This window comes from Papio anubis, chromosome 3 (assembly GCF_008728515.1).
Source record: "Papio anubis isolate 15944 chromosome 3, Panubis1.0, whole genome shotgun sequence".
Classification (NCBI taxonomy): Eukaryota; Metazoa; Chordata; class Mammalia; order Primates; family Cercopithecidae; genus Papio; species Papio anubis.
Genome location: NC_044978.1, coordinates 131,153,010 through 131,297,188, shown reverse-complemented (window position 1 = coordinate 131,297,188; position 144,179 = coordinate 131,153,010). Strand labels below are relative to the sequence as shown.

Here is a 144,179-nt window from a genome sequence, read left to right as displayed (position 1 = left end):
TTTGTCACCCAGGTTGGAGTGCAGTGGTGTGATCTCGGCTCACTGCAACCTTTGCCTCCTGAGTTCAAGAGATTCTCCTGCCTCAGCCTCCTGAGTAGCCGAGACTACAGGCAAATGCCACCATGCCTGGCTAATTTTTTGTATTTTTAGTAGATACAGGGTTTCACTGTATTAGCCAGGATGGTCTCAATCTCCTGACCTCGTGATCTGCCCGCCTCGGCCTCCCAAAGTGCTGGTATTACAGGTGTGAGCCACTGTGCCTGGCCCTCTACCTCTTATTATTTTAAGCAAATCCTACATATCATATTATTGGAAATCTCCTTTATTTCATATTAATCCAATCCAAGTTAGGCCATTTTATATTGTCAAGACCCTAAAAAAATTTACGTATATCAGGGTAATCATTATGCTACACAATATATAACTGGAAAAAGGGCATGTCTTAGTCCATTTTCTGTTGCTGTAACTGAATACCCCAGACTGGGTAATTTACAAAGAATAAAGATTTAATTAGTTTACCAACCCAGAGGCTGAGAAGTCCAAGAACATGGTGCCAATGATATGTTTGGGCTGGGGGAGGTCCCCAAATGCTGGTGGGACCTTGATTTCAGCCAGTGTCCAGGTTCTTGACACTGTCACAAGAAAAAATTCAAGGATGAGTCAGAAAATGTGAAAGATTTACTGCAAAGAGAAAAGTATGCATTCAAGAAAGAGGAATTGAGGGTGTACTCAAGAGAGTCAGTAATACAATGAAGTTTGGGGCTTCTACCTTTATGGAGTTCTTTAACTAAGGGCTGGAATATTCACGAAGATTCCTGGAAAATGATGAAGATTTCTCAGAACTGTGGTGCCACCCATTTTTACCCCAAATATGGGTGTTCCCAGAACTGTCATGGCATTGATGGGTGTGTGATTGAGCATGTCAATGAGCATATAATGAGGTCCTAGGTGAAACCTAGGTCAAATTCAGTTCCATTTTGGGTCCAGTTGGTCTTAGCCAGCCTGGCCCACATCCTGGATTTTTGGGTCTTATCAGCCCCTAGCTTCTGCAGCTATTTCAACAGTTTCCTTTTGTTAGTCATGTGAAACTGATGCTTAGAATTTTCTATTCTGTGACCACCCGTATTTTTTCTGTCTCAACAGCATCTGGTGGGGGCCTTCCCGCTGCATCACAACATGGTGGGAGGCATCACATGGCAAGACAAGACAGAGCAAGCATATCAGCTCAGGTCTCTTTTCTTCCTGTAAAGCCACCAGTTCCATCATGAGGGCCCCACCCTGATGATGTTACCTAATCCTAAGTACTTCCCACAGGCCCTACGTCCAACAAACATATGAATTTTGGGATTATGTTTCTAACATGTGAAATTTGGAGGACACACTCAAACTGTATCAGGGCATACTCAAAGAAGTGACAAGGCTGATCAATGGGTAAAATGTTCAATTTTTTTTTTAATCTAGGGATTTGTTTCATTGTTATTGAAACTCACTGTCTTAGTCAACTCAGGCTGCTATAACACAAATACCATAGACAACTGGGTGGCTTAAACAACCAGCATTTATTTCTCACCATTCTGGAGCTGGGAAATCCAAGGTCAAGGCACCAGCACATCCGGTGTCTCGTGAGAGCCCACTTCCTGGTTTGCTGGTGGCTGTTTTCTCCTTGTAGCCTCACACGCAGAGAGGAGAGAAGCAAACTCTCTCATATGTCTTCTTTTAAGGACACTAGTCCCATTCATGTGGGCTCCATCCTTATGTTCTCATTACCCACCCTACCAAAGTTCCCACCCATCACATTTAGAGGATAGGGTTTCACCATAAGAATTTGGAAGGAAACACATCCAGTGTGTAATACCAGCTCATCTTTCCAAAGTTAAGAGCAAACAAACTCCCCCATTCAAGCACTAAAACTGGATAATCTTAGAGACTGCCTTGATGTGACAACTTCAGATTTTCAGCAGCATCAAAGTGTCTTACTGCTTGCCCTAAGACTTCAAACAATTCAGATGATCAGCACACTTTAAGAAAAATATTTTACATCAAAAACTATATGTTATTAACTACACCTTACTACAAAACTAGTTTGCATATTTTAAAATCATTGGCACAATTGGCAAATTTGAATAAGGCCTGTAGATTAGTTATAAAATAATAACAATGTTAGTTTACCAGTTTTCATAATTGTACCATAGTTTATATAAGGTATCACCATTTGGAGAAACCAATGAAGGCTATACTTGTGCTATTTTTGCCACAGCTTTATGCATTTGGAATTATTTCAAAATGAAACATTTTTGAATTAAAATTTTTTTTCTATGAGTGCTAATTTCTCTGTATGTAATTGGCATCTTTTGAGTTAAACTTAAAACTTTGCCCTCTTAAAATCCTAAATGTGATGGAAATCACATACCATGGGAAGGTAAAAATAAAGGGTGATAATCTTGGTTATTCTATATCTGAGCAAGAATCAGGGAATGCTAGGAACTTCCTGCCCAGAGACCCAGCTACCTTTCTTCTTCTTCTTCTTCTTTTTTTTTTTTTTCTTTTTTAGAGATGGAGTCTCACTGTGTCACCCAGATGAATGCAGTGGTGTGATCATAGCTCATTGTCACTTCAAACTCCCGAGTTCAAGCAATCCTCCTAGCTCTCTGCCTCCCTAGTAGCTGGGACTACAGGCGCACACCACCACTCTTGGCTAAAGTGCTGAGATTACAGGCGTGAACCATCATGCCTGGCCTTGATAGTCTTACTAATTTTGAACAAAGTGTCCACATTTTCATTTTGCATGGGGCCCAAATTAGGTAGCTGATCTTGGCTGAAGGCACCTTCAGTACCAATAAGGTCTCATCCAGGATAAGATTTTATAGACCCTATGGCCTTAAATGTCTAAATCCCTGCCACAGTCCCAGTCCCTTTAAGCTGGAAAGTGAGACTCCAGCCTCAAGGTTATCATTTACCTAAAAAGTCCTTAGTGAATGTTAACTCCCATTCATTTCCTTCATTCTTCCTCTCTCTCCTTCCCATTTTTCCATCCTTCCTTCCCCTTTTCTTCCCCATCTTATTCTCCTTTCTTCTTCCATTTCTTCCTCTTCTAGTTCTCCCACCACCTTACCTATTTTTCCTGCCTCATTCTGCCTCTCTTCCCCTATTTCTGATGTTTCAAATTCCCAGTCCTTTCTTCCATCCCTCCTTCCTTTTCTATCCTACCCATACCCACCCATATTCTCTGCTCAGGGTGAGACCTTTGAGAGCTGGTTCCCCAGGAGCTAGTGTGGCCAGAGACAATAAGTCTTGGTGCTTCAACTAATGCTAACTCTAAAATTCCAGAATGACCAAACATGGGCTACTTTGGTCATGCAGAGATGGAATCAATTACTGTCGCTTGACTTTTCCAACCTACATTTCAAATTTTTATTCCCTACTTTTTGTTCATTTTGGATTGAATCCAAGAAAAATCCACCTTTGGGTGTCTTGAAGAGTAATTTACCTCTTTCATATGAGCTGAAGCCTGAGTGCAGTGGCTCACACCTGTAATCCCAACATTTTGGGAGGACAAGGGAAGAAGATTGCTTGGGCCCAGGAGATCAAAACCAGCCTGGGCAACATAGCAAGACCCCGTCTCTACAAAAAAATCCAAAAATTAGCCAGGTATGGTGGTTTGCAACTGTAGTCTAAGCTACTCAGGAAGCTGAGATGGGAGCATCACTTGAACCTGAGAGGTCAAGGGTGCAGTGACCTATGATGGCGCCGTTGCATTCAAACGTGGGCAACAGAGTGAGACCCTGCCAAAAAAGAAAAAAAAAATGGAAAGAAAGGAAAGAAAGAAAAGAAAAGCAAAGAAAAATAAGAAATGAATAGACTAGAGATCTCTCAAGCTCCTGAAGTCTTGCAAATTTGGAGAAGGCAAGGTTACTCTCTAGTCTATCCTGTCAGCACAAGGTGTGCTTATTCATGCTTACGTAATGTATCACGAGAGGTGGCTGCATATCATTAGAGTCTCCACGCTCTTCATAGAAGGTGCTGTCCTGTTTTTTCAGAACCTTGCTAAACAGCAGAAAGGTAAGAATTATAAATCTTCACTGGCCAGTTCAAACAAAAACAAAAAAAAAACCTATCTAGGGGTGGTGCCAAAACCAATGGCAGCAGCAGCTCTTTATTTGCCCAAGCCCCTGCCCATGTGGGAATCTGGTGATTTTGATGTGAAGAACTTTGCTCCCTTTCAGTAAAATCAAAACACATTGGACAGAGGTGTCATCTGGGTTCACACAAAGGAATATCTTTTCCTAGTTCAGACAGAATAGGAAATGAGCTAATCTAGAGTAGGTTCTGGAAAAGAAATCATATTATTTTCATGGCAGGATGAGTGGGAAAAGGAAAATGCCCTTCAATATTTATTTTTAAGAAACAGTGGTTTTCTAGAAGTAGAGAAATTGTTGTAGGATAAAGAGAGAGAATAATCATTTTGTTGGATCAGGTGACCAAAAATGTTTTGCCAAGTTAAGTAAAGGGTGACTATCCTATGGGGTACAGTGGCTCATGCTTGTAATCCCAGCACTTTAAGAAGCTGAGGAAGGGAGATCACTTGAGCTCAGGAGTTTGAGACCAGCCTGGGCAACATGGACCCTGTCTCTACAATTTTTTTTTAAAATTAATTAGCTGAGTGTGGTGGTGCACACCTGTAGCCCCAGCTACTCAGGAGGCTGAGGTCGGAGGGTGGCTTGAGCCCAGGAGTTTGAGACCCGAGTGAGCTATGATTGCATCCCACACTCCAGTCTGGACAAGGACGAGATCCTGTCTCAAAAAAAATTAAAAAGTATGAGTAGCCTGATAATTTGTTAGGGTAACACAAACTGCCGTAAGAAATAAATCCAAACTTTCTAGTGTTAATTAGCAAAATGAAAGTTTTTTTCTTACTCGTATAAAGGAACAATGCAAGGATGCCTTCTCAGTCAGTAGCTTCCATAATGATTCTGCAGGGCAGGGTGTTTCCTTCTTCTAAATCAACTGTTTTCTAGGGCTGCAGAGTCCTCTGAAGTAAATGGTATAAGAGAGAATGAAGAAGCCTCACCTCCTTCTTAAAAACCCGGCCGGGTGCAGTGGCTCATGCCTGTAATCCTAGCACTTTGGGGGGCCAAGGCAGGCAGGTCATTTGAGGCCAGGAGTTTGAGACCAGCCTGGCCAACATGGTAAAACCGTATCTCTTCTAAAATACAAAAATTAGCCAGGCGTGGTGATGCATGCCTCTAATCCCAGCTGCTCAGGAGACTGAAGCATGAGAATTGCTTGAATCTGGGAGGTAAAGTTTGCAGTGAGCAGAGATCACGCCACTGCACTCCAACCTGGGCAACAGAGTGAGACTCTGTCTCCAAACAAACAGCTGGGCTTGGTAGCTCACACCTGTAATCGCAGCACTTTGGGAGGCCAAGGCGGGCGGATCATGAGGTCAGGAGATCAAGACCATCCTGGCTAACATGGTGAAACCCCATCTCTACTAAAACTACAAAAAATTAGCCGAGTGTGGTGGCATGCACCTGTAGTCCCAGTTGCTTGAGAGGCTGGGGCAGGAGAATCGCTTGAACCAGGGAGGTAAAAGTTGCAGTGAGCTGAGATCGTGCCACTGTACTCCAGCCTGGGCGACAGAGTGAGACTCCATCTCAAAAACAAAAACAAAACAAGAAACAAAAAAAAACAAACAAAAAAATCCATCAGCCCAGCCCAAATGTCCATTGATGGACTAGTGATAAACGAAATGTGGTCTATCCATACAATGGAACAAGATGTAGCTTGAAAAAGGAAGGAAATTCTGACACTTGCTGACATGGGTGAACCTTGAAGACACGCTAAGTGAAAGAAACCAGACACAAAAGGACAAATACAGTATGATTCCATTTACATCAAGTACCTGAGATAATCACATTTATGGAGACAGAAAATAGAAGAATAGTTAACAGGGCCTGTGGGGAGCAGGGAATGGGAAACTTTTTTTTTTTTTAATTATACTTTAAGTTCTTGGATACATGTGCAGAACGTGCAGGTTTGTTACATAGCTATACACATGCCATGGTGGTTTGCTGCACCCATCAACCTGTCATCTACATTAGGTATTTCTCCTAATGCTATCCCTTCCCTAACCCCGCAGCCCCTGACAGGCCCCAGTGCGTGATGCTCCCCTCCCTGTGTCCAAGTGTTCTCATTGTTCCACTCCCACTTATGAGTAAAAACACGCGGTGTTTGGTTTTCTGTTCCTGTGTTAGTTTGCTGAGAATGATGGTTTCCAGCTTCATCCATGTCCCTGCAAAGGACATGAAACTTTTAAAATGAGTACTGAGTTCCAGTTGGGATGATGACAGAGTTCTGGAGACAGTGGTGATGCTTGCACAACAATGTGCCCGCCTCGGCCTCCCAAAGTGCTGAGATTACAGGCATGAGCCACTGCACCTGGTCAAAAGATGTACCTTCTGACAAAAAATTCAAAAAATTAGCCATGGCCCGTGTGTGGTGGCTTATGCCTGTAATCTTAGCATTTTGGGAGGCTGAGGCGGGTGGATCACTTGAGGTCAGGAATTTGAGACCAGCCTGGGCAACATGGGGGAACTCTGTCTCCACTAAAAGTACAAAAATTAGCCAGCCATGGTGACACGTACCTGTAATCCCAGCTACTCGGGAGGCTGAGGCAGGAGATTCACTTGAACCCAGGAGGCAGAGGTCGCAGTGAACTGAGATCACGCCACTGCACTCTAGTCTGGGTGACATAGCAAGACTCCACCTAAAAAAAAAAAAAGAATGTACTTAATGTTCCTGAACTAAACTGTAAAGTTAAAAATGGTTAAAAGGGTACATTTTATGTTATGTATATTTTACCGAAAATTTTTTTTAAAACTCCCAACCCAGAACTAGTGGAGAGGATCTGGGAATAAACTACCTTTGGGCAGCAGATTCTCAGTAGTAACTCCACACTGCACAGCATGAGGTTTTGGTGGACATCTAGCCTTTCTACCACAGCCAGAAATGGTTAAGAGGAAGGTACTGAGTGGGGATCCTCATGCACCCCTATTCAAATAAAATATATCATGGTCAATATTTGCTTTCAATGTTAATAGCCTATTCTTACCTGTTTGAATAAGTTATTTATATAGCTAATATTTACTGAGCCCTTAAAATGCCCCAGTCAGTGCTATAAATGTCCTACATATATTATTTAACCATATGAGGTAGATACTCTTACTGTCCCTACTTTAAGTTAAAAGACCTGAGGCACACAGAAATTCTATAACTAGGCCAAGACTAAATGATATAGCCAGGATTAGACAGACCCATAGTCTAATTCTAGAGTCCATATGCTTAACCACAATGCCATATTGCCTTCTGGGAAGCTGTAGTGCATTGTGAACTAATTCGTGATATATTTGGCTAAGACCGTGGCTCAGCTGTTTTTAATACAAGCTTACACAAAAGAAAAGTTTTAGTTTTCTGTCATTTAGTGTAAGCTATTAGGTGGCCCCAGAGAAGAGGCCAGCATTGCTCTGTAGGATCTTTTAGGGACCCAAACTCTTTCTACCTTGTTGCTCCACCTTTCTGTAGGGTGTGCCCCTTGTCCACCAGCACACCCCTTTTTCTAGTCCAAAGGAAGTGGGAAAGAGGAAGTGGAGAGCAAGCAGCTTTCTTCTAAGCACAGGCGACCCTTGAACAACAAGGATTTGAACTGCATGTGTCCACTTAGACTATGGATTTTCTTCTGCCTCTACCACCCTGAGACAGCAAGACTGACCCTTACTCTTCCTCCTCCTCAACCTATTCAACATGAAGATGACTAGGATGAAGACCTTTACAATGATTCACTTGAAAAACAGCAAATGTATTTTCTCTTTCTTATTTTATTTTATTTATTTATTTATTTATTTATTTTGAGACAAAGTCTCGCTCTGTCGCCCAGGCTGGAGTGCAGTGGCGTGATTTTGGCTCACTGCAAGCTCCGCCTCCTGGGTTCACACCATTCTCCTGCCTCAGCCTCCAGAGTAGCTGGGACTACAGGCGCCCGCCACCACACCCAGCTAATTTTTTGTATTTTTAGTAGAGATGGGGTTTCACCGTGTTAGCCAGGATGGTCTCAATCTCCCGACTTCGTGATCCACTCGCCTTGGCCTCCCAAAGTGCTGGAATTACAGGTGTAAGCCACTGCGCCTGGCCCTCTTCCTTATTTTCTTAATAAAGCTTACTTCATTGTAAGAATACAGTGTATAATAATATAATATACAAAATATGTGTTAATTGTTCACGTTATTAGTAAGGCTTCAGTCAACAGTAGGCTATTAGTAGTTAAGTTTGGAGAGAGTCAAAAGCTATATTTAGATTTTAAACTGTGCAGGAGGCTAGCACCGTAAACCCTCTTGTTCAAGGGTCCACTGTACACAAGCTGGAATTTGCACACATTTCCACATCAGCCTTAACTTAGTCACAAGGTCACACCTAGCTGTGACAAGACCTGGGAACATAGTGTCTAGCTAGGAAACCATGTATATATTTGCAATTCTGGGGAGACTTGATATTAGCAACCTGCTATGCATGGGCATCACAGAAAGATCACATGTCTAATTGTCAGACCACATGTAGTAGGAGGAAACCAAAGATGGATAGTTATTAAAAAGAATGTGTAGAAAAACCAACTTGGAAAATGTCTAGGTCATTTAGAGAATAAGGGGAAAAATAGCCTGTAGAAATGGGTAAGCACAGCTTGGTAGTGGGATGAGCCCTGATTTTGAATTCCAAAATACTCAGGTTCTAAATTTGGCTCTGCCCTTACTAGTGTGTGAGCTTGAGCAATTAACTTCTCTCAACTTCAGTTTCCTCATCTATAAAACAAAATTGACAGCAATACTTACTTTCAGAATGATTTTGGCAAATAATAAGATGAAGCATATGATGTCTAAAAAATATGTCAAGTTTCACATTTCCAAAACCAAACTCTCAATATGCTTTCCCAAACCTGTTTTTTTCATAGCTTCTTTATCACAGTAGGTGGCAACTCCATCTTTCTGACTTCTCCGACTAAAATCCTTGGAGTAAGCATTGACTGTCACTCTTCATCTTCATATCTAAACCATCAGCAAATCCTCTCCACTATTCTTGCAAACTATGACCAGAATTCAACCACTTCCCACTATTTGTCCTGCTACTTCCCTGATCCAAATCATTTTGCTCTGCCTGGAAGGTTGCAATAGCCTGAGTGTTCTCCTGCTTCTTCCTGAGCTTCCTGCAGTATCCCTCACAAGGCAGTATCATCTTTTTAAGTATCAAACTTACTGGCCAGGCATAGTGGCTTATGCCTGTAATACTGGCACATTGAAATACTGGCACATTGAGAGGCTGAGGCTGGTGGATCACTTGAGCCCAGGACTTTGAGACCAGCCTGGGCAACAGAGTAAGAAGCCTCATCTCTACAAAAAATAAACAAAATTAGCCAGGTGTGGTGGTATGCACCTGTGGTCCTACCTACTCTGGAGGCTGAGGTGGGAAGATTGCTTGAGCCTGGGAGGTAGAGGCTGCAGTGAGCCAAGATCGCACCACCGAAGTCAAGCCTACGTGACAGAGCAAGACCCTGTCTCAAAATACAAACAAATGAAAAGACTTATAATGCTTAGGACCCTTCTCTTTCGTCCCCCTTAGAGTAAAGCCCTTCACAATCTGATCCCTTGTTAACTCTCTGACCTCATCTCTTATTAGTCTCACCCTTGTTTAATTCCAGCAGAACCTAGAGATCACAGGTTTTAGAGAAGCGGCCTGTGAAATAAGGCTGGGATGCATGTATCATTATAATTCTCTAGCCAAGTGAGACCGAATCCACACCAGGAAAAGAAGAAAAAAGAAGTTTGAAGCATTTCAGTATCTGAAAGGATTCCTTTGAAAGGACATAAAGGTGTATAGAGAGTAGCTGGGATTACAGGTGCGCCACCATGCCCAGCTAACTTTTATATTTTTAGTAGAGACGGGGTTTCACCATGTTAGCCAGGCTGGTCTCGAACTCCTGACCTCAAGTGATCCGCCCGCCTTGGCGTCCTAAAGTGCTGGGATTACAAGCGTGAGCCACCGTGCCCAGCCTGTTTACTTATTTTGTGGTTCTCTCCTTTCCATGAGAATGTAAGCTCCAAGAGAACAAGCATCCTCCTATTTACCACTGTATCCACAGCACCTGACACAGTGCCTGCCTGCCATTTGATACATATTTCTTGAGTACATGAATCAAGATAGTTGTGTAGTGTAAGCCACTAGGATGTGAATGATAAAATGCTATTCTATTAGTAACGCTAATAACTATAATAGCACTAATCACTGTAACAGGTAACTCCCTAGATCCCGGTGGTTATAGAAGAGCATTTTATCATTCACATGAAGTCTGAAACCTTCAACATGGCCATTCAGGGAATTAAGCTACTTCCCTATGTCCTCTGGATTCAGGTAGCAGAAGGAAAAAAGGAATGGAGGATCACACGTGGAGGCTTTTGTGCTAAGCTTAGAAGTATATAACTTCCTCTTGCACTCTTGGGAACTCAGGCACTTCTGATTTTTGTGTACCTAGGGAGATAAGTGTTCTATTCACTATTATGCCAATTAATCACCCCAAAATTTAGTGGCTTAGAACAATCATTATAATTTGTCTGTCACGGTTTCTGTAGGCCAGGAATTTGGAGAGGGCTCAGCTGAGCTTTTCTGGCTCATGGTTTCTCATGGATTTGCACAATGACAGCAGTTGCATGGGTCTGGAGCCTGTGGGGACTACAGCATCTGAGGGCTGCTGGATGGCTCTCCTCACATAGACTTACGGAAATGTGTTCCCTCCCACAGGCTACTTAGAGCTTCCTCACAATATAGCACCTCAGGGCAGTCTACTGCTTACAGAGTGATTTAGGAGTCCCGCAAATGTTTCATCAGACAAGATGAAAGTTGTGTCACCTTTTTTTACCTACCCTGGGAAGTCACGTAGCATCATTTCTGCTGTATTCTACTGGCTGAAACTGTCCCCAAAGCCTGTTCACCTTCAAGGGAAGGAGATAGAGCTCCCATCTCTTGATAGATGGAAGCTAAAGTTATATTAGAAGAAGATTATGCAGGATGGGTAATGCTCTGGTCTTCTCTGGAAAATACAATCTTCCACAAGGAGGAAAGAGATTAGTGATTAACTAGCTAGTTGCCACACAGAAAGTGCAATAAGTATTTGATAATGTGTTTTTTGACCTCACAGAAATGTGGCAAGATTAACAGTATGTTTGCAAATTAGTAAAGGTCTCCTTGCTTTAATTCAGTTCTACAATATTAAATTGAGTTCTATAGCATCCCAGCCTTCCACTACCATGATACAGAGGAATACCAAAACCAAAACAAACTAAAAAAGTAACTTCCTTGTAGGAAATTACATTCTGTAGAACACTTACCAGCTTACTCCTGAATTTAGCAGATTTGCTATTAGTTTGATTATATGAAAATTTATATCAAGAGGTATTTTACAAAGCTATTAAGAACTGTGGGAAATTTTGTCCATCAGTTCAAAGAAAAATAAGCAAGTGGGGAAAAATGAGGCAATTATTACCTTCAAGAGAAACAGAAGCTGTACAATAAACTAGAATTATAATGCATTATCTGGCTCAGCTATAAGCAAAATTTACATAATCACAACAATAAAAACAGTGAATATGGATTTAACCCAAATTGAAATAGAATTATACTGGAGGGAAGAAAAACAGGCAGCGGCCTGTGGAAGGAAGCTAAAATCCTCACCTGTCATACTGGATGTGGTGGCAGGCACGTGAACGCCCCCTCTCAGACCTCCAACTGCAGGGAGCAAAATTGACCAACGGGTCCGGTTGCTGCACTCTGAAATACACTGCATTCATGCTGCCCGTGGGCTGCTTTCAGCCAATTACTGACAGTGAAACGGATGCTAACTAAGGCCCATTCCCGGGGAATGGGGATCCCTCCATGGGTGACTGTGGTTCGAGGACTTTCTAATGGCCTTGCTGACCTTTCCTTAGATGGCACTGTAGTCTAAGGTGATTCCCCATACCTTTTGTCCTGTCCCCTCTCTCCCGCACAGGGTAAGACCCACATGGCAGTCTGGGAACTCTCACAGCCTTCCCCCAGTTCCCTCTCCATGATCTCTACAGGCATTTCTCCTGATACATTTCCCACCTTTGTGTCTGCCTTTTGGAGGATCTGGACTAATATAGAAGTCAATTGATAACACATAAAATTGATGATCAAAAGATGGCTGTATATGTGCTTTTTTCCTTGAAATATTCATGTAAATATCCAAAGACACGGCTAAGAGAGGTGAAATGGTGGAGGACACATATATTTTAAAGTCTTCAGCACTACTTGACTTTTAACTATATATGCACATATTAACTATTTTAAAATAAATTGTTTAAAAAGTGAGAGACCACTGCTTTAGACATTGGCCACTTTGGGTTATTAAGGGAAATCAAGTTTTATCTAAACTTTATCATCTGTATTCTAGCAGACAATCAGTCTACACAATGGCTCCTTTCTCTTTCTTTTTGAGGAACAGCTGATTCATTAAACTCCTTGCAGACAGCTCCTCCCAGAGGGAGCAAAATGATCTGCCATCTAAGCACCCACTCGGATGAAAGCATTACTGACAATGCCTTTGAGTTGTTGTTTCTATGTTTAATATACATAGAATAATAATTTTTAGAGATGTTGTTTTTTCTCTCCTCTTGTTTTCACTTCAGATAGACAAGCCCCTTGTACTACTTTGTCTTGGGAGATTTTTGCAAATACTGCCATCACAAGTGGTTTAAATTCTCAAAAATTTCACAAGAACTTTTAAACAAAATCTAGGAGGATACCTTTTCATACTTATAACAAATGTTTTATATGCTAGGACAGTTTACTGAGACATTACATTTTAATATCTTAAAATGAAAATAATACTAATCACCTAGTTCATGATAATTGAAGAATATTTTCTATGCTGTGTTCATATCTTTATGAAACGGCAACCTAATCCTAAATCCTTTGAATTTTTCATTTAAAATGTAGTGGGCAATTCTTGTAAATTGATATATTAAAACATAAACTTACCACCATTCCTTTCATAACTCCTCTAAAATATTAATGAAGGAAACTTTAAAAGGTATAAAGTCATAGGATTGAAAAAAAGACCATAGCAGAGTGATTGCAGAAGAGCAAGACAGAAAGAGAGAAGCTGATACCTTACTTGATATATAGATACAACTTAAGAAGAGGTTTACCCTGCTATCAAGACTTATGAATGGGCTGGGTGCCATGGCTCATGCCTGTAATCCCAGCACTTTGGGAGGCCAAGGTGGGAGGATCGAGGCCAGGAGTTTGAGATCAGCCTGGGCAACATAAAGAGACCTCATCTCTACAAAAATTAAAAATTGAAAAATATTAGCCGAGTGTGATGGAACATACCTGTAGTCCCAGCTACTTGGGATGATGAGGCAGGAGGATTGCTTGAACCCAGGAGTTAAAGGCTGCAGTGAGCTATGATCATGCCACTGCCCTCCAGCTTTGGCAACAGAGAGAGACTCTGTCTCAAAAAAAAAAAAAAAAAAAAGAAAAGAAAAAAAGAGCTATGAATGAATAAAGAATCAGCAGATCAAAAAGAATAGGCTTTTAAAAAGACCATTAACTCGGGAAAAAAATGTACTGAAAAGAAAATATAGTATGATATATGGCTCACTTGTAAATTATGCATATGTAGTCATAAAATGTAAACTGTGAGTGTTTATTTAAGTAAAAAAAAAAAATCCTGTAGCTATACTGGGAGGATAGAGGGTAGAAGATGGCAAGTTTGGAGTGGAGCCTTTGGAAGTGCAAGATGGTTCAATTACAGGAAGCAATGTGGAATACATAACATTCAAAAAAATAAGAAATAGTATGAACATGTTGTTAGACATTTGGAAATAAATACCTGAAGACCTAGTTGAGGCAAGTAAATGTTTATTTTGAGAAGAATGAAAAAAGTCTGTATATGTGCTTCTTTCCTTGAAATATTCATGTAAATATCCAAAGACATGGCTAAGAGAGGTGAAATGGTGGAGGGCACATATATTTTAAAGTCTTTAGCACTACTTGACTTGGAGATGGGGATGAATGTGGCAGGGGATACTGGTTTTCATTAAAAGCCTTGTTAAACATTTATGACTTTTTAATCTGAGTTCATGTATTTCTCTGATAAAAGTTGAAACTATAAAAAGATAGATGGTTAGAAATTGATACTACTTAGTGCACTTCTCAAATAGAAAATATAAAGGTGTAAAAAGAATTGCTCACCACATCTGTTTTATTCAACAAAGACAAAGGAAGAGGAGGGGCAGGAGGGAGGGGGAGAAGGGGACTATTCTCATTAGTGCGGGCACCCTTCTCAATCTGAATCTGAAGCAGGAAGAAAGAAAGAAGTCATCCATGAAAATAAGTACTAGTCCATGACCCTGGAACAAAAAGAAATCAGGAAGGGCCTAAAGCGATTTAGGCAATGAGTCTACAGTCAATCATTAAATAGGCCAAAAGTTCTGATCTGCCCCCTGTTCACCATTTCTAATTTTCTTGAAAGTCATGTTTGGAAGGGCACTCTTGAGTCCTGTGGCAGTGGGATCCTAGTCATATTACTTTTCCTTCCTAGGAAGTAATACAAAATTCAGTGTCAAAGGAAGTAAAAGGAAACAATGTTAAATATTTGTCAAGTATTGAAAACAGAGAGTGTGTGTATATGTGTGCAAGCACTAAACAGAATGTCTTTGATGTGGTAATTTTTATGACATTATTATATAAACCTTGGGCAAATGTGAAGTCCCATCTGGGATAGATTTAATACCAGACCCGGAAAACAGCTCAGTAAATTCCCTAAGCATTTGGAAGAAAAAAGTATTCCTTAAATCCCTTCATTTAAATCTTCACAAAATTAGTAAAACACAATGATTCTCCAAGAAAGAGAAATAATGGGATAAACAAAAGAACAAAACCTCCTTTGCTGCCCTCAAAGATTAACGATACAATAAAGATGAAAAAAATGTATTACCTTATATTCCATTCTTGGCTGGGCACTCCATTAATGGTTTGTTCTCTTTTCACTTACTAAAATCATGCTTAATCATGTGTATCGAATGGAAATTTTCTTTCAAAAGACATGCAGTGTCCTCTACTGGAACATATGAGACCTTCAGGCCTTCTGACTGCCTTTGTAGCAAAGAAGGAAAAATAGCAACAATGATTAAATAGACCTTCTCCTTCTTCTCCTTCCTCCTCTTCTTCCTTTTCCTCTTCCTTGTCCTTTTCCCTTTCTTCCTCTTCCTTCTTTTCTTTCTTTTTTTTTTTTTTTTTTCTGAGAGACAGGGTCTTGCCATGTTGTCCAGCCTGGTCTTGAACTCCTGGCCTCAAGCAATCCTCCAGCTCCAGCCTCCCAAAGTGCTGAGATTACAGGAGGCACCTGGCCTCCTCTTTCTTTTCAATCTCCTTAAACAAAGGAGAAGTAGATAAGCAGGAATAAGAAGGAGAAGGGAGATGGAGAGGAAAGAAGCCTGGGAGTATGTCAGCTTTGGTTTACACTGCAATAAAGAAAAGGCAGTTAATTACTAGAGCTGAGATTCTTCATCAAATTAGTCTTAAAGAAAGGAGATGCAAATAGAAAGCATTACCAATTCAGCATTATTTGGGTCAAGGATAAAGTATTCCTCTGTCTCAGGAGGCTGTAAAAATTATTCTAGTTTGTGCTATTTGAAGCTGTTTGGCAAAATCAACTAAAAATGAAAGAGTACGAAAGTAAAGATGAAATATTACTTCTGCCCCAGATATGGCACTTAGTAGTTACTGCTGTAGCAGGACCTTTTGTAATCTGTTTTTCTAGTGTAACAAAGTGGGATAATTGAGTTGGCCAGAATTCCCTTCAGGGAGAGTGCTGTATTTTACAGAGGAAATGCCTTGCCAAACGTGTCTGTGTTAGAAGCTGAGAAATTGATAGGGTGTGAATGTAGGTAGACAGGAGGGTGGATTTTCTGGTAGTTTCAGAAGAGGGAGAGAGAGGGAGAGAGGAATAAAAGGGAATGGGTGGAAGTAAGACAATGAAAGCCTTACAATGTGACGCCTCTCCGAGACTGCCAGCACCATTCTTCATGAAGATCTATGGGAAAAAAATTACAAAAGGTTTGGACTCAGTGAGTAGAAAATGATGAACATACAGATTTCATCCCCAGAGATTGTCTGAAAGGAAGGAGAAAGGTGAAGGCAGAGATAAGCACGAGGAATCAGGAGGCCATCGGACAAAGCCTTCACGTGATTTTAGAGGTTTGTTTGTTTGTTTGTTTTTGAGACAGAGTCTTGCTCTGTTCGCAGGCTGGAGTGCAGTGGCTCCATCTCAGCTCACTACAACCTCCGCCTCCCAGGTTCAAGTAATTCTCCTGCCTCAGCTTCCCTAGTAGCTGGGATTACAGGCACGCACTGCCACACCCGGCTAATTTTTGTATTTTTAGTAGTTTCACCATGTTGGCCAGGCTAGTCTCCAACTCATGACCTCAGGTGATCCACCCATCTTGGCCTCCCAAAGTGCTGGGATTACAGGCCTGAGCCACTGCACCCGGCTGGTTTCAGGATTTTGAGCCAAGTTCAGCCAATTATTTGAGGAACCTGGTGCACAAATGACATATAGGTAACAAATATTTTGTTTGGTGATTTTGTTTCTAAACTTATCTAGGTTGCTTTGAACTATGGAAAAGTTTTGTAAGTAAATTTGATCTTACTGGATCTCAGATGGAACTATCATTCTAGAATAAGGTAGGCCCCTTGCTCTATTAATGTAATGCTATTTAGTTATTGTTGCTATTTTTCCTCCTCTGCTACAAAAGCAGTCTGACTCCTGGTGAAGGAAGGGGAATAGACTAGCACAGCATGATCTGTGAGGGCCTATGGAATTCAACATTAATGTCACAGGGAAATTAGGGAAACTATTGAGACAGTGATTATAGACCTGGGAATGGAGAGGTGGGGTTAAGGGAGACACAATTTAAGAGAGTACATTTCCTACAGAGAGCCACTCGTACTCAGTGTTAGATGGTGAAGATGCTTCCCAGAATGCAAAAATTCAAGAAACTCCTGATGATCCAGCAGGCTGGACATCAATCTTCAGCCCAGCCCTTATCCTGCTTTACCTATCTAAAAATGGTTCTGTAATGACTAAATGGCCTCTGTGGGGCTGTTGATCATGCAGATATAGGGAACCGTCGTGTAGGCTGAATACCCCCAGTAACTAGAGACACATTTGAAAAGAGTGGGGATGAGAGAAGAGGATTTGCGGTGTGAGTAGAACATATCACTAACATAGAGAAAGGATGGCAATTAATATAAATCGTGCAGGGTCTGGTGCTGGGAATTGGCATGGCCTCAAAGGCACCAATGTATTTGTCTTGGTAGCAAAATGCTTACCAGAGCTCAAAAGTAAATTGCCACAACTCATATACCGATATTTTGGCTGTGCCCAAATGGGAATTTGAAAAGATCTCCACATTTGTGTAAATATTCAAAGGAGTTTTTGCCATCAGAAAAGCAACAAGGTAGCAAGGAACACAATTTGGAAAATAAGACCAGCTGGAGGATGTTGCTCTCATAGCAATTTAAGAAAAAAGATTACTGTTAAAAGACAAGTTCAAGGGCCTCTCCCTACCCATCACTCTTCCTTTACAGTGAAAACTGTATCATTTTAGACTTCAAAGCAAATGCAGGAATCAATTTCTCCCCCAGGTACACCCTGGACCCTAATGACTAATTCTCCATCCATGACTTAATGTCTTTCTGACCAATAAATGTGTTAAATTCTACATAGTGTTCTGGTCCACAAGTCATTTGCATAAGAAATCCCTCATCTTCCGAAATTTGGTTCTTAACTCTATATATATTTGGCAAACTGTGGTCTCTGTGAGAGGTGACAATGTGCTAGCAGCCCTCACTCTCAGCACCGGCCGAGGAGTCCATTCTGGCAGTGCCTGAGGAGCCCTTCAGCCCACCACGGCACCATGGGAGCCCGTCTCTGGGCAGGCTAAGGCCGGAACCGCCTCCCTCTGCTTGCGGGGAGGTGTGCAGCGCAGCGCTCCCAGGGCAGTGTGAGTTCCCTCCGGTGCTGCAGGCTCCGCGGGCCGCACACCCCAGCGGCCAGCCCGCGCCGCAGGCCCAGGGCAGTGAGGGGCTTAGCACCCAGGCCAGCAGCTGCGGAGGTTGTGTTGGGTCCCCCAGCAGTGCCGGCCTGCCCGCTCCGCACTCAAATTCTTGCAGGGCCTTAGCTGCCTCCCTGCGGGGCAGGGCTCAGGACCTGCAACTGGCCATGTCTGAGCTCCCCTCCCAGGACCTGCAAGTCGCCATGTCTGAGCTCCCCTCCGGCAGCTCCCGCACAGCCTGAGCCCCCCCGAGGGGCGCTGCCCTCTGCTCCATGGCGCCTGGTCCCGTGGCGCCCCGTCCCATCCACAGACCAAGGCCTGAGGAGTGCAGGCACTGCTGGGGACTGGCGGGCAGCTCCACCTGCAGCCCCGGTGCAGGATCCACTGGGTGAAGCCAGCTGAGCTCCTGAACTGGATGGGGACTTGGAGAACTTTTATATCTAGCCAGAGGATTGTATGTACACCAATCAGCACTCTATGTCTAGCTCAGAGTTTGTAAATACACCAATCAGCACTCTGTGTCTAGCTCAGGGTTTGTGAATACACTAATTGATACTCTGTATCTAGCTAACCTAGTGGAGACTTGGAGAACTAGCACTCTGCCACTCTGTGTCTAGCTCAAGGATTGTAAATGCACCAATCAGCACTCTGTGTCTAGCTCAGGGTTTGTAAATACACCAATCAGTACTCTGTATCTAGCTCAAGGTGTGTAAATATACCAATTAGTACTCTGTATCTAGCTAACTCTGTATCTAGCTAACTACCACTCTGCCCTCTGTGACTGTGTGTCTAGCTCAAGGATTGTAAACGCACCAATCAGCACTCTGTCAAAATAGACCAATCAGCTCTCTGTAAAACGGACCAATCAGCAGGATGTGGGTGGGGCCAGATAAGGGAATAAAAGCAGGCTGCAGGCGCCAGCCAGCGGCAACGTGGGCGGGTCCCTTTCCACACCTGTGGGGTTTTTATTTTTTAGCTCTTTGCAATAAATCTTGCTGCTGCTCACTCTTTGGGTTTACGCTGCCTTTATGAGCTGTAACACTCACCACGAAGGTCTGCAGCTACACTCCTGAAGCCAGCAAGACTATGAACCCACCGGGAAGAATGAACGACTCCAGACGCGCTGCCTTTAAGAGCTGTAACACTCACCACGAAGGTCGGCAGCTTCACTCCTGACAGTGAGACACGAACTCACCAGAAGGAAGAAGCTCCAGACGCATCTGAACGTCTGAAGGAACAAACTCCAGACATACCATCTTTAAGAACTGTAACACTCACCACGAGGGTCCACGGCTTCATTCTTGAAGTCAGTGAGACCAAGAACCCACCAATTCCGGACACAGCTGCTTCTAGTCTCTACTCTGGCCCTTGGTCTTGGAACCAAGACATTGCTTACTTTGCACAGCTCTCCGCAGAAGCAGCTCCTGTTGCCTTAGGTGGGGACTCCATACTCTTGATCCTAGACCCAAGATGCATGGAGAGAACATCCAGATATTTATCCAAATATGTATGGCTTTAGAAGCCCAAATAGCGATATTAAATAAACACAAGCAATACGCAAGTCATAACAGGTCTTTCTCCAAAGTTCCATCACCTGAAAGGATAAAAATGCAAGAAGTATACCTCAAACAAGAATACAGGGTACTAAATATCCTAGAATAGTTCCAATATGTGCCTGGCAAGTATAATTATTTGAATCCTAGCCTCTTCTAATTTTTTTCTATTTTTGAAATAGTTTCAGCATCATTTTCAAAGGGTCCCTGCTATGTGCTGGTCAGATAGAAGGGGGAAAATGGAAGCTGCCTTCTTAAGCAAATTACAAAATTGCTATACTTCGATCATCTAAAAAAGCAGTGCTCTGAAAATTTCCTGACTTGGCTGACAGTTTTAAGTTTTATTATGTAGAGGATGTGACCGGGGAAATTGCTACTGTGTGGTAAACTCTGACCAATGAGGAGGAATTTGTTGGTGAAGTGAAAATGACAAGCATCTTGGGGGAAAGCTACATATCAGAATCAGATGTGTTCAGTATGAAGAAGGACTTGTGCGACACACGATTGCTGACTGCTGTCTCCAAGTATCTGAAGAGCATCCATGTGGAAGAGAGTTTCCAATTGTTTTATTTATGCCTAAGTAAAACTAGGTCTGATGAATTGAAACTGCAGGGTGATAGATTTCAGTTATCCTAAAGAAATCAGTTTCAAAAATCATCAGTACTATTAAAAGCTTTGACAACTATAAGACAAACTTTCAGCATAAGTGAGGAAAGTAGTTACAATGAACAGGATGAAGATGTCCCAGGGGAAATTACAATTGCAAAAATCTTCACAGTAAAGCAACTCTCAGAGATGTTTCACAACATTGGAAGTACAAAAGAGAAAATGTTGTAAGCTGATCAAAGCTTAGAAGAGTATGAGAACTAGCCAAGGCATCGAAAAGATGCTCCCTTGGCCAGGTGCAGTGGCTCACTCCTGCAATTCTAACAGTACCAAGAGGCAGAAGCAGGACGATTGCTTGAATCCAGGAGTTCAAGATCAGCATGGGCAATAAAGTAAGACCTTGTTCCTACAAAAAAAAAATTTTTTTTTAATTAGCTGGGCATGGTAGCACACGTGTAGTTCCAGCTGCTTGGAAGGTTGAGGCAGGAGGATTGCTTGAGCCCAGGAGTTCAAGGCTGCAGTAAGCTATGATTGAGCCACTGCACATCAACCTGGGTGACAGAGCTAGATATTGTCTCTAAAAAAAAAAGAAAAGGAAAAGTTACTCTCTCCATATCATAAATTGTATAATGAGAAGAAATACTATTTAAACTACTTGTGGTAAGTTGATTTTATAATTAAAGCATTTTAATTCTCAAGATATCTAATGTTTCAAATAACAGTGTACTAAATAAATACTAATTTTACTAGTTTTAAATTTCCTATACATTCATAACTAAAAATAAGACAGTCTTGTGGGTTTTTTTTTAAAGACAGGGTCTCTCTGTGTTGCTCAGGCTGGATTGCAGTGGCACCATCACAGCTCACTGCAGCCTCGACCTCCTAAGCTCAAGGTGGTCCTCCCACCTCAGCCTCCTAAGTAGCTGGAACTACACACAGGCATGTGCCTCCATACCTGGCTAATTTTTCATTTTTGTAGAGATGAGCTCTCACTATGTTGCCCAGGCTGGTCTCAAACTCCTGGGCTCTGAAGCAATCTTCCCGCCTCAGCTCCCAAAGTGCTGGGATTATAAGTGTGATCCACTGTTACTGAAACACCAGGGGTTTGGTCTAAGTCCTGCTGCTCACTGCACAGAAAGCCAAGCACTGAGACAACAAGTATTGCCAAGAAAGAAGGCTTTAATCAGGTGCTGCAGTTGAGGAGATGGGAGCTCAATCTCAAATCCATCTCCCTGACTAAAACTAGGGGTTTATATAGCAGGGAAGAAATGTAACAACATGTAACGAAACAAGATCTAGGGAGAGGCAAGGAGGCATCTTGTAAGGTGATCTGGTGAATTTCAGTTCTCTGATACCTTTGTTGAGCAGCCTGAAGGTTGTTTCCTGAGGAAGGAATTCAGATACAACAAATACAACTTTCAAGCTTTAACAGCAAAAAGGTCAATCAACTGTCTATGGAACTACTGGGCTGGTTTCACCACCATGCTCAGCTTGTTTTTAATGTTTTGACAGAAGATTACAGAACAGTTGTAATTTTTCTCTTTATTAAGATTGCTTTTCATAGTTTCAGCCTGCACTGTTATTATTATTATTTGAGATGGTGTTTTGCTCTGTTGTCCAGGCTGGAGTGCAGTGACTCTATCTCGGCTCACTGTAACCTCCACCTCCCAGGTTCAAGCAATTCTCTTGCCTCAGCCTCCTGAGTAGCTGGGGCTACTGGCATGCACCACCATGCTCAGCTAATTTTTTTGCATTTTTAGTAGAGATGGGGTTTCACCATGTTGGTCTGGCTGGCCTGGAACTCCTGATCTCAGGTGATCCACCCACCTTGGCTTCCCAAAGTGCTGGCATTATAGGTGTGAGCCACCGTACCTGGCCACATAGCTATTTCTATGGTCCCATATAATGCACAAAGTAATGACTGCCTGTTTGAGAAATTTCTTGTCAGTCAATGAGATTATTTATTACAGTTACTAGATTTGAAATTATTATGAGTATAGTAACTGTAATTAGAAAACAAAGAAAAGAATTAAATGTTAGAAAAACAAATTGTTTTAAACAGTAAAAGTATTTTTTAATTAGAGCTAATTGCATGTTTTCTTTTGCTTCGTTTTAAAGGATTAAACTGCTTCGGCATCTAGTAAACTGCTCCCAGAAGGAAAACTAGAGACATGCCTTTCCCTAAATACTACTTCAGAGCCAATAATAATGGTGCATATTGAACAAGTGGATCTTCATCAAGAATGAAAGCTGTCTGCTTCAAAGTAAAATCTGTCACAACCTCATCTAAAATGAAAAGTTTCCAATTTTAAAAGCATACCAGTATATTTGAAGGTGGGGCTCACTACCAGTCTTGGAACCAACGTATTTTCTTTGTATCGGTCCCTCTGGTCACCTGAGCTGAAGAAATAAAAAAACACACAAAAACAAAGATTAATTCTTCTGTTACTTTCCTATGCCCTTATGTTCCAGTTGGAAATGCTGGTAAAGGCATTAGGACTGAACGCCAGATTATGTGTCTAATAAACCAAGTTAACATACAAAAAAAAAGCCTTGTAAAGATAAATCACTAAATCTTAACTCCCCCACCCCTGCCTGCAACTAAATGGATCAAAATAAAGATCCATTTGGAGAAAAATAACAAGTAGTACAAGAAACAATGAAAATGCAAAATTGGACCTCGTATGAATATATGTCACAGATATTTCTTCTGAGACTCAATTCATACTAAGTTACCCTAAAAATGTAAATATGGACTTGTTTTAAGGTATTGTAATAAAAAAACTGTTATAGTTAGTTATTGAACGAATAATGTGTATAGTTTTTACTATCTGCCAGGCACTGTTCTAAACATTTTATAAATATCAGCTCAAGTGATCCTCAGGCCTGACCCTCCTGAGTTTCTGGGATTACAAAAACTCTGGGATGGGCCACTAAGCCCAGCTTCCTTCTCTATTTATTACATTTATTTAGAAAACCTAGGTTAGACCAGGTGCAGTGGCTCACGCCTGTAATCCCAGCACTTTGGGAGGCCAAGGCGGGCAGATCACCTGAGGTCGGGAGTTCGAGACCAGTCTGACCAACATGGAGAAACCCTGTCTCTACTAAAGATATATAATCAGCCGGGCGTGGTGGCGCATGCCTGTAATCCCAGCTACTTGGTGGCTGAGGCAGGAGAATCACTTGAACACATGAGGCAGAGGTTGCAGTGAGTCAAGATCGCACCATTGTGTGTCCGGAATTGGTCGGTTCTTGGTCTCACTGACTTCAAGAATGAAGCTGCAGAGCCTCCTGTTGGGTGTTACAGTTCTTAAAGATGGTGTATCTGGAGTTTGTTCCTTCTGATGTTTGAACATGTTCAGAGTTTTTTCCTTCTTGTGGTTCATGGTCTCGCTGGCTTCAGGAGTGAAGCTGCAGACCTTCACAGTGAGTGTTACAGCTCATAAAGGCAGTGCAGACTCGAAGAATCAGCAGCAATAAGACTTATTACAAACAGCTAAAGAACACAGCCTCCACAACCTTGAAGATGACCTGAGCAGGTTGCCACTGCTGACGCCTGCCCCCAGCTTTTATTCCCTTATCTGGCCCCACCCACATCCTGATGATTGGTCTATTTTACAGAGAGCTGATTGGTCCGTTTTGACAGGGTGCTGATTGCTGTGTTTTCAATCCCTGAGCTAGACACAGAGTGCTGATGGGTGCATTTACAATCCTCTAGCTAGAAACAGAGTGCTGACTGGTGCATTTACAATCCTCTAGCTAGACATAAAAGTTCTCCAAGTACCCACCTGACTCAGGAGCCCAGCTGGCTTTGCCTAGCGGATCCTGCCCCAGGGCCAGGGGCAAAGCTGCCGGCCAGTCCCAAGCTGCGCCTGCACTTCTCAGCCCTTGGGCAGTCGATGGGACCGGGCACTGAGAAGCAGGGGGCAGTGAGTCAGGTAGGCTCCAGCCCTGAGGGATCCCACTGCGGGGGGGTTCAGGCATGGCGGGCTGCAGGTCCCAAGCCCTGCCCTTTGGGGAGGCGACTGAGGCCCGGCAGAATTTGAGCGTGGTGTGGGTGGGCCGGCAATGCCGGGGAACTCAGTGCCCCCTCCACAGCTGCTGGCCCAGGTGCTAAGCTCCTCACTGCCTGGGGCCCGAGGCTTCAGCCAGCCTTACCGACCCCGAGCCCGCTCCCACCCAGAACCGGCGCTGACCCACGAGCATGGCAGGCGGACCCGGTTCCCACCCTCCATATCTCCCGGTAAGCAGAGGGAGCGGGCTCTGGCTTCGGCTAGCCCAGAGAGGGGCTCCCACAGTGCAGTGGCTGGCTGAAGGGCTCCTCAAGCATGGCCGGAATGGATGCCAAGGCAGAGGAGGCGCTGAGAGCGAGCAAGGGCCACCAGCACATTGTCACCTCTCAGTTGCACTCCAGCCTGGGCAACAAGAGTGAAACTCGGTCCCCCACCACCCTCAAAAAAAAGAAAAAAGAAAACGGAGGTTAAAAGAGATTAAGTAACTTGTTAAAAGTGTCACAGCCAGTAAGGTATGGAGCCTGGACTCAAGGCCGGGTTGATTTGATTCCAAAGATAATTCTTTTGTCCAGTGTTCTATATCATTCTATATAATTTTCCAAGATGAGTTATTTCCTTACAAGGATATTCAAAGGAAGCGTAGGAAACAGCAGAAGCCACATGCTGTCTTACAGAGAAAATTCTTGCTCTGGAAGATGATAAGCCACATGGACACCTCATGACTAACCTTTTATCATCAACAAGTCATTCATGGGTGCCTACCTAGAATAAATAGTACATAATAAAAATTTAAATGGAAGTTTAAAAATCAAACTATAATGCAAACATCCCTTCTAAGGTATCATCACTAATGTTTTGTAGCTACTGCAGACCATTTCTGAGAAAAAAGCATTCAGACACTTTACGAATATTTTATGCTAGTCTTTTTCAAAATGCTTATGCTGCTGCTTTTTCCAAAATAATTACGTTTTAGATCCTAAAACATGTCAACAGTCCCAGTTGTAGTTTCCAATACAACACATTTCTCATTATTTCTGTTTTCATCTACCATTTCTCATTATCAGTGAATGAAGAGAACACTTCATTTCAAAAACTATGCCATGTACTCTTTCAAGCATCATTTCCTTCAAAAAAGATATGTAAAAATAAAGCAAAAAGAGTGTATATAAAAATTAATTTTAGATACAATGACTGATGCTTTTTCAAGACAGATTAACTCTCAGAATGTGAACATCATTGTACATGTTCATTTACAAATTGTCTATTTTATAATAAATGACTTAAATAATGACTCTTCATATACATATTTTTCTTTTCCTAAAGAATGCTTGGCCAGGTGCAGTGACTCACGCCTGTGATCCCAGCACTTTTAGAGGCCAAGGCAGGCGGATCACTTGAGGTCAGGAGTTTGAGACCAGTTTGGCCAACATGGTGAAACCCCATCTCTACTAAAACTAGAAAAATTAGCTGGACATGATGGTGGGCGCCTGTAATCGCAGCTACCTGGGAGACTGAGGCAAGGAGAATCACTTGAACTCAGGAGGCGGAGGCTGCAGTGAGCCAAGATCATGCCACTGCACTCCAGCCTGGGCAATAGAGTGAGACTCTGTCAAAAGAAAGAAAGGTAGGAGGGAGGAAGAGGGGGGGAGAGAGAGAGAGAGAAAGAGAGAGAGAGAAGAGAAAAGAAAGAAAAGAAAAGAAGAAAAGAGAATGCTTGAGGCATAGGTTTTATTTTTTTTTAGAATCCCAGTGGTTCCCAAACAACTCATATGGTCTCACGGTGGAGGGAGGAAGATAGGATTGCCTATTTTATCTTATTCCCTCCTCAGCAGTTATAAAGTGTTCAAAAAATGGAGTAGTAATTTTGAAAAGTAAAAGTTCCATTCATTTTGGGACAGCTGGTTTGGTTATGATCTTTTTACATGAACTTTACTTGTTCCATTGATAATTTATCAAAACATATGGAGCCACAGGATGCCTATAGCCCCAGCTACTCAGGAGACTGAGGCAGGAGGATTGTTTCAGTCTAGGAGTTGGAAGCTACAGTGACCTATGATTGCACCTGTGACTAGCCACTACACTCCAGCATGGGCAACATAGCAAGACCCTGTCTCAAAAAAAAAGCAAAACATACATATATGTAAGAAACCTGTTTGAAAATGAGATGTTTTACTATATTGCCAAATTAACCATAAGGCTAAGTTAAGTTACCATAAGGCTTAGTTGGTTTTGTGTTGCCATTACAGAATACCACAGATTGGGTAAGTTTATAGAAAACAGAGATCTATTTCTTACAGTTCTGGAGTCCGGGAAGTCCAAGATTCAGGGGCTGCATCTGGTGAGGGCCTTCTTGCTGCATCATCCCATGGTGGAAGGCAGAAGGGCCAGGGAAAGAGAGAGAGACAGACAGAGGGTGAGGGGGGAGGGAGATTAACTCATTATTTTATCAAGAACCTACTCCCATGATAACATGGGACTAACTCACTCCTGTGATAACAGCATTAATCCTCTTAAAGATCTTCTCTTTCAACACTGTTGCATTGGAAACTAAGTTTCCAGCACATGAACTTTGGGGGACACATTCAAACCATAGCAGCATCTATTCACTAATTTGTCACTCTTTAATTCTAACATTTTCCTCGGTAAGAACTCCTTTGCATTTTCCAGCCCCATCCCACCACACCACCGACTCCAAGCCCTAGAGTATTAAAATTTTTGAATACTTAACAAAATTTATTTTTAAGTTATAGACAATTTCCTTAATGTTATAAGTGCTGGACAGAGGGATACAAGAGCTGCCTGTGTAGTTTTCTCCTCAAAGCCATGGGTCAAGCCTGCACTGGGAGTAGAGAATTTGAGAATGAACCATTAAACTGGACTAGACTGAGATTTATTAAATAAGATAGTTATGGTGAGAATTAGATGGGGTAACATACGGAATGTCTTTTCCCTCAACAGTGATGAGAAGACAAGTAGTTAACTCACAGACAATAGGAAAATCTCCCTCAACATTCAATTATACAAATAAATCCTTTCCCAATGCATTTCTTCCAGTCTTCTCTTCAGCAGGACAAAATGTCTAAAACAAGAATCTTTTATTTGCATAATCTAAAGGTTGAACAAAACGTTGAAGAGTTTTTTAAAAATCACTAAAAGTACCTACAGTGTGATATCTTCTCTCTCCGGGCTCATTAACTACAGTTAAATGCCTGTCTACATGCAAAAAATAGGACAGTGGCCCACTTTCAAGGTAGTACCAAAGAGAAATTGCATTTTGCTCTCCTCGTCATAACCACCATCTGTCTTTATACATTACTCCCTAAAGATCCAGAATTACTGAGAGTCACAGCTAATGCTAGATTCGAGTGTTTAATGAGTGAAAAAAAAAATTAAACAAAAACAAAAACAAAAGAGCCATCACAAACTGCAAATTAAGGGATCAGCAAAAACCCTGCTGCTTTAAAAATCCCATTCAACCTTGCCAATACACTAATTAATATAATAAAAAACACAAAGATCTTGCTTAAAATTAAATGAGCAGACTGCCCACGGCTTGCTGCCCACTCTCTGAGCAAGCATCTGCTTAGAATGTAACCAATTGTCTCCTTGGGAGGTTAAAAGAAGGGAGGGAAAATTACTTTGGCAGAGAGTCCAACAGTTAACTATGCCCCTTTTGAAAATAGAATTCTTATCCTGTTTTTAATGCCAAGCACATACAATGTCAAGTAAATTGGTCTTAATATAAAACATGACAGAACTGCAGCAAATGGATTAAATTGCTACTATGTACATTAACAAAAATAACAGAAAAAATATATATATACACAAATGAATCTTATAGTGTTAAACCAGTTTTTGAAAATTCTTTCCGACTTGCACTACCCTCTTGTACAAAGCACAGGGCTTGCCACATATTGGGTACTCAATAAATATGTTTAATAACTCTAGTAAAAAACCACACACCCATTGATGTTCCATAGGCATTGTTCCTAGGCAGTGAACAATGTTAGAGATTCAATATTAATTCCTGATGCCTAAACTCAGAGGCCAAACACCTTGTTTAGCTTAATTCAATCAATACTTATTTATTATATCCATCACTGCTCCAGGCATAATAAACAAAACAGAAATGGAAATTGCCATGAACAGCTTACATTTTGGTCTCCAAGAGAAAACAAAATGCAGATACAAAAAAGTTCAATAAAAACACAAAGAAATAAAAACCGAATGACTAATAATAGTAAACTTTGATATTTCTGTTACTGTTTCTTGATAAATAGTAAAACATGCCAGTTTTTAAGCATCTTCTTTGTGTCAGACACTATAGTTGGTGATTTGTGCATATTATTTCATTTAGTTCTTAAAGTTTTCCTTCAAATTAGGTTTGCTGTCCCTAGTTTTAAAGAAAAGAAAACAGGGCAGGGCACGGTGGCTCATGCCTGTAATCCCAGCACTTTGGGAGGCTGAGGCGGGCAGATCACGAGGTCAGGAGATTGAGACCATCCTGACTAACATGGTGAAACCCTGTCTCTACAGAAAATACAAAAAATTAGCCGGGAGACTGTAGTCCCAGCTACTTGAGAAGCTGAGGCAGGAGAATGGCATGAACCCGGGAAGCGGAGCTTGCAGTGAGCCCAGATCACACCACTGCACTCCAACCTGGGTGACAAAGCGAGACTCCGTCTCAAAAAGAAAAGAGATACTCTCAGGCATTTGAGATGAGACTGGCAAACATGGCGAAACCCTGTCTCTACTAAAAATACAAAAATTAGCTGGGCATTGTGGCAGGCACCTGTAATCCCAGCTACTTGGGAGACTGAGGCAGGAGAATCACTTGAACCCAAGTGGCAGAGGTTGCATGAACCGAGATCGTGCCATTGCACTCCAGCCTGGGTGATGAGAGCAAGACTCCATCTCAAAAAAAAAAAAAAAGAAAGAAAGAAAGAAAGAAAATAAAAGAAAAACATACTCAGGGAGGTTGTCCAAGGTGATGCCATTAGTAAAGGACAGAGTTAGTATCACAGATATCTGACTTCAAAGATTATGGTCTAAGATGCCAGCCTGTCTACTGTTTTTAAAACTGATAATGTATGTTTGTGCCCCTTCTCAGAACTACAGAGAAGTTTAGGAGTTACAGCTTAAATAATGAAATTGAAAATACTAGGACATTTTGAGAATTGTATGAGAAGAAAAATGATCTAAGAACTTGCAACCTAAACTATTTGTTACCAAAACACCAGAGGTTCAGTTTAGGTCCTGCTGCTCGCTGCACAGAAAACCAATCACTGAGACGACAAGTATTGCCAAGGAGGAAGAAGGCTTTAATCCGGTGCTGCAGCTGAGATGATGGGATCTCAGTCTCAAATCCATTTCCTTAACTGACTAAAACTAGGGGAAGAAATGTATAGCAGGGAAGAAATGTAACAATGTGTAAAAAATAAGAAGTAGGGAGGGGCAAGGAGGCATCTGGTGTGGTGATCTGGTGAGTGCCCATCTTTGATACTTTCTCGAGAGGCCTGAAGATCCTTTCTTGAGGAAGGAACTCAGATCAAACAAGTATAAGATTCAAGCTTTAAGATCAGAAGGGTCAATTTCTATGTTTATCAAAAAGAACAGTCTATAGGACTATTGGATTGGTTTCATATTCAGGAAAATTTACACTCTTTATTTACTGCACATGCATAGAAAATGAAAGATTACTTTAGGAAGGTAGAAAATTTTTATTAAAGAGATGAGATTTGAGCCTTGCTTAGAGGAATCTAAAATTAAGTAAGATTCAACCCCTGTACTCCAGGAGCTAATGGTCTAAAAAGAGAGAAAGACCTAAATCAATGGACATTTATACAGGATAAAGCCATTAGAATTTAACTAAATTTCTTTTACACTACCAAAACGTGTTCTACACTTCTGTAATGAGACATAGTTGGCCCTGGCAAGGTTTTTAATGATAGCTATGACTCATATTGAACACATCCTTTATTTTACTATGAAGTAAAAACTAGGGTTTTCAAAACTCAAATGACCAGTGACACTGTATCTTTATGAACATATTTTCAAAACCAAACACATAATTTGTAATTCTGTTATTCATCGTTTTTAATAACAAAGATAAAACATAACTGTTAAAAAATTCTGTAATTAAAAAATGTATGAGGCATAAAGGGACAGCCCCTCCTTTAATTCTATCACCTTGAATCCTGCCACTCGTTTCTTTGTTATTCCACAGATATTTGTTGAATGCCTATTATGTGTCAGGCAATGTCCTTCCTAGATTCTTGGATAGTCCATGAACAAAAGAGGCAAATATCCTTGTTCTTACAGAGTTTATATTCTACCAGGAGAAAGGAAGGCAACAAATAATAAGTATATAAGTTATGTAGTACACTAGAAGGTGCTAAGTACTTTGGAAAGCCAAGTAAAACAGGGAAGAGGGCCTGGCAGTGCAAGATGAATGGGTGCAATAGTAAACAGGGAATCCTGGATGAGCCCCATTGAGAAGAGACATTGCCCATGCAAATCCAAATATATACTCATATACTCTTGCCCCCACTACAATCCATCTACATCATACAGAAAATGAAAATTAGGGTAGAAAAAAAAAGATTATATTTTTGCTTTCCTAATGGCTTTCTATTGTACTTAAAACAAAATCCCTTACAATGGCCTATAAAGCCCAATAGGATCTGGCCCTTGGATACATATGTCTGATCCCCTTTCCAACTTCTCTCCCACTCTGTCATTGTCAAAGTCAAATAAAATATAGAGATAGATCGCTCTATTAAATGCTTTATTTGGAAATCACAGAATTGCCATTCCGGGCATAAACTCATGCTGGTGTTGTCTTTGGTATGTTGGAAGAAGCAAGAGAAGGTTGGGAATTTTATTAGAAAGAGAAATGATATGTATTGTTTTGAAAGAAATCTCATTGGCACTAGAGAAACTTTTGGGAACTGGCAAGCTCTGGGTGGAGAGTAACAGTGGTAGGTAAAACCAGTCTTAGGAGTCAACGCAGGTTGCTTCAGCAGTTACCAGGTAAAATTGGTCTTAGGGTTACAGCAGGCTGGGCTTGCAGAAAATTCAGTTTTTAGAACTGTTGCTCTGTGCCTTGAGTGCTTTCTCCCCCTGGACTCTGATTAAGTTGGGTACGACAAGAATTACACAATTCTTTTGATCAGCTTTTACACTAAATTTCAGCCACAAATGCCTTTTTTTTGGTTTCTGAACACAGCAAGTTTCTTCACACTGAGCCTTTAAATGTATATTTTGCCAGGCATGGTAGGTCACATATTTAATCCCAGTACTTTGGGAGAACATGTTAGGAGGATCACTTAGACTCAGGAGTTTGAGACCAGCCTGGGCAACATAGTGAGACCCTATCTATAAAAAAAGTTTTAAAAATTAGCTGGGCATGGTGGCATGCACCTGTAGTCCCAGCTACTTGGGAGGCTGAGGCAGGAGGATCCTCTGAGTTCAGGAGATCCAGGTGGCAGTGAGTTGTGATTGTGCCACTGCACTCCAGTCTGAGCAACACAGCAAGACCCTGTCTCTATAAATAAGTAAATAGGCCAGGTGTGGTGGCTCACACCTATAATCCCAGCACTTTCAGAGGCCAAGGTGGGTGGATCACCTGAGGTCAGGAGTTCAAGACCAGCCTGGCCAACCAACATAGAGAAACCTCATCTCTACTAAACATACAAAATTTAGCCAGGCATGGTTGCTTAGGCCTGTAATCCTAGCTACTTGGGAGGCTGAGGCAGGGTAATCACTTGAACCTGGGAGGTGGAGGTTACAGTGAGCCCAGATGGCACCACTGCACTCCAGCCTGGCTGACAGAGTGAGAGACTCTTTCTCAAATAAATAAATAAATAAATAAATAAATAAATAAATAAATAAAAATAAATATACATTTCCCTCTGGCTCGAACGCTTCCCCTAGGTGGTAATGTGACAAGGTCTTTGCTAGCATGTGGTAGGATGTTTATAAATATCTTTGAAATGAATAAAGGAGAAGGTAGTAAGGATTTTAGTTGGTCATATGTTAATTCAGTAAATACTTTTTGTTCATTATTACATGCTAAGCATTGGTGATACAAAGGGGAATGTAAGACAAGTTGTAGCCTTACTTCCCTCTTCTTTCAATAGAAAAAGGACAGTAGTTGGCCGGGAGTGATGGCTCATGCCTGAAATCCCAGCACTTTGGGAGACCGAGGCGGGTGGATCATGAGGTCAGTTCAAGACCAGCCTGGTCAAGATGGTGAAACCTCATCTCTACAAAAAATACAAAAATTAGCCAGGCATGGTGGAGGGCACCTGTAGTCCCAGCTACTTGGGAGGCTGAGGCAGAGAATTGCTTGCCCAGAAGGTGGAGGTTGTAGTGAGCCAACATTGTGCTGCTGCACTCCAACCTGGGTGACAGAGCAAGACTCTGTCTCAAAAAAAAAAAAGAAAAGAGAAGAGGAGAGGAGAGAAGGGAAAAGAAAAGAAAGGAAAAAAGAAAAGAAAGAAAAGAAAAGGGACAATTGTTTTAGATGCTTATAGAAATGTTAAAATATCCAACTGGAATGGAAACAGGATTGCTAAATCAAAAATTTAACCAGTGGGGCTGGGCATGGTGGCTCACTCCTATAATCCCAGCACTTTGGGAGATCGAGGCGGGCGGATCACTTGAGGTCAGGAGTTCGAGACCAGCCTGGCGAACATAGTGAAATCCCGTCTCTACTGAAAATGCAAAAAAAATTAGCCGGGCTTGGTGACACATGCCTGTAATCCCAGCTACTCAGGAGGCTGAGGCAGGAAAATTGCTTGAACCTGGAAGGCAGAGGTTGCAGTGAGCTGAGATCACGCCACTTCACTCCAGCCCGGATAACAGAGGGAGACTCCATCTCAAAAAAAAAAAAAAAATTAAATCAATGTGTAAATTGATTAACAATAAAGCTTAAATTCAAAGATTCTTCCCCATTGTGCAAACTGACTTTGTTCTCTCACTGAGTTCTTCCAGAGGCAATTACTCAAATGATTTTTTATTTCAGCAAAGTCCTGTCAAGGACCCAAGGAGAAGTAGAGAGAATAGCATAATAAACTCCCAGTATAAATAGTATAATAAGCTTACTATCCATCTTCAATAACTATCTTCTCATAGCCAATGCTGTTTCATTTATACCTCCCCACTTCTTCCTCTACCCACTAGATTATTTTGAAGCAAATCCCAGATATTGTATTCTTGCATCTGCATAAGGATCTCTAGAAGATAAGGACTCTCTAAAATATACTAATTACCTTACCATTATTATACCTAAAAATTAATAACAATTAATGCCAATATACAATCCATATTCAAGTTACTCTAATTGCTTTATATTTTTATAGTTGTTTTGTTCAATTAAGAAGCCAACAGGACCCACACATAGCATGTGGGAAAAAGAGATCTATAAAGATCTCTTAAGTTTCTTTAAACCTATAGCTCTCTGTCCAACTCTTCTTTCTTTGCAATTTGTTGTTTAAAAAAGCTAGAAGTAGGAGATCAGGGTCAGATATATAGCCAGGGGTCAGATTTTGTAGGCCTTTACAGGCCACTGTAAGGACTTTGGGTGTCAAGTGCAATGGAAAGCAATTAGAAAAGTAAAATATTATGATTTTAGGTTTTTTCTAGCCTTATGCTCATATTCCGGCTACTGTGTGGAAATGGATTATAGTGGGCAAGAGTGGAAACAAGCAGAGTTATTGCTGTCTCCAGCACATAGTCACTGCCCTGAACCATGTGGTCCCTCCATTATGACTTTACATGAAGATTTTCCTGTTCTCAAGATATTCAATAACTACATTGGAACTAGACATTTCCTACTAAACAGCCCTCTTTGGGACAAGAAACAGTCTTCTCTTCAAAATTCTAGAAATTTAACATGAGTGAGCCCATAGCAGATTAATCTTGGCGTGGCAGAAAATAGTCTTCACTTGCTCTGAAGTGCTCCCCTCTGTGCAGAGACAAAGTGGAGCCTGGCCAAACTTGCCAGTATGAACTGAATCCTACTGTTTGCAGCCATTCTCGCTGTGTCTGCTTGAGTTGGCAGCATTCAAAGAAACTCGGCCCTGGTCAATTATCAGAGCCAAGTGCCCCATCCTGTTTTGTCCAGCTTCCACTTCAAAATAAAGTGAATATTTCTAATCTTGTTGAGCACTGCAGATAGAAATGCAGAGATTTAATAAAATCCACCTTTCAAAAAGAATTAATATGGAAGCTTTGGGATTTGCATGCTGAAATATAAATGCCAGCAAAGACCTTTTTTAACCCAGGAAAATTAATAATAAATTGTTTTACTCTCCTGTTTTAAAAGATAAGATTTTCCAGTATCCTCCAGAAGGCACAATAATTCATTTGAAAATGAATTATCTTTTAAATTATTTGCTGTCTGGATGCAGGGTCTCACACCAGTAATTCCAGCAGTTTGAGAGACTGAAGTGGGCAGATCGCTTGAGCCCAGGAGTTCAAGACCAGCCTGGCCAATATGGCAAAACTCTGTCTCTACTAAAAATATAAAAAATTAGCTGGGCTTGGTGGTGTGGGCCTGTGATTCCAGCTACTTGGGAGGCTGACGTGGGAGGATAGCTTGAGTTCTGAGGTTGAGGCTGCAGTGAGCCATGATCGTGCCACTGCACTCTAGCCTGGGTGACAGAGCAAGAACCTGTATTTAAAAAAATATATATATATATATGTATATATATCCTATTTACCATTCCTTTGGCTTTTGTTACACAGTCACAGTGACAAACTAAATAATGTATTGGTTCAATGTACTTTTGTATCAGAACACTTGGATGTGAATCCCAACTCTGTCCCTTACTTTTGTAACCTTATGCAAGTTGCTCAACCTCTCTGAGTTCAGGTTTCCTCCTCTGAAAAATAAGTATAGTAATAGTGTTACCAAAACACCAGGCGTTTAGTCTAGATCTTGCTGCTTGCTGAACAGAAAGCCAGTCACTAAGACGACAAGTATTGAGAAGGGAGAAGGCTTTAATAGGACGCTGCAGCTGAGGAGATGGGAGATCAGCCTCAAATCCATCTGTCTGACAGACTAAAACCAGGGGTTTATACAGCAAGGAAGAAATGTAACAACATAGAAGAAAACAGAAACTAGGGAGGGACAAGAAGGCAATCATGATGAATGAGGGGTCTGGCATTTGATGCAGTGATATGGGCAATTTCAGTTTTTTGATAGTTTTATTTTTATTATTATTTTTTGAGAAGTCTGAAGGTCCTTTCCTGAGAAAGGAACTCAGATAAAACAAATATAAGTTTCAAGTTGTAAAATGAGAAAGGTCAATTTCTATGTTTATCCAAGAGAACAGTCTATGGGACTACTGGGTCAGTTTCAATAGAACTACAGTATGTCATAAACTTGTAGTGAGGAGTAAATGGGTTAAAATCTGATGGATTTTGCATATAGCCTGGCACATAAGTGCCATAAAATATTAAATATTGTTATTGGCTACCTCCAAAGTTTTAAAATGTTGGTGAGGCTTTTTTTTTATAGTTTAGTTTGATTGGTATAATCACAAAGTTGTGTGCAAGCATCACCACTATCTAATTTCAGAGCATTTGTATCACTGCTGAAAGATTCCATACATATTGGTGGTAACTCCCCACTCTTTTCTCCCCTGAGCCCTTGGCAACCACTAACCTACTTTCAGTCTCTATGGATTTGTCTATTCTAGACATTACATATAAACGGAATCGTAAAATATGTGGCATTTTGTGTCTGACTGCTTTCACTAAGCATAATGTTTTCAAGGTTCATTTATGTTGTAACATGTATCAGTATTTTATTCCTTTTAATGACTTAATAATGTTCTGTTGCATGAATATCACATTTATCTAATCATCAGATGATGTACATTGGATTGTTTCCATTTTGGGGGTATTATGAATAATGCTGCTATGAATCTTCATATACAAGTTGTTATATGGACATAGTTCTCAATTGTTTTTTTTGAGATGGAGTCTCGCCCTCTTGCCCAGGCTGGAGTGCAGTGGCACAATCTCAGCGCACTGCAAGCACCGCCTCCTAGGTTCATGCCATTCTTGTGCCTCAGCCTCCCAAGTAGCTGAGACTACAGGCACCTGCCACCACACCCAGCTAATTTTTTGTATTTTTAGTAGAGATGGGGTTTCACCGTGTTAGCCAGGATGGTCTCGATCTCCTGACCTTGTGATCTGCTCACCTTGGCCTCCCAAAGTGTTGGGATTACAGGCCTGAGCCACCGCACCTGGCCAGTTTTCAATCATTTTGAGTAAATATCTAAGAGTGAAATTGCTGGGTCATGTAGTAACTCTATTTTTAACTACTTGAGGAACTGCCAAACTATTTTCCAAAGTGTCTGCACCATTTTATATTCCCACCAATAATGTATGAGGGTTCCAATTTCTCCACATTTTTGTCAACACTCATTATTATTTGTCTTTTTAATCAATGCCAACCTAGTCGGTGTCAAGTGGTATCTCATTGTGGTTTTGATTTGTATTTTGCTAGTGACTAATGATGTTAAACATTTTTTCATGTGCTTATTGGCCACTTGTATTTCTTCTTCTTTTTTTTTTTTTTTTTTGTGAGAGGGAGTCTTGCTCTGTCGCCCAGGCTGGGGTGCAGTGGCCGGATCTCAGCTCACTGCAAGCTCCACCTCCCGGGTTTACGCCATTCTCCTGCCTCAGCCTCCCGAGTAGCTGGGACTACAGGCGCCCGCCACCTCGCCCGGCTAGTTTTTTGTATTTTTTAGTAGAGATGGGGTTTCACCGTGTTAGCCAGGATGGTCTCAATCTCCTGACCTCGTGATCCACCCGTCTCGGCCTCCCAAAGTGCTGGGATTATAGGCTTGAGCCACCACGCCCGGCCTGGCCACTCGTATATCTTCTTTGGAGAAATGTCTAGTCAAGTCCTTTGCCCATTTAAAAACTGGGTTGTCGGCCAGGCGCAGTGGCTCATGCCTGTAATCCCAGTAGTTTGGGAGGCCAAGATAGTCGGATCACAAGGTCAGGAGATCGAGAACATCTTGGCTAACATGGTGAAACCCCATCTCTATTAAAGATACAAAATATTAGCCAGGCGTGGTGGTGAGCGCCTATGGTCCCAGCTACTTGGGAGGCTGAGGCAGGAGAATGGCGTGAACCCGGGAAGTGGAGCTTGCAGTGAGCGATTACACCACTGCACTCCAGCCTGGGCATCAGAGTGACACTCCATCTCAAAAAAAAAAAAAAAAAAAACAAAAAACACTGGGTTGTCTTTGTCTTCTGGGATGTAAGTGTTCTTTATACATTCTGGATACAAGTCCTTAATCAAGTATATGATTTGCAGATATTTTCTCCTATTCTGTGAGTTGCATTTTCACTTTCTTGACAGTGTCCTTCGAAGCACAAAAGTTTTTTGTTTTTTCTTTTTGAGGAAATCGAATTTTTAAATGTTGTCTTGTGTTGCTTGTGCTTTGGATGTCATATCTAGAAACCACTGCTTAATCCAAGACCACAAATATTTATGCCTAGGTTTCCTTCTAGGAGTTTTTTTTTTTTTTTTTTAGAGGGAGTCTCACTGTATCACCCAGGCTGGAGTGCAGTGGCATGATCTCGGCTCACTGCAACCTCTGCCTAGCAGGTTTAAGAGATTCTCCTACACTTTCTGCCCGTGGACGCCGCCGAAGAAGCATCGTTAAAGTCTCTCTTCTCCCTGCCGTCATGTCTAAGTCAGAGTCTCCTAAAGAGCCCGAACAGCTGAGGAAGCTCTTCATTGGAGGGTTGAGCTTTGAAACAACCGATGAGAGCCTGAGGAGCCATTTTGAGCAATGGGGAACGCTCACGGACTGTGTGGTAATGAGAGATCCAAACACCAAGCGTTCCAGGGGCTTTGGGTTTGTCACATATGCCACTGTGGAGGAGGTGGATGCAGCTATGAATGCAAGGCCACACAAGGTGGACGGAAGAGTTGTGGAACCAAAGAGAGCTGTCTCAAGAGAAGATTCTCAAAGACCAGGTGCCCACTTAACTGTGAAAAAGATATTTGTTGGTGGCATTAAAGAAGACACCGAAGAACATCACCTAAGAGATTATTTTGAACAGTATGGGAAAATTGAAGTGATTGAAATCATGACTGACCGAGGCAGTGGCAAGAAAAGGGGCTTTGCCTTTGTAACCTTTGACGACCATGACTCCGTGGATAAGATTGTCATTCAGAAATACCATACTGTGAATGGCCACAACTGTGAAGTTAGGAAAGCCCTGTCAAAGCAAGAGATGGCTAGTGCTTCATCCAGCCAAAGAGGTCGAAGTGGTTCTGGAAACTTTGGTGGTGGTCGTGGAGGTGGTTTCGGTGGGAATGACAACTTCGGTCGTGGAGGAAACTTCAGTGGTCGTGGTGGCTTTGGTGGCAGCCGTGGTGGTGGTGGATATGGTGGCAGTGGGGATGGCTATAATGGATTTGGTAATGATGGAAGCAATTTTGGAGGTGGTGGAAGCTACAATGATTTTGGCAATTACAACAATCAGTCTTCAAATTTTGGACCCATGAAGGGAGGAAATTTTGGAGGCAGAAGCTCTGGCCCCTATGGCGGTGGAGGTCAATACTTTGCAAAACCACGAAACCAAGGTGGCTATGGCGGTTCCAGCAGCAGCAGTAGCTATGGCAGTGGCAGAAGATTTTAATTAGGAAACAAAGCTTAGCAGGAGAGGAGAGCCAGAGAAGTGACAGGGAAGCTACAGGTTACAACAGATTTGTGAACTCAGCCAAGCACAGTGGTGGCAGGGCCTAGCTGCTACAAAGAAGACATGTTTTAGACAAATACTCATGTGTATGGGCAAAAAACTCGAGGACTGTATTTGTGACTAATTGTATAACAGGTTATTTTAGTTTCTGTTCTGTGGAAAGTGTAAAGCATTCCAACAAAGGGTTTTAATGTAGATTTTTTTTTTTTTTGCACCCATGCTGTTGATTGCTAAATGTAATAGTCTGATCGTGACGCTGAATAAATGTCTTTTTTTTAAAAAAAAAAAAAAAAAAAAAGAGATTCTCCTACCTCAACCTCCCAAGAAGCTGGGATTACAGTCATCCGCCAACATACCAGGATAATTTTTTTGTAGTTTTAGTAGACACTGGGTTTCACCATGTTGGCCAGGCTGGTCTCAAACTCCTGACCTCAAATGATCCACCTGCCTTGGCCTCCCAAAGTGCTGGCATTACAGGCATGAGCCACCACACCAGGCCCCTTCTAGTAGTTTTGTGTCCAGAGTTGGTTCCTGCCCGTGGGTTCGTGGTCTGGTTGACATCAAGAATGAAGCTGCGGACCTTCCCAGTGAGTATTACAGCTCTTAAAGGTGGCACAGACCCAAAGGGTGAGCACCAGCAAGATTTACTGTGAAGAGCAAAAGAACAAAGCTTACACAGGGTGGTACCCGACCCAAACGGGTTGCCATGGCTGGCTGGGATGGCTGGCTTTGATTCCCTTATTTGTCCCCTCCCATGTTCCATTTTTGTCCTATCACAGTCCCCTTTATTCAATCCTCCCTGTGATAGGCTACTTTTAGGATCCTGCTGATTGGTGCATTTTACAGAGTGTTGATTGCTGCATTTTACAGAGCATTAATTGGTGCATTTTACAGAGTGCTGATTGGTGCATTTTACAATCCCCTTCGTAGCTACAGAGCAGTGATTGGTCCGTTTTACAATCCTAGCTACAGAGTGCTGATTGGTGCACTTTACAGTCCTCTTGTAAGACAGAAAAATTATCCAAGTCCCCACTAGACCCAGGAAGTCTAGCTGGCTTCACTTCTCAGTTTCAACTTTTACAATTTGGCCTTTCATTCATTTTAAGTTAATTTTTGCATATAATGTGAGATAGGGTTCCAAATTTATTCTTTTGCATGTGCATAGGCAGTGTATTTATCCTTCTACCAGTATCACACTGCCTTGAGTACTATAGCTTTGAAGTTTTGAAAATGGGAAGTTGCAAGTCCTCCAATTTTGTTCATGTATTAAGATTGTTTTGGTGGTTCTGTGTGCCTTGTATTTCCACATGAATTTTAGGACCAGCTTGTCATTTTCTGCAAAAAAAAAAAAAAAAAGGCAGTTGGGATTGTGACAGGAAATATGTGTAATCTCTAGATCAATTTGGGAGGTATTGCCATCTTAACAATAGCAAGTCCTCTGATCTATGAACACAAAATGTTTTTCCATTTATTTAGGTCTTCTTTCATTTATTTATACAATGTTTTATAGTCTTCAGTGTATAAATCTTGTACCTCTTTTGATGCTGTTGTAAATGAAGTTGTTTTCTTTTTCATTATTATTATTATTATTATTATTATTATTATTTTGAGATGGAGTCTCGCTCTGTCACCCAGGCTGGAGTGCAGTGGCGCGATCTCGGCTCACTGCAAGCTCCCCCTCCCGGGTTCATGCCATTCTTCTGCCTCCGCCTCCGGAGTAGTTGGGACTACAGGCGCCCGCCACCATGCCTGGCTAATTTTTTGTATTTTTAGTAGAGACAGGGTTTCACCGTGTTAGCCAGGATGTTATCAATCTCCTGACCTCCGGATCCACCCGCCTTGGCCTCCCAAAGTGCTGGGCTTACAGGAGTGAGCCACCTCGCCCGGCTTTTTTTTTTTTTTTTTTTTTTTTTTGAGACAGAGTCTTGCTCTGTTGCCCAGGCTGGGGTGCAGTGGCGGGATCTCAGTTCACTGCAAGCTCCGCCTCCCAGGTTCACGCCATTCTCCTGCCTCAGCCTCCGGAGTAGCTGGGACTACAGGCGCCCGCCACCACGGCCGGCTAATTTTTTGTATTTTTAGTAGAGACGGGGTTTCACCATGGTCTCAATCTCCCGACCTTATGATCCACCTGCCTCAGCCTTCCAAAGTGCTGGGATTACAGGGGTGAGCCACCGTGGCCGGCCAAGTCTCGGACCTTTTGTTCTTGTTCAGTGTTGTTAAATCTTTGTTGATTTTTTTTTTTAAAAAAACTTTAGTTTTTTAAATTTTTCTCTTTTGTCTTTATAGTCTCTATTTCATGTAGTTCCACTCAGTTGTTATTTCTTCCTTCTGCTTTTTTCAGGTTTAATTTTCTCTTCTTTCTCTAGTTTCTTTTCTTTTCTTTCTTTTTTTTTTTTTTTTTTTTTGAGACAGGGTCTCACTGTGTCACCCAGGATGGAGTGCAGTGGCATGATCTCATCTTACTGTGACCTCCACTGCCCCAGCTCAAGCGATCCTCCCACTTCAGCCTCCCAAGTAGCTAGGACTACAGGCACGCACCACCACACCTGACTACTTTTCTGTATTTTCAGTAGATACAGGGTTTCTCTGTGTTACGCAGGCTGTTCTTGAACTCCTGGGCTCCAACGATCCACCTGTCTTGGCCTCCCACAGTGCTGGGATTACAGGCGTAAGCCACCATGCCCAGTCTCTAGGTTCTTTTTTTTTTTTTTTTTTTTTTTTTGAGACAGAATCTTGTTCTATCACTCAGGCTGAAGTGGGGTGCCGCAATCTTGGCTCACTGCAGCCTCCGCCTCCTGGGTTCAAGCAATTCTCTGCCTCAGCCTCCCGAATAGCTGAGATTATAGGTGCCCGCCACCATGCCGGTCTAATTTTTGTATTTTTAGTAGAGATGGTGTTTCACCATCTTGGCCAGGCTGGTCTTGAACTCTTGACCTTGTGATCCATCCACCTTGGGCCCAGCCTCTAGTTTCTTAACGTGTACAATTAGGTTATTGATTTAAGCACTTTCTTTTTTCTAGTATAGACATTTACACTTATAAACTTTCCTCTAAGCTCTACTTTAGCTGCATCCCATAAGTTTTGGTATGTTATGTTTTCATTTTCACTCATCACAAAGTATTTTCTAATTTTCTTTGTAAGTTTTCTTTGACCCATTGGTTATTTAAAATTGTGTTGTTTAATTTTTGCTTTTTCATGAATTTTTCAACTTTCCTTCTGTTAATGAATTCAAATTTTATTCCATTGTGATCAAAGAACATGTTTTGTATGATCTTAATATTTTAAAATGTATTGCGATTTATCAGCTAATGTATGGTCTATCCTAGAGAATTAGTGAATGTTCCATATACACGTGAAAAGAATGTATATTCTACTGTGGTGGGTAGAATGTTCTATAGAAGTCTGTTAGATCCAGTTGATGTATAGTATTGTTTAAATCTTCTATTCCATTGTTGATCTTCTCATTGTTCTACACGTTATTAAAAGTGGATTACTGAAGTCCCCAGCTGCTCCAACTGTTGTAGAATTGTCTATTTGTCCCTACAGTTCTGTCAGTTTTTGCTTCATGTATTTTGATCCTCTCTTTTTAGGTGCACATATGTTTATCATTGTTCTGTCTTCTATGTCTTCTATCATTATGAAATGTTCTTTTTTGCCTCTAGTAATAATTTTGTCTTAAAGTTCATTTTGTCTGTTATTAGGAGTGCCACTTCATCTCTCTTTTGCTTACTGTTTCCATGGTGTATCTTTTTCCATTTTTTTAAACTTTCAATTTATTCCTGTCTTTGTTCTAAAGTGTATTCTTGTATTCAGCAAATAGTTGAGTAATGTTTTTGTGTTCATTCTGCCAATCTCTGCCTTTTGATATATTAATCTATATACATACAGTGTAACTACTTATAAGGTAAAATTTTTATCTGCCATTTTGCTGTTTATTTTCCATATGTCTTATGTCTTCTTTTCTTCCTCTATTCTTCTATTATTCCCTTCTTTTGTATTAAGTATATATTTTCAAGTGAACAAGGTTAGTCTCCTTGTTGTTCATTTACCTATTTTTTAGTTGATTTCTTAGTTCATGCCCTGGGGTTATAATTTACATTTTAATTTATAAAAACTGAGTTAAGATTACTGCCAAATTAATTTCAATTATATACAAAACTTTGCTCCTATATAGCTCTATTCCCTCTCCTCTCCTTCATGCTATTATTGTCATAGAATTTACATCTTTATACATTATAAGCCTGTCAACACAGTTTTATTGCTTTATGTAGTAATGTTTTAAACTGGATAAAATAAAAAAAAGAATTACAAATAAAACTGTATTTGTATTGTCTTTTAAATTTACCTATGTTGTTGCTTCTTCAAGTAGGTTTTAATTGCTATCTAGTATCCTTTACCTTCAGCCTGAAGGACTCCCTTTAGCATATCTTGTAGGGAAGATTGCTAGTGATGAATTCTTTTCATGTTTGTTTATCTGGAAATATCTTAATTTGTCCTTCATTTTTAAAGGTTAGCTTTGTTGGATATGAAATTCTTGGGTGATGGTCTTTTTCTTTCAACACTTTGAATGTCATCCCACTGCTTTCTGGTTTCCATGGTTTAGGTGAAAAATTGGCTGTTAATCTTATTGAGGAAACTTTTATGTGATGAGATTTTATTTTCTCTTGTTGCTTTCAAGATTATCTATGTCTTCGGTTTTGGCAGCTTGATTATAATGTGTTTTAGTGTGAATCTCCTTAAATTTATTTTTGCAGATTGGGTGCAGTGGCTTACACCTGTAATTCCAGCACTTTGGGAGGAGGCCAAGTAGGGAAGATCACTTGAACCCAGGAGTTCAAGACCCGCCTGGGCAACACATTGAGATCCCATCTCTACAAAAATTCAAAAATTAGTTGGACATAGTGGCACACACCTGTATTTCCAGCTACTCAGGAGGCTGAGGTGGTAGGATCACTTGAGCCTGGGAGCTTGAGGCTGCAGTGAGCCACGATCACACCACTGCACTCAGCCTGGGTGGCAGAGTGAGACCCTTTCTCAGATAATTTGTTTAGTCTTTCTTTTTCTCTTTCTTTCATTCTTTTGTTCTTTGTCTTTTGTTCTCTCTGTTTTTTTTTTTTTTTTTCTTCAGAGATAGTCTCACTATGTTGCCCAGGCTCATCTCAAACTCCTGCCCTCAAACAATCCTCTCCCACATTAGTCTCCCAAAGTGCTGGGATTATAGATGTGAACCACCACACCTGGCTTATCTTTGGTTTTATAAAGAAGCATATTGTGTTTCTTGAATGTATATATTAATTTTTTAAGTTAAATTTGAGGTGTTTAACTATCATTTTTTCAAATATTCTTTCTTCCCCTTTCTCTTTTTCCTACCCTTCTGGGATTCTCATTTTATGTATGTTGGTACACTTAATGATGTCCTGGAGTTCTCTGAGACTTTGTTCACTTTTTGCTTTCTTTTGTCTCTTTGTCCTCAGACTGGATAATCTCAAATGACCTATCTTCAAGTTTGCTGATTCTTCTTTCTGCCTTCTCAAATCTGCTTCTGAGCTTCTCCAATGAATTTTTAAATATCGGTAATTGTACTTTTCAACTTCAGAACTTCTTGTTTTTTTAATTTCTGTCTCTTCATTGATATCCTGTATTTGGTGAGACATTATTTTCATACTTTCCTTTAGTTCTTTAGACATAGTTTCCCTTAGTTCTTTCAATATTTTTATAATAGCAGATGTAAACCCTTTGCCCAGGAAATCCAATGTCTGGGCTTTTTTAGGGGCATTTTCTATTTATTGCTTTTTATCCTGTGTATTCACTGTACTTTCCTCTTTCTTCACATGTAATTTTTGTAATTTTTTGTTGAAAACTGGACATTTCCAACAAAACAATGTGGCAACTCTGGAAATCAGATGCCCCCCCCCAACAAACACAGGTTTGTTATTATTGCTATTTGTTGTTGTTGCTGTTGCTGTTTGTTTATTTAGTGACTTTCTTGAACTAATTCTATAAAATCTGTATTGTTTGTCGTGTGTGGCCACTAAAGTCTATATTTGGTTAGCTTAGTCAACAGATCATAATTGGACAAAAAATTTTTTTCAATGTCTTGAAGTCCTCCAGCCCTTGCCAGGGGACTCAGAGTGTATTGGGACACGCTTTCAATGCTCTGTCACGCAGTTTACAACTCTACCGGTAGTCTTCACTTTCTACTTGTGCAGAGATTCAAGTTAGCCAGAGATGGGAAATCAGAGCCTCCTCAGGTCTTCCCTAGTCATCATGCTTACTGCACCATATGTGTACTTGGCCTTCCAGATTTCTGGAATATATCAGAGTTTCTTTTTAAATTTTTTAAAATTATTTTATTTTTATAGATTTAGGGAGTAAAAGTGTGTGATTTCTTACATGCATGTATTGTGTAATAGTGAAGTCTGGGCTTTTGTGTACCCATCACCTCAACAGTGAACATTGTACCCAACAGGTTGTGTCAGATCTTTTTAAAGACCCCCCTATGGACACCTCATTTCCCACCTTTTTCTTTCAGCTTCTTTGGCCAGCTTCTTGTTTGCCCCAACTGTTATCATCACATTAGGCAACTGTGATATTAAAAAATTTTTGCTGGTTGTTCTCAACAATTGCCCCAGGGAAAAGGTTGTTCACATTCAGTGAGCTCTTAGATCAGATAAAGACAACCTTTGCAAATAGGGCTTCCAGATAGCTGCCAGATGAGTCTTATAATGACAGTTCTGTGGGCTTTGGGCTTTTGAGAGTTCCAAATCCATTCTGGCCATCTTCAGAGACCACTAGACTGCTGGGTTTCATGGCTCTCATAATAGCAAGGTTGTTAATTTTCAAGGCTACTGGGGAGCTGGGGAGAGAGAAATGGAAATATGGCAAGTTAAAATGCCACAGATCTCACTGTTTTAACAATATTTAGTCATTTTTAAAAATAAATAATTCTTAGATTGTTATAAACCTTTGGTGAATTTCCAGAGTTCCGAAAATATTGATTTTGACCATTTTTGCCAGTCTTCTTGCTTTGGAGGAGCAGATTTTTATGGAGAAGATCTTCACTCCACCATGTAGAAGTGGCTAATACGATTCCTTTTTTGACCAGTAATTACTGAATGTCTCTCAAGTACAGGGCTATACCTGAGGAAAGAGTCACACAGATTTATCTGAAAACTTATTGCCACTGTATACATTGGGTGTTGGCAGAGGAAAGGGAAAAAAATGTAAAGCTGTTAATAAATAAATTTGTATACTAATTCAGACATAGAACAGAAAGCAAAAAAAAAAAAATAGAAAAAAGAATAAATGTGTATATCATTATCATTTTGAATAATGGATTCAGTGAAATTTCTGGAAGAGAAATTTTTGAAAAGATTAGTCATTTAAAACCAAGGGAATGCTTTTCTTTTTTGAACAGTTATGGATTGTTATCTGTGAGTCTTACATACGACTGCCTGCTTAAGGGCTATTTCAGTCTATGAGAGGAAATAATGGGAGAACACAATTAATATGAATTTTTACCATTAAACCACCTTTGATTTAATTATCTCAGAGAACCTTATAACCCTTTAAACAATTCAGCTTCAGAGCACCCTGGAGAGACAGAGCATGTCGTCAGGGACACGTGATCCAGGATATGTGTTTCCTGGATAATTTTGTTTCAGCTCATTTATTCCCAACACAGAAGCAAGCAGAGTAAACAAAAAGGTAACTCATGCTGTAATGAGGACCTTGTGAACTGGAACAACTGAAACTACTGAAGGGCTGAACAACTGGACAAATAAATGAAAGACAGAAGACTACAAAGAGCAACAAACGGAAAAAGTACGTTCTAAGTACAAAGTGGCGTTTGGAAGACACTGCTGCCAGTGTTTTTCCGGTAATTCCTCTTTAGATGCTGTCATTTTCAGGAGAAGCTGATGTAAATGACGCTACAGCCCAAAACCCAGGTGAGCTGTGTTGCCTTGGTTTGATTATCTAACGATTCCTTAATCTAGCGTTGCAATAAGACCGTGAAGTAGAAGACAGAACCTTTTTTGTCTATGGAATTAGAAGACAGAATCCCTGGGTGCTGCTTTTAGAGGCAGCATGTACCTTTTCACTCTCCAAGCTGGTTGGAGGAGGTGTTCTCAAAGTGCTGTGGGGAAAAGAAACCATTGTGATTCATTTATATGGAATATCAGATAGTAAATTATTAGGACTTTCAGCAAACATTTAAAATTCCATCAGTGCCTACCAAATGAGGGGGTTAGGATCATAGAAACTCAAAGATTTGTTCTTGGACAAAATTCCTGTGAAAAAGGGGGTGGGAAAAAGAGGGAAGAATCTGGAGGCTGATGACTGAGAAGTAGCACTGGACCTGATGGGGTTTTCTCTTTTTTCTTTATTTTTAAAATTACTGTAAATAATAATACTAACCTGTTAAGGAGGTTTTACAAACCATGTTTCTCAAATAAATCTTACCTTGAAGAAGCCATGTAGGTAGTTTCAGCCCAAGGTTCTCACAAATTCATCCTCTGAGGATGTGTTGTTAGTACTGCTGAGACACCTGCTGCCTCTTGCATATGTTCTGGATTATCTGAAGGAAGGTGAATGGGAACTGAGAAAAAAGTACCCAGAGGTAAAGCTTGGCCTTATCCACCTCATCACCTTTTCTCTGATCTATTATCAAGCAGAGAGGACCTAGTGAACTTTTCACTTATTAGAAGTGCACATGTTCCTTAATTCTTATGATTCAATAAACAGCCAAGCTTGGAGAGAGGTACTGGGAAATAATAGAGCTTTGCTCCTACCAAGTCTGTACTATACATCATATGGAGTCAGATTCTTAACAGAAGCACTGGAGCCTCTCCCAGGGGTCTCCTTTCCAAGCCCTGCTCCATTTCCCACTTGAGTATCTTTAAAGAGTCCAAACTTTATTCATTCATCAAGCAAACAAATATTTACTGAGCACCTACTATATCTTCCAGGCTTTTAAAGAAACACCAGAGCCTCTTTTGGGGGAACTCCTCTATCTACTATACTCTCCACTTACCTTAAAGTAAGTTAAATTTCACATATTTAATCACAAATATTTATTGAACACTACTACTTAGAGAAGAACCTTATTGAGTGAGAAAAGGTATATATTGTCTTGAAGGCAAAAGAATCCAGAGCTCTGGGGAATCTGCATTTTTAAAAATACAATAGAATGTGTTGAACTTAAAATAGGTGTCTTGAAACAATATTTACACGGAAAAAAAGTCACTAGAGAGACCAAATGGAATGGTAAATTTGATTGCTAATTGTTACAGTTCACCATAACAATGATAAAATATAGGCAGATAGCATGAAAAATTATATTATCTCATTGAGCCAATTTATACAGGACTAGGTTAAAAACTGTGGACGCCTGAGCACTGAAAAGTCATGATTCCTTCTAGCATATGTATTTCCAGATCACAATAATATTAAGCTTTCATTAAAATAAATATAAAGAAGTCCAATACATTTTGTATTTTTCGAATGATAGCTTTACTTTTCTGCTGTCCATTTTGGTAGCTACTAGCCACATGTGACAATTTATATTAACTAAAATTAACAATTTTCTTTCTCAGTGTTAAACTAGCCCCATTTCAAGTGCTCAGTAGTCACATGTGACCAATGACTACCTTATTAAAAAGAACAGATACAGAACTTTTTTGTGTGTGTGATAGGGTATTGCTAGGCTGGTATCGAACTCCTGGGCTCAAGCAATCTTCCAACTTGTACCTACCAAAGTGCTAGGATTGTAGTTATGAGCCACCACCATCCCTGGCCAAGAACATTTTCATTATCACAAAAAGTTCTATTACACAGTGCTGACCTAAATGCTTTATGAAAATATATAACAAATATTTTCAAAAATGATTTTCTCTTTTTTCTTCTTTTCTGCAAGTATGCTTGGCAAGAAATCCAGGGAATATAAGAAATGCATGGAATATAAGATGTAGGCTGAGCATGGTGGATCATGCCTGTAATCCCAGGACTTAGGGAGGCTGAGGTGGGTGGATCATGAGGTCAGGAGTTCGAGACCAGCCTGACCAACATGGTGAAACCCTGTCTCTACTAAAAATACAAAAATTAGCCCAGCATGGTTGCACACGCCTGTCATCCCAGCTACTCAGGAGGCTGAGGCAGAAGAATCGCTTGAACTCAGGAGGAGGAGGTTGCAGTGAACTGGGACTGCACCACTGCACTCCAACCTGGGAGACAGAGCAAGACTCCATCTCAAAAAAAAAAAGATCTAACACTAAAACACATTAACTGAACACATATATGTTTGATATGTTTTTCTGAAGGGGAAGCAAAAACAGAACTCATTAATATTATCAGCATTAAATCTGTATTATTATTATTAGAGACGGGGTCTCACTCTGTCACCCAAACTGAAGTGCAGTGAGCCAAGATTGTGCCACTGCAAACTCTGCCTCCCAGGCTCAAGTTATCCTCCCACCTCAGCCTCCTAAGTAGCTGGGACTACAAGTGCATGCCACCATACTCGGCTAATTTTTGTATTTTTAGTAGCTATGGAGTTTCACTATGTTGCCAAACTGGTCTCTGACTCCTGGGCTCACACAATCTGCCTGCTTGGCCTCCCAAAGTGCTGGGATTACAGGTGTGAGCCACTGTGCCTGGCTATGACTTGTTTATGTAATCAGTGACTGCATCAGCATGTTGTTTGTTAAGACTTCCAAAGAAATAAACTAGAACTAGGCTAACTTTCTGTTCTTTATTATGCTGAAAAAACACGTTTTGTTTTGTTTTGTTTTTAGTTTCTACTGATTACAGTTAAACAATTTTAAGGGGGAAAAATATGTCTTGTATTGGCAAGTATCTCATTATTTAAGGCCCAGCTCAGATACAGCTTTTCTCTGAAGACTTCTCTGGTTATCTAGAAAAGTATGTGTCCTTATAATCTTCCAATACATTCTTCTTTCCATGTTTTATTGCTGTTATTTGCATTAGTATAGTGTCTTCCCCAGTAGACAGTTGGATTGGGAGTTCTGGGAGGATGAGAACCCTATTGTCAGGTCTAACACAGTGACTGGGACTCAATACTGTGTTCATCTGGGAACATGGCTGCCGGCCAGTTCTGGGATTTTTAGCAATGGGAAGAACATGTGGCACTTGGGAAGTTTGTTTCACATCTGTTTTCTTCTTGTTGCCTTCCCACTATCAAAGTGTTTGGGATTGTTATTGTCATCTTCACTTTAAAATTAGACACAATACAGGCGGGTGCGGTGGCTAATGCCTGTAATCCCAGCACTTTGGGAGACTGAAGCGAGTGGATCACCTGAGGTCAGGAGTTCGAGATCAGCCTGACCAACATGGTGACATCCTGTCTCTACTAAAAATACAAAATTAGCCGGGCATGGTGGCACATGCCTGTAATCCCAGCTACTTGGGAGACTGAGGCAGGAGAATCGCTTGAACCCGGGAGGTAGAGGTTGCAGTGAGCTGAGATTATGTCACTGCACTCCAGCCTGGGCGACAGAGTGAGACTCTGTCTCAATAAACATAGACGCATACAGATAAATTAAATGACTTTTCAAAAGGTACGCAATGAATAAAAGTCTGGGCTGTGATGAAATTTTCAGTCCCCAGTGTTCTAAAGTTATGTTATGCCCTTCCTTGAGGTTGCCTCCCTTAAGGTGTCGATTAAGAAATCAAATTCGTAGGCCATGCGTGGTGGCTCACGCCTGTAATCTCAGCACTTTGGGAGCCCGAGGTGGGCAGATCACAAGGTCAGGAGTTCAAGACCAGCCTGGCCAACATAGTAAAATCCCCGTCTCTACTAAAAATACAAAAATTAGCTGGGTATGACAAAAATTAGCCAGGCATGGTGGCGCGTGCCTGTAGTCCCAGCTACTCAGGAGGCTGAGGCAGGAGAATCGCTTGAACCCGAAAGGGGGAGCTTGCAGTGAGCCGAGATCGCAGCACTGCACTCCAGCCTGGGCAACAGAGCGAGACTCTGCCTCAAAAAAAAAAAAAAAAAAGGAAAAGAAAAAGAAATCAAATTCATACCTTTTCCTGGTATAAAGTAGATATTTTAAGGTAGAAGGAAAAGTGACAAATTTTACATAAAACTCTAGAAGAAAGACTACTGTGGTTTGAACCTCGTGTCAAGGCTTACTTTAAGAAAGAGCCATTTCTTTCTCTTTTTTTTTAATACTTTAAGTTCTGGGGTACATGTGCGCAACATGAAGGTTTGTCACATGTGCCATGTCGGTGTGCTGCACCTGTTAACTTGTCATTTACATTAGGTATATCTGCTAATGCTATCCCTCCCCCTCCCCCCACCCCATGAGAAGCCTTGGTGTGTGATGTTCCCTACCCTGTATCCAAGTGTTATCATTGTTCAATTCCCACCTATGAGTGAGAACATGCAGTGTTTGGTCTTCTGTCCTTGTGACAGTTTGCTCAGAATGATGGTTTCCAGCTTCATCCATGTCCCTATAAAGGACATGAACTCATCCTTTTTTATGGCTACATAGTATTCTATGGTGTATATGTGCCACATTTTCTTAATCCAATCTGCCATTGATGGACATTTGGGTTGGTTCCAAGTCTTTGCTATTGTGAATAGTGCCGCAATAAACATACGTGTGCATGTGTCTTTATAGCAGCATGATTTATAATCCTTTGGGTATATACCCGGTAATGGGATGGCTGGGTCAAATGGTATTTCTAGTTCTAGATCCTTGAGGAATGGCCACACTGTTTTCCACAATGGTTGAACTAGTTTACAGTCCCACCAACAGTGTAAAAGTGTTCCTATTTCTCCACATCCTCTCCAGCACCTGTTGTTTCCTGACTTTTTAATGATTGCTATTCTAACTGGTGTGAGATCGTATCTCATTGTGGTTTTGATTTGCATTTCTCTGATGGCCAGTGATGATGAGAAAAAATCAGTGATGATTTTTTCATGTGTCTGTTGGCTGCATAAACGTCTTCTTTTGAGAAGTGTCTGTTCATATCCTTTGCCCACTTTTTGATGGGGTTGTTTGATTTTTTCTTGTAAATTTGTTTAAGTTCTTTGTAGATTCTGGATATGAGCCCTTTGTCAGATGGGTAGATTGTAAAAATTTTCTCCCATTCTGTAGGTTGCCTCTTCACTCTGATGGTAGTTTCTTTTGCTGTGCAGAAGCAGAAAGAGCCATTTCATTCGCTTTTTTTGGTTTCTATTTCTACCAACTTGGAGGCAGAGCGCTTCGTCGCTACTGCTATTTTACCAATATATTCCAGCAGAGGGCGCTCCAAGCATTTTACAACGTTTCCTATGGCTCCTTCGATCCCCGCCCCGCCCGCAGCCCGCAACATCCCTGCTCTAGTCTCAAAGACTTACGTTTTGACCTAATTCTTCTGGTGCCAAGTCATTGAAAGGTCCTGTTTGCCCCTCGGGGTGTATTAGGAGCTCGTAGGGTTTGAGAGATACACTGCATTTTATCACACCTCTCCATATTCAATTCAGTAGGTCATATTTGAATATGAAACATAGAGGATAATTTTCAACGATTGATTTGCTATAGTTAGAAATCATGCTAGGTGATGATTAAATGATAACAATTATGCTTTTTCTCCACTCTGCCCCCCAAAAGTGTAGTTTATTCAATTCATCTCAAATGATGACAAAGGGATTTTTTTATACTTTCTTCATTTGCACCTCGAATGCAGTCATGTGTTACTTAACAAGATTCTGAAACATGCATCACTTTGTCTTGTGAACATCAGGGCTTATACAAGCCTAGATGGTATAGCCTATTGCTTATGTGGTCTAATCTATTGCTCCTAGGCTGCAAACCCACATGGCATGTTACTGTACTGAATACTGTAGGCAACTAGAATACAATGGTATTTGTGTATCTAAACATAGGAAAGGTACAGTATAAATACGATATAAAAGATAAAATGTGGTACTTGTATAGGGCACTTACTCTCAATGGAGCTTGTAGGACTAGAAGTTGCTCTGGGTGAGTCAGGGAGTGAGTGGTGAGTGAATGGGAAGGGCTAGGACATTACTGTACACTATATAGACTTTACAAAACCTGTACAGTCAGGCTACACTATAAATAAAATATATTTATTTATGCAAATATTTATTCTTTCTCTGGTAATAAACTAACCCTAGCTTACTGTAATTGTTTTACTTTATAAACTTTAGAACTTTTTAAACTTTTAGACTCTTCTTTAATATCACAACTTCCAATGCAAACACACTGTACAGCCGTTCAAAAATATTTTCTTTCTTTATATCTGTATTCTATAAGCTTTTTTATTCTTTTCTTTTCTTTTTAAACTTTTGGTTAAAAACGAAGACACAAGCACACATTAGCCTAGGCCTACACAACATCAGGATCGTCAATATCACTGTCTTTCATCTCCACATCCTGCCCCACTGGGAAAGTCTTCCGGGGCAATAACCTGCATGGAGCTGTCATCTCTATGATAACAATGCCTTCTTCTGTAATACCTCCTGGAGGACTTGCCCCAGGCTGTTTTACGGTTAACTTTTTTTGAAATAAATAGGAGTATACTCTAAAATAGCAATAAAAAGTATAGTAAATAAACCAGTAACGTAGTCATTTCTTATGAAGTATTATAGAATGTACATAATTGTATCTGCTATACTTTTATACTACTGGCAACACAGTAGGTTTGTTTACACCGACATCACCATATGCACATGAGCATGAGCAATGCATTGTGCTAGGACATTCTCATGGATATGACATCACTAGGGGACAGGAATTTTTCAGCTCCACTATAATCTTTTTTTTTTTTTTTTTTTTTTTTTTTTTGAGACAGAAACTTGCTCTGTCGTCGCTAGGCTGAGTGCAGTGGTGCAACCTCGGCTCACTGCAACCTCTGCCTCCCCTGTTCAAGCGATTCTCCTGCCTCAGCCTCCTGAGTAGCTGGGACTACAGGTGTGCACCACCACACCCAGCTAATTTTTTGTATTTTTTAGTAGAGATGCAGTTTTACCATGTTGGTCAGGATGGTCTCGATCTCTTGACCTTGTGATCCGCCCGCCTCGGCCTCCCAAAGTGCTGGGATTAGAGGCGTGAGCCACTGCGCCCGGCCAGCTGCTCTATAATCTTATGGGACCACCCATACATGCAGTCCTTTGCTGACCAAAACATCCTTATGTGATTTATGATTGTACTTTAAAGTATCCCTACATCTACAGTATGGACCCAGAACTCATTCTACTCTAAATGTAGTTCTTCATCCAATAATTGAACACTGATTGTGACAAATAGTTGACTCACTTGCATTTTTGGTAGTTTATGTAAATGTCTAAACAATGACAAAGAATGCGTTGTCGAGTGCTTCTAAAAGATACACTTAGCCTGAAATTAGTATTTTTAAAAATAGTGTTTAAAATAGAAAATCAAACAATGAAAAAAGAAAATGGAAAAATATTTATCAAGTATCTTCAATCAAGATTGTGTAGGCATAAATGATAACATGATAAAAATTTATTTTATAAAAAACCTAGGCAGACCAAAGACTTAAATATACAATGTAAAATTCAAAATTTTAGAAGAAAATATCTTTATGTCCCAGAAATAGGAAATATTTCTCAAAGAAGATATAAAAGAAACTCAACCCACTAAGTAAATAGGTAAAATCTGATCAGTTTGATTACATTCTTTTATTTTTATTTTTATTTTTTGAGACAGAGTCTCACTCTGTTGCCCAGGCTGGAGTACAGTGCACAATCTCAGCGCACTGCAACCTCTGCCTCCCAGATCAAGCCATTCTTGCGCCTCAGCCTCCCGAGTAGCTGGAACAAAGGTGCATGCCACCACGCCCAGCTAATTTTTGTCAGGGTTTCACCATGGTGGTTAGGCTGGTCTCGAACTCCTGACCTCAAGTGATCTGCATGCCTCAGCCTCCCAAAGTGCTGGGATTATAGGCATGAACCACACGCCCAGTCAGTTTGATTACATTCTCATCAAAAGCTACCTCCCATTGGAGTTTGAGATCAGCCTGGGCAACATGGTGAAACCCCATCTCTACTAAAAATACAAAAACATTAGCCAGGCATGGTGGCCTGTGCCTGTAATCCCAGCTACTTGGGAGGCTGAGGCAAGGAGAATTGCTTGAACCCTGGAGGCGGAGGTTGCAGTGAGCCAAGATCATGTCACTGCACCCCAGCCTTTGCGACAAAGCGAGACTCCATCTCAAAAAAAACAAAAAACAAAAAACAAAAAACATTGGAAAGCAAGATTATCAAAAGATATCACTAAAAAGTAAGACAAGTCACAAACTGGAAGAAGATATTTAATACTCACATAATGTGCAGAGGATTACTATTCAGAATATTTAAAAATTACACCTAAAAAAAATTGAAAAAAAAAACCTAATAGAAAAATGGACCAACATATTGAACATGGATTTTACAAAAAAAGAAATCTGAATTGGCAATAAATATATTAAACATATTAAAACCTCATTCATAGCTAGATAAGTGCAAATTATGATCACAAGATTAGGGAAAAAATTAAAACCACAAGATACTATTTTATGTCTACCATTGGTATAAATTTAAAAGTCTGGTAAAACCAAGTCTTGGCCAGAATGTTTGATCACTGGAGTCCTCAGAAAACTTCCTTAAAAGTGTGCATTGATATGACAATCTTGGAAGACAATTTGGCATTTTTTAGTTACACCAAAGTCATGCATACTGTAAAACCAGCAATTCCACTTCTAGAGAAACTCTTGTATTTGCTATGTATCCTTAGACATATACACGAGTGTCTATAGCAGCATTGTCTGTAATAGTAAAAACCTGGAAGTAATCCAAGTATCCATCAACAAGATGAGTAAATTATGGTATATTCATATGATGCAATAGTATGTAGCAGTGAAAAATGAAGAAACCATAGCCATGCGTATCAACAAGGATGAATCTCGCAAATACAATGTTGAATAAGAAAAGCAGATTGGAGAAAGATACATACAGTATGATTCTGTCCATTTAAATTTCAAACACATGCAAACTAAATGCAAATAGGGTACAACTACAAAGAAATAAATGAGAAAAATAAATATCACATTCACATAGTGTTTACTATGGGAGAAAGAGAGATGTGTTCGGAGAAGAGCACACAGAGGTAAGTGCACAATTCTATTGAATTATCCTTTTTAAACATGCATAAAGAATAACCTCATATACCAGTAAGTATAGGAAATGTATAATTATTTTTAAATATTAGAAACATTATTAGCTTTGAAAGGGAGATGTCATCCTAATAGAATTTGGTATGTTTATGTTAGATCCGTGGTTATAGAAATAAAGTATTAGGAGAAAATTTGTGAGATAGTGTGAACAATAAAAGTGGACAATCAACCGGGCATGGTAGCTCACACCTATAATCTCAGCACTTTGGGAGGCCGAGGCAGGTGGATCACTTGAGGTCAGGAGTTCGAGACCAGCCTGGCCAACATGGCAAAACCTCGTCTCTACCAAAAACTACAAAAATTGGCTGGGCGTGGTGGTGCACACCTGTAGTCCCAGCTACTCGGGAGGCTGAGGCAGGAGAATCGCTTGAACCTGGGAGGCGGAGGTTGCAGTGAGCTGAGATTGCACCACTGCACTCCAGCCTGGGTGAAAGAGCGAGACTCCATCTCAAAAAGAAAAAAAAAAAACGTGTTTGTGATTTTCCCCAGGTGGATCAAAAATGTGTTTAGATATCATGAAAGCAAAGAACAAGGAAAATATTGGGACATAGAAGTTATATCCAGTAAAGCACATCCTTGTACATTCCTGCCACAGGTCAGGTGAACATTACTGTTCACAGATGGGGTTATCACATCATTCTCTGCCATTCTTCCGCAGATGGCGTGTTAAGGCAGAAGGCTGGCACTCAGCACCTGCCTGTCTTGGGTTGGGTTACCCCAGAAGCAAACCAAGACGTAAGGATTTAGATTTATTAATAATTAAGTCAGGGTATTTCATTTGGAAAAGGATCCCAAAAGGCACTGGCAGGAGAGAAGGGAAGAGAGAAAGAAAGGGAAGAAAGCCAACGAAGGGTATAGTTACCACACAGATTCCGTGGAGGCCGACCGGGCTTACTCCCCGGTGAAACTGAGAAACCAGGCAGAATGCACCTCAGAGTTGCCCCCACCGGGCAGGTAAGGCCGCTATGATTTTCAGACACCAACTCCCTTCAGTCACTAGTTGAAATCTGCTTTGGGGGAGGGGAGAGAAGACAAACTTCCCAGCACTTCTAGCCTGCCCTGCTGGCCAGGGCTACCCAGACAGAGAGAAAAATCCCTCAGGTGAAGGGCTGGAGATTTCTCCAGACGGAAGTCCACATTCCACGTGCATGCTACATGGCCCCGATGTCAGGAACACACATATTGACACGTGCAAAATGCTATGCACAAAATCCTAACATCTAGGCTTCTGGTTCTTCCTAATAACTGATTTTAAATGATTCTTTCCATAATAATGTGAAGGTGTAAGCCTGTCCTGGAGCACGTAGGGAGTGGGATAAAAAGTGAGGGGTAGGAATTGAGAAGATTACAATTCTGATCACCTGGTCTGTGCTTAACACTGCATTAGATGCTGGAAATAGATTTGTAACTCTTAAGCTGTGGTCCCCAGAGCTAATAATATAATGGGTACTTATATACACATGAAACATTTAAGTGGTAATAAAAGATGTATAGATTGTCAGTGTGAGTGATACAGATAAAATGCTAACTGAGGAGAGAGGCATTTCTATGTTTAAAAGTGGGTCATACGTGGTACTCTAGACCAGACTAGAGGATTACCTGACAGTTGGAATGAGGTGATCTAGGTGATACTCCCAGCATGAACAAAAACGTTAATAGCAAGGGTGCTGTTTGTCTCTCCAGATCTCTGCAGATTCGTCTTCACCCTTCTCCACCTTGACTGGTGCCAGAAAACTGGATATTATGGATGAAATTAACAGACATCCTTGTCCCCTGGCTTCCAGCAGTTATATTGGGGGTGGAGGTGTCACTTGAGGAGGTCAAAGGGAAGGACCGGGAGATTGGGGTGTTTCTCTCTCAGCTCCCTTCTTTCAGGGTTGTCACGAGTTAGTTGCTTTCCTTTATCAAGAACTTAGTCAAGAGGTGCTCTACATACAGCTTCCTTTCTCCAGGTTCCAGGAACTGCTCTCTTACTGGCTCAGAAGTACTGCATTATTCCTTGCAGCTGACTCTAGAATCTGTTCACACCTTTATTAAACTCTCCTCAAATTGCTGAAGTGTGCCATGAGTTTTCTGCCAGTGGCCTGACTGAGAGGGTGGGAATGAACTTGAGAGGAGGGAGGAGTGAGATGTTTGGCAAAACTTGAGGAAAGGGCTCATGTTGAGAAGGGAGGGAGGTAAAATGAATATTCTTTTATTTTTTATCTAAAGAAAAAGGGTAGGTGGTGGCAGGCACCTGTAGTCCCAGCTACTTGGGAGGCTGAGGCAGGAAAATGGTGTGAACCTGGGAGGCGGAGCTTGCAGTGAGCTGAGATTGCACCACTGCACTCCAGGCTAGGCGACAGAGCGAGACGCCATCTCAAAAAAAAAAAAAAAAAAAAAAAAAAAGGGTAGGCCAGGTGCAGTGGCTCACGCCTGTAATTCCAACACTTCTGGAGGCTAAGGCAGGTGGATCAATTGAGGTTAGGAGTTCAAGACCAGCCTGACCAACATGGCGAAACCCATCTCTACCAAAAATTACAAAAATTAGCTAGGCGTGGTGGTGCGCACCTGTAGTCCCAGCTACTCAGGAGGCTGAGATAGGAGAATGGCTTGAACCTGGGAGGCGGAGGTTGTGAGCCAAGATCGCACCACTGTACTCCAGTCTAGGTGACAGAGTGAGACCCTGTCCCCCCACCGCCCCCGCAAAAAAAGGAAAAAGACATTCCAGATTTGAGGACCATGTTCTGAGGGAAGTTTTAAAAGTCTGGGCTGATGTATAAATGGCTGCTTGCCAATGTCCATGCAGCAAAGGTGATCACATATTATCTGTCCTGAGCTCTGCTTGGCCTCATCTGTTTTCTATTCAACAGTTGCGAGCATAAAGGAGGAGTTTTTGTGTAGAACCTCTACAGGTAGGCATATATCTAATTACCCTCTGGCCTTCTATAATTCAAGTCTTAGTGATGATAAAAGGAGCAACTGAAACCTTCCAAGTAGGCTGAACAACAGGCTATTTTATTCTAATAGTCTAGTTTCACCTGTGAGGAAATAGGCTGAAAGTTTTTCTTCTGGTTCTACTTCTTTGAAAAAGAAATGCAATTACAATTTTTTAAATGTAATTTTCCATGTTCAATGTTGGCTTGTAAACTCCCAAAGGGAATCACTTAGCCAGAGGACCTGAGAATTTGAGCTTCTTTCTGTACCATCTGTGCAAAGATTATGGGTACATGAGCAATAGATTGTGGCTTCATGACCGGTAGCAACCATTTAGGGGAAGGAATTACATCACCTAAAAAAGGTTGCAATATGACCTCAAAGTATTTTCTTAAAGTTTCTATGAAAAATGGTCAAAGTGTAGGGAAGTAAATTCACATACCCTGTCTGATTATTCAACCCTAGTTTATCTCTCAATTGGTGGTTTTTATCTGCTGATCTCTTCATGACTCCTGACTTTTGTACCTTCTTTCTCCACTGACCCAGTAAAAGAATAGGCCTAAATTGCTGATTAAAAAGTAGAGAAAGCCTGAAAGGCTGGGCAGTCCACTTGGCAATTTGGGAGCAGTCATATTTGTTCCAGTGCCAATATTATCCCTTTTGCAACTGGAACTTCCAACGCCTCCAGGTCTTTAGCGAGACTGTTTTGGTAGAAGCCACCAATCAAGTATAATACTGTTGTGCAATCCAATACTAACCGCCCAAAGTTAGTGCCGACTCCACAGGTTAAGGGCATAGTCCCTGAGAAAACTGCCTTTGCTTCAGATGCAAGCAGCAAGTTTGGGAGTCCTCAGACCACCGTCAATTCTGAACCAATGACTACAAATTCAGGGGCTCCCTGGCCCCCACAGGTTTAATAATTCATTAGAATGACTCACAGAACACAAGAAAGCACTATATATACGATAACAGTTGTGTTATAATGTTAATAGATACAAATCGGTATCAGCCAAATGAAGAGAAACATTGGGTGAGATCTGAGAGGGTCCCACACGCAGAACTTCCATGCCCTTTCCTCATAGAGTCAGGATGTGTTGCCCTCCTGACACATCAATGTGTTCACCAACCAGGAAGTTCCATTGAGCTTTGGCATCCAGAGGGTTTTTTTTTTTTTGAGTTTCCTTTATGTGGGCATGAGTGATTGAATTACTGGCCCTGTGACTGAACCCAAACTCCAGCCTCCTACCCTCCTCAGGGATCAGGAGATCAAGCTAATATCAAATGGCAGAGAATATAGAGGGTTGCATAATTTACTGTAATGTAATACACATGCACCTCTGCATGCTCTTAAATCAGGTTTAGGTCTGGCTATATAAAACAAAAAGCCCTGACACAGTGGCTTAAGCAAGATAAAAGCTTATTTTCATTGCACAAAGGTAGGCAATCCTGGACTGAAATGATGGTTTAATGGTCCTCAGAGACTCAGGCTCCTTCTGTCATTCTTCCATCATTCCATACATGATTTCCAAAGACAAATAACTTATTTATTTATTATTTAGACACGAGGTCTGGATTTGTTGCTCCAGCTGGACTGCAGTGGCGTAATCATAGCTCACTGCAACCTCCGACTCCTGGGCTCAAGGGATCCTCCCATCTCAGCCTCCCAGGTAGCTGGGACTACAGGTACATACCAACAATCTTGGCTAATTTTTTTTGTTTTTTAAATTTGAGTAGAGACACAGTCTTGCTGTGTTTCCCAGGCTGGTCTCAAACTCCCAGACTCAAGCATCCTTTGTCTGGGCTTCCCAAAGTGCTGAGATTACAGACATGAGCCATGGTGCCCAATCTCCACTGTCACATATCTCTGTGGTCCAAGATAGCTGTTAAAACTCAAGCCATCACTTCCAGGAAGAAAGAAAAATAAGAGAGATACTCTAAAACTGGATTAGTAAGCAGCCATCCCCAAAGTCCTGTGCAATAGTTACACCTTTTAGCTGGGCTTACAGCCATCCCACTAAAAATATTGGAGTTCTCCTTCTAAAGAAGAAGGCAAAAAGATGCTGTTTAAGCAGCTAGCAGTGTCTGCCATGTTGCATTTATTTTCATTTCAAAAAATAAATCAAAAAATAAACTTTTCAGATTGAATCTATAATGAGAATGTGAAGGTGATATCAGAAAACAAATATTTTATATATAAATATTTATATATTTTATATTAAATATGATTATGTATTTATATTGATATTAAATATTAAATATTATATTAAATAATATAAATATAATAAATACATTAAATATTTATATATATATTTTTGGGGGGACAGAGTCTTACTCTGTTGCCCAGGCTGGAATGCAGTCGCGCAATCTCGGCTCACTGCAACCTCTGCCTCCCGGGTTCACGCAATTCTCCTGCTCAGCCCGGAAGTAGCTGGGACTACAGGCGTGCACTGCCACGCCCAGCTAATTTTTGTATTTTTAGTAGAAACAGGGTTTTGCCATGTTGGCCAGGCTGGTCTTGAACTCCTGATCTCAAGTGATCTGCCGGCCTTGGCCTCCCAAAGTGCTGGTATTACAGGGGTGAGCCATCCCGCCTGGCCTAATATAGAGCTATATCTTAATGAAAGAAGTACTTTTCACAGACATGGTACATTTGGAATACAAATTGCAGTGGAAACACAATTACATTTGTTTCACTGTGCCAATTTCTACCGTACATATGGATACAATTTTGGTCAGAAGTATGAGGCACAGGTTTTAAAAATAGTTACTGAAAAACAAAGTTTCTCTAAATGTGTTTTTTTCTGGTAACTAAAGTCACAATTTTTGAATGTGGTAGGGATGAAGGCAAGTTGCTCTCATTCTGTCATTTTTCATATTGCTCCGGAGAGAATTCCACAGTTCCCCCACATATTCAGCCTGAGAATTCAACCCTATCTAGGCAGGTTCATGGGAAATGGAAACTGATTAGACTTGGGTATGATGGCGTAATAAAAGTAAAATGCTAAACATGAAAACAAACAAACAAAAAATAACAACACTCAGATTTCAAAAGTCACCAACACTAGTAATTTTCAAAATAAATTATTTAGTGCACCAAGAGAACTAGCAGTGGTCATAGCAAGGATGATGCTTTCTGTTTTAGCTTCACCCACAGACCCACCCGCAAACTACCTAAAACAGATATTCAGTGGAAACAGTAACTGTGTGCCTGCCATGTAAATATATCTTCAAGTAATGTCCTCTAACCCAGAGCTGCATCCCTACTCCTTTCATTCAAAGTTTTAACTCAAATTCTGTCTTATATAGATATGCGACAGAGATCTTATGGCCCTAAACCCTGAAATATTTACTGCCTGACCTTTGGCAGGAAGTAGTTACCGAATGGTTGTTTATTGCGCAAAGTTGGTATGCATCCATTTATCGTCCAGGTATTTATTAAGCATCTATACATCAAGTACTATGCTGTTATTTTCTCTTTAAGGAGATTTCAGACAAATGAAAGATATAACTTCTTAAAATGCTCACTAAGTGCTACTTTAGGGGCAAAAATAAGTTGTACGATGAGCATATATAGGAGGCAGTAACCCAAAACTGGAGAGGGGGGACTGTAACCAAGAAAGCCTTCCTAATTAAAAAGTTGTCTAAGTTAATACTAGATGATTAGAAAGAGTTCACCAGACAAAGGGATAGAGGGAACAGCAATTACAAAGACCCACAGAAAAACTGGGAACTTTAAATATTTCAGAGATACTGGGTGCTGTGACTTGAGCCTTGTAATCCCAGTCACTCCAAAGGCTAAGGCAGGAGGATCTCTCGAGGTCAGGAGTTCAAGACCAGCCATGGCAACATAGCAAAATCCCCCTATCCCCGCACCCCACCAAACTCCACCTCACCCATCTCTTTAACAAAATAAAGACAAAAACAAAACAACAATATACATCAGAGAAATATATCAGAAAATGGTCAGCAAAGGTTTAGAGATAAGGTATGTCAGGCTGATGGCATGGGTAGTGGATGGAAGAACTGTCATTAATTTGTTAAAATAGCACAAGTTGAGCCACCAGCCTAAGGTCAGAAACCATAGCCATCCACACGTGTGTCTTAGGATAAAAGGCAGGAAATGATTGTTGAGGGAAGCTGAAGTGCCACAGTAAAGACTGGTTTTGTAGGAGGGTGATAGGATAGGAGTCAAGGGATTGGGATGAAATGTAACTACAAGCCAGTAACCCTGACCTGGACAGGGAGGTAGTGGTTTTGCTGGTGGTGTTCAGGCTCTTTAAGTATGTTTCCATAGACAAAGAACCTTAGCAACTCTTCCGGGACCTGCTCTCTGCTTGCAAGCTTTGCCTCCCTAGCAAATGAAGATAAAATAGCCTTCTTTATTAATCTTTCCAAATCCCTCTGCAAGCCACATCTGAAAGTCTTCCCCCCCTTCCCCCTTTAGAGAAAGAAAAATTGTCTGGCTCTGTCATCCAGGGCATGAGCCACCATAGCCAGCCCACATCTGAAATGCTTTTGATGGTTATAAAGCCTTTCATCCCAGGATTAAAGATAAAGACTTAAAATGCAAATGTTGACCGGCACGGTGGCTCACGCTTGTAATCCCGGCAATTTGGGAGGCCGAAACCCAGCTACTCAGGAGGCTGAAGCAGGAGAATCACTTGAACCTGGGAGGCGGAGGTTGCAGTGAGCCAAGATCGCGCCATTGCACTCCAGCCTGGGTAACAAGGTGAGACTCCGTCTCAAATTAAAAAAAAAAAAAAAAAAAAAGCAAATGTTGATTGGGGTTAAAATATTGCAATTTTTTCTGACTAAAGTACAGTCATAGAATGAACAAACAGATATCAGATCCTTTCCAGTTTTAATTTATGGGACTTTGAGGGAAGGGAAGGAATTTCTTAGATCCATACTTATTATAGGCTAGTCTTGCTTATTCTCAAATGGAGCTAGGGAGGAATGGGTAAAAGCTAAGAAGATACTTTTCTGATTTAGGAAATGTGTGTTTTGTTTCAGTTGAGGTATATCCTGTTTTGTAAGATACTGTATATATTTTTTAAATAATTATTTGAGAGCATCTTTATAGATATATCACTTTTTAGGGAAAGATGTACCCCCCCCCCGCCCCAGTTTATAGCTATTTGGTTTAAAAATTTCATTTAATTTTCAGAATTTTTGCCAGACTCCTCTACCCCAACAAAAAGCTCTAGATTGGGTGTACCTTAGGTGCTCCCCAAACCCCTGGCCACCCCATGCATGCCTTTTCCTTATTCACTGTTTAATTCTCTGTCTGCCAGTCTAGATCCTAAGTCTCCATGAGAGCAGGAACTATTCAGTTTTGTTTACTGCATATTTCCCAGTTTCTAGCTCAGTGTCTGGTGCTCAAAAAAATTCTTCAATAAATAGATGATAATATTGAAATATTATGTATATTTCTTTGATTTGTTAGTAACTACAAGTAGTTTATTGTGTGTCAATTAGCAGAAGAAAAAGAGCCATTCTGCTTTTTTATATGCATTTTTAGGAGTTACCATGATCTTATTACAAGAAAAGTGGCTGGGAGTGGTGGCTTACACCTGTAATCCCAGCACTTTGGGAGGCCAAGAAAGGCAGATCCCTTGAGCCCAGGAGTTTGAGAACCAGCCTGGGCAACATGGAGAAACCCCATCTCTACAAAAAAAAAAAAAAAAAAAATACAAAAAATTAGCCAGGTGTGGTGGTGTGGGCCCGTAATCCCAGCTACTCGGGAGGCTGAGGTGGGAGAATCACCTGAGCCGGGGAAATCAAGACTGCAGTGAGCCATGATTGTGCTACTCACTGCACTCTAGCCTGAGCAACACGGTAAGACTTTGTCTCAAAAGTAAAATAAAATAAAATAAAAGCTTTGGCTATAAAAAATAAAATTTCTATTAACATGGTCTTATTAAATACATATTGTAGGCCGGGCGTGGTGGCTCATGCCTGTAATTCCAGCACTTTGGGAGGCCAAGGTGAGCGGATCACTTGAGGTCAGGTGTTTGAGACCAGCCTGGCCAACATGGTAAAACCCCGTCTCTACTAAAAATGCAAAAGTTAGCCGGGCATGGTGGCAGCCGCCTGTAATCCCAGCTACTGCGGAGGCTGAGGCAGGAGAATCACTTGAACCTGGGAGGTGGAGGTTGCAGTGAGCCGAGATCATGCCACTGCACTCCAGCCTGGGTGACAAGAGAAAAACTCCGCCTCAAAAAAATAAAATAAAAAAATAAAAAAAATAAGTAAAATACATATTGGATTTTGTGTTTAATAAAGGGAATAAAGGGAAGCTTTCCCTTTTCCCTTGGAAGGTTCACTGAAAAATCAACTGTCAAATGGCAGATTAATAGGAAAAAAGACATACAAAATTTATTTTAACGTGCATAACACAGGGAGATTTCAGGAGAATGATTACCCAATAACTCAATGGGATAGAGACGTTTATATACTCTTCTTTACAGGGGAAAGGGAGATTGGCGGAATGTGGCAACTTAAGGTATAGTAAAGGACTTTTAGGGGAAAATGAGGAACATACAATGGCCTGGGAAAAAGTATGTTGGGCCCATAGAGCAGACAATAGTTTGTGACAAAAGTCTGTCCAAGAGTGTTGACAGACTTCAGTCTTTCTTCCTCCACTATGAGTTAAGTAAATGAAAACTCAGATAAGGCAATTATATTTGTGTTCCTCTTTGGCAGGTCTGGTTTCTAGGCAGATAAGAGAAATTCAGAGGACTTCATTTGGTGCTTTGGGAGAGACAAAGAATTGAGAGGCAGGAAGGGTAGTGGGGAAGGTAAAAGAGACCGTGAAGCTGCTTCCTCAGTTCAGTGTGGCAAAGCACCATATTTGGTTTCTGAGCCCCAACAATTTTTACATCACCTTCCAGATACATTTTATGACTTTTCTTCACTGCATACTTCTTTAAAACTCATCTTACTCTATTTTTCTAAAGGTATTTGCATTAAATGTGCAAAATACTAATGCTCTAAAGAGGAATATTTTGAAATATTAAGAATTATTTATATTTCAATGTAAATAAAGTGATTTTTTTCTAGAAATAAAATTTCAAATTCAAATAGTTGTTTTGGGTGTTTATAGAAGATGCATATATATATACAGATATGTATGTTCATTTCTATTAAAATAAATGTGCTAATGTTCATATGTGTTAATAAAGGTCCTAGGATTAAATTTATTCTGAAATAGATTCCTAAGATTGTGAAAGTTTAGTCTGGCAAAAGACACATTTAGGGGAATATCATTCTTTAAAAAACTTTTGTTTTTTTTTTACTGTCTCTTGATCTCCCGCCTCACGCATTCCACTTTATTAACACTATAGAAAAATTGATTCACAGCATTTTTACTTGCACTGTTTTATTTTATTTTATTTTTTATTTTGACGGACTCTTGCTGTGTCACCAGGCTGGAGTGCAGAGGCACAATCTCAGCTCACTGCAACCTCCTACTCCCGGGTTCAAGCAATTCTCCTGCCTCAGCCTTGCGAATAGCTGGGACTACAGGCACGCACCACCACGCTCAGCTAATTTTTGTATTTTTAGTAGAGACGGGTTTCTCCATGTTGGCCAGGATGGTCTCGATCTCTTGACCTCGTGATCCGCCCGTCTCGGCCTCCCAAAGTGCTGGGATTACAGGCGTGAAGCCACCGCGCACTTCCACTGCTTTTTAGCAGCGAGCTCTCAGGTCAATCAACTGCTTCCTTAAGTTTACAAACTGTGGGTGTGTATTTGTAAACACAAGTTGTTTTGTATATCCTTGGTAGAGCACGTGGTGAAAGTGACACAGGAATAAACGCAAACCTTTTTTTCCCCTTCTTTTTTCAAAGACATAAATCCCAGGAACACTCACAACCGCAGAAGGGGATTTGGTGGACATAAAAAGAGACTAAATTTTGTACTGCCACAGAAGTGAAGCATGGATAAGCTCAAAGGTATTCATGCAGTGTTTTATTTCAAGATTTGTTACGGGGACGTCCGCCACGCCCTGGTCCGCCTTCACCAGGCCGGGCAACACCGCCCAGTCCCTGAGACCCGGGAGCCGCGGGGGCGAGGTCGTGGGGTGGACTCCGGGAGGAGGTTACGAGAACCACACTTCCCAGAGTGCCGTGCGCAGCCCCGCGCAGCCTGCCCCGCCCAGCTCGCCCCGCCCCCGGAGGCCGCCACTCGCGGGGGCTGAGGTGAGAAGACGCCAAGCGCCCGCCAGGGCTCTGCGGGGCAGTGCAGGAGAGCGCGCCTCCGCCGGGTGCTGGCGCAGGGCTGGTGAGGTGCCGCTGAGGGCGGCCGGGGCTCCGGGAGCCGGGTAACGTGGCTGCAACCTTAGCGACACCAGGAAGAATAGAGCGGAGGGTCGAAAGATCGAGGTAACGGGACGCTTGTCTCCCCTCAGTCCCCTCTTCCTTTGTGCGGTGCCGTCCGCTCGCGCGGAGCCCTCCCTCACCCCAGCCCCGAAGTCGCAACACCGTCTGGTCCCGGATCTCTGGCGTGCGAAGGAAATTCGAGCCCTCGTGCACCAACCGAAACTCCACAGCTGAGAGGGCTTGGGGCCTGACAGCAAGAGCTCCAGCCCCGGAGCTCCCTTGCACGGCTTCTGTCGCCCCCATTGGCCGGAGGAGCAGGATTACGCTCCCGGCTCCCGGAGAGGAGCCCCAGCCTCTGGCTCTGTCAGCCTCGCCGGCGCCTCCTTGGCTCCCTCCTCCCGGTCTTTCGAAGAGGGACCCAGGCAGGTGCTTAGCGGGGTCCAGGGAGAGGGCAGGCACTGTGCGGCTGGCGCGGGTTCGGGGCCCCGGGAAGGCGGCCGGAAGCCCCCTGGAGCCGCTGCCTGCGGGGGCGGGGCGAGTGGGCCACCTCCGGCCCGCGCCGCGCGGGGACGAGGCGAGGAAGGCACTTCCTCTCCCCACTCGGGGGGCTTGCTGGCCGCGCTGGAGGTGCCTGCCCGGGCGCGGCGGTGTAGACTTTGTGGAGAGTGCCTCCTGGTGTGGAACCAGGAACCGCAGCCTCTTTCTAGACGCGCAGCCGCCGGATGGAGTTGTTACCGAGACGATGACAGCTCTTTACGCCTTCCACTCCGTGCTGGGCTCAGTTGTCTTGCTGGTTTCTTCAGAGAGCGATTTGACTACATAACTTGAATTTTCTACGTGCCTCGTGCTTTACTGGACTTGCACTGTTTTTCCCTCCTGACAATGTTTAATCGGGTGACTTTTCGTAGAAACGTTCGGTGTTTTCATCTGTGTTCATGGCTAACTTTAGTTTTGACTCTTTGCCCTAAGCTAATGTCACCAGTTTAGAGGGATGCTTTGGGAAAAGGTCCTTAGAACCTGGGTTGACATAAGTATTTTATCTGCTGGTTGCACGTTTTTTCCTTTGCATTGTTTTTCTCCCATACAAGATGGTAATTGTTGGACTCTCGGTGTTCTTTATCCTCTCTCTAGAAGGTAATCCTCTTCCCGCAACTTTCTCATGTTCCGGCCCTGCGGTACTCTTGGGTACGCAGAGGACTGCTGCTAACACTGCTGGCACCTGGAAAGCTGCTTGGAGATGGCGGTGGCATTAAGCTGCTGCTTTTCCTCAGACTTCCTCCTGGCACCCTCCTTAATTTGTCAAACTGACCCAGTTCAAACTTCAAACTTTTAGTCACTTTATTTATTTAGTCACTGTTTTAAAAAATTGCTTTCAAGATACCAAATTGCCTAAGCCTAAATATAAAAAGAAGTGTCTCAGGGGCCAGGTGCAGTGGCTCACGCCTGTAATCCCAGCACTTTGGGAGGCTGAGGCGCGGGGATCACTTGAGGTCAGGATTTTCGAGACCAGTCTGGCCAACATGGTAAAACCCCGTCTCTATTAAAAATACAAAAGTTAGCCGAGCGTGGTGGCACATGCCTGTAGTCTCAGCTACTCGGGAGGCTAAGACAGGAGAATGGCTTGAACCCGGGAGACAGAGGTTGGAGTGAGCCGAGATCATGCCACTGCGCTCCAGCCTGGGTGACAGAGTGAGACTCCATCTCAAAAAAAGAAAAAAACGTCTCAGGATACTCTATTCAACTACATATGAGCACTTAGCTTCATCCTTTTAATTTTTAAAGCTGCCAATTCTTTTAGCGTTTGATAAGCTTACTGATAATTGGTTAAGATTATATATTCTGTAACAATTGCACATTTTTTGACAAGAAACTCAGTTCACATTCAGTGAGGGAATTTTTTAAAAACAGTATTTCTTCATTCATTAAGAAGAAAGTTGGGGCTGGGCGCGGTGGCTCATGCCTGTAATCCCAACACTTTGGGAGGCTGAGGCGGGCGGATCAAGAGGTCAGGACATCAAGACCATCGTGGCCAACATGGTGAAACCCCGTCTCTACTAAAGATGCAAAAAAATTAGCTGGTCGTGGTGGCGCGTGCCTGTAGTCCAAGCTACTCCGGAGGCTGAGGCAGGGGAATCGCTTGAACCTGGGAGGTGGAATCTCCTGATTGAGATCACGCAGCTGCACTCCAGCCTGGCAATAGAGCGAGACTCCGTCTCAAAAAAAAAAAAAAAAAAAAAGTTGGGTAAATTTTGATCCCACCTGCTATTTTGAAAAATGAATTTTATTTTTTAGAGCAGTTGTAAGTTCATAGCAAAACTGAGTGGAAGGTATACAGATTTCTCATGTATCGCCTACCCCTACAGAGCCAAAATCCCCATCAGAGTGGTACATATATTACAGTTGATGAACCTACATTGACATATCATTGTCATATCCACAGTTAGGGTTCAGTCTTGGTGTTAAACATTCTGTGGGTTTGGGCAAATAACCTTTTTGTTTTTATTAAGAACTTTTGAGAGTTGTAGAGAACTGAAATGGATATTGTCATTTTAAAAAGATTAAAGAGACTATTGCAGACATCTTAAACTTTAATTTCAGATAGTTTTTGTGTTTTATAAATTGAATGTTTAAATTTTTGGTTACTTATATTGGAATTCCCAAAAGAGTCACATTTATTTTTGTGTTTTAAGAACTAAAGGGCCCCACGTGGTAACTCATACCTGTAATCGCAGCAATTTGGGAGATCGAGGCAGGAGGATCGCTTGAGTCCAGTAGTTCGAGACCATCCTGGGCAACAAAGTGAGACCTGTCTCTGTATTTAAAAAAAAAAAAAAAAAAGATCAGGCTCAGTGGCTCATGCTTGTAATCTTAGCACTTTTGGAAGCCAAAGCAGGCCAATTGCTTGATCCCAGGAGTTCAAGACCAGTCTGCACAACATCACGAAACCCTGTCTCTACAAAAATAAATAAATAAATAAATAGTAAATAAATAAAAATTAGCTATATGTGGTGGTGTGCACCTGTGGTCCCAGCTACTTGGGAGACTGAGGTGGGAGGATCACCAGAGTCAAGGGAGGTCAAGGCTGCGGTGAGCCATGATTGTGCCGCTGAAGTGGGCCATGATTGCACCACTGTACTCCAGCCTGGGTGACAGAATCAGAGCCTATTTCCAAAAAAAAAAAAAAAAAAAAAAGCGAGAGATAAGGGAGGATAAATGTTTCATAAAATAAAATGTTGTTTTCAATTGCTAAAATTCACTTGACCATGTCTTTCTTTTTTTTTTTCTGAACAAAATGTTTTTTATTAACCAAAAAACCGAGGGAGTTGAGCATTTTAAATAAATTAATTTTTGTTTACTCATGTCAAGATGTGTCTACAATAAAAATGTCACCCATTAGTCTGTTTTTAAAAATTCGGTTTTCTCTGTTTTGAGGGACTTTTATGGAAGCACCCGACTATAATAATGTTCTGAGCTCACTTCTGGTTTACTACACAATTCTCTATTAGAATCCCAGATCTCCGCTTATTGGCTGTGTGAGCATGGCAAGTAATTTTCTAAACCTCTTTCCTTAGCTGTGGAAGGGGGATAAAAATAATATGTACTTCTGTTTTACCAGAATTGAGGATTATTTGGTGTTGTATGTGAAAGCATTCTGTAAGCTGTAATCAACTATAATATGCATTGATATTACTAGTCACATGCTGCATTTAAAAATGCTGCCTGTACAAATTATTTTCTGGTGGATATTGCTACGTAGATACTGTCAGCTGCTTTTTTTTTTTTTTTTTTTTTTTAATGGGTTGGTCATCCAAGAAAGTATATTGTTTGGTTTGGTTATGAATGATTTAGTTGGTTCTTATGAGTCAGAGAGATAATTATGGAAGAGGGTTGGAGGGACCTTGGGAAATTTTCTACTTCATCTCTCTGACTCTTAACCTGCATCTGTTAGCGTGCGAATAAATGGTCTTTCAAGGGTCTGTGAACTCTACTATTTATACTTTTCTGGGGAGAAATTAAATGAAAATTTGTACTTTTCTGGGGAGAAATTAAATGAAAATTTTACTTTTCTGGGGAGAAATTAAATTAAAAGAGCAACATGATCTTGTTCCCACTAAAGGTTTAGGAAACCATTAGCTTCAATGATCTAGGCAAGTTTCTTTAGTAAAAATGTTAGAGATTATTTTTAAAATTAGTTTTTTGTGGAAAGGAAAGAGAAACAGCTTATATTGCGGAAAGGAAAGAAAACAGGTTATTTTTGAAGCACTGAGTGCCTGTTTTTCTTCCAAAGCTAGAAGTTGATATTTATGATACACTACCTTTATATGAATAATAGTGCTGCTACTTCTACCTGGAAGTGGTACCTTCATTATGATTAGGCAGATATTGTCTACTCCTCTCTTCTTCCCCACCCCCAGCCTTGATGGGCAATACAGTGGGGCAGAGAATGGGACTTTTAATACAATCCAGCATGTCGGAATATTATTTAAAATGCCAAAAGATAATTTGGCTTGTTTATTCTAAATTTGGATGTTCTTTGTTTTCACAACAAAACACCCAATGTTAAAGAAAATTAAGAATTTAATCTTTCAAACTAGATGATGATATATACATAATCTGTTGTATATTTCTTGTATATCATAGAGTATAAAATTATATTAAATCCTAATTGATTATCACTTTGACTTTTAGTATTTCTAGTTTGGAAAGATGGATATGTATGTTTTCAAGAAATTTACAGTTTGCTTTTGTAGATTATATTATAATTTGTAATTTTCATTTATAACATTTAAAACTTATTTGCTTTTTTGGAATTTCTGAATCAGATATACTTTTAAACCTTAGTTTATTCTTATAAGAATAAGAATTTGGAATTTTGCCCTGTTTTCCTTGTATAATGATTGCTGGGCTATAAGGCTTTACAGTGTAAAACCAAGTTCTGTTCTGGATCAGTTACCAGTAGCATTCCCAAGGCTGGAAGAGTATGAGGTGGATCCAGTGATGGTATACAAACTTGTGAATGAATCTATCAAGTAATGTCTTTTTCCTTGAGTTTTTTTTCCTTTGATATTAATATTTTCATTTACAGTTTAAATGTTTTTCGGAGTTCAAGGTTCTAAACTAATATTTGGGAATTTATAGAATAAAGTAGCAGAAGCATGGTTCTTTGTAAAAATAGTCTGAGAAGTCTTAAATAGACCTCAAAGATTAGCAGTAGAGATGAATGCCAGTATTGCAGCATACTTTATATGTAAATGATAAGTCACTATGTTGGATCTTTAGTTATTTTAGTGCAGAGGATTGCTTAACTTTAATAATGAAAGTTTGAATTAAGTTAATTAGATATGGAAAATAAAAGGGAATAATTTCAGCAAAAATTTTACCTATGGGAATCCTATCATTTTAAGATCAGTGATTTGTATGGGTTCTTCTACACTTAAACTTTTAAACTTCTGGCCGAGTGGGGTGGCTCACATCTGTAATTCCAGCACTGTGGGAGGCCAAGGTAGGTGGATCACTTGAGGCCAGGAGTTCAAGACCAGCCTGGTCAACATGGTGAAACCCTGTCTCTACTAAAAATACAAAAATTAGCTGGGCATGGTGGTGCACAGTTGTAATCCCAGCACTTGAGAGGTGGAGGCTGGAGGATCATGTGAACCCAGGAGGAGGAGGCTGCAGTGAGATGAGATTGTGCCACTGCACTCCAGCCTGGGTGACAGAGCAAGACTCCGTCTCAAAAAAAAAAAAAAAAAAAAAACCTTTAAAAATTCCTGAAACATTTCCTGTATAAGGAGAATATTATTAATACCACTATTTTGGTTCTCATTGTCATTTACACATAGGCACCTCCATACGGAGATAACATTAATTCTGTCTTTGGCCTAGTTATAAGAGCTTGGGCTTTGTAGTGAGGCAAGTCTCTTTTGAATCCTGGACGTTGCACTTCATAGCTATGAGGCCTTGGGTAGGTGTCTTAACTTCTCTGAGTCTCATTATCCAAAGCTGTAAACAAATAGGAATTTTACCTTTTTCAGTTATCCTGAGGATTCAAATGAATACATGTAAGTATTTAACTCATGGTGACAATTATATACATACATACATATATACATATATCTGTTATGTGCCACTTTGTTAACTCATTTAAGCTTTATAGCAATCCTATGAGGTTGGTACTTTTATTTTCCTCATTTTTACAGATGAGGAAACTAAAGCTAATAAAACATTATGTAACGTAACCAATATTGTACAACGAATATACAACTAATAAGTAGATAGAAGCACCCAATTAATGCTGGCTGTTGTCATTTTACAAAAAAGATGACTTAGGGTATTATCATCTTTTCTATGGTGGGTTTCTAATAATTGCAGTCTCATGTAGAGCATTATAAAGCATATTTTATTTCTTTGCTGGAAAAAAATGTTGATTGCCGGACTGTGTTCCTGACCAAGGACTCAGGATCACATAATTTGTAAAAGTAATAACATTTGTTTATTGAATGCTTACTGTGTACTAGATGCAGAGCTAAGTACTTTATATACATTACTTCACTTACCCCTCACAGCAACCTTAGAGCCGAGGCTCAGAGTAATTTTAAGTAACTTGCCCAAGGCTGTACAATTAACACCGAATCCCAAAACTGTCTAGCTCTAAAGTCTCTGCTGCTAGCCACCAGTTTATCTGCCTTGTGTCACGTATGGCTGACAGACTTCTCTCAAAAGCAAGGCAACAGCTTCTATAATTTTAAACAGCAAAATGTGCTACTATAATTTTGAACGAGAAGGAAACTGATTACCTGCTGCCTGTAGGCTAAACCAAGCTTGCTGCCTGTTTTTGTAAACAAAGTTTTATTGGAACACAGCCATGCTGTGTTCTTTTAAAAATAAAGACACTGAGACCCAGAGAGATTAGGTAACTTCCCAGTAATGTAGCTAGCTAGTAGTAATCTAATGTCAGTAACTATGTTAATAAGCCTCTGAAAGTCCGCTGATCCCTGAATCCCATGCTACCCACTAAACTCTGTGTAAGATCAGCAATGTGCTCTATTCAGAGCGTCAGTCCCTGGTTGGCATAGCTATCCCTTCAGTAAGTATTCAGCTTTGTGCTTTTTGTTCAATTTCAGACATCCAGTGTGAAGTATTCCATACTTTGATACTTGACAACAAATTATTGATAAATTAATTTTTAGTAGGCCTTGTTATCTTAAGTACAACCCTGTCACTTCTCTGACATTCTCAAGTAAAAATAATGAGTAATATAGGCCCCTCTTAAGGTTCACGCATGTAGTTCGCATATTTAGGTAAAATTCAAGATCTTTCTTTTACTACTTTGTACTAGACTTTTAGACCACTATGACTGTGATAAACTAAGTGGCCCAGTTCAAACAAGGAAATGATTACTGTAAGGTGTCAATGGAATTCCGTTTTAATAAAACAGATCCCAAAATAAACATCTTACAAAGTATTCAATGTAGTGAAAATGTTGCTTATAGACCCTAGAAATGACATTAGTATTTAACAAGCAGACTTTGATAATAGTAGTATCTAATATTGCATATATCATTTAAGGATGGGGATACACTCTTAAGAAACATGTTAATAGGCAATTTTGTCATTGTGCAAACGTCACAGAGTATACTTACACAAACCTAGGTGGTATAGCCTGCTACACACCTAAGCTATGTGGTGTAGCCTGTTGCTCCTGGGTTACAAACCTGTATAGCATGTTACTGTACTGAATACTATAATCAATACTGTAACACAGTCGTTACCTATTTGTGTGTCTAAACAGAAAAGGTACAGCAAAAATAAAGTGTTACAATTTTATGGAACTATCATCTATGCATTGGTCACCATCATCATGACCAGAACACTGGTCATGCAGCACATGACTGTAAAGACTGTAAGTGCTATTGTTAAGAACAACTTTTTTTTTTTTTTTTTTTTTTTTTTGAGATGAGGTCTCACTCTGTTGCTTAGGCTGGAGTCCAGTGGCAAGATCATGACTCACTACAGCCTTGACCTCCCTGGGCTCAGATGATCCTCCTACCTCAGGCCCCCGAGTAGCTGGGACTACAGGTGCAAGCCACCACACTTGGCTAATTTTTTAATTTTTGTCAAGACTGGCTCTCACTGTGTTTCTCAGGCTGGTCTTGAACTCCTAGTAGGCTCAAGCAGTTCTCCCAGCTCATTGGTAACTGGTTGTTTTATGCATTTCAGTTTTCAAAAAATTGCTAGGTTGTATAACTCACAGCCTAAGTCATCAAGATATTTCTTTATTTTTATTTTTATTTTTATTATTTATTTATTTATTTATTTTTGAGACAGAGTCTTGCTCTGTCGCTCAGGCTGGAGTGCAGTGGCCGGGTCTCGGCTCACTGTAAGCTCCGCCTCCCGGGTTTACGCCATTCTCCTGCGTCAGCCTCCCGAGTAGCTGGGACTACAGGCACCCGCCACCTCGCCCGGCTAATTTTTTTGTATTTTTTTAGTAGAGACGGGGTTTCACCGTGTTAGCCAGGATGGTCTCGATCTCCTGACCTCGTGATCCGCCCGTCTCGGCCTCCCAAAGTGCTGGGATTACAGGCTTAAGCCACCGCGCCCGGCCCATCAAGATATTTCTTAATAAGTGGAACTGGTACATGAGAGGGCACGTAAGTTAAAAAGATTTTGGATATCTTAGCTAAATGGAGCCTGGGAAGGCTTATATGAACAGCAATGTGAGAGTGTTTATTTCCTGACAGCCCTACCAATTTTATTTTATTTTTTGTCTTTTCCAATATTTAATTTCATTGATTAATAAGGATGTTTTAATAATCTCATTCACATTTTCCCTTTCATTATAATCTGCCTTTTTTCTATATGTAAGGACAGTTTTAGGCAGACAGTGTTGCTGTACTACTAACTGAAGGCCATGTTATTGTTGGTCTCTACTCAGTTATTCTTCACGAACACATCTGTCTAAAGGAGAACTCTGACATCGAGCTGTTTCAGGCATCTAATTCACACTTAAGTTTAACTATGACTTTGACTTTAGCACCAGTGACCTCTCTTATCAGTCTTTCCAGTAGCCTACTAGATCTCTCCATTGGCTCTCCTATCAATGTTGAATTTCAGCACTCCCTGACTTCCAGTTAGGAAATTATTCTTTCCAACTCAGTGATCTTGGCTCATTGCATCCTCCACCTCCCAGGCTCAAGTGATCCTCCCACGTCAGCCTTCCAAGTAGCTGGGACCACAGGTGTGTGCCACCATGCCTAGCTTATTTTTGTATTTTTTGTAGAGATTGGGTTTTGCTTTGTTGTCCAGCCTGGTCTCAAACTCCTGGGCTCAAGTGATCTGCCTGCCTTGGCCTCCCAAAGTGCTGGGATTACAGGCTTGAGCCACTGTGCCTGGCCAAGAAAAACATTTTTTAAAGTCACAGCAGTAACTTGTTGGAAGTCATGTATACTTTCAGTAGGAACTATTGAAGCTATTATACAGTTTTTCAAACCAGCAGATTCTCCTTTAATTATTGGTATATTTTAGACTGTTTGACTCAAAATTTTAAATGTTAATCAAAAGGAAATAATGAGTATAGCCTACTTTTTTCCTGACTTAAAAGTAAAAGTGGAAATTTTAAGAAGAGTATTACCTTTGAAATAAAGTGATTCAAAAATTGAAGTAAATGTCTTATGCACAGTGTTTAGTTAAAATTATTTAAGCATACATTGATTTGGATTATAATAGAAAAATCTCTAGTGTTCATAATCTGTTCATCCATTATAAAAATATTTTAAGTACTTCTGTTTGTTTATTGTGTTAAATGTGTTTACTGAACATGGGAATAATAGCAGTGAAGACAGATGGTGCCTCTACTTTAGGGGCTTATGTAGTGTTACAGGGAAGACTAGTAGTGAATAGGCACTTATAAGTAATAAGTATTTTAAATCTGACCAAAAATTGAGTATGATGTTCTTTGTGGTAAGTACAATGAAAAAAAAAAAACCAGATTTTTGTGAGAGTGCAGAGGAAGTACACTAGGAATAGGGAAGATTTTTAGGGATGGGCTTCTTGAGCAGATGAACCTGAGCTGAGTCTTAGAAGATGAGCAAGAGTTTGCAGGAGAGAGTGGTGGTAAAGGGCATTTCAGAAAGAGCAGAAAACCTGAAAGGAGGCAGAGGTGTAAAATAGCCTAAAGTATGTGGAAAATTAAACACATTCAGGTTTTGCTCTATAGAACGTGAGGTGGGGTTTGCCATTTTGTTATTTCACAAGTATGCAAGAGTTAATTTTGGTAAATGCACACACATCTGCCATCAACGTTCAGGTGTAGGTCTAAAATTAATCATGTACTGCTATAAAATATAATCTTCTTGTATCCAAAGTCTTCACCTAACTGAATTGTCAAATAACTTTTTAAATTATTACTATTATTATTATTATTTGAGATGGAGTCTCGCTCTGTCCTCCAGGCTGGAGTGCAGTGGCGTGATCTTGGCTCACTGCAAGCTCCACCTCCCAGGTTCATGCCATTCTCCTGCCTCAGCCTCCTGAATAGCTGGGACTACAGGCGCCCGCCACCACACCCAGCTAATTTTTTTGTATTTTTTTAGTAGAGATGGGGTTTCACTGTGTTAGCCAGGATGGTCTCGATCTCCTGACCTTGTGATCTGCCCGCCTCGGCCTCCCAAAGTGCTGGGATTACAGGCTTGAGCCACTGCACCCGGCCAATTATTATTTCATAAATATGCAAGAGTTGATTTTGGTAAATGTACACACATCTTCCATCAGCTTTTAGTTGTAGTTCTAAAACTAATCAGATACGGCTATAAAATACAATATTTTGTATCATTTAAAATCTTCATCAAACTGAATTATAAAATATCTTCTTTAAAATTACTTTAAAGAAGATTGTGTCTAATAGAGTACTGCAGCAGCAATTATATTATGGCATTGAGGTTTTTTATTTTTATTTGTACTTTTTTGTTTGTTTGTTTGAGACGGAGTCTCACTCTGTAGGCCCAGGCTGGAGTGCAGTGGAGCAATCTTGGCTCACCACAGCCTCCACCTCCCGGGTTCAAGCGATTCTCCTGCCTCAGCCTCCCAAGTAGCTGGGATTGCCTGCCACCACGCCTGGCTAATTTTTGTATTTTTACTAGAGACAAGGTTTCACCATGTTGGCCAGGCTGGTCTGGAACTCCTGACCTCAGGTGATCCACCTGCCTCAGCCTCCCAAAGTGCTGGGATTACAGGTGTGAGCCACTGCACCCAGCTGGCATTGAGTTTTTAAAGAGGTGCTTTCAAAGTGCCATTTGGGGCTGGACGTAGTGGCTCATGCCTGTAATCCCAGCATTTTGGTAGCCTGAAGCGGGCAGATTGCTGGAGCTCATGAGTTCACCACCAGCCTGGGCAACATGGTGAAACCCCATCTCTACAGAAAATACAACAATTAGCCTGGTGTGGAGGTGTGTACCTATAGTCCCAGCTACTCAGAAGGCTGAGGTGGGAGGATGGCTTGAGCCCGGAAATCGGAGGTTGCAGTGAGCCGAGATTGTGCCACTGCACTCCAGCTTGGGCCAATAGAGCCAGGCCTTGCCTAAAAAAAAAAAAAAAAAAAAAAAAACTAAACAAAAAACAACAACAACAAAAAAACAAAATAGAACACCAAGTGCCATTTGGAATTCTTCTTTCTGTTCAGTAGTCTTTTGATTAATGTGTAATATGAAAACACAGTCACTATGCTGCAAAGAGTTATGAGGATAATACAGTATAAAGTGAGTACAGTATTCAGTGTAATGGTATTACATACTGATACCACATGCTAAATGTGATAAAAATTGTAAGTACAAAGGAAGCTACAGAAAGAGAATAAGGTGGTCTGGCTTAGTATAATAGGATCTTTAAGCTTTTGCTGTCAGTCCTGTTTTCTGTAATTCATTGTAAATAATGTTTACATATAAAAATATATTAGTTTTGTTACATATGCTTTGCATTGAACCATAAACCTGTCTGCTTCTGTTTGAAGTATTTTCTCTTCATGACTTCCTATTTCGTTGATCGATACGCCTTTACTGGCACTTAGAGGAGCAAAAAAAAAAAAAAAAAGGAATCAACTTCCTGTCCGCTTCATTGTCATAACATGCCAGTGTGTGATAGAAATGGACATCTGTAGCATGTTATGACAATGACATACCACGGATGTCCATTTTTTTTCCTCCCTCTTGTTTTGTGCTTTTAATCTTTTAACATATTTGAAGAAGGAGGAATATCATTTATTTTTCTCCCTAAGAATCAGAATCTTAGGCGTATTTTAAAAAAAATTCTGGTTGTTTAAATTCTGGAGTTTAGGCTGAATTACATTTTTACTTGATACTAATATACAGTCTTTATAAGTCCTAAAGTCTACTGAGTTCCTAAGGCAGAGTGAATAGTCTTTGAGTAAGCAGTCTTTTCCGGCTCCTGTCTTCCTGTTCTATTATATATAATAGATTTTTTAAAGTTGTTTAAGAGAATTTTGTATAGACAGATTGTGAGCTGTTGTGTCCTGCCCAAATCTGAATTCAAATGTAAAAATAATTTTATAAAAATGAATATTTATTAAAGCCCTTTTCATAGAAATAGTACGCTGACAAATGAAACATTTTGTGACAACAATAATAAAACTTTCACTAGATAGAGCTAGAGTAGTTTGATGTAAGGGGAAAAAGTATATGGTCATTTTGAATTGTATGCATTTTAACTTAGTAAAATTTAAAAATAAGATATTAGTGATACCTGCTGTCATAATACTCATGTAGGACACAAAATATGGCATGACAGAATGAAGACTCCCGGGCTCAGTGGCTCAGGCCTATAGTCCCAGCATTTTGGGAGACCCAGGTGGGAAGATGGCCTGAGTCCAGCAGTTCAAGACCAGCCTGGGCAACATGGCAAAACCCCATCTCTACAAAAAAATACAAAAATTAGCCCAGCATAGTGGTTGCACGCCTGTAGGATTGCTGGAGCCTGGGAGGTCAAGGCTGTGATAAGCTGAGATTGCACCACTGCAGTCTAGCCTGGGCGGCAGAGTGAGACCCTGCCTTAAAAAAAAAAAAAAAAAAAAAAAAAGAAAAAGACTCACCAACTAATAAGAGTTGACCCAGGTTTTTGTTTTTTGTTTTGTTTTGTTTTGTTTGTTTTTTGTTTGTTTGTTTTTGGCTAAGCATAGGGGACTTTATTAATGGTACACACAAGGTGGGGCTTCTAGGCCCCTCCCTCTTCAGGGGTTCTGCATGGACACTGAGGAGGGGAGATTCTCAGTGTAGTGGGGGACTGAGTGTGGCAGGGACTCCCCAGCAGTGAGGGCCTCTCTCTTCCTCTCATGCTTTCACTGGGGCTGGTGGTCTGGTGGTCTTACTCTTGGAGGCCATGTGAGCCATGAGGTCCACCACACTGTTGCTGTAGTCAAATTCATCACTATACCAAGAAATTATCTTGACAAAGTGGTTGTTGAGGGCAATGCCAGCCCCAGCATTGAAGATGGAAGAGTGGGTGTTGCTGTTGAAGTTGGAGGAGACAGCCTGGTGCTCATTGTAGCCCAGGATGCCCTTGAGAGGGCCCTCCGATGTCTGCTTCACCACCTTCTTGATGTCATCGTATTTGGCAGGTTTTTCCAGACGGCAGGTCAGGTTCATGACCGACACATTGGCAGTGGTGACACAGAAGGCCATGCCAGTGAGCTTCCTGTTCAACTCAGAGAGGGCCTTGCCTACAGCCTTGGCAGCACCGGTAGAGACAGGGATGATACTCTGGAGAGCCCCGCAGCCGTCACGCCACAGTTTCCCAGAGGGGCCATCCACAGTCTTCTGGGTGGCAGTGTGGCGTGGACTGTGGTCATGAGCCCTTCCACGATACCAAAGTTGTCTTGGATGACATTGGCCAGGGGTGCTAAGCAGTTGGTGGTGCAGGAGGCATTGCTGATGATCTTGAGGCTGTTGTCATACTTCTTATGGTTCATGCCCATCACGAACATGGGGGCATCAGCAAAGGGGGCAGAGATTCATGACCCTTTTGGCTCCTTCCTGCAAGGGAGCCCCAGCCTTCTTCATGGGGGTGAAGACACCAGTGGACTCCACAGCGTACTCAGCGTCAGCATTGCCCCATTTGATTTTGGAGGGATCTCGCTCCTGGAAGATGGTAATGGAATTTCTACTGATGACATGCTTGCCATTCTCAGCCTTGACGGTGCATGGAATTTGCCATGGGTAAAATCATACTGGAACACGTAGATCATGTAGTCGAGGTCAATGAAGCGGTCATTGATGGCGACAATATCCACTTTGCCAGAATTCAAAGCCACCCTGGTGACCAGGCACCCAATACAACCAAATCCGTTGACTCCGGCCTTCACCTTCACCTCAGGGATGCAGCTGGAAATGCATGAGAAGATGCGGCTGTCTGTCGAATGGGAGGAGCAGAGAACCAAGTTGACCCAATTTTTTACATTGGGGAAAAAAACCCAACCCATAGAGATCGTGTTAATTCAGCCACTCGTGACTCTGGCTCATTGTGGGCAAATACATAGATATTGTTAAGACACAGTCTTCAAGAAAGAGTACACTGTGTTAAGCAGGCAAGTCTAAAATACAAAAGATAGAAAGTCAACTAGTCAGAGAAATACGGCGTACTATGGGGGTTCATGAGAAAGATCACATCCCGTTGGGAGAATTAGAAAAGAATTCATAAAAAGGAATTATTTAAGCTGGGCCTTGACATCATTCCCTCACAAGGAACAGCTTGAGCACTTGCAAATACCTTTGAGGAAAACTGAATAATTAAATCTGTGATGTAGTGGAAAAAGAATGAACTTAATCACAGCTGGATTGAAGCCCCATCTCCCACCATTTCTAGCTGTGTGGCCTTGGGCAAGTCAGGGATGTTAGAACCATCTATGAAGTGATGCTTCACCAAGAGTATATTTAAGATTTCTGGCAAAATAGGTGGTGCACAGTGGTTTAGTAAGTAGTTTTTCTGTCTTATTTCCCCCTTTCCCTACTTTATGTAAAAAACAAATGGAGAAAAAGAAGGTAGACTAGAGCCAGAGCAATGAGGACCTTGAATGCCAGGGTAAGCTGAACTACATACATTAAGCAGTTTGGAAAGGACAATTAGAGTTAGATAAATCTAGCAGCATCTAATCCTTGATCGATGTTCAGTGATGGGAAGGAGGGATGTGGTGATTGGTTAGGGGAAGTCATTACAATCCAGGTTAATATGTGGATCTGAACTAGAGTACAATGAGAGAGAATAGAGTTCAATGATAATAGGAAGAAAGGGATGGATGAATAGAGATTTTTCCAAGCAGAATCCAGGAGAATTGAAGTGGATAGGTTGTGCAAGTGGAGAGAAGAGTCAAATATAGCTCACATTTTGAAGTAGGGTAACTGAGAAAATGGTGTTGCTACTTATAAAAGTAGGGGAATCTAAAGGTATAGTGAGGGAAAAGATAAGGACCTTGGTTTTTCATATATTTTGTTCTGTAATTATATTTCACTTATAAAGTGCTCTGAACAGTAGTGTGGTAGTTAATAGCACAGGCTGGGAGCCCTGCTGCCTAGGTTCACATCCTGGCTCCACCACTTACTTGGGCTTCACTCCATCTCACTGTGCTTCAGTTTCTTCAGATAGGGCACAAAATATGGCATAGCAAACTAAGTGAAAGAAGACTCCTGGGTGCAGTGGCTCAGGCCTGTAGTCCCAGTATTTTGGGAGGTCTAAGTGGGCAGATGACTAGAGTCCAGGAGTTGAAAACCAGCCTGGGCAGCATGGCAAAACCCCATCTCTACAAAAAATACAAAAATTAGCCCAGTATGGTAGTGCATTCCTATAGTTCCAGCTACTTGGGCAGTGGGGCTGAGGCGGGAGGATAAAGGGCAAAATAAAAGTAGCTACTTCATAGAGTTGTAGTGAGGACTAAATGATTTAATTTACATGCAGTTAGAACAGTGATGGCAGATAGTGTTTTCTGTCGTGATGCTGATGTCTGCCTTTATTTTGTGTGTGTGTGTGTGTGTGTGTGTGTGTGTGTGTGTGTGTTTCTTGAGTGAGAATCTTGCTCTATCACCCCGGGTGGAGTGCAGAGGCATAATCACAGCTCACTGTGGCCTCAACCTCCTGGGCTGAAGCGATCCTCCCACTTCAGGCTGCCAAGTAGCTGGGACTACAAGTTTGTGCCACCACACGTGGCTAATTTTAAAATTTGTTGTAGAGACTGAATCTCACTCTGTTGCCCAGGCTGGTCTTAAACTCCTGGGCCCAAGCGATCCTCCCAGCTTGTCCTCTCAAAGTGCTGAGATTACAGGCGTGTGCCATTGTGCCTGGCAGGCCTTTGCATTTTATTTTAGGGCTAATTGATCCCTTAAGCAGTAGAGTGGCTTGTGATTATATTGCTTTGTCTTTTGAGTTTTATCATGAGTATGTTGGAATGCAACTTTCTTTTTTTCCATTTTATTTTTTATCTTATAGCAAAATTGAGATTTTTGGGGTACAAGTCCATGAATTTTAACAAATGTATAGATTTGTCTCATCGTCACCCAAATCAATTTTAAATTAACATTTGAAATAGATGCAAAATAGTTTCATCATCCCATAAAACTCTTTTTGTCATCTCCTTTTAGTCATACTGTTTCCCTGCCCCTCATCCCTGGCAGCCATGGATCTGTTTTTCATCACTATGATTTTGTCCTTTTGAGGATATCATATAAATGGAATCGTAGAATGTGCAGTAACCTATTGAGACTGGCCTGTTTCACTCAGCAGCCATTGAGATTCATCCAGGTTGTTGCATGTACCAAGTTTGTTCCTTTTTATTGTAAGGTAGTGTTCTATTGTATGGGTGTACCCACAGTTTATCCATTCACTTGTTGAAGGTTATTTGGATTATTCTCAGTTTTTAGCAATTGCGACTAGAGCTGCTATACATTTTCATGTACAAGTTTTTGTGCAAACACGAGCTTTCATTTTTCTCGGTTAAATTGCCAGCAGTCAGATTGCTGGGTTATAGTGTAAGAGTATGTTTAACTGCGTAAGAAACTTCCACCTTTTTTTTTTTTTTTTTAGAACAGTGATGCTGTTTTGCATTGCCACCAGCAGTATATGAAAATTCCAGGTGTTTCACATCCTCACTAGCACTTGGTATTGTTATTATTGTTTATTTTAGCCACTCTAATAGATGTGTAGTGGTATTTCATTAAGATTGTGGGGTGTGTGTATGGGGGTGTGGCAGGGGCTGTGTTGCTTAGGCTGGAGTGTAGTGGCTATTTACAGACATGATCGGATGGTAGTGCACTACAACTTTGAACTCTTGGGCTTAAACAGTCATCCTATGTAGCGGAGACTACAAGCGCATGCCACTGGGCCTGGTTCATTATTTTAATTTTCGTTTATCTAATGGCAGTGATGTTGAACATCTTTTTGTGTGCTTATTTCCATCCATATATCTTCACTGGTGAAGTGTCTTAAGTCTTTGGTCCATATTTTAATTGAGTTGTTTTTCTTACTGTTAAGTTTGAAAGTTTTATATATTTGGGATGTAAATGTAAATTTTTTGTCAAATATGTGATTTGCCAACATTTTTCTCCTGGTTTGGAGCTTGTCTTTTTATTCTCTTATGGGGTCTTTCTCATAGCAAAAGGTTTTAATTTTGATGGAGTCCATTTTAGCAGTTTTTTCTTTCGTATTTAACAACTAGTAGCCTGACCCCGAGTCATGAAGTTTTTCTCCTATGTTTTCTTCAAAAAGTTTTATTGTTTTAGGTGTAGTTACATATATAACATAAAAATATATTTTATATATTATATATTATATAAAATGCATCAGAAACTATATGAAACTATAGCCAGGTGCGGTGGCTGGAAGTCCCAGGCTACAGTGTGCTATGGTATGATTAATTTTTTGTGTGTTCACCTTGTTTTGTTTTTTTTTTTTTTTTGAGACGGAGTCTCGCTTTGTCGCCCAGGCTGGAGTGCAGTGGCGCATCTCAGCTCACTGCAAGCTCTGCCTCCTGAGTTCACGCCAGTCTCCTGCCTCAGCCTCCTGAGTAGCTGGGGCCTGCCACCACGCCTGGCTAATTTTTTGTATTTTTTTAGTAGAGATGGGGTTTCACCATGTTAGCCAGGATGGTCTCAATCTCCTAACCCATAGTAAGTTAAGAACTAACTTAACGAAGAAATTTCTAATTTCTCTTAAGACTTCCTCTATGCTCCATGGATTATTTAGATGTGTGCATTTAATTTGCAAGCATTTGGAGAGTTTTCTGTTGTCTTTATTACTTATTTCTAGTTTAATTCCATTATGATCAGAGACTACACTTTATACAATGTAATTTCTTTTAAATTTGTTTAGGGTTGTTTATTGACTCAGGATATGGCTTATATAATAAGGTCCACGTGCACTTGAAAAGAATGTATATTCTGCTTTTGTTGGGAGGAGTGTTCTATAAGCACCTGTGAAATCCAGTTGGTTGGTGATGTGTTCTGTTGTTTTATGTCATTGCTAATTCTCTGCTAACTAGTCCTGTAACTGAAGAGGAGTGTTGAAATCTCTTTAGTTGTAATTGTGGATTTATCTGTTTCTCCGTTTTGTTGTTTTTGGTTTTGCTTTGTGTATTTTGAAGATTTGAAGTTAGGTGTATGCACATTTAGACTATAGTATGTCTTTGGGAATTGACACTTTTATCGTTATGCAGTGTCTTTTTTTATTGCGGTGAAAAACACAACATAAAATTTACCATCTTAACAATTTTTAAGTGTACAGTACAGTAGTGTTAACTACATGTACATTGTTGTCCAACAGATCTCTAGAACTTTATCTTGCAAAACTGAAACGATACAATAACTCTTCTTTCCACCCCTCTTGGCAGCTACCATTTTACTTTCTATGAATTTGACTGCTTTAGATGCTTCATATAAGTGGAATCAGTGGAACTTGTCTGTTTCTGGCTTATTTCACTATGTATAATATCCTTAAGATTCATCCATGTTGTAGCATATGACAGGATTTTCATCTTTTTTGAATCTGAATGGTATTCCATTGTATGTATAAGTCACATTTTCTTTTTCCATTTTTCTGATGATGGACATTTAGGCTGCTTCTACCTCTGGGTTGTTGTAAATAACGCCACAGTGAACATGGGTGTGCAAATATGTCTTTGCTATCCTGTTCTCACTTCTTTTGGATATGTACCGAGAAGTGGAATTGCTGGATATGGTAATACTATTTCTAACTTTTTGAGGGCTATCCATACTGTTTCCAAAGCAGCTATGGAAGCTATTTTACATTCCCACCAACAGTGGAAAGGGTTTCCAGTTTCTCTAAGTCCTTGCCAACACTTCTTTCTTTCCCCATCCTAACAGGTGTAAGGTGATATCTCATGATTTTTATCTACATCTCCCTGATGATTAATGATATTGAACATCTTTTTATATACAGTTGACTGTCAGTGTCTGCAGGTTACACATCCCCAGATTTAACCAAACATGGATTGAAAATATTTTTAATCCAATAAAAATAATACAAATTTTAAAAATACAATGTAATAACTATTTACATAGCATTTACATTGTCTTAGGTATCGTAAGTAATCTAGAGATAATTTAAAATATGTAGGAGGATGTACATAGATTATATGCAAATACCATACCAGTTTATATAAGGGACTTAAGGATACATGGATTTTGGTATCTGCAGGGATTCTGCAATCAGTCTTCTGAGGATACTGAATAAGGGCTGTACTTCATGACCATTTGTGTATCATCTTTGGAGAAATGTCTGTTGAAGTCCTTTACCTTTTTTTTTTTTTTTTTCTTTTCTTTTTTTTTTTTTTTTTGAGGCAGAGTCTCACTCTGTCACCCAGGCTGGAGTTCAGTGGCATGATTACAGCTCACTACATCCTTGAATTCCTGAGCTCAAGTGATCCTCCCACCTTAGCCTCCTGAGTTGCTGGGACTATAGGCACATGATACCACGTCCAGCTAATTTTTGTTTTTTTTTGTAGAGACAAGGTCTGTGTTGCCCAGGCTGATCTCGAACTCCTGGGCTCAAACAGTCCTCCAGTCTCAGCCTACCAGTGTTGGGATTATAGGAGTGAGCCACCACACCTGGCATGTTTTTAGTTTTTGTTTGTTTTGTTTTGTTTTGTTTTGTTTTGAGACAGGTGCTTGCTGTATTGCCCAGGCTGACCTTGAAGTCCTGGGCTCAAGTGATCCTCCTACCTTAGCCTCCCAAGTGGCTGGGACAACAGTCATTCACCAGCCGTTGCACCCAACCTTTTGCCCATTTTAAAATTGGGTTCTTTTTTTTTTTTTTTTAATTGAGTTGTAGTTCTTTGTATATCTGGATATTAACCCCTTTCCAGGTATATATTTGCAAATACTATTTTCTTCCATTCTGTAGGTTGCCTTTTCTTCTCTATTGATTGATTGTTTCGCTGCACAGAAGTTTTAAAGTTTGATGTCCCATTTGTCTGTGTTTACTTTTGTTGCTTGTGTTTTTTACGTCATACACAAGAAATCATTGATAAATTCAATGTTGTGAAGCCTTTTCCCCGTGTGTTTTCCTCCAGTAGCTTTATGGTTTCAAGTCTAGTCATTTTATGGTTTCAGGGCTACATTTAGGTCTTTAATGAATTTTGAGTTAATTTTGTATATGGTGTAAAGTAAGGGTCCAACTGCTTTCTTTTGCATGTGATATTTTTATATAGTGTTTTTTATCACTAACAATTTTATGTGTTTGATATTATAGCTACTCTTCAGTTTTTAAAAAATTCTTTAGGGTTTTGTTGTTGTTGTTGTTACTGTTGGCATGGTGTGTCTTCTTCCTATCCTGTTCCTTTAACTGTGTCTTTATGCTTAAAGTAGATTTTTTTTCTTGTACGCATTTGATAGTTGGATTTTGCTTTTTCTTATCCAATCTGAAAATCTCTCTTTTTAAAAGTCTTTATTTGAGACCATTGTAGATTCACTTGCAATGCTAACAAATAATAGATCTTATATTTCCTTCACCCAGTGTCCCTCAGTGATAACATCTTGTATAACTTTTATACCAGGAAATTGACTTTGATACATTGTCTATCTTATTCAAATTTCACCTGTTTTACATGCATTCGTGTGTATGTGTATGTTATCACGTGTAGATTCATATGATCAAGATACAGTATAGTTCCATCACAAGTATCTCTTGTACTACTCATTTATAGCCATAGCTACTCCTCTCCTCTCATCCTTCCCTAACCTCTGGCAAACAATAATCTGTTCTCCACCTCTATAACTTTGTCATTTTGAGGATGTTATATAGATAGAATCATACTGTATGGCTTTTTTTATTGAGCATACTTTGAGATTCATCCGGGTTGTTACATGTTTCAATAGCTTGTCCCTATTGCTGAGTAGCATTCCTGAGTCTCTGCCTTTAATTGGAAGTGGTTAGTCCATTTATATTTAATGTGATTATTGATACTGTTGTGTTTAAATCAACATCTTACTCAGGGATCAGCAAACTATGAGCTTGGGGATTAAATCACACTCACCAAGTGTTTATTCTTTTATTTTATTTTATTTTATTTTATTTTATTTTATTTTATTTTATTTTATGAGACACAGTCTTATTCTGTTGCCCAGGCTGGAGTGCAGTGGTGTGATCTCAGCTCACTGCAACCTCTGCCTCCCGGGTTCAAGTGATTCTCGTGTCTCAGCCTCCCAAGCAGCTGGGGTTACAGGTGTGCACCACCATGCCTGGCTGTTTTTTGTATTTTTTAGTAGAGATGGGGTTTCGCCATGTTGGCCAGGCTGGTCTCGAACTCCTGACCTCAGGTAACCCACCCACCTCAGTCTCCCAGAGTGCTGGGATTACAGGCATGAGCCACCACACCCAGCAACTAAGTGTTTTTTTTTTTTTTTTAATAATTAAAGTTTTATTGGAACATGGCTATATTTATTTATTTACTATTGTCTGTGACTGCTTTTGTGTTACAATGACTGCGTTCAGTAGTTGTGATAGAGACCCATATGGCCCAGAAAGTCAAAAATATCTATTCTGTGGCCTTTTACAGAAAAAGTTTTTAAGCCCTGATTATGCTATTTGTTTTCTATTTGTCCCATCTGTTCTTTGTTGATTTTACAGCAGGAATGTGAATTTAGAAGAGATACTACAGTGACTGGTGCCTGTTAGAATATCTATAGATGCTTTCCTCAGATAACATTTTAGACCTGACAGAAGGTGTCTGTATTCGTTTTTTATTGTGTGTAACAAATTACCACAATTTAGTGGCTTAAAATAATATGCATTTATTATCTCACAGTTGCCGTGCATCAGGAGTTTGGGCACAGTGTAGTTGGGTCCTTTGCTTAGGATCTCATAAGACTGCAATAAAGCTATTGGCCAGGCTGTATTATGAAGAGGCTCAATTATGGAGAAATCTGCTTCCACACTTATTCAGGTCATTGGCAGAATTCATTTCCTTGGAGCTATATGACTGAGGGCCTGGCTTTTTACTGACTGTCAGGTGAAAGCCTCTCTCAGGTCTTAGGGATTGCCTGTAATTGCCTGCTACATGGCTATCTCCATGGTGGTTTGTTTTTCAAGGCCTGCAGGAGAACTTCTTACTCCAGTCTGCTCACACAGTATTCTGTAATGTAACGTAATCAAGAGAGTGACATCTCATCACTTTCCCACATTCCGTCAATTAGAAGCAAGTCACAGGTTCTTCCTGCATGCAAGGGGTTTATATGAAGCCATGACTCATTAAGGATCACTGTCATGTATGTCTGCCACAGAAACCATAAGAAGGCATTAATAACTATAATCTCTAACCTTACATTGACCATTTTGATTTCTGTCAAAAGCTGGAAATGATGAGATTAACAATAAAGAACCTAATATAGCTAAAGTTCTGGTTAGAATATTTAGAGTTTTCTGAAACTATATAATAAGCAGAGCTTTCTACTCTGATAATGCCAATATTTTAAACAAGCACTTGTAAATTCATTATTGTATTTGATGTATTTCTCAGGATAGTGCCATGAGGGAGATAGGTATCCCTGTTTATAGATGAAGAAACTGAGGATTAGTAAAGCCTCAGTTTTACAAATTACACAGCCTCAAAAAAAATTACACAGCCAGTGAGTGATGGAATAGGTGTCTATTTATTAGTAACTTGAAATCCTCTGTTCTTGTCAGCAAAGTAGAATTGTAACATAGAATTATTGATGGTGTGACTGTTCATCAAATATACTTTGATGAGGAGGAAAGTTTGATTTTGTATGTAAATACTAATAAGTTCTATGTGAAAATGCAAATAAAATGAGATCTTTGTAAGAGTGCAGCATTTCCTATGTTTGGCAGTACAATATTTCTGATCCTGAAAATGTTTCCTTAAGTGGTATCTCTATTTTACAGAAGAGATTGAGGTCTAAGCAAGTTGTCATTTGCTCAAGCTCATATGTTTAATATGTGGTAGAACCATAATCTGACTTCAGAATCTAGGATGAACCTAATTCAATCAAAATATCCTTCTGTTTTGGCCTTGCATTACTAAATTGTATAGCTGGAAGGCAGCTATACTAGTGTTTTACTGTATATCTCTATTCCAGTAATTTCATCTCTACTTGTTATCTGTTAAGTGGGGTTGTTTATCTACACTTGGATGAGAAAGTCTTTAGTGAACTTTACCTATCATCTGTAGGATCATGTTGTTCTGCTAAAAAAAAAAAAAAAAAAATCCAAGTGACGCCTCAAAACTTAACATTTTCAGTTCATGGCCGTGTGTGGTGGTTAAAGCATGTAATCTCAGCACTTGGAGAGGCCTAGGTGGGCAGATTGCATGAGCCCAGGAGTTTGAGACCAGCCTGGGCAACATGGAGAAACTCCGTCTCTGAAATAAAAATTTAAAAATAGAAAAATGTTAGTTCATAGCCTTTCTCTCTGAAGATAGCATATTACACATCTCAAAAGTCATGTGCTTAAGTCAGTTGTTCTTGTTGGATTTTAAAGGAGTTCCTTTATTGATATAAAATAATTAGCAGAAGTGAATTATGTGTTATTTAGCATAAAAACAAAGTTTTTTGTTATTTTATAAATAATGATTGATATAGTTATTTTGCATGTATAGTACTAACAAATTATAGTTAACAATAATTTTTTTCTTTTGGTTTGTCTCTGTGTGTTTTATTATTGATTTTTCAGTCACAGCAAACTGTATAATGGCAGTTGAGTGGGTTTTGAAAAACATCTGAATTGTAGTGTCTACATCTACCTCTGCCTTCTCCCTACCCTTTGAAAAAGAATAAATGGCATGCTTGAGAAGAGAGCTATATTGAAAGAGGAATATTGCAAATGGCTTCAGATTCTGTGAATACTAAACAAGCTAGGAATCACATTACAAAGGGGAAAAGGCAACAACAGCACCAGCAAATAAAGAACAGATCCTCAATTAGTGATGGTGATGGAGAAGATTCCTTTATTTTTGAAGCAAATGAAGCTTGGAAAGATTTTCATGGTTCTCTTCTTCGATTTTATGAAAATGGAGAACTCTGCGATGTCACACTCAAGGTGAGATTGCCTTTTTTCTACTTTTCTCAGGCCGCTTCAGTGTAATATGAGAAATGGGGTTTCTGTAACCACACAAGGCAAATTTTGTTGCTATACATATGTGATACAGTTGGAATGCTTTTAGTCTCAATCTTTTTTTTTAGTGTAGGAGAAAGGACATAGAGGGCAAATGAAGAGAAGTTAGAATAAGATAAAATTATTGTACTAATTTAATGTTGATATTCATTATTTCTTAGTTAATTTAACTTCTGAGAGTTCTGAAACCCTAGAACAACAAATATTATTAGTGAAATTAATAAATTGCTGTTGACCAGATAAGCTTTTCACTTGTGAATTTAAATAACTTGGTGTATTTGCTTACTCTGAATACAGAAGTAAATTAGAAGTCAGCAATTTTGGATTGTTTACTCAGCTAGTGACTTACTGTATATCTTTATTCCAGTAATTCAATCGCTACTTAACTGTTTTCATCTGTTAAGTGGGATTGTTTATCTACACCTGATAGTGAAATATAGTCTACTTCGCCTTGGATGAAAAAGTCCTCAGTGAACTTTGCTCATAATCTATAGGATCATGTTGTTCTCCCAAAAGCAACCAGTTTTAATAAAATTGGAAAAGTGATAAAGCAGTATGGAAAAGCCTGTGTTCTGATTGTTTCTCATTGCACATTTAAAGTACTTTCTTCTTATCTCTCAGTGAAATATTAAAACTTTTTGGTGAACTCTTGGGCTTAAGCAGTCCTCCTGCCACAAGCGTCTGAGCAGCTGGGACTAGATGCATGCACCACCATGCCTGACTAATTTAAAAACTTTTTTTTTTAGAGATGGGTCTTGCTATGTTGCCCAGGCTGGTCTCAAACTCGGTCTCAAATGATCCTACTGCCTTGGGCCTCCCAAAAAGCTGAGATTATAACTGTAAGCCACTGTGCTAATGGTAGATAATTATTTCTCATAGTTCTGAAGGTTGGGAGGTCTAAAATCAAGGTACCAGCAAGTTTGGTGTCTGGTGAGGGCTGCCCTCTCTGCTTCCAAGATAGTGCCTTATTGCTGCATCCTCCAGAGGGGATGAACACTATGTCCTCACATGGAAGGCAGAAGGACAAAATGGGCCTAAGCTAGTTCCCTCCAGTCCTCTTTTAAGGCACTAATCCATTCATGAGCACAGAGCCCTTATGATTTCATCATTTCCCAGAGGTTCCCCCACTTAATATTAGCACAGTGGGGATTAAGTTTCAACACATGGTTTTGGAGGACATTTAGAAGATAGCACAGACATAATTTGATAGAAGAGAAAAATAATAATGGAGAAAGTGATCCTATATTTAACACATAAGCATTCTATATTATGAAATTTTAAGATTCTGTGTTTAAGGAAGATTACCTTTTACTTCATTCAGCTAGTAAATCAGTATTTTAATCTTTTTCATGTTTCTCAGAAAGGTGGTATAATCATGTGGCACATAAGGACATTTTGGTCAACGATGGACCCCATATACAATGGTGGTCCCATAAGATTATAACGGAGCTGAAAAATTCCTATCACTTAGTAATGTTGTAGCTATCATAGTATCCTAGCACAGTGCATTACTTACGTGCTTGTGGTGATGCTGGTGTAAACAAACTTACTGCATTGCCATGTATAGTACCTAATACCTGTTCATGCTAATAAATGATTGTGTTACAGGTTTATGTATTTATTGTACTTTTTATTATTGTTGTAGAGTGTACTCCTGCTACTTCTAAAGAAAAGAACATTACTTAAAAAAGGAAAAAAATTGCAGAAAGTTGATTCTTAACAAAAAACAAGAAAAGAAAAAATGTTAACTGTAAAAACAGCCTTAGGCAGGTCCTTCAGAAGGTATTCAAGAGGAAAGCATTGTTACTATAGGCGATGACAGCTTCATGTGTCATCTCCTTTGTAGTAGGACAAGATCTGGAGGTGGAAGACAGTGATATGGATGATCCTGACTTGGTATAGATGCAGGCTAATGTCTGAGTTTGTGTCTTAGTTTTTAACAGAAAAGCTTAAAACGTATAAGAAAAAAAATTTAAATAGAAAACTTTTGGAATAAGCATAGAAAAACATTTTTGTAGAGCTATGCAATGTGTGTGTTTTAGGCTAAGTGTTATTACAAGAGTCAAAAAGTTTAAAAAAAAAAGTTTATGGTAAGCTACGGTTAATCATGAAAGAAAGAAAAATATTTTTAAAAATGTAGTGTAGCGTAAGTGTACAGTGTTTGTAAAGTCTGCAGTAGTGTACAATAAAGTCCTAGGCTTTCCCGTTCACTCACCACTCAATAATTCACCCAGAACAACTTCAGGCCCTGCAGCTCCATTCATAGCAAATACCTTATACAGGTATACTTTAAAAAAATATATTTTATACCGTATTTTTACTGTACCTTTCCTATGTTTATATGTTTAGATATGCAGATAGTTACCATTATGCTACAGTTGCCTACAGTGTACAGTACAGTAACAGGCCATGCAGGTTTGTAGTCTGGGAGCAACAGGCTATACCATATAGCCCAGGTATGTAATAGGCTATACCATCTAGATTTGTGTAAGTACATTCTGTGACATTTGCACAATGATAAAATCACCTGACACATTTCTCAGAACGTATCCCCATCCTTCAGTGACACATGACTGTATTAGAACTGCTTACTACAGCGTACGTGTGTAGTAGAAGCTACATACCTAGGCTATATGGTATAGCCTGTTGTTGCTGGGATATAAGCCTCCATAGCCTGTTACCATAAAACTGTAGGGATTTGTAGCACAATGGTATTTGTTTATCTAAACATATCTAAACAGAAAAGGTACAGTAAAAAGTGGGCAAAGGACATGAACAGACACTTCTCAAAAGAAGACCCACAAGTAGCCAAAAAATATATGAAAAAATACTCATCATCACCAGTCATTAGAGGAATGCAAACCAGAACCACAAAGAGATACCATCTCACATCAGTCAGAATGACTTTTGTTAAAAAGTCAAAAAATAACAGATGCTGGCAAGGCTGTGGAGAGAAGGGAACACTTATACACTGTTGGTGGGAATGTAAATTAATTCAGCCACTGTGGAGAGCAGTTTGGATTCTTCTCAAAGAACTGGGAGTTGAACTACCATTCAACCCAGCAATCCTTCTGGTGGGTATATACCCAGAGGAAAATAAATCATTCTATCAAAAAGACACATATGTGTGTACGTTCATTGCAGTGCGATTCGCAAATAGCAAAGATACAGAATCAGCCCAGGTGCCCATCAGTGGTGGATTGGATAAGGAAAATGTGTTATATTTGCACTATGGAATACTATACCATAAAAAAGAATGAAATCACGTTATTTGCAGCAACATACATGCATCTGGAAACCATTATCCTAAGTGAACTAATAAAGAAGCAGAAAACCAAATACCACTTGTTCTCACTTGTAAGTGGGAATAAACACTGAGTAAACGTGGTCATGAAAATGGGAAAAATAGTGGAGAATACAAGATGGGGGAGGTAGGGAAGGTGGTGGGGGTGTGAATTGAAATAAACTATTTATTTCATGTTGTGTATTATGCTCACTACCTGGGTTATAGATTCATTTATACAGCAAATCTCAGCATGAAGCAATATATCTGTGCAACAGACCTGCATATGCACCCCTAATTCTAAAGTAAAAGTTGAAAAAAATATATATTTATAAATTATAATTTATAAATATATATTTACATTAAAATAAAAATATAAATTTAAAATAAAAATAAAACTGTAAGAATGAAGGAATAGTAAAATTTTTTTACTTTGTAAGGGGAAAGGACAGATTATAGGCTTATTTTATTATTTTGAGACAAGGTCTTGTCTTGTCACCCAGGCTGGAGTAGAGTGATGCAATCGTGTCACAGCAAGTGTCAAGATTATTCTTACTCATGAAGTTATGCAACTGTATATCTACTATAATAGTATTTACGGTAATCAAAAAGTCATAATGTAAATGTCAAAACAACATTGAAATGGTAATGAATAATATGCATGTAGAGTAAAATATTAGATATTAAAGAAATGCTTTCATGAGTTGCTAATGATGAATGTTAAAGTATATTAGAGTAGAAGGGCATTTTTCAACTACTGATATGGAAAATTTTCCTGCTTATATAATGGTTAATAATACTAAGATAAAATTTAACTTTTTCTAATTTTTTTTTTTTTTTTTGAGATGGAGTCTCGCTGTGTCACCCAGGCTGGAGTGCAGTGGCACAATCTCAGCTCACTGCAACCTCTGCCTCCCAGGTTCAAGCAATTCTCCTGCCTCAGCCTCCCAAGTAGCTGGAACTACAGGCACGTGCCACCATGCCCGGCTAATTTTTTTTGCATTTTTAGTATAGACGGGGTTTCACCATGTTAGCCAGGATGATCTCCATCTTCTAACCTCCTAATCTGCCCTCCTTGGCCTTCCAAAGTGCTGAGATTACAGGTGTGAGCCGCCGCACCTGGCCTTTTTTTTGCTAAATTTTTTAAGTGAAGTGGAAATAGTTTACAAAATAAATGTTAACCATGGTGAACTTTTTTTTTAAATAGCAACAAAAGCACAGATTTATTGAAATGAAAGTACACTCCACAGAGTGGAAGTGGGCTCGATTAAGTGGCGCTCAAGAGCCATGATGAAGACCTAACTAGTGGAGTTAGGAATGCTTTATATGTTGATAGTCAAGTGCTTTACTAATCCAAAAGCCCTTTTTTCATTGTATTTCCATTCATATTGGCTAATCTCTGGAAAATTACTCAGAGTTTTTATTAATGGTTGGTATTTCAAGCTTTTTAAACAGAAGTTTACGGAATTATTTAATGAATGTTGATATTCTACATATTTTAATACTGAAGTGTGACATGATTTTTCCCTGAGTATTGTTAAGTATAGCCTAAAGCTCCCGCCTTACGTATTTTAAGCTTGGCCTAAAAGTTTCTCTGTACACAGTAAACTGTAACCTAACTGGATGTGTAAGCAGACTGCAGCCTACTCTTGTGCTAATCACTGAGTTTCAGCCAATCATAGACAACCAGTTGTCCAACCTGTGTTCAAGTAAGGCAGACCCTGAGCTGTAACTGACCCATCTATTTCTGTACCTCACTTCCGTTTTCTTTGTGCCACCTTCCTTTATCTGTCTGGAAATTTTCGACTACGCAGCAGCACCAGAGTCTCTTTGAACCTATTCTGGTTCCAGGACTGCCTAATTCTTGAATCCATCTTTGCTCAGTTAAACTCTGTTAAATTTGTCTAAGGTTTTTCTTTTGTGATAGTATCTTGAATTAGTCACATGTTCACTGATCTAACAAAGAAAGAATATAAATTAGAAAATTAACTAGTATGGTGTACATATAGTATTTATGTAATTCTAAATTATATGGTAGTGTCTAATATTATGTAACTTGTGTGTTTTTCATCCAATTTTAAACATCAGGTCTTTAGACTTAGATTCCTTTCATTTTCAAATTTCTAATGAAATGATTTTGGTAATTGGTAATTATTTTTATGTACCAGAGAAAGAAAATGTACAAATAAACTTTCAGGAATGTAATGAACTATCTAACATCAAAGGAGAATCAGTCATTAAAAAGCCAAATTTTTGGCTGTTCCTATTTATACATGTGGCTCAAAGATCTTTATAAAGTAATGATTGATATTTATTCTAAAAGGGTACATGGGGTGTATGTGTTAAATAGCCACATTTTCGTTTATTTGAATCAAGATTCAAATAGAATTGTAAAGGGACAGAATCCTATTAAAAACAACATGAAAATGACTTGCTGGCCATTGATTTGTACAACTTGAATGGCAAGTGTTAAAATAATGGTTATCTAGAAATTGTAGAACCATATTTTATGATACTATTATGTAGGAGAGTGTTGGCAAGTTATTTAATGGAGCAGGTTTAAGTCATGTGAGACTTACAAATATTTGCATAGAAACTGAATCCCGGTGGTGGCATGTGGAAATAATTTTTTAAAGGATATACTTAGGCTATTTAAAAATTACTTAGTATCAGATTTCAGATCCCATTTTAGAGCTGACGTGAATTTGAAAACATGCCAAGCTGGCCGGGCGCGGTGGCTCAAGCCTGTAATCCCAGCACTTTGGGAGGCCGAGACGGGAGGATCACGAGGTCAGGAGATCGAGACCATCCTGGCTAACACGATGAAACCCCGTCTCTACTAAAAAATACAAAAAAATAGCCGGGCGAGGTGGCAGGCGCCTATAGTCCCAGCTACTCGGGAGGCTGAGGCGGGAGAATGGCGTAAACCCGGGAGGTGGAGCTTGCAGTGAGCTGAGATTCGGCCACTGCACTGCAGCCTGGGCGACAGAGCGAGACTCCGTCTCAAAAAAAAAAAAAAAAAAAAAAAAACATGCCAAGCTTTATGTTATAGTCTACATTACAACGTTAGTCTCAATGGAATCTAAATCCTGCCTTGTGAGTTCTGTGAAAAAATTTAATATAGCATAACAGACAGAAATGATTGTCTTGTACTTGCTGAAATAAGTGATACTGGTTCTTCCACATTAGTGAAAAAACACTGAGGAAGGGGCTTTTATAAGCAAAACCATTTATACATTTGAACACTCCAGAAGTTGTCATTTAAAAATTATTTCTCAGTGAGGTACAACTGTAAGTTTATTATATAATTAAAACACTACATGAAAACAGGAAAATTGTTTAAATAGTACTATAACTGTTACTTGTATTTAATTAATGTAAACTCCTGGGAAAATGGGATAAATACTATATTAAAAAGATATCTGCCCACTCAGTACCAAAAACTTCCAGATGTAAATAAAAATTTAAGTGTAAAACATAAAACCATAAAAGTAGTAAAAAAAAAATATGTGAAGCAAATATAGAATATTAGAATGATTCCCATTTCTAGCAGGGTACCTAAAACAATAAATAAAAACACTTCATTTAATTATATCAAAATCCATAGGGAGAGAATAAAATTTGAAAGCAAACTAAAAGAGAAGTTTGAAATATATATGACAAATACCTAATACTCTGATTATATGAGGAGTAGTTATAAAAAATTTGTAGTTCATAGAAGAAATACACATAGCTCAAAATTTATAAATGATTCAATCTTAAGAGCAAAAAAAAAAGATAAACAATGAGATCTTTTTATTCATCAAATTGGCAACTATGGCCGGGCATGGTGGCTCACACCTGTAATCTTAGCACTTTTGGAGGCCGAGGCAGGAGGATTGCATGAGCTCAGGAGTTTGAGATCAGCCTGGGCAGCATAGACTTTGTCTGTACCAAAAAAAAAAAGTGTTTTTTAACACTCAAGATATGGTGCAAATACTGTAAGAAGCTCAGAAATGGACAGTTTGACAGTATGTATTCACATATTCACATTGTATCCTTTGAAGCAGCATTTCTACTTTTAAGAATTTATCTGTTGGAATAATAGAGAATGTGAATAAAGATTTAGTTACAAAGAAGTTCACTACTGTGCTGTTTGTAATAGCACACTGTTGGAAGCTATCTGATTTTTCAATAATTAAGGTGATGAGATTGCAGTGTTTTTTTTTTTTTTAACTGCTCTTATGTGAGCTATATCATTTCAAGATAATGTAAATAGAAAATAAAAAAACCTCAGTTGAGCTCATAGTAAATTATTTATAATTTATAATACTAAATAAGTATTTAGTAAAATACTTATTCTGTGCTTCAGTTTTCTGATTGATAAATTGTGGATAATACTAGTACTTACTCACAGGGGCGTTGGGACAGTTGAGTTAGTATATGAAAAGCACTTAGACGGGTAGGCTCTGTGCCTCATGCCTATAATCCTAGCACTTTGGGAGGCCAAAGTGGGTGAATCACTTGAGCCCAGGAGTTTGAGACCAGCCTGGGCAGCATGGCAAAACCCTGTCCCTACTGAAAAATACAAAAATTAGCTGGGTGTGGTGGCGCGTGCCTGTAATCCCAGCTGCTTGGGAGGCTGAGTTGGGTGATTGCTCAAGCCCAGCAGGTTGACACTGCAATGAGCCATGATCATACCACTGCACTCCAGCCTGGGGAGCAGGGTGAGACCCTATCTCCAAAAAAAAAAAAACCACTTACAATAGTGGTTGGCATGTAATGAGTGCTAACTGATGTTTGCTGTTATTTATTCACAAAATGTCCTTGAAATATAACATAGAAAATCATGGTTTGTTGTATGTATGTTATAGATACATATATAAAAGAGGCCGAGTATGGTGGCTCACACTGGTAATCCCAGCATTTTGGGAGGCTGAGGCAGCTGGATCATTTGAGACCAGGAGTTCGAGACCAACCTGGCCAACATGGTGAAACCCTGTGTCTACTAAAAAAACAAAAGCCACAAAAATTAGCCAGGTGTCGTGGTGCACGCCTGTAATCCCAGCTACTTGGTAGGCTGAGGCAGGAGAATCGCTTAAACCCAGGAGGCAGAGGTTGCAGTGAGCTGGGATCACGCCACTGCTCTCCAGCCTGGGCAACAGAGCAAGGTCTTGTCTTAAAATAAATAAATAAATAAATAAATAAATAAATAAATAAATAAATAAATAAAAAGTGTGTGTGTGTGTATTTGTATGTATATATATGAGATATGTGGTTAATTTGGAAGATGAAAATTGCTTGACTTTAAGAAACTGGCCTACATTGAAAGTAAGTGACCAAAGGTTCGCCTTGTAAAAAGATACTCTAAATTTGTCTGGAAATTTTGTTCCTGTTACAAACACATGTTAAATGCTGACCTGAAGCTGATTTTGATATTAAACTGAATCTTTCTTGGTTTCTTTTGAACAGGTTGGCTCAAAGCTAATCTCTTGTCACAAGCTGGTATTGGCTTGTGTTATTCCCTACTTCAGAGCCATGTTTCTTTCTGAAATGGCCGAAGCCAAGCAAACGCTGATTGAGATTAGAGATTTTGATGGTGACGCAATAGAAGACTTGGTAAAGTTTGTCTATTCTTCACGGCTCACTTTGACTGTTGACAATGTCCAGCCTCTCTTATATGCAGCCTGTATTCTGCAGGTTGAACTGGTGGCTAGAGCTTGTTGTGAATACATGAAGTTACATTTTCATCCCTCCAATTGCCTGGCAGTAAGAGCCTTTGCAGAAAGTCACAATCGAATAGACTTAATGGACATGGCGGATCAGTATGCCTGTGAGCATTTTACTGAAGTAGTGGAGTGTGAAGACTTTGTAAGTGTATCACCCCAGCACCTCCATAAGCTTTTGTCCTCCAGTGATCTAAATATTGAAAATGAAAAGCAGGTCTATAATGCTGCCATCAAGTGGCTACTTGCCAATCCTCAGCATCATTCCAAATGGTTGGATGAAACACTTGCACAGGTAGGGGCTGAAATAAGATTTCACACAGAAATGAAATGATACAGAAGCAAATCAACATGCTTCATTTATTATGAAAAGTGTAGATTATTTGAAGGAATATAGAAATTATTGATGTAATAAATGATAAAAATGACTTTTAGCTCTAATTTTCCTGTTAACTTGCTGTGATGTTTCAGGATGAATCTAAATTTGTCACATTTGAATTACCAGTATCATTCTCTGCTTTTTAACCTGAATATTTAAAATATTCCTTTGGGATACTAATGATGAATATTTTATTTATGCCAGTAGAAAATGGTTTGAGGAAACAGCTCTAAATTAATATAATTTATAATGATTGTTTTGTAATGAAGTTTCTAAATTAATGAATTATTTTGCTATTAAAAGTATAGTTATTCCTAATGTGTGAAGATTTATTATGTAAACAACCATAGGACATCACTTTCTATTTTCTTCTTTCACCATAGTTTGACTTTTTAAACCTCAGAAATGTGTCTCATTGTTACTGTTATTTTTCACTGTCAGTAGCAGTTACCAGGATAAGAAGATGGTAGGCCCTCGCGATCTTTTTTTCTTTTGTCTTCCTCCCCTCTCCTTTCTCTCCCTTCCCGCCTTCCCTTCCTCCCTTTTTTCCTTTCTTCATTTATTCCTGAGAAGTAAAATGATGTTTTACTACTTAAGAATGTTCCTATTTACTTATTTTTTCTAAATTAAATGCTTTGTTAAAACTAGTGCTTATTAAAAGCACTCAATGATAATCTTGTGATTTTTAATAACATAAAGTTTCTTAATAGCATTATCAGAAGGTTAAACAAATAGTAGGAAGAATGAAAGTGCTTATAATTACCAGTGTTGTCATTTTAGATATTTATAGGCAGATGAAGTAAACCTATTCAAAGTGTGATGATAAGACATATTTTTTCAAGTACATATCACAATATTTATGCATTCATATGAGTATCAAAATTCAGAACACGTTTGGATCTTCTCTCAGAATTATTTTGAAAGTAAGTTTGTCAGCAAAGCAAATGGAAAGTTTCATTATCATGCAGCTATATCTTATTTGTGTATATGTGTTTTTCTTTAAGATGGTAAGGCAGACTTCATTCAAGTGGGGGGCCATAACAGTAGATATAGGGACTGCTGCAACAAAGTCTTGCAGCTGGGGAGAGAGACCGGACTCAACCCCTTACGTGTGTGTGCTTTTAACTCAAAATAGCATTACCTGGTTTCATCATCCCCTTTAATCCACTGGAAAATCAGTGCATCTTTAATAGAGGAATGGTGAATGCCTCTGTTGAAAAAGGGGATGCATCCCTGAGTTAGTATATTCCCTTCCAAGATCATTGATTTGAAGAAAACAACGCTTGTTACAGATATTAATTTTTACATTTTTAAGTTAGAAATCACATTTCCCTATGTTTAATCTTAGCTTAAAAAGACAAAAGAACAAAGCCCAGCACTTTTGTTTTGATTGAGCCATTATCAACAGAAGGGCCTTGTGATTATGTCAGTACTGTTTTTGGAAGTAAGCAATTTGAAGATAATTCAATTATAAAGCCTATTTAAACCTATATTTAAAGTGGGTGGATGTAATTTAACGTGTAGTCTGATTTCATTCGAGCAGACCAATACTGGAAATTGCTTTAGAATTTGGCACGTTGAATTTCATGAACATGTTAGATTTCATGAAGTAACAAATTTTAAAAAGAGAACATGCTGCAGTAGAAGTGGAGAATTACCCATCTTATTTTCACCTTTATTTGATACAATTTTTAGACTTTATATTTTCCCAAGAAAATATAAAATGTATTATATTGCAACTATTCATGATCTTAGGTTCGTCTGCCATTGTTGCCGGTTGATTTTCTTATGGGTGTTGTGGCAAAAGAACAGATTGTCAAGCAAAATCTAAAATGTAGAGATTTACTGGATGAAGCAAGAAATTACCATCTTCACTTGAGTAGCAGAGCAGTACCTGACTTTGAATACTCCATTCGGACTACCCCAAGGAAGCATACTGCTGGTAACCAAATTATTTTGTCAACTCTCCTGGAAGGATCTTTGTTGTATTTGAGGGTTGTTCTTGTGTGCCCAAACTTAGTTGTAATATAATTAGTCTCTGATTGCCTTAAAGTAATAATTGGCAAATATGGTTCTATATATGTATTTATCATTTTTTCTGTACATTATTTAGTTTTACTAATAAGCCAGTTTTTTAAAAAGCCATAATCAGTCCTATATACTCTGCAGAGCCTACTGAAATATCTCTTCTTTTGAGATCTTCCCCGATTCTGAACTTGGTTTACTATGTTGCATTTTCATTTATTCATTTGACATGTCTTGAGTTCTTCAAAGACAGCCGAGTATCTTATTTAGGTTTCTATCCCTGGGGCCAAGCGTGGAGCTTGAAATACGTTGTGTGTCTAAATATTTGTTTTTTCATTTTACCAAATAAAAAGGGCACTAAACATAGCTAACATTTGTATAATGGGTTATATTAAACTCTTAGAATCTAAAGCCCTTATGTTTTAGGAGGCATGCAGTTTCACCTTTATTTGATACAATTTTTAGGCTTTATATTTTCCCAAGAAAATATTTCATGTTCACTTCTTTTTCTTGAGACATTATGCTATAAGAAGTATCACTTTTTAATAAAATATTTATAAAGTGTAACATATTTGAGACATGAGGGAATACATGAGATTCAGAAATTTAGGGAAGAGGTGCTCTGAATAGAGACTTCCTCTATCTAAATATGCAGTTATCAAGTAATGAGGTCTTTGAAATAGCCTGAAAACAACAACATGATTATGTCCTACTCATGATTATGAGTAGAATGAAATTTTATCTAGGTAATACAAAGAAACGCTGAAAGTCATACACCTACCTATGAAGAAGTAGTTCTTCTAGATAATTAGTTCGACATGAAACTAATTATCCTCATTTTCTATAGGTTGATGTAAAGAATTAATTTTTTTTTTTTTTGAGACAGAGTCTCACTCTGTCGCCCAGGTTGGAGTGCAGTGGCACGATCTCGCCTGGCTCACTGCAAGCTCCACCTCCCAGGTTCATGCCATTCTCCTGCTTCAGCCTCCCGAGTAGCTGGGACTACAGGCGCCTGCTACCATGCCCGGCTAATTTTTTTTTGTATTTTTAGTAGAGACAGGGTTTCAACGTGTTAGCCAGGATAGTCTCGCTCTCCTAACCCTCGTGATCCACCCACCTTGGCCTCCCAAAGTGCTGGGATTACAGGCATAAGCCACTGCGCCCAGCCCAATAATTCATTTTTTTTAGTTATATAGCTTTTTTGTTGTGAATTTAGAAAGTCAAGGTATTTGATGAAATTCTTTAAATTCAGAGTGGAATTCAAATAACATCTTAGCAGCCTAGGTTATATGCCAAAATATACTAGACAGTCATATAAACGATCTCTTACATGACTGAAGGAACTTTATGTAGTAAGTTTTAGTGAAGGATTTGATCTTCATTTTGAAATAGGTGGTTTTATTCCATTTTAAGGATGAGGAGACTAAGATTTAAGTTAAAAGTATGCTGAAGGCCACGCATAGGAATAGCAGAAAAAGGGTGTGCATCCTGGTCTTTTATTTTAGTTAGTTTTTTTTTTTTTCTTCCATACTTTGTTCCTATGTGAACTGTATAGATGAAATACTAGTTTCCACTTAAAGAAAATCTAATCAAAGATTAACATTACATTCTGGGATTATAATCCTAGCTGTGCCATTGAACATCTGTAATTTTGGGCAAATTTTTAATCAGGGCATCAGTTTTCTTTTTTCTTTTTTTTTTGAGACCGAGTCTCACTCTGTTGCCCAGGCTGGGGTGCAGTGGTGCTTTCTCAGCTCACTGTGCCTCCCAGGTTCAAGAGATTCTCGTGTGCACCACCATGCCAGGCTTTTTTTTTTTTTTTTTTCCATATATTTAGTAGAGCCAACCATGTTGGCTAGGCTGGTCTCGAACTCCTGGCCTCAAGTAATCCGCCTGCCTCAACCTCCCAAAGTGCTGGATTACAGGTACGAGCCACTGCGCCCAGCCCAACTTATAAACAAATTTCTTAATCAAGGCCTCCGTTTACTTATAAACAATTTGACTAAATGATCTTCACAGTTTCTTCCAACTTTTTTTTTTTTAATTAAAAAATTTTTTTTGAGACGGGATCTTGCTCTATCATCCAGGCTGGAATGCAATGCTGCAATCACAGCTCACTGTGCCTTGAACCTCCTGGGCTCAAGCAGTCCTCCTCCCTCAGCCGCCTGAGTAGCTGGAACCACAGGCACATGCCCAGATTTTTTTTCTTTTTTGTAGGGAGTGGGTTTCACTATACTGCCCAGGCTGGTCTCGAACGACCGGGCTCAAGTGATTCACCCACTTCAGCCTCCCAAAGGGATTATGGATGTGAGCCACCACACCTAGCTGCTCTTCCGACTTTACATTTATCTAACTTAAAATATTGAATTAGTTGAAAAAGATAGCATAGGCAGCTTCAAGGCATTCATTTATGCAGTCATTCTGCTAACATTAAGTGCCTACCATGTGAAGGGCTCTGGGTTAGGTGTAAGAAATGCAGGCACATACAGAATATAGTCAGACTTATTTTGGAATAACTTGTCTGGTCTAGGAAAATAGACATTTGAGTAAATAAATGCAGTAAAGTCTTAACAGGTGCTTTTATATCATCATAAGGTGTAATGGGACTTACAAAGAAAACAGTAGTTATTTTTATCTTGGAAGAGTCAGAAAAGGTTTCATAGAGAAAGTAAACCTTAGCCTTAGTTGTGAATAATAAATAAATGTTCTTCTGAATGCTAGTTAGGGTAAGGGTGTTCAGTTCATTTTACAATTATTGAATGCCTAGTACATGGCAAATACTGTGCTAGTCCTTATTCATGCATGATTGCTTAATACACAGTCTTAACCTACCTTAGACTCTAGTAACAGATGTTGGCATAATGGATCATTTTAATACTATGTGTTAAATAAATGCTAATTACCAAAAGTGCTATAGGAACACGAAAGATGTATACTACATGCATAGTTGCAGGAGCATGAAGTTTAAGAGAGAGAAAGAGGGGAGGAGATTGGGTTAGATCCTGGACGACCTTTATGCTGTGATACGGTTTTACCTTGTAAGGCAGCCTTTGCTCCTCAAAGTGTGAAGGAAGTGGTCGCCCCTGGACCAGCAGCATCAGCCTTCACTTGGGAACTTGTAGGAAATGCAAATTCTTGGACTTATCTCAAACATACTGAATTAGAAACTCTGGAAGTCAGGCCCAGCAATCTGTGTTTTATGCCCTTCAGGTGATTCTGCATTACACTACACTTTTTTTAAAAAAAATTGTGGTTAAATATATGTAACAAAATCTGCCATTTTAAGCATTTTTTGTCTTACTTCTTTTTAGAGACAGGGTCTCGCTCCATCACTCAGGCTGGAGTGCAGTGTTGCAATCATAGCTCACTATGGCATCGAAATCATGGGCTCAAGTGATCCTCCTGCCGCAGCCTCCCTTGGGGTTGGGACTACAGGCATGCCCCACCACACCTGGCTAATTTAAAAATTTTTGTAGAGATGGGGGTCTTGTTCTGTTGCCCAGGCTGGTTTCCAACTCCTGGCCTCAAATGATCCTCCTGCCTCAGCCTCCCAAAATGCTGGGATTACAGGCATGAGCCACTGCACCTGCCCATTTTACAATTCAGTGTCATTCACTGAAGTTTTTAAGAAGTACTGGTGTAGGTAATGGAAGGCTATCAAAAGAGCCTTTTCGTTAGTGTACGATGTTGACAATCTGAACGCAAAAAGACAGCTTAGTATTAAGAGAGGACAGGATTTTGCAGTAGTTAGGTAATATTGATGAGAGCATGAACTGTTCCCAGTGGCATTGGGAATAGAGAGGAACAGATAGAACACCACAGGAAAGGAAGAGATTGTTTAGGTAGGCAAGGAGGGCAGATCCTTTTGAACTTGTTGGGTTTAAGGTGTCTGTGGGACATCAAGTGGAGATGTGGCTTAGAAGTGTATATGGGAAGGTATTATGATATAGGTGGAATCTAAAACAAAGGGATGAACTTTTCCTGTAACAAAAAGCGTGTGAGAAATGGGCTAAGGATGGAACATGGAAAACATAGAAGGAAATAAATGATTGGAGATAAAAGGAGACTGATATTATAGAAATCAAGGAAGTAAGATGTTTCCCAAAAAATGGGATGATCAGCATATCAAGTGCTACAATTGTGTTCAATAAGAAATTAACTTAGAGGTCGATTCGTTTTGTTACAACCTTAGCAAGAGTAATTTTAGACGGTATGTGAGAGTATAGACCATATTGTAGTGGGATATTAGCAAGCAGAGATAGTTGATATACCCTATTCTATGAAGGGACAGGAAGAAAATTTTATTAGATTTATAGTAACATAATAACATTAAATACTATCCAAATAACTTTTTTTTTTTTTTTGTCTTTTTACTTTTACCCAAAGTTTTGACTTTCTAAATGTTTTTCCACCTTAATTTTGTTTTCCTTTGGCAGCTATGATTTATCTCTATTTTGTGGCTTTACCTTTAGGTGTGCTGTTTTGTGTAGGTGGTCGAGGTGGATCTGGTGACCCCTTTCGCAGTATTGAATGCTATTCTATCAACAAAAACAGTTGGTTCTTTGGACCAGAAATGAATAGTCGAAGGCGACATGTGGGTGTAATCTCTGTGGAAGGTGGGTCCACTTTGAAATATCACATGATCACAATGCTCTTTTAAAAATATTTCAACTTTGAGAATTTATTTTTTATACAAGAAAATGACTAAATTGTAAATTATTTTTAAATAAAATGCTTAGTTAGTGATAATTTACTTGCTTTGTGCCACAGATGCTCAGTGCGCATAATGTGGAGATGAATATCAGAGAAAAGAGATATAAAGAGTTAAAATAAACTATTCTGAGTTATATAGTTACCAAAAAACTAAACCAAGGAAAAATGTTTATTGAACCCAAATTATAATTACGTATCAGTTTTTTTAATACCCATCTTATTTTAATACTCATTCCTGAAAATGAATTAATTGTAGAATCATGGATAAATTGTCAGAAAACTCTAAAAGGTCACTTTTTTATTATAAAAATATAAATGAATTTTTAACAATATAAAAACATTTTCATAAAAAATGAAAACCGCTTGCAACATAAACACCCAGAAATAGTCACAGTTAACATTTTGGTGCACGGTCTTTCCTGTCTTTCTCTGTGTATTTTTGTTTGTATCATCTAGGAAAAAAGTTGATCATATTAACAGTTTTATGGAGATTGAGGAGGGAGGATCATTTGAGCCTGGGAGTTCAAAACCAGCCTGGGCAACGTAGGGAGACCTCGTCTTTACAAAAAAATTAAAAAATTTAGCCAGACGTAGTAGTGCATGCCTGTGGTCTCAGCTACTCAGGAGGCCAAGGTGGAAGGATCACTTGAGCCTAGGAGTTTGAGGCTGCACTGAGCAGTCATAATGCCACTGCACTCCAGCCTGGGTGACAGAGCAAGACCCTGTCTCAAAAAGAAAAACCAAACAACAAAGAAGTTGTGTGTGTATGTGTGTGTGTGTGTACATGCGTGCGCACACAAACCAGTTTATATATATGTATTTTTTGTTTTGTTTTGTTTTTTGTTTTTGAGATGAAGTTTCGCTCTTGTTGCCCAGGCTGGAAGGCAGTGGCGCGACCTCAGCTCACTACAACCTCCGCTTCCCGGATTCAAGCAATTCTCCTGTCCCAGCCTCCTGAGTAACTGGGATTACAGGCTTCCACCACCGCGCCCGGGTAATGTTTTGTATTTTTAGCAGAGACAGGCGTTCACCATGTTGGTCTCGAACTCCTGACCTCAGGTGATCCACCCGCCTCGGCCTCCCAAAGTGCTGGGATTACAGGCATGATCCACCGTGCTCAGCCACCAGTTTTATATGTTAAAATATAACCTAATAAGAGCGTTTTTCCATTTTATTAAGCATTCTTTGAAGGCATGATTAGTGATTTCATCTACCAAGTAATAAAAAGTTGGGAAACCTAAAAGGGGCGATAAATATTAGAGCATTTACTAATAAATAACTTCATGTAGAACAGCATGTTTAGTGCAAGCTTACATTGATTTTTCATTCAGCTACTGAAATGACATTGATGATAATGTTGAACAGAACAACAATTGTTGAAAATTAACTTATGGTGACATTTTAATTATATAATGTTTATATATGTAACGTTAATGTTATGAATTTATTTATTTGGAGTCAAATGAAAATACTTCTCTATTTGACAGGTAAAGTGTATGCAGTAGGTGGACATGATGGAAATGAACATTTAGGTAGCATGGAGATGTTTGATCCTCTCACTAATAAATGGATGATGAAGGCATCAATGAACACAAAGAGGTAGATCAGCACGGAAAGTTATTTTGAACTGATGGTGGAAATAAGGTTTCTTAAAATTTAAAGGCCTTATTTTAAACTTTTTTTTCTACTTTAGAAACTTTAAATACCTTCTCAAACACATTTTGTTAGCATGTCCAAGGTGATACTTTGTTACCACCTTTTATTTTTTTTAAGAGTTAAAAATGCAGTCATGTTTTAGAGTACCGTATGGTAGTCACAGTTTTCACTTATACATGAGCATTGATTTTTAAAACTTTTTATTTTGAGATAATTTTAGTTTATTCAGAGAAGTTGCAAAAATATTAAAGTTTCTGTGTACCAGTGGTTCTCAACTGAAGATGATTTTGCCTCCTCTGTGGGACACTTGGCAGTGTCTGGAGACATTTTTGGTTGTCACAGCTTGAGATGGGAAAATTGCTGCTAGCATCTATGGGAAGAAATCAGGGATGCTGCTAAAGATTCTACCGTGCACAACAAGGATCTTCTAGCCCAAATGCCAGTGGCAAAGATAATGCCAAATGCCAGTGCTGAGATGGCAAAACCTTGCCACCTACCCTGCCCCTGGCTTCCCATAATGTTAACATGTTACACAGCCATAGTGGTTATTGAAATTAGCATTGATACAGTACTATTAATCTGTAGACTTTTTGGGTCATTTTCCCCACACATGCTTATGCTTCTTATTGATTTTTCTTGTCTAATTGTATTGCCTAATAATCTAATACAGGTGAATAGTGGCAGAGACAGTAGGTGTTTTTGTCTTGTTCCTGATCTTATTAGAAAAGTATCTAGTGTTTCGCTATTAAGTAAGATACTGACTTTAGGACTAAGGTATCTATATTTTTATCATGTTAAGAAAATAGTCCTCAATTTCTCTTTTCTTCATTGATTTTTATCCTGATGAGCAGTAATATTTTAAGTTATTGCTTACATATTTATGTGCTCATTTACATATTTATGTTCTGATATTTATATTCTCATCAACATAAACTGGAATATATGTTGATTAATGTATCAGTCTAAAGGGGAGATTTTCAGTAACATACTTAGTACTCTAACCTGCTTGACACTTTCATTAATGACTTGAATACCAAATTTTTAGATATCCTAAGGTGGAAAGATCACTAAGGCATGTGACCAAATTAGGATTCCAAAGACAGAGTAGACCACATATACTCTAGACAAAAACCTAAAAAATGTTAAAATGAGAGTTACTGGTTAAAACCTGCCTTAGGTATTTTAAAAACTCAATCACATGAGCACAACATAACATGGTGGGAAATCAGGTTTTTGTTTCAAATGGAGAAAAGTACCTGAACCATTATGAAACACAGCTCTTAAAAAAAGGAAAGGAAAAAAGTGAATATAATATAGTTGCCTACATTAAAAAAAGTGAAGCCTTAGGTTAAGGGAGTTTGTAGTTTTATTGTTCTTGACACTGATCTCTCCGTATCTATAGCTGTGTTGTTGAAGTAGGATATATAACACCAGTAGGGGTATGAGAATAAAAGATTAGAGTCTCTGTACATTTTTAAAAATTTATTTTGGGTGGATGTTTTATAATGAACATAACTTGTTAGTACACTAATGTGTTTATAATTTGAAAATAAGATATATAGAAGGTGCACAAAAATGGATTGTTATAAATGTGAGAATGATAATCTGGAATGCATGTAAGAAAATTAGTAGGTTAGTAATACATCTGAAAACCATGTTGTCTACAAAAAATAGTTGAAGTGTTATGATCTGGAGACAAGAAAACTTACAGGAGTAACTAGATATTGTAAGAGGTGTATGTTGCTTTCATAGGAGGGAATAAATATTTATTTATGATTCAGTATATTAGCAGTGAAGCTAATTCCTCCCAGTGTCTGGAATTGTATTGTCAGAAAGATCACATATATTTTGCACCAAATGGGAGATTAAATTTTATTGTCTATTATTTTTCTTTTTCAACTTTATTGTTCTGTAAATGGCATGAGGATTTCAAAGACTGAGCTTAATAATTTATATGAAACTAGAGAGTAGAATAATTCTGCCTCTGTGTCAGAGTGAAAATATAATGCAAGAAGAGAAAAGAGGGCTATCTTAGTAAATATTGACAATATCGCTAAAGAGTTTCTTTTTTTTTTTTTTTTTTTGAGACGGAGTCTCGCTCTGTCGCCCAGGCTGGAGTGCAGTGGCCGGATCTCAGCTCACTGCAAGCTCCACCTCCTGGGTTTACGCCATTCTCCTGCCTCAGCCTCCCGAGTAGCTGGGACTACAGGCGCCCGCCACCTCGCCCGGCTAAGTTTTTGTATTTTTTAGTAGAGACGGGGTTTCACCGTGTCAGCCAGGATGGTCTCGATCTCCTGACCTCGTGATCCGCCCGTCTCGGCCTCCCAAAGTGCTGGGATTACAGGCTTGAGCCACCGCGCCCGGCCTAAGAGTTTCTTTTAATAAAACTGCAGGTGGGCTGGGCACAGTGGCTCAGGCCTGTAATCCCAGCACTTAAGGAGGCCGAGATGGGCGGGTTACCTGAGGTCAGGAGTTTGAGACCAGCCTGGTTAACATGGCAAAACCGTGTCTCTACTAAAAATACAAAATTAGCTGGGCATGGTGGCGAGTGCCTGTAATTCCAGCTGTTCGGGAGGCTAAGGCATGAGAATCGCTTGAACCCAGGATGCAGAGGTTGCAGTGAGCTGAGATTGCGCCATTGCACTCCAGTCTGGATGGCAAGAGCAAAACTCTGTGTCAAAACAAAAAACCTGCAGGTGATATATATATATATATATATATATGACATATAATGATACATACCTTAATATATATAAATGTATCACCCACGGTTTAATTAAAAGACACAAACCTGAACTAGTAAAACCATACCTCAGACATTGTGGCTTATATGGTTGGCAAATTAGCACCATTCTGTAAGAGTTAAAAATGACTTGTTATCAAAATGAGCAATTAAAAACTAAACCACACATGGGGATATGTTGCCTCTAATTTTCTGTTTTTGAATAATATGACAATATTTTCAACTAGTTTTTGCTTCATGTGTGAAAGATTAAAAAGAAATGTGAAGACATTTTAAGGTTTTTTCCCCCTCGTGAGAAAGAATCCTAGAAAAAAAAAGGCTAGTCTTAAACTGTTATCTCCCACTGTCTACAAATGACATTTTAATACTTTAATAGGGAGTGATTTATACTATGTGATAACTACAATGTGAGCTATACAGAGGCAGAGACATTGGCTATGTTTTTTACTGCTGGTAGCAAAAAACAAAGTGGTATCTTTACCACTTGGTATGTCTTGTGGTGGGCATTTACAACTTTTTTGTTGAATAGGTACGTGAATCTTTAGACATACTGTCAGGATGATGGGTTTCAACAGACTCACAGCTTGAACAAACATCAGTGTCCATTTCAGTGGAAAGATGAAATAAAAAAGTAAAGATAACCGATATTTCACATGTGAAAATTTATTGAAATGCATACTAAAAAGATGATTTGGGGGTATATAAATTATAAACAAGTAATATGACAAAATAATTGTAGCTCTGTTATTTTTCACACAGATTGTAAATGCTCAGGGCATGTTTTAAAAGATTACAGAAATTCAACTGCTGTTTTGCTAGAGAAGTTTCATCCAATCTTTGGCAAAAACCGACATAATAACAGAGATACAAGGATTAAAAAAGTACTTTGGGATTTTTATCTCCCATTTTATAGGATCAGATTTCTCTTTTCAGAGAACTTCTGCATACAAAATGGAGAAGGGATTTGAGGATGACCAGAGTGAAAACAGTCTGACAGACCAAAAAGAGTTATTGTAATTCTTCATCCCTTGATGTAAAGAAATAATGGTGGCTTGGACTATATTGATAGAAATTGAGATAGAGAATAGAGGACATATTTGAAAGATAGTTCAGAGGTGTAGAGTCAAAAAGACTTTATGATAATTAGAAAGAACAATTAGATAGAGGCAAAGATGATTCTCCAGTTTCTGCCTTTAGCAACTGTATAGGTAGTATGATTTCTGAATTAGGAAAGCAACATGGTGAACGGGATAAAATTTTTGCTTGTTTTGTGATGGGGGTGTATTAATTTTCTGTGTCTGTGTAACAAATTGCCACCAATTTAGCAGCTTAAAATAGCACCCATTTATTAGCTCACAGTTCAAAAGTGATACAGATTTTGCTGGGCTTTCTACTTAGGGTCCCACAAGGCCAGAATCAAGAGGTTGGGCTAGGCTTTTATCTGACGGCGCTGGGGAAGAAGCCACTTCCAAGGCCATTTAGGTTATTGATAGAATTGTGGCTGTAGGACTAAGTTTCTCATTTTTATTGGCTGTTGGCTACGAGACACTGTCAGATCCTTTCCACACGTCACCCCCCCACACCTTCAAACAAATAGTGGCACACTGCATTCACCTGGTTTTTTGAATTTCTGACTACCAGCTGGAGAAACCTCTCTGCTTTTGAAGGTTTGTTTGATTAGATTAGGCCCACCAAGGCCACCTCCATTTTGCCATATAATGTAGCATAATCATGAGAGTAACACCAGGGGCTGAAGGTCATGGGGGATAGGGAGTATCTTAAAATTCTGCCGTCACAGGGAGGTGGGCAGTGAGTTTCATTTCAGATTAAAGTTAAGGTTGAAGAACCAGCAAGACAGATTTGAGATAGAAATTGGGTATATGTCTGAAAATATATATCTGAATTATCACAAATCTGTGGAAAGAATGGGATTGCTTAGGGAGAGAAGGTATAGAGTGACCCTTAGGGAGAGAAGGTATAGAGTGACCTTTAGGGAACTTTATAATTTAATGATGGAGTAAAGAAGGTACTGATAAAGGAAGCTGAAAAGCACTAGCCAGATAGGAGTGGACTAAAATGTGTGATGTTATGAAAACGAAGACAGTTTTGAGGAGTAGGAAGTAAGCCAATAATGTTGTCTGCTTTTGTTGTTTGAGGGGAGGGACAATTATTAGGCATACTTACTTTATTTCCCTGACCTAACATCCTTACACTCTAGAGAACACATGTACTTGTTCTCACACAGCTGAACATTTTTATAAGCACAGTATGTGGTAAGTCATAGCTTTATACCCAAGAGAAAAGAGGTTGAGGAGACTGAAAGTGAATGATAACATTATCCTTAATAATTCTTTTGTTGGATACTCTCTGGTAAATTTTGAGTTAGAATCTCAGTGAAGCAGCTGCTTTCTCAGTAATAATAAAAGCTAATACTTCATAGCACTAAATATGGGCCAGACATTGTTCTTAGTGCTTTACCTGTATTAACTCATTAATATCAGCTATGTCTCAGATGAGACATAAGGTAGTAGAGGTTTATAAATTATCCAAGCTAGTGACAAAATAATAGTTTGATAATAGTTCAACTTTTGATTGGTGCAATGTGTTTTTTAAGAAATTGAGTTTTTTTTCTGATCACTGTTAAATAAATCAGCTTTTAACATGGGCTAAGTCTCTTACTTTCAAAGAGAAGTAAATACCCTTCAGAAATAAAGGAATGTGACATACAACCTGTAATATAAAATTTAATATTCTTTTGTGTGGTATAATGAAACCCTGCAACAAAATGAGCTCTGTAATTGCATGGATTTGTAAGTGAGATTGGCTTCTGACCTCCACTGCAAAACTTCTCTGTCAACTCATTAACCTCTCAATTATGCAACTGTGTGTGCACTAATTGAGTATTTTGGACTCTTTTATACTATTTTGCTGGGTTATATTTTATTGTTTTGAGTTTAAAGTAGCCTGTGTAGGCTATGCACTGTTCAACTTTAGGGGGCAGTATTCACATAGAGTTGCAGTTTGGCAATTCTGTAGCCATCTAGTCAAAAGCTTTTATAAATCTAAAGATAATGGAAACAAACTATACTGTTTGAAGGTTAACATGATAAATGATTTGCATTAGCACAATATTTTATATGACTTTTTTCCTGGAAACAAACCCATTTGCTAAAGTATGTTTTATTGTCTTTGCAGGCGAGGAATTGCCTTGGCTTCCTTAGGAGGCCCAATTTATGCAATTGGAGGGTTAGATGACAATACTTGCTTCAATGATGTGGAGAGATATGACATAGAATCTGATCAGTGGAGTACAGTGGCACCAATGAATACTCCCCGTGGAGGAGTTGGCTCTGTTGCTCTAGTAGTAAGTTATATGGCAACTTGCCATTAAGTTACATTGTATCACATTCATAACCAAAATAAGGAAAGGTCCAATATATCATCACCAGTATGAAGATATTATATACCATATTATTTCATGAGATACTGCCTTGTACCTTCTAATTTACCATTAGAACAATATATAAGTAAATTCAAAATCTAATGTGTTTTGTTTGACTCTCTTCATTTAGAACCATGTTTATGCAGTAGGTGGCAATGATGGAATGGCTTCTTTATCTAGCGTGGAGAGATATGATCCACATCTGGATAAGTGGATAGAAGTTAAAGAAATGGGTCAACGAAGAGCAGGCAATGGAGTTAGCAAGCTTCATGGTTGCTTATACGTAGTTGGTGAGTAAATGGGTATTCCTCTAATATATCAGTATGTACAGTGACAAGTGTCATATAACAGAGTAACAAAAATTACATTGCATTTAGCCTTAAGTAGAATCAGTGCTGAAATGTGCTTTTGAATTCTTTCTTATAAAACTTTTGTTTATAATTAACAGAGAAGAATGGTACGTGTTCAGTCTGATGCTTTTGAATTCTTTTTTTTTTTTCTTTTTTAGAGGGAGACAGTGTCTTTCTGTTGCCCACGCTGAAGTGCAGTGGCACAATCGTAGCTCACTGCAGCCTTGAAATCCTGGGCTCGTGATCCTCCTGCCACAGCCTCTCAAGTAGCTAGGACTACAGGCCCATGCTATCACACCCAGCCAGTTTTTTTCTATTTTTTGTAGAGATGGGTCCTTGCTGTGTTGCCCAGGCTGGTCATGAACAACTGGCCTTAAGTGATCCTCCTGCCTTGGCCTCCCAGAGTGCTGGGATTACAGGCATGGGCCACCATGCCTAGCTGAATTGTTAAGGTCACATTCATAATTTTTGTTTAAATCTTCATATTTCATGTTTAAAACATGTACAACCTTATTTTTCTAAGAGTAATAAAGTTATTTAAAGAAGGAGATTACATTTAAATAAGGTATATGTTTTTAAATGGAAGGACACAGATAGAATGTGCTTTGCTACAATAAATTTTAAAAGGTCTAAGATTTGTTTTTCTCAGCCTCATTTCAAGGGAAATTATGTTGAATGCTTCAAGTAAGGCAGTAGGTATTTATTTATTTATTTTTGAGATGGAGTTTTGCTCTGTCACCCAGGCTGGAGTGCAGTGGTGTGATCTCAGCTCACTGCAACCTCTGCCTCCCATGTTCAAGCGATTCTCCTGCCTTAGCCTTCTGAGTAGCTGGGATTACAGGTGTGTGCCACCAAGCCCAGCTGATTTTTGTATTTTTAGTTAAGACAGGGTTTCATCATGTTTGCCAAGCGGATCTCGAACTCCTGACCTCAAGTGATCTGCCTGCCTTGGCCTCCCAAAGTGCCGGGATTACAGGCATGAGCCACCGTACCTGGCCTAGGTATTTCATATAAATAAAGGTCATGTCAATGTTTATATTGCTTTTTTTTTTTTTTTTTTTTTTTTTACTTTAACAAGCTTTTATTACCAAACCCCATGCAGGGTTAATGCTTTAACCCACCTAACAGCAAAAAAAAAAAAAAAAAAAATGACATTGCTAACAAGATCAAGGATAAAGGTACAGACCCAATAAAGATTGTGTCTTGAAAAAGAAGGATATAAGCCGGGCACAGTGGCTCACGCCTGTAATCCCAGCACTTTGGGAGGCCGAGGCGGGCGGATCACAAGGTCAGGAGATCGAGACCACGGTGAAACCCCATCTCCACTAAAAATACAAAAAATTAGCCGGGCGCGGTGGCGGGCGCCTGTAGTCCCAGCTACTCAGGAGGCTGAGGCAAGAGAATGGCGTGAACCCGGGAGGCGGAGCTTGCAGTGAGCCGAGATCGTGCCACTGCACTCCAGCCTGGGCGGCAGAGTGAGACTCCGTCTCAAAAAAAAAAAAAAAAAAAGAAAAAGAAGGATATATATATATAATATATATATATTTTTTTTCTTTAAACTAAAACTCTCCAGTGTTGCAGAAGAAAATATTATAAAGTGATTTCAGTCCATAAAAAACAGCATGTAGCAAGTTTGTGCTATCTTAAAAACCCCAACTCAGGATAACCCTAGGAGAAAATCACCTCCCCCCATTAAAGAAGATTCTCTTTTCTATTCTTTCTTGTCTAAATTTCACTGCTTATTCCACAAAATGCCCAAAGAATAACAAGACTCAGCTCACATCCCTCGGCCCTTGTCTGTTAAGACCAACACCAAGGGCTCTTCCTTAGGAGTCTTCACCTCTGCTACAATCAGAGAATTGAGCCCTAATTTCAGGGCCAGTTTTCTAGAAACCTGCAAAACCTTCATACTTCCTTCAAGGAAGGACCTGAAGGCCCCTTGAAAGATCAAGGGGGGCAGTGTACTTGGCACAGACTGGAATGCCTGCCAGGCTGGGAAAAGGGAGCCTTTCTATGCAAAAATACCCCCTAAAACACTTTGTAGTTGAAAGTCTAACCAGGTGAAACCAAGTACCAGCAGGCACCAAACTATGGTTCTACCTAAAAGGTATACATCTTCCCCACTTTAACCATAAAGGTAAGGGGTCGGGGGGTAGCAGGATAAGGAGAGCCAAGTGAGCATTTGACCTCATCTGTCTTCTGAGAAGTCAGCATATTTTAGGCTGAAGCCGTGTTGTAGAGACATTTGGCCAAAGGATAGCCTTTGCTATGTGTGGCTACATAAAGCTGCCATTTCTGGGCAACTTGGTTCATGGCTGCTTTATGGAAGCTTTACCGCTTGCGCAGAGTATTTAAGAATTAATAGGGCCGGGCGCGGTGGCTCAAGCCTGTAATCCCAGCACTTTGGGAGGCCGAGACGGGCGGATCATGAGGTCAGGAGATCGAGACCATCCTGGCAAACATGGTGAAACCCCGTCTCTACTAAAAAAATACAAAAAAAAACTAGCCGGGCGAGGTGGCGGCGCCTGTAGTCCCAGCTACTCGGGAGGCTGAGGCAGGAGAATGGCATGAACCCGGGAGGCAGAACTTGCAGTGAGCTGAGATCCGGCCACTGCACTCCAGCCGGGGAGACAGAGCGAGACTCCGTCTCAAAAAAAAAAAAAAAAAAAAAAAAGAATTAATAGGAAAATTTTCAGTTTGATTTTGTAAGTGACAAATACTTTAACAACAGCTTCTCAATAACCACCAATGGAGACAGGCTACCCCTTAGCTCAGGATCATAGCTCTTTCCAGTCAGTGGGCTTCTTGCTAGACTTCTGCAGGAGCTCATCGGTCTTAGAAAATTGTCTACATCCAAAGAACCCTCTGTACACGGGGAGGAATGAGCCATCTGCAGCACATGGTGCTGCTTCCTGTGCATGGCACTGTCCTCCTTAGCATAAGAGCCCCAGAGCAGAAAGACAAGGCCATTCCAATTCTGATTTAGCCAGGACACAGCTGCATTGGTAAGTTGCTCCCAGCCTCCTCTTTCCTTATGAAAATTGGCTTGATGGGGCAGAACAGTGAGGACACCCTTGAGTAGGAGAACACCTTATTTGGCCCACTCAGATAAATCTCCATGACCTGGATGAATAAAACCATCCATATCTATAGATGGCTCTTTATAAATGTTTTCCAAACCTGGCAGAGGTGGAACAGGTCTATGAACACTAAAGCAGCCCATGAACTTGATTCGGTCTCTGATATGGATCCTGTCCTGGGATGACAACCTTCACATCTCTTATGTCACACATCTAGATCCAGGTGAAGACTTAGTGTGGGGGTGGGTAAACAGTGTAATGTTTCCTTTCTTCTGCAGCAAACCTATTACCTTGATAAAACACGTTTCCCAAACTCTGTTGAGGTGCTTCTTCTAACTCTCACCAAAGCCCATGGACACGTTACAGGCCATGAGTCTGAGTAGGGCCGCAGCCTCGTTGCTCTGGATACTGACCAACTGCCCAGTGGCAAAAAGGGCAGCGTCTTGGGCTTGTCCTGTCTGGCTGGGGCCTTCTTGGCGGGACCGGCCCCCGCTTCCTCACTCTCCTCCTGAGACGGTCCCCAGGTCATCCGTCTCAGGGCTGCAGGCACATTGCTTCCTGGCGGGGCTGCGGGAGCGAATGTGCACCACCTGGGGACTGCAAGACTTGCCCTGGCTGTAGTGTTCAGTAATTGGTCTATATTGCTTTTTGACTTACTGAATTGCAGAGTTGGGAGGAACATTAGATCAGTGCTTTCTCAGATCATAATGTGCATATGAATAATCTGGAGATCTTGTTATATTGCAAAAGAGGGGCCTAGTTTCTGTGTTTCAAACAGTTCTCAAGTTATAGTGATGCAGTTTCAGGTTCACACAACATACTTCCAGTAGCAAAGCTTTAAATGATTATGAAACGGGAATAATGCCTATCTTTCAGAATCATTTTAAGAATTAGAGATAATACATGTTAAGCATCTCAAAGTGTGTCTGGCACTTTGTAGTTCCCCAATACATGATTAGCTATATTGTGATTAGTAATACCTTCCTTTATAGAGGAGGAAATGAATTCAGAGAAGTTGTCACTAGCAAAGGTCATATTTGTTCATATATGTTGATGTAAATTGTTTGTGTTACTTAACATATTTCTTATGAGAATGCTGTGTTTAACATATTTCTTATAAGAGAATGCATATAAATATAAGTAGCAGAAGTAATGCTGAATCTTTCAGTGCTCATGTGTATTAAGGAAGAAGGGAAATAACATAATTTACCTCTACATCTTGCCTGATCATCACAACTGTAAGGTAGTCAAGAGACTCAGAGAGAATGAATAATTTACTCACGGTCACATGCATAAATAAATGGCAAAGCTGGAATTTGAACTTGGGTCTGTGAATCCAAAGTTCTTAGGTTACATCATTGCTACCTCTCACAGCTCCCTGTCTACCACAGGCATTGACATATGTTATATGTCGACAGGAATAACATTGTTGCTGTTACTTTTTTAATCTTTTGGACCCTTATAATTAGAACAGACATGGTAAAAACAAGAATGATTCAGGTTGAACATTAAAAAAATCTTGGTCATTCAAGTTCTACTTAAAACAGGTACAACTGATCTGAATAAGAAAAATTTGAAGGTGTGGGCATGTCTAACATCCTAATTGCATTTTACTTTTTCTATCCCTGGTTTGAATTCTTCATTGTAATATGTTTTTATGCATTATTTGGGGAAATGATAGGGAACTAGTGAAAAAGAAGACTATGGAAAAAGACTATATAAAATATAACTATCAAAAACTTGGTCAGGTGCAGGGATTACCCGGGTAATACCAGCATTTTGAGAGGTGGAGGCAGGAGGATCATTTGAGGGCAGGTGTTCAAAACCAGACTGGACAACATAGTCAGACCTCATCTCTGTTTTAAAAAAATAAAAAAAAAAATTAGCCAGGAGTGGTGGCATGTGCATATAGTTCCAGCTACTTGGGAGGCTGAGGTGGGAGGATCGCTTCAGCCCAGGAGGTTGACAGTGCAGTGAGCTGTGATTGTGTTACTGCACTCCAGTCTGGGCAACAGAGTGAGACCCTGTCTCAAAACAAAACAAAACAAAAAACAAATTAAAAAAACCCCTTAATCTTCTACATTAGCATGAGCAATAATTAAAACCAAACCCTTTATTATAATGAAAAAATGTTTTCTGTAATGGTTGTAATGGCAGTGACACTATACATTTGTCAGAATTCATGGAAAGAATGCAGATAAAATTGGTGAATTTCATTTTAATTGATTTAATAAAATTAAACCCATTAGAGAAGTTGACTTGAATTTTTTTTTGTGACCTTGTTTTGTGTTTGTTTTTTTTTTTTTTTGAGACGGAGTCTTGCTGTGTCGCCCAGGCTGGAGTGCAGTGGCGTGATCTCAGCTCACTGAAAGCTCCGCCTCCTGTGGGTTCACACCATTCTCCTGCCTCAGCTTCCCGAGTAGCTGGGACAATAGGTGCCCACCACCACTCCCGGCTCATTTTTTGTATTTTTAGTAGAGACGGGGTTTCATCGTTTTGTTTAGCCAGGATGGTCTCCATCTTCTGACCTCATGATCTGCCCGCCTCGGCCTCCCAAAGTGCTGGGGTTATAGGCGTGAGCCACCGTGCCCGGCCTCTGACTTTGTTTTTAAATAGATTGATCATAATATCAGCACTTTCTATTCTCAGTAAATTAGACTGTCACCAAAGAAAGCCATTATATTCATTTAGACTTGGAGCCTAAAAAGAGACACACTTGTTTTTAAAGGAAGGAGCACTATTGAAATAACTGTGTCTATAACCTCAGGAATAGATTAAGTACATTGTTAGAATGAGCTATAGAAAGGACTGCTATCTTCTAGAATATGTAGCAGGAAAATGTTGTTTTGGCAAAAATTGGTGAGAATTCAGTCATAGTCCATCTCTGTAATTATAATGGCGATTATAGTATTAAGGGAAACAATTGGAAAACTTTTTTATCTGGATGAATCACATGATTCAGTTTATTCCTTTCTTATACCTTCTTACTGTTTAAGATATAATACACAGAGAAGGAATCTCAGTACTGTCTTGCTTGTCTCTAGATGGCTAAGGACAAATTTATGAATGTTTGTGTTTTTTTTTTTTTTTCTTTTTCTCTAAATTATCTGCTTAGATACAGGGACTCCAGTTTTTCCCTACTTAGAAGATCTTTAATCCTAGTGTTGAGGAAAATGTCACTTAATCTTACGTTGAATTGTAGACAATGTCTAATAGTAGTTGTTGGTGGTAGATAGGTATTGGATGAATTTTTTAAAAAAATTTTCTCTAAACCATTCTAAAATGATTTTAAAAGATTGGGGTGTAAAGCCCATTGAATTGAAATTTAATACTTAATTTCTAAGAAATGTAATGCTGTTTTTAAAATATTTCTTTACATAGGTGGTTTTGATGATAATTCTCCTCTGAGTTCAGTTGAGCGATACGATCCCCGAAGCAACAAGTGGGATTATGTGGCAGCACTTACTACCCCCAGAGGTGGAGTGGGAATTGCAACAGTGATGGGCAAAATCTTTGCAGTTGGTGGTCATAATGGCAATGCATACTTAAATACAGTAGAAGCATTTGATCCAGTGCTGAATAGGTAATTTACATGTTGTCTCTGTGCTTTATAGTATCTTCTGGTATAATAGTAGATTACTCCAGAGTGTTAGAATGTTGCTAGTCGTAGTTAATACTAAGCTTTGGGATATCTTATCTCCCACTGGAAGCTTGCTATCCTTCAAAACCAGTCCCACATAGGGAATTTTTGTCTTTGGTTAGTATTTTGAGTAAAGTAAATTATGCTTTGTTTTAAGATAACATTTTATCTTCTCTGTCTTTTCAGGTGGGAGCTTGTTGGATCTGTGTCTCACTGCAGAGCTGGAGCAGGCGTAGCTGTGTGTTCCTGTTTAACTAGCCAAATTCGAGATGTAGGTCATGGATCCAATAATGTGGTTGACTGTATGTGATTTGAGTTCTGGCCACCAACAATTTAGTCATATCTGATAGGTACAAAAGAAAACCAAGATTTTGATATGACCACCTTTCAACACTTTTTACTACAACTAGAGTCTTATGTAAACGTTAACTGATGTATTGTGACTAAGTACAACTTTTGGAATGATACCTGAAGAATTATTAGTAATAGAATTAAATTTGATATTTCCTGCTTTTGCAAAAAATGGAGTAGGGAAGGAAGACAGTCGAACTTAAAACCATACCTACCCTGAAAAATGCTTAAAGTAGTGCCAAAAATCTTGAAATCTCTCTCTCTCTCTCTTTTTATTTGGATGAATCAAAATGTAATTTGTTGAGTTTTGCCCTTTCTTTTGCCTAAAGATGTTAACTTCAGGCAGTGGATTTTTCCTAGAGGAGAGATTAGTACCTATTCATTAACACAAGGATACATAAAAGACTGCCCCTTTTGAAGATCATTTCTACTTGGTGCTGATGCATTTATGTCTTGCTTTTTTTTTAGGTGGTGATTTTTCAATTTCTTTTATATTTACAGAAGTAGAAAAAATGTTCTGTCTTTTTGAGTGCCACTTGGCTGCATTTTCAGAAGCTTATAGGCTATAAGAAACCTTTAATTTCAGTTTGAATTGCTAGGACACCAAAAGACCTAGCTGGGCTAACGCCATCCAAATGATTTTACAGTTTTATTTTTTCATCTTTTGCAAGAAATATTTGTTACATAATCAAAAGGTGAACCAGAGGAAACGTTGAACAAGGTTTTAGATCTGATGTTAGTCTGGCGCCCAGTTGAGAGACCTTGAGAAAGAATGATGCAGATTACATGACTCTAATGTGGGCAGTCTGAAAATATCTTTAACTCTCTTCTTTGATCATTTGATTTTGGATCCAAGATTTATCAACTCTCTATTTTGCTATTTGCCACCATCCTGGTTTTTCTGACTGTACAGAATCTGCATTTACTTATTATCAGAAATGAATGCATTTTTACAAAAACCCTTTTGTAGACTGTAGTTTATTGATTAGTTCAAGCCCATCATGAGCCAATTAAAAATATTGTTGGTAAAAACAGATTGAAATTACTGTTTTTATCATATTTAAATCCCTCTGGTGTATTTATTGAAATTTAATTAAAAATATTTCTACATATCGATTTGAAGCCAGGATATTGATGGAAACAGCTCTTCAAATTTTTACTAGCATTGTAAAATGGCCTATTATATGTATTTTTTAATAAGTATTTAGCAAGAACATGAATATGTTTTATTTTGTATTTGCAGTGCAATTTGGCATCTCTCTTCCAGGTCTTCCTAAGTTTTTGTTAGTTGTGTCTTTGAATTTATTGTAGTTCACTGCTCGTCAGTTATCTGGTTCATAAGGAAGCGGGGGCAGTGAAAAACACTTCCTTGATCCATCCAGCCCTAAAGTTCATTGACTGATAGCTCATGTATCTTATTAAATGGGATTCTGGACTTGTATAGTAGTGTGGAAAGCCACATCACAAAAGCCAGTGCCTATTGAGTATATCAAACCAAAAAAAGAAAAAAAAAAGTTTTAAGAGGGGTCAGGCTGGCAGATAAAATCTCTTATGAAGCAGATTTAAATCCAGTAAGCTATTTTTTTCTACTGTCACCTATAGGCAAGTTCATAAGTCATTGCTGGATCTGAACCAGTGTTCTCTTGTGTCAGTACAACCATATTTCAGTCAGTCCAGAGGCAGTTAACCCTGTAGCACTTAGTAGACTGTGACAACTGGCTGGATGTGGAGAATAAGTGTCAAAACCTGGCTTCAATGTCTATTTCTCATGTCTAATGGAGTTCTTAAACAGTGCTTGTTTAGCTGTGGTTACTAATATGTTTGTTATATTTATTTTTGGGAAGAGGATCTTGTTATTGTTTCCTGAGATTATTTAAAATGTTTTTGCTTTGACATATTTCTGTCTTTGTTATATGTAAGGAGTTATAAGGGTTATTATATTTTCATTTCGGGTTTTTACTATACAGTGGTTATCTAACATACTAAGTTGGAACCCTACCTACCCATAAAATATGAAATACTCAGAAGTAAAGTGTATGGGCAATCAGAAGCATAGCCTTGAAGGACCTGACAGCAGTATGAAAAGATAAATAGGCCAGGCATGGTGGCTCACACCTGTAATCCCAGCACTTTGGGAGGCTGAGGTGGGTGGACCACCTGAGGTCAGGAGTTCAAGACCAGCCTGACCAACATGGTGAAACCCTGTCTCTAGTAAAAATACAAAAATTAGCCAGGCGTGGTGGCACATACCTGTAATCCCAGCTACTCGGGAGGCTGAGGCAGGAGAATTGCTTGAACCCAGGAGGTGGAGGTTGCAATGAGCCGACGTTGCGCCATTGCACTCCAGCGGGGAAACAACAGTAAAGCTCCATCTCAAAAAAAAAAAAAAGAAAAAAAGATAAATATAATCAATATGTGCACAGTTTTCTTTATCAGGCAAAAACGCATTTATTGAGACATGAAATGAGAATCAGGCTGAAGGAATCATGCAGCTGAAAGCTGATTATAGTCATAGAAATGAAGAGATGAAATATTCAAATATTCATTCAAAGAAGATGGCTACTTTATTGTGAGACTTACCACTTTAACCTCATATGTTAACAGCACCTACCAAAAAATGATATGAAATAGAGCTAAAATACTGAAATTATAAATGGTGAAAAGAAATCATGAAAATTTATGTGTTATTTCTTCAATAAATATTTCTAGGTGCTTTGTGATTCTTTCATTTAGTTGTTAAAGCCATTGCTTTACTATATTGCACTGCCACTTTAAAAACAACTTACTTGACATTGTTTTTGACGGATTTCACTATATTCTTATGTAATTAATTGATTATTTCTAAAATATTTGAATAAACTTTATACTCCCTCTAAGGAGTATTTTATTCATTCTTTCAATTCCCCAATGAACTTTGAACTTACAGTGCTGTTGAATGCCTCGGTAAGGACTTGTTGAAATTGCATAAACTGTTCTTGTAAATGGCAAACTTGAGAATTTTTTTTGCTTCTTTTTTCTCTATGTCTTAAAGAATGCCTTTAGAATCTAATTCATGTTGTATCAGTTAAGAATGTTTCTGTGGTTTCTCATATCAGATGTGTAAAGAAATTATTATTGGGGTGCTGTTGGCTATGTCTCTTTCCCCTTCATCTAAAATTCCAAGTGTCAGTAAAACTTCTCTGTAATATTTTCTTAAAACCATTTATAAATTTGTGTTATAATACTCCAGCAAATCAATGTAATAAATGGTCATATATATCACCAATTATTGATATCAAAAAGTTGGGGTCACATCAGTGCTATTTATTTAATTAAAATATATGGCATATTTCTATTAGCACAAACTTTCTGTAAGGTCTGTGTAACTGCTTCTCATCATTATTTGATTGCTGTTGTGGGATCCTGTCAAAACTGTGTAATTGTTTATTCTCCATTCCTCAAATACAAAATTCAGTAGGTTGGCTGTATTTTTCTCCTTATATAAAGGATCTTTATGTTTAACTGAAAATTTTAGAAAGCTTTTCGTTTTCCCTTACAAAAATGAAAGGTTGAAGGTAACTGATGTAAGTAGTTTCACTGATCTTAAGTAGTTGTCTCTTCAGTAATTTCAGACTTGTACTATATAGAAATGAGACTACACATTAGGATGACTGTTGTCCTTCCAAGTAGAAACCTTGCAAAGTTGTAGCTTCTGCAAAGTTATAGCTGTATTAAAAAAATTAAGGTTGCCATTGCTAAAACTTCTTTTGAAACTCATCCTTGAAAATAGCCTGAAGAGATCATTTGTAAGTCACTCAAAAGAATTAGTCTCATCATAGTCATGTGTTAATTTTGACCAAAATCTTAACTTGATTATTCATCAAACATGATTGAAAATATTTCATGTCTATTTTCATAGATAAAATCTACTTTCAAAGAATTAAGGTTTTTTCCTCTACTGGTAAAAATGTTTTCAACACTAAACAGTTTGAATGAAATATTTCTAAAATCATCCTGAGCAATGGCAAGGTCAGTGAAAGAAGTGTATAGTCTCTTTGAGGGGCAACCTTATTTGAATGCAGAAATTCTGGTGTGTTTTTTGTTGTTTTTAACAAGTCACTCTTCCATTATCTTAGTGGTTTGAGGCTAAGTTCAGTAGAATATAAGGGGTTTCTTAGATATGAGTAATAGTCATGGGGAGTATTAGCTATCATTTAAAAAATATATCGCCTGTACCAGTCACTTAGTAATTCAGTACTTTACAGTTTAAAAATTAGGTTCAAAAGTTAAAAAAAAAAAAAGGTTCAAAGACATTAAATAACTAGTCCAAGATCACAACTAAGTTAGTGATTGACTGATATTCTTTGTGATTAAAAAACTCAACTGCCCCACCTATATCAGTTATATACATCTGCATTCACTGGGTAATACAGAATACATACATTAAGAAAAGATGATTTCCTTTTCTTGTAGTCTCTTCTTAGTGGTATGAAAGTATTTCTGGTCACTACATTTCTCCTGTCGTCGTCGTCGTCGTTTTTGAGACAGAGTCTCACTCTGTTGCCCAGGCTGGAGTGCAGTGGCGTGATCTCGGCTCATTGCAACCTCTTCCTCCTGGGTTCAAGTGATTTTCTTGCCTCAGCCTCTTGAGTTGCTGGGATTGCAGCCACCACACCTGGCTAGTTTTTGTATTTTTAGTACAGATGGGGTTTCACCATGTTGGCCAGGCTAGTCTCGAACTCCTAACCTCAAATGATCCACCCACTTTGGCCTCCTAAAGTGCTGGGATTACAGGTATGAGCAGCCGTGCCTGGCCTGGTCACTGCATTTCTATAGGTAGTATTTGATGCATACATAAAAATATATGCAACACGAAGGCTTAATAATAAAATACCTATGAAGCCACCCACTAAGAACTGGAGCCTTTCTGGTGGTATTAACCCTACCTTTGTGTTCCCTCTCAATTCCAATCCCCAGCCTACTCTTTAGTGGTAACCACTACTTTGAATCTATCGTTTCTTTTTTTTTCCCCCTTTTGCTTTTATACATATGTCCCATGGCTATATATTGTTTATTTTTGTGAGCTTTATAAAAAATAGTATCCTGGCCGGGCGTGGTGGCTCACGCCTGTAATCCCAGTACTTTGGGAGGCTGAGGTGGGCCAATCACGAGGTCAGGAGTTTGAGACCAGCCTGGCCAACAGAGTGAAACCCCATCTCTACTAAAACTACAAAAATTAGCAAGGCATGGTGGCACGTGCCTGTAGTCCCAGCTACTTGGGAGGCTGAGGCAGGAGAATTGCTTGAATCCAGGAGGCGGAGGTTGTAGTGAGCCGAGATCCTGCCATTGCACTGCAGCCTGGGCAACAGGAGACTCCATCTCAAAAAAAGAAAAAAAAAAGTATTCTCTATGTAGTCTTATGTAACTTGATGTTTTTAGGCAACAGGTTTATTTTTACAATTTATTTTGTTAAGTCTAGTTTTCACATTTCTGTTTTTTGCTTTTACAAATAATGCAGAAACGAACACTCATATCCAATTTTTTGGTGCTCATGTCCAAGAGTTTCTTTAACGTATGAACCTAGAATCAAAGTTGGTGGTTTGTAAGGCATGTGCCTGATCAGCTTTTATAACAATTTTACAAGATAATGCCAAGTTGTTTTCCAAACTGGTTGCACCGCTTTACAGTATGGTTTCTTATTTACTTGCTATCATAAGACCCAATTCTTTCCAATCTGGTAGGTGTAAAATGGTATTTTATTGTGGCTTTAAATTGCATTTTCCTTATGAATGTGACATCAATATAAAAAATGCATTTTTCTGATTATTAATAAGTTAAAAACATTTTTAGTTTATTAGTCTTTCCTGTTTCTTCTGTGAAATATGTCTTGATGTCTTTTATTTTTCTATTTTTGCTCTTATTTAAGAGTTTTTTATATTTAGGATATTGATATTTTTGTTGTTCTTTTGTTTTGTACATATCTTCATCTAGTTTGTGGCTTTTCACTTTGGGTTTTTTTGTAAACAAAACTTAATATATTCAAATGTGAGTCCTTTTTATGTTTTAAGAAATTTGTCCTATCCCAGGGTCATAGTTGTTTATAGTTGCTTCTGAAAATCAAAAAAGTACCTCAGTTTTTAGTCTGCTTGGAGTTGATTTGTGTATGTGTGATAAAGATTTAAAATTTTATTTTTTTACTATATAGAAAATCAGTTTTCTCTGCACCATTTATTGACTAACGCATCCTTTCCTCAGAAGCTTTACTTATATGGAAATTTGCCATTGTAGCCAAATGTTTATTTGGGGGACTTCCTGTTCTGTTCTATTGGTCAGTTTGCCTAAGCAAGGGCCAAGTATCACGTTATTTAATTGTTATAACTTGATTATATGTCTTGATAACTGACAAGGGTAGTCTCTTACCTCTGTATTTTTCTTAAGGAATGTTCTTGGCCTTTTGGTTTTGTTTTTTGTTGTTGTTCTGAGACAGGGTCGTGCTCTGTCACCCAGGCTGGAGTGCAGTGGCATGATCATGGCTCACTGCAGCCTCAATTTCCCCGGGCTCAGGTGATCCCCCACCCCCACGACCCCCACCTGCCTCCCCTCCACTCTTCCACCCCACCTTTGTGTTGCTTAGGCTCGTCTTTAACTCCTGGGCTCAAGCAGTTCTCTTGCTTCAGCCTCCCAAAGTGCTGGGATTACAGGTATGAGCCACCATGCCTGGCCTGCTTTTTAAATTCAGTATGAGAATCAGTTTGTAAAATGATAAACTGGGATAAAAAGCAAATAGCTCTAGGAAATTTATTTTTCTGTCCTTTTTTTTTTTTTTTTTTTTTTTTTTTTTTAATTTTATGACAATGTTTCACTCTGTCACCTAGGCTGGAATGCAGTGGTGCAAACATGGCTCACTGTAGCCTCGAACTCCTGGGCTCAAGCAGTCCTCCCACCTCAGCCTCCCAAGTAGCTGAGACCACAGGTGCACACCATTAGGCCCAACTAATTTTTAAATTTTTTGTAGAGACAGGGCCTCGCCTCGTTGCCCGGCTGGTCTTGAACTCCTGGCCTCAAGCTATCCTCCTGCCTCAGCCTCACAAACTGCTGGGATTACAGGTATTGAGCCACTGTGTCCAGCTTGCTTTCTCTCTGTATCTCTCTCTTTCTCTTTCTTTCAACTAGAATCACATTTAGTGATTAATGAGGGAGTATTGACAGTGCTACAATATTGAATCTTCCTTGGTTTTGCTACTCTAGCAGAGCAAGGAAGTTCCAGTTTGCTGAGCTCTTTAGAAAAATTTATACATATTGATGGATTGCATGTAAAATTTTGTCACATGTATATAATGTATCGTGATCAAGTCAGAGTATTTAGAGTGTTCATCACCCAGCTACATTATTGTTAACTGTAGTCACCCTACTCTGCTGTCAAACATTGGATTTAATTCTATCTAACTATATGTTTGTACTCTTTAACCTACTTGTCTTCATCCCCCCGCTCCCCTGCCTTCACCCTTCCCAGCCTCTATTATCTTTCCATTCTCTACCTCCATGTTATCAAATTTTTTAGCTCCCACATATAAGTAAGAACATGTGATATTTGTCTTTTGTGCCTGGCTTATTTCACCCAGCGTAGTGACTCCCAGTTCCATCCATGTTGCTGCAAATGGCATGATTTCATTCTTTTTCTTATGGCTGGAGAGTGTTCCATTGTGTATATATGCCACATTTTCTTTATCCATTCATGTACTGGTGAACACTTAGGTTGATTCCATACCTTTGCTATTGTGAATAGTGCTGCAATAAACATGCAAGTGCAGATACCCCTCTGATGTATTGATTTCTTTTCCTTTGGATAGATACCTAGTAATGAGATTGCTTGATCGAATGGTAATTCTGGTTTTAGTTTTTTGAGAAATCTCCATGGTGACTGTACTAGTTTACATTCCCACCAACAATATGTAAGAGTTTCTTTTTCTCTGCATCCTTGCCAATATCTGTTCTTTTTAATCTTAATAGCCATTCTGACTGGGGTAAGATATTGTTGTGGTTTTGATTTGTATTTCTCTGATGATTGGTGATGTAGAGCATTTTTTCATATACCTGCTGGCAATTTGTGTGTCTTTCGAGAAATGTCTATTCAGATCATTTGCACATTTTTAAAGTGGATTATTTGTGGGGTTTGTTTGTTTGTTTTTTGTTTTCTGTATTGTCCCGTAAGACCTGAGATTATTTGTTTTGTTTTGTTTTGCCATTGAGTTGAATTCCTTGTGTATTCTGGATATTCATCCCTTCTAAGACGGAGAGATTGCGCATGATTTTCTCCCATTCTGTGTGTTGTCTCCTCATTCAATTGATTGTTTCCTTTGCCGTGCAGAAGCTTTTTAACTTGATATAATTCCATTTGTCCATTTTTGTTTTTGTTTCTGGTGCTTTTGAGGTCCTACCCAAAAAGTCTTTGATCAAAACAGTGTCCTGAAGTGTTTCCCCAGTGTTTTCTTTTAGTAGTTTCATAGTTTCAAGTCGTACATTTAAGTCTTTACTCCATTTTGATTTGCTTTTTGTATATGGTAAGAGATAGGGGTTTAGTTTCATTCTGCATATGAATATCCAGTTTTCCCAGCACTATTTATTGACGAGACTGTCCTTTCCTTACTGAATGTTCTTGGCACTTTGTTGAAAATCAGTCAACTGTAAATATGTGTATTTATTTCTGGGTTCTTTTTGTGGTTCCATTGGTCTGTGTGTCTGTTGTTATACCAGTACCTTGCTGTTGGGGTTTCTGTAGTTTTATAGTGTCTTTTGAAGTCAGATAGTATGGATACCTCCAGCATTACTCTTTTTGCTCAGGATTGCTTGGACTATTCAGGGCCTTCTGTACTTTCGTGTGTGTTTTAAGATTTTTTTTTTCTATTTCTGTGAAGACTGACACTGGTATTTTGATAGGAATTGCACTGAATTTGTAGATTGCTTTTGGAATTATAGTCATTTTCACAATAATAACTTTTCCAATTCAGAAACATGGAATGTCTTTCTATTTATTTATGACCTCTTCGGTTTCTTTCATCAGTGTTTTATAGTTTTCCTATGGACATCTTTCACCTGCTCAGTTAAATTTATTCCTATGTATTTTATTTTTATGGGGAGCTATTGTAAATAGGATTGCTTTCTTGATTTCTTTTTCCACTAGTTCATTGTTGGTGTATAGAAATACTACTGATTTTTGTATATTAATTTTGTGTCCTGCAACTTTACTGAATTCATTTACCAAATCTAAGAGTTTTTTTTACAGAGTCGAGGCTTTTCTAGATGTAAGATTGTATTCTCAGTGGAGAGCAACAATTTGGAAGGCTTTTATTTATTTCTCTTGCCTAATTGCTCTGGCTAGACTTCCTCTGTTTCTTTTGTTTCTATCTTTTTTATTTCTTTGGGCATTTCATACATAGTTATCTTTATATCCTGTAGCCAGTAATTCCAATATCTGAAGTCCCTTGAGGGTCTAAATCTGTTTATTGTCTCTATTGAGCTTTTCCTTATGGTATGCCATTCTTCCTGTGTTTGGTGGTTTTTATTTGTAAATATATATTTAGTAGAACCTGTGAGAATCCGGAGGTTCTTTAACTGGGAATGTGCTCCTTCAGAGAGGTTTTGCATTTGTGTCTCTAGGCTAGGGAACAAAACTGACCTGGGACATTTTAGCTTCTTGGCTCCTCCTCTTGCTATGGGTCTAGAACTTGGTCTCTCAATCCCAGTGCTGATAATGGCGTTTATCCTCAGGGCAACTTCGGTTTTCCTGTTTAGTTACCACTCCCGCTCAGGTTCCATCTCTTATATCAGCCTTTCAGTGTCCCTGCTTTCTTGAGAGCCCAGTAAAGCATTTTTAAAAGTATATTGTTTATAACTGAACTAGGAACTAATAGTAATGGGAGAGCCCTTCAGATGATCTTGTCTTTTATAACCCCACAAACCACTACCATTCTAGAAGCCAAAGAAAAGACATAGTTTTGTCTTGATATTCACTAAATTTTCTCTTGTGTACCACTAGCCTCCTCTGAAATTTATGTGTTGAAGATGTTCCATAGACCAGGGGGCCCCAGCCCCCAGGCCTCAAATCAATACTGGTCCATAGCCTGCTGGGAACGGAGCTGCACAGCAGGAGGTGAGCAGCAGGTCAGTGAGCATTACTGCCTGAGCTCCGCCTCCTGTCAGATCAATGACGGCATTAGATTCTCATAGGGGAGCAAACTTTATTGTGAATAGCGCATGTGAGGGATCTAGGTTGCAGTCTCCTTAAGAAAATCTAATGCCTGATGAGCTGAGGTGGAATAGTTTCATCTCAAAACCACCTATCCCCCACCCCTGCCCCGTCCGTGGAAAAATTGTCTTCCGCAAAACTGGTCCCTGGTGCCAAAAAGGTTGGAGACTGCTGCCATAGACCTTAACAGAGCTTTCTCTCTTTTTTGAGACAGGGTCTTGCTTTGCTGCCCAGGTTGCAGTGCAGTGGCATGACCATGACTCCCTGCAGCCTTGACCTCCCACCTCTGTCTACTGAGTAGTACTACAGGCCTGCACCACTATACCTGGCTAATTTTGATATTTTTGTAGAGACAGGTCTCGCTAAGTTGCCCGGGCTGGTATTGAACTGCTGAGTTCAAGCAATCCTCCTGCCTCAGCCTTGTAAAGTGCTGGGATTACAGGCCAGAATGAGCCTTTTGATCCCATATATTATTACACCTGAAGTTTCTTAAGTAAATTTAAACTAGGAGTTTATAAAAGGATAATTCAGGAAATGTAAAATTGCTTGGTATGGATATGCCTGTCACTTCAAGTGTCTCTCTTTGAATATCTCAAGTTATTAGTTATTTCATATAACATCAGACCCTTAGCACATTGATGTGTTTTAAATCCCTTCATAAATATGACTCCAGAGTACTGATGGAGAGTCAGAAAATAATTGCTTTCTGCTTGAAACTTTATAACCTTTCTTTTTAAACAAATATTTCTGTTTAATGTAACAAATGTAATAGGCCTTTGGCCAAAAGTAATAAAATTCTTACCTGACCATAAATTCCCTAAATTTCCCTAGTCCATTTGCAAACAGTGATCTTTTTTCCTGTCTGAAAACCAGAGCTCAGGACCAAATGACATAGTGGCTATTTATATTACTTTCTAATACACAGTGCTGTTAGTTTTCTTTCTTTCACTTGTTTGATTTCCCAGTACCTATTCTAATGCAGCACTAAATCTGTGTGTTTTTTGAGTTAGCTTTATTGCAGTATGATTTATATTAAATTTACCTGCTGTAAGTGTACATGGTGATTCAGTAAACCTGTAGCATTGTGCTAGCCTCATCATAATCCAGATTTGGAACACTTTCATCATCTCCCTGAAATTCTCATGAGCCCGTCTGCAGTCAGTCCGCATTCCTCCCCTCCTTTCTCTTCACCCTAGGTAGCCACTGATCTGCTTTCTGTCTATAAATTTGTCTTTTCTGGGTATTTCATATAAATTGAATCACACACCATATTTAGTCTTTTACATCTGCCTTCTCTCATTCAGCATAATATTTTTGAGGTTCACTTCATCCATAGTGTAGAATTTTTATAGCTGAATAGTATTCCCTCATATGTATATATCACGTTTTGTTTATTCATTCACCAATAATGGTTGTTTGGATTGTTTCCAATTTTTGGCTATGTGTGATGCCATGAATGTTCATGAACATACCTTAATTGACCATATGCTTTCATTTATCTTGGGTAGTTTCATATATGTGGAATTGCTGGGTTTTATTGTAACATGATTTTAACTTTTTAAGAAACTGCAAACTGTTATCCGAGTGGCGGTACCATATATTTCCACCAGCAACGTTTGAGATTTCCAGTTGCTCCTTGTCTCCTCCAACACTTGATACTGCCTTTTCTGTTGATTATATCCATTCTCCTGGCTGTGAGACATGGTGTCATTGTGGTTAAATGAATATACAGTGCTTTCAAACAGCATCTTTTTCCTAAAGAAAATGGTTGCCCTCTAGTGGCTCATTCTGCACATTACAGTTGGGAAAGGTGCACTAATGAGAAGTCTACAGCTCAGAATTGGCTTGTTAAAATTTACATTCATTTCACAGCATGCCTGGTTTAGCACACTGAACACAATTTGAGTCCAGTTTCAAAATGTTTTACTTCATTACTACTAATACCCAGAAACTGAGCTGGTTGGTTGTGGCTTTTACGTAATCCTAAGAGGTACATTATAGTCAAAACTAAATTTGTGTGCTTTAGATCTTATCCACTTTATGCACTAAGATCTTTTGGTATAACAAGGGTTTAGACCTGTAGAGTGGCTAACGCCTACAAAGAAGGGGGAAAAAAGGCCAGAGGTGGTTATTGTTTACTCAAACCTATTACATCCTTTCAAATCAGCCAGAGGAATAAATAATTTTTACTAGTGGAATGAATATAAATTCTTTTTAATGAATTGCACACAAATGTAGTGTCTGGTGGCTTGTTGGTATTTTCAGGTAACACCTTGTAAATATGCCGATAGAGAGTTGTGAAAATTTAGGAGACTAGGTCTCAGTTGCCCCCAGGCTCCTAGGGCTCTGCTGAAAAGACAGAACACTGTGCATGTTTTTTTTTTTTTTTAAAAAAAAAGAAGTTAACACTTCGAGCTAAGTAAGGAACCTGGCCAGAGATTTACTTATTTAAGGAATGTGTATTTGGTAAGTAAAAGAAGATGTGGCTTCAGGAAATTAGGGTAATAGAACCAAACATTTAATGATTTAATGTAAGAAGTTTTTGCTTTAAAGCTATCACTCATATAGGTGATATCATTTATTTTTTAGAAAGTGGAGAAAATGTATATATGTGAAATTTCCCTGAGCTCTTAGGCTTTAGATTTCCAAATTGCCCAACAATGCATTTTATTGTCCTGACATGTCTATGAAATCTTAAGTATACATGTGTGTATTTTATGCCTGAACACAGAATAGTAGAGCCTGATGGATGGGACTGCCTATGGTTGACTTACTGCTTTACTCAGTTTGAGGTAAGGGGGAGGAGAGGGCATTTGTGCATGTGACATTGGGTACACAGTGATTCCACTCCTTAGTAAGTATGGTCCACTCCACTTACCAGTTAGAGGTGGATAAGGGAATATAAAGATTAGGATAAGGGAACATTTAGCCAAGTCTAGGGGGTAAGCTTTGGATATGAGGAAGAGGATTAAGATAATTAATTTTTAAACATGTATCAGAACCTAAAAAATGTTGGCACCATGAATACTGGGGTTTTTTGTTTGTTTTTTTGAGACGGAGTTTTGCTCTTGTTGCCCAGGCTGGAGTGCAATGGCATGATCTCGGCTCACCGCAACCTCTGCCTCCCAGGTTCAAGTGATTCTCCTGCCTTAGCCTCCCGAGTAGCTGGGACTACAGGCATGCGCCACCACACCCGGCTAATTTTGTGTTTTTAGTAGAGACGGGGTTTCTTCATGTTGGTCAGGCTGGTCTCGAACTCCTTACCTCAGGTGATCTGCCCGCCTCAGCCTCCCAAAGTGCTGGGATTGTAGGTGTGAGCCACCGTGCCTGGCTGAATACTGGTTTTTAAATAATTAACGTGGAAATTTTAAACTTACTCCTATGGTGCTGCCATCATTGCCCAAAGAAAAAAAACTTAGGTAGCTATTGAAATTATCTAATAGGGACACATTTTTATCCTCTGTCTTTTGCAATTGTGTTTTGGAGCCAAGTCTGATGAGTTATTCATGTGGATAGGATTGTTTAACTCTTGGTAGAAAAGCAACCATAAAATAAGTAGGATGTACATATGCTTGCACATAGTTCTGAAGGCAGTTTTTGTTGTTGTTGTTTGTTTTGAGATGGGAGTCTTGCTCTGTCGCCCAGGCTGGAGTGCAGTGGTGCAGTCTAGGCTCACTGCAACCTCCACCTCCCGAGTTCAAGTGATTCTCCTGCCTCAGCCTCCCGAGTAGCTGGTAATATAGGTGCGTGCCAACACACCTGGCTAATTTTTGTATTTTTATTAGAGATGGGGTTTCACCATGTTGGCCAGCCTGGTCTCAAACCTCTGACCTCATGATCCGCCCACCTCGGCCTCCCAAAGTGCTGGGATTACAGGCGTGAGCCGCTATGCTGGGCCCTGAAGGCAGTTTTAAAGAATTTTATTCTAAATTTGTTTTGAACTGTGGTAATAAATGTGAATAAACCCCCAAGATGATTTAAAGGACAGTGGTCTTTTAAATAAGTTCTGTGTATCTTTTTAGATTTTAATACACCATTTTTAACAGGGAAATATTTGATTACCAGTATCTTTATCTTATACACTTCAGGATATCATATTTCAACTCCTTCCTTTTTTCTTACAGATGAGGAAATATAGTACCAGACATTCACGTAACTTGTGCAAGGTAGAGGATGGTTATTCAGGGCCATGTTTTTTATTTCTGTTTCTGGTTGGCTGTTTTGCCTGGACAGCATAAGGCAGGTGAGGGGGCCAACGCATTCAGTCTTCAGGGTCACTAGCTTCAGAATTAAAGTTTTATTCTGCCCCTATACTCTCAAACTTGGAGGACCCTGGCGGAATTTATACTGTTGCCTGTTTCAGTTACCATTTCTTATTTCCTGGGATTTTACTCATTAAAGCTTAGTTTATATTATTCGTGACTTAAAAACATTTACTTTATACTCATTTGTTGAAATGTCTGTTACACTAGCATTTAGTGTTTTATTAAACTTTTATTTATTAAATAATACATGTCCTCATGCAAATAAGGAAAAAAAACTGTCAATTTTAGCTGTCTTTACAGGTGCACTAGTTTTGACTAGTGCTGGTAAATGGAGAAAATCCATAGGGCAACATGGAAAGCAGCATTGGATGGGATGATCCCCCATGTGCTTCTAATGACGCATTCTCTTAATGACACATTCTTCTAATGACGCATTAGAAGAGTTGCTAGCGACTGCAGATTTTTAGGACTTCTTTCTCAAGCTCCAGTTTATAAAGCCTCTAAGGCCTATTAACAGTCCAGTCTTACCTCAGTCTAATTGTCTATAGTAAAATCCAAAAGTAGTTAAATGGTAACAGTGTTAAGACTGGCTGCAGATAACATTAAAGCAGTTTATAAAACCACATTTTCACTAGTTTATTCTCACAAGCAAAACCGCCTTCATAACTTGAAATCAGACAAATCTGTACCATCTGAGCTTCACCTTTTACTAGCTTCCTAACCATGGACAGATTACAGTTGTCTCTCTGTCCTTGGGTTCTGCATCTATGGATTCAACCCACTGTGAATTGCAAATATTGAGGGCATGGGGGTGGTGAAAGGAATGGTGTTGTATCCATTCTGAATAGGTACAGACTTTCATATTGTCATTCCCTAAACAATGTAACAACTACTTACATAGCATTTATAAGTAATCTGGAGATGATTTAAAGTATAAGGGAGAATGTGTGTAGATTATATGAAAATACTATACCATTTTATATCAGGGACTTGAACATCCTTGGATTTTGGTATGGGGGAAAATCCAGGATCCAATCCCACATGGATACCAAGGGATGACTATACTTATCTTGGGCTCACGTGTCATCTGTGAAGCATAATGACTAATTTGAAAGATGGTTTCAAAGTACAAGCAATGGAAAGTACATAGTGCATGTGGCTTCATACATCTTTCTCTTCCACATTTTTACTTTTTTAGGTCAGTGTTGTGCTATAGGGATGGGAATGCATCATGGATGTAGGAAAGGGGAAAATGCTGGTTGGCTGTGTTTTGCTGTGGGGAATTCCGGACAAATACATAGGTACAAGAGGAGTGCTGTCATCCACCTGTCAGATGAACTGGCTTATGCTCTGCTCTCAAGCTTGAAATAATCTGAACAGTGTGTCCACAGGGTGCTAGTTTTAGAATAGTGACATCCATGTTAAGAGGAATGGCTGAAAGCAGAGACAATGGCTAGTTGAATGGAAAAACACCAGGTCTGAAGTTACCTGTAACTTGGGTAGAGACATGTCAGATGAGCCGGGAGCTGGGCACCCTGACCTATGCTTTAATGCCTGCACACATACTGAGGCATGTAATTTTACACAAAGGAATCACTGAAACTATTGATTGGATGTGAGTAAATTTCACAAGGACAAGAAACCAGTGTAGTCTTCTTACCCTACATTCAAGATAAGCAAATATCAGGTTAATAGGACTATAGTTAAGTTCAGGACTGACATTTGACAAGCAATTTTAGATTTGATCTCAGCCATAAAGACAATCCATGATGAAATTCATGTTCCTTCCGTGGGTTTCAAAACTGCCAATTTAAACAGCTTCCACTTTATCCAGAATAAATATCATTTGCTTGGACAAGTAGTAAAAAGATTAGTGGAGCTTCAAATGCCAAAGATCCTGAGTTGGTGACACACACGGAGTCTGACTCGGGGATTGATCATTTTTTCCGGTAGGTTTGTAAAAAGAAAGGTAAAGGTGGGAACTGTTGTAAGCAGCTCATAGGTGATACTGAGGTGTAGGCAGTGGAGCAAACTCAGCAAGTCATGCAGTTGGTTGGAGGCAATCAATCAACCTTGTACAACCTTCTTACTCGACAAACTAGTAGGCAAAAGACAATCTCAGAAAATGAACTAAGTACAGGAATAGACATTCCATAAAGTCACACAAATGACCAATGAACTTGTGATAAAATGGTTAACTTCATTTGTCAGATAAATGCAAGTAGTGTAAGATTGTTTTTTACATTGCTGTCACAACTGGCAAAAATGTAAGATCATCTGCAGTTGGTGGGGAAGGTAGTTTGGTAACATCAAATTTTTTTTTTTTTTTTTTTTTTGTGTGTGTGACACGGTCTTGGCTCTGTCACCAGGCTGGAGTGCAGTGGTGCGATCTCAGCTCACTGTAACCTCCACCTTCTGGGTTCAAGTGATTCTCCTGCCTCAGCTTCCAAAGTAGCTGGGACGACAGGCGCATGCCCCCATGCCCAGCTAATTTTTTTTTTTTTTTGTATTTTTAGAGACGGTTTCACCATATTGGCTAGGATGGTCTTGATCTCTTGACCTTGATCACAAGGTCACCCGCCTCGGCCTCCCAAAGTGCTGGGATTACGTGCGTGAGCCACCGCGCCCAGCCTATAACATCAAAAATTTAAAATTTAGCTTACGCTTTGACCCAGACGTTTCCCTTCCAGGAATTTATCCTATAGAATACTTGTAAGAATGTACGAAGATGTTGTGTACTATGATTCCTTCAGTACATTGTAACCACAGAATATTGTGGGGAGGAGCGACCTGTGTCCATAATGGGAAAATATTTAAGTAAATGGTGGCATATCTTATTACATGGTACTTTGTAGCCAAAATATGCTGGACATTGAAAAAGGATACACAGTGTAAAAAAAAAATGCACAGAAAAGTTGTAGAAAGATCCACACGAACTTAAAGGCTATAGAATCTGGGGAGGAAGTGCACTTGCCCTTTCACTTTTTGCCCTGTATGCCTCTATGTAGTCGTCCCTTGGTATCAGTGTGGGTTGGTTCCAGGATCCTCACAAATACCAAAATCCACGGATGTTTAATTCCCTTTGTAAAATGGCACAATATTTGCATATAACCTGTGCACATCCTCCCATATACTATAAATCATCTCTACATTACTTTCAATACCCAATACAATGACCACACATCACTTCATTCACGTGGATGCAACATAGTACTCAGCACGTGGCAAATTCATTGTGTCTTTTAGAACTTCGTGGGAATTTTTCACCCTGAATATTTTCTATCCATTGAATCCACCATGGATATGGAAGGCTGACTGTAATTTGTTTTACTAGTCTGTAAATCAGCTTAAAAATAGGATTAAAAAATTACATTCTTGTGTATATATAAGCTTGGGAAGCGCTTTAAAACCACCCTAACAGGATCACTTGCTTCTTCCCTTGAGATTGTGAATTCCTCAGTTGCAGTCCTGGGAACCAAGTTTTACCTGCACAAGGAGTTTCTTCAAAGATTGTAGTTCAAAGATGGAAAACTAAAGGCATTTTTCTATAGTTCATTCAGTTGAGCACGACCAGTTTTCCACATCCAATAGTGTGAGTACTCCTAAGAAAATACATGCTCATGCACCATTTTTGAGAAGGGGTGGTGGTGTTTCTTAGAGGATAATTTATAGGAATAGTTAGCAGTGAAGATATCAAAACCCGTAATTGTTTCTTCCTCCTACACATGAAATAAGGTAAATGAGATGTTAGGACTGGGCCTCCATAATAGAGAAGGGTGATTTAAAGCACTTATCCAGGGGAGTCACATGGTCTTTTTAAAGCTAAAATAGAATTGTGTGTTCAAAGAGTATTTCAAGGCCTGCCCTCAGTCTGTTGGAAGGGCAAAGGCCCTTATTATCAGAGCCTTGGTGTCTCAGTACAGTCTTGCTTTCAGCTGAGTGTGGTCTACTGGAAAACCACAAATGCTGAAAGAGTCCTGTTCCTCAGACAAAACAGACTAGACAGTACAATTATCTAATCACTACCAAAGTAACAGCAGATAAACCTCCGATTATATTCTGATAAAGACACATTGGGTTTCAAAGTTATTTGGAATGGATTTGAGGGTTCTAAGCCCCACCTAGATGACTGACTGAAAAGTAGCCTGGATTGTGACAATTTACATTCCTAACAACCCTGGCAAATAGTGAGCCAGTACCTATTCAAATAATGCAGGCTCCAAAAGTGCCCAGATACTTGCTAATAAAAGACAGGACACAAAGGGAGATTACCGCTTTAACGTCACAGAGTAGTTGCCAGTATTCAGTGGTAGTAAAACTGCCTTGTACAGCATCTGGGAAATAGTCTGTATGCACCGTATGGAGACACCAAAAGCAGAAACTGCAAGGACATTGCTAGAAGTCTACCTACTTAAATTTTTTTTCTTTTAAAGCCCAGCATAATAAAAATCAAAAAACTAATTTGGAGAGAAATACTTAACAAAAGGTTACTATCCTCTAAATACATAAATCAAAAGGAAAAACATGCATTTTTCAGCCTGGTGGATCATCTTTTCTTTATTGCTCAGCATCCCCTTCCTTATTAGCAGAACCCTTCCGACTGGTGAACTCAATCTGTATGACTGGTGAAAACAGCTTTCCCCACATCTACCAAGATGGGCATTTGAACTGGGTCTAGAATACTAGTCACATAACCCATGCACTGCAAATGGCAGCTTAATGTGAGGGAAAAATAGTCTACCATGGAATAAAACACACCAGGCACACCATTTGCCACCTATCAAGTTCAGTGGTTTTTCCCCTTCCCCTTTTCCAACATAACACCCAGGTTAGGTAAAGGATTTGGAAAATAGATATTCTGAAAACATGTGATAAAACTTTTTTTTTTTTGAGACGGATTCTTGCTGTGTCGCCCAGGCTGGAATGCAGTGCCACGATCTCTGCTCACTGCAAGCTCTGCCCCCCAGGTTCACGCCGTTCTCCTGCCTTAGCCTCCCGAGTAGCTGGGACTACAGGCGCCCGCCACCACGCCTGGCTAATTTTTGTGTTTTTAGTAGAGATGGGGTTTTCACCTTGTTAACCAGGATGGTCTCGATCTCCTGACCTCGTGATCCACCCGCCTTGGCCTCCCAAAGTGCTGGGATTACAGGTGTGAGCCACCGCGCCCGGCCAGTAAAACTTTTCTATGGGTAATGTGACAATAACAAGAGCCTGTAAAATACACTCTTCCCATTCTTTAACTCCCAATGAAATCATGTTTTTAGCAAGGATCATCAATGTGTGCTATAATAAAATCAAGTGAAAGGTGGTGGGGATAGGGAAAAAGATCTTATTTATAAAGGAGAGTTCTGGTGATTATATCTTAACCAAAGACTCAAATTTATTATCACACAGTAAAAACCATTCTAATTACCTGCTGATGTGGTCCAGCATGAAGCCCACAGCATCACCTATGAAGGATTCTTGCCAAATATAATCAGACCTCTAGACTGAACTTCCAGTTTATAGAAAATACAGGAGATGAATGAATTAATGAACATTTGGGGGAACCAGACAAATCGAGGATGGGGGACATTACATTTAAAAAAGGGGGGAGGGTGCCTGGGCGTGGTGGCTCACACCTGTAATCCCAGCATTTTGGGAGGCCTAGGCAGGGTAGATCACTTGAGCCCAGGAGTTCAAGACCATCCTGGACAACATGGTGAAACAGTGTCTCTATAAAAAACACAAAAATTAGCTGGGCATGATGGCATGTGCCTGTCATCCCCACTACTCGGGAGGCTGAGGTGGGAGGATAGACCGAGTGCTAGAGTGAGCTATGATTGTGCCACTGCACTCCAGCCTGTCTCAAAAAAAAAAAAAAAAGGCTTGCGGTGGGTGAAGGAAGTATTGTTCTCAAGACTAAAGAGACATAACTGCTAAGTGTAATGCATGGAACAGTTGAAGCCATGTTCAAAAGGTAAGTTTGAAGGCCGCTACAGAAATCTGAATATGGACTGAACATTAAGCACTGAGAAATGACTTTAGATCCTATAATGGTATTGTGACTACACTGGAAAGTGTCCTGACAGTTGCATGCTACAACTTTTAGGGGTGAAATGTCTGCAACTCACTATTCAGCGTGAGCGTACACACCTACACATTTACATAAAAA

General features: G+C 39.5%; 1 protein-coding gene, 3 long non-coding RNA genes and 3 pseudogenes across 8 annotated transcripts in view; 2 read left to right on the top strand and 5 right to left on the bottom strand.

Moving 5' to 3' along the window:
- LOC110743262 overlaps positions 1 to 2,565 on the bottom strand; it is an 11,032-nt gene extending 8,467 nt beyond the window's left edge. Inside the window, exon 1 of the long non-coding RNA XR_002522037.2 lies at positions 524 to 2,565. This is a non-coding gene — a long non-coding RNA (uncharacterized LOC110743262). The remainder of the gene's footprint in view (positions 1 to 523) is intronic.
- Positions 2,566 to 6,727: 4,162 nt separating this feature from the next.
- LOC103884475 lies at positions 6,728 to 13,378 on the bottom strand. Its single transcript, XR_002522038.2, has 3 exons — positions 10,962 to 13,378; positions 6,923 to 7,050; positions 6,728 to 6,766 (listed from the first exon to the last, which is right to left on the bottom strand). It is a non-coding gene; the product is annotated as an uncharacterized LOC103884475 (long non-coding RNA).
- A 24,628-nt stretch (positions 13,379 to 38,006) lies between these two features.
- LOC100998936 lies at positions 38,007 to 39,367 on the top strand (annotated as a pseudogene). The gene has a single exon (XR_162914.4). The product of XR_162914.4 is annotated as a heterogeneous nuclear ribonucleoprotein A1-like (transcript).
- Positions 39,368 to 44,984: 5,617 nt separating this feature from the next.
- On the bottom strand, positions 44,985 to 49,178 carry LOC108586007. The gene is made up of 3 exons (XR_001902650.3): positions 47,554 to 49,178; positions 46,055 to 46,230; positions 44,985 to 45,946 (listed from the first exon to the last, which is right to left on the bottom strand). It is a non-coding gene; the product is annotated as an uncharacterized LOC108586007 (long non-coding RNA).
- An 18,217-nt stretch (positions 49,179 to 67,395) lies between these two features.
- Positions 67,396 to 127,002, top strand: KLHL8 (kelch like family member 8). 4 transcript variants are annotated; one of them, XM_009207140.4, is made up of 11 exons: positions 67,399 to 67,598; positions 91,728 to 92,093; positions 100,903 to 101,049; positions 101,131 to 101,451; positions 103,291 to 103,477; positions 108,033 to 108,176; positions 109,761 to 109,872; positions 115,868 to 116,036; positions 116,245 to 116,404; positions 122,926 to 123,127; positions 123,371 to 127,002. In XM_009207140.4, the coding sequence occupies exons 2-11, from the start codon at positions 91,878 to 91,880 to the stop codon at positions 123,492 to 123,494; spliced, it is 1,782 nt and encodes a 593-aa protein (XP_009205404.1). In that variant the 5' UTR covers positions 67,399 to 67,598; positions 91,728 to 91,877; the 3' UTR covers positions 123,495 to 127,002. The 4 variants fall into 4 exon arrangements, with proteins under 4 accessions (XP_003898970.1, XP_021794132.1, XP_009205403.1 ...); XM_003898921.4 differs by having other exon boundaries at positions 67,396 to 67,598; positions 100,903 to 101,451; XM_009207139.4 differs by having other exon boundaries at positions 67,398 to 67,598; positions 100,903 to 101,451; positions 108,051 to 108,176.
- On the bottom strand, positions 80,644 to 82,017 carry LOC103884473 (annotated as a pseudogene).
- LOC108586006 lies at positions 119,121 to 121,407 on the bottom strand (annotated as a pseudogene).
- Positions 127,003 to 144,179: the final 17,177 nt, after the last annotated feature.

Bases quoted from the DNA above. Each gene is read 5' to 3' on its own strand.
- KLHL8 (XM_003898921.4), top strand. From the start codon at position 91,878: ATGGCTTCAGATTCTGTGAATACTAAACAAGCTAGGAATCACATTACA. The intron at 92,094-100,902 runs GTGAGATTGCCT...TCTTTTGAACAG, and splicing joins TCTGCGATGTCACACTCAAG to GTTGGCTCAAAGCTAATCTC. The intron at 116,405-122,925 runs GTGAGTAAATGG...TTCTTTACATAG, and splicing joins TGGTTGCTTATACGTAGTTG to GTGGTTTTGATGATAATTCT.